Raw genomic sequence first — 110,325 nt, 5'->3', positions numbered from 1 at the left:
AATAAAAATTACGAAGGAACAATAATAAAGCCACTTTAAGAATATCGAAATTAAATAAAAAGGCACACAAATATGTAGTGAAATAAAAAACTGCGAATTAATTTAATTCAATCACAGATTTCTTCCCATTAAACGTTGTGTCTTTAACATCGTTCAATGCGGTTTTTGCCATCAAAAGAAATGTTCCTTTATTTGTAATTTTTTGTAGTTGTTGTACCAAATTGCATCAAAACAATAGACAGCTGTTTCCCAAGTCGTATTTTGCCATATTTTCAAACTTAAATATTGTTGCATGTGACTGTATTATTTTTTTTATTTAATAAAAAAACGGCAGCAATTTTCTTATCGATGTGTTTCGTGGCTGCCGGTCTAGAAGAAATAAGCAGGGCTGCCAGGTTTTTTTTGGATAAATCGTCAAAATGACGATTTTTTTTTTATCAAAAATCGTCAAAAAATTAAATACGCAAAAGAGGAATTCAATTTATTAAACACGTTTTTTAAAGCTAATCAAGAAATTCATTTATTTTATAAATAAATATTTGAATAGTCATTTCGACTTTAATAAAGTCATTCATTTTGAAAAGAAATATATTGTGGTCATTTTCAACATGTCGGTTTTAATTAACGTATCATAACAATTTGTTTTGTTAACTTTTAAATAATCTTTGGTATAAATTTCTCCATTGAATCCTTATTGGGGGAATTTCGACTTTTCGTTTTATTAAGATTTACTTGGCAGAAAATACGCTCAACATTTGCTGAGGAATGGGGTAATACCATACCTTCCGTACAAATTTATCTATTATAGGAAAAACATATGAACCATCACCACGTTTCAAATCAAATATTTCATTCCAAAAACGAAATAAATCGGTTTCATCATTTTCACAAATGTTATCAAAATCAAACAACCTTAGTTCGCGAAATTCTGAATCCAATTATTATTTTTCATCTTCGTTCACAAAATGTGGAAATTCTTTAAGGATATCGAAATATGAATTATTCTTTTCATTACAAATATACGTGGGACTTATCATAGATACAATTTTAAAAATGCTTTCAAATCGAATCTTTTTAAAATTGTAATAACTTTGTATAAATTGAAACTTAAATTTAATATAACAACGTTTCCGTTCACCAATTTTCTTCAATTTGCCCGTGTCAAAAAACAACAACCGTTAACTTTTATTTGTTTTGTTGCTGTCTACCCAGAGAACGGCACAGCTGATTGGTAGTTTTTCATCTATCTGGGTAAAAGTATACCTCACACACATATGCCAAATATTCAAATTCTTTTTACTTTTTCTTTTCCAAACCCAACCCAAATATTGCAATATTACTAAAATGACCAAAAATCGTCAAATCGTCATTTTTCTATTTTTGACCAAAAAATCGTCAAAATGACGATAAATCGTCAAATCTGGCAAATCTGGTAGGTAATGAAGTTGGCTGCATATAAACAGTGTTGCTATAATGGAATAATGATATGAATAATGAATGTGTAGTTAGTGGCAGTGGTCACGTAACGCACATGAAATGCAACACTGCGTGAGCGTAATAGGTTTGGATGTAGCATAAAACAGACATAAATAAATGTCGGAAAATTGTGCGAAAATGAAAAAAGGAGGGAAAATCCTGCTTGGGTTTCGGGCATATAAAAGGAGCGAATGAGAGAAAAATCGCCATAGTTTTTTTTGTGTCGACTTAAAATCCAATTGGATTTTTTCCCAAAATAAAAAAATCAAAATAAAAAAATATATTTTTTTTCTTCAAAGTTTATTGTGGTGTTGTGTGTACAAACATGTGTTGTGCGTATGCAAAAATGTAAGCATGTTGTTTAATGTGTTTGTTTTTTGTCGCTTCAATGTCCTGTATCAGATAAGGTCAGGAGGAGCTCAGATAAAATTTTGAAGAATATTTTGACGATAGTTTTGAGGATTTTCGAAAAATCGTTGGAAAACAGCCATAAAAGAGTCCTGGATACTTTGCCATAAATCCAGCCAAAAATCTCTATTAAAATTGGAATTGGAAAGTGTTGGCAACCCTGTTCGTGATAACACCTGTTTTGCAACGAGCTCCGTCACTCGATTAAAAAACAATAATTTTTGCAAGTTTTAACTGTGATTGGGTTTAAAATTTTGCTCGGTATTAAAAACTTACTCACAAAATATTGTGGAGCATTAAAATAATATGCCTGGAAGAAGTAGAAAAAGTGTTAATGCAAATAGAAAGCTTTGCTACCAGTGTAAATTATCGGTGGATGAAGAGGAAGATGATTCCATCGCATGCGATAAATGCAAGAGAGTTATGCACGCACAATGTACTAAATTGAATAAGAGAGAGTTGGAAAGAGTAATGGATGATGAAAGTGTCGAATACGTGTGTGTCGTGTGCAAGGGCGACGATGACAGTTCGATCAAAGAGGAACTAAAGATAATTCGAGATAAGCTAGATCAGCTGTCTGATATTAAAGAATCGATAAATTTTTTATCGTCACAATATGATAATATGTTGAAATCAATGAATGATAATAAAAGACAGCTGGATTTGGTAAAGAAGGAGAACATTGTCTTGAAGGAGGAAATATCTGCTCTAAAATCATCAATCAAGATCTTAAATAATGAAAGGGTGAAGAAAGATTGTATCGTGATTGGCGTACAAATGAATGAAAATAAATCAGCAATGGATGTGATTCTCGACTTATCGAAATCAATGGGTGCTGAACTATGTGCTGATGATATAGAAGATGCTTTCTTCATTAACAGAAGAGGAAAACAAAGTAATAAGAAAAACATTATAGTTAAATTTGCACAAAGGAAATCGAAATATGTTTTTATGAAAGCTAAATCCACTTTGAAAACTAATGAACAAACGAAGAACATTTTTGTAAATGATTTAATGGGTTCCGAAACATACAATTTGTTCAATTATGCTAAGGCACTCAAAAAAGTTGGCTATGAGTCCGTATTTCATAGCAATGGAAATATTTTTATCAAAAAGAATGAGAATTCTCGGGCCAAAATTGTAAGATGTGAAGATGAGGTGGATAGCATTATGTTGGACGCTGCCACTTGTACCTCAGCTCCAAGGAAGAGTATGCAGAGGCCGATTAATGTTAGTGTGGATGTTAGTAGTGATGATGAGGAACAGTCAGGAAGTATATCAAATAACAACAAATGATTTTTTTTCTATCTTTTTCAAATTTTGTTTAATTTTCCTTGAATAAACATTTCTATATATTCTTATGACTCAATATTTTAATAACTTAAATTTATACACGAATTTTTTGAACAGTATAAATGGAAATTTTATTAATTTTGTTACTATAAATGTTAGAAGTATTTCTTCGTTAGATAAGTTCTATGAGTTCAAATCCAAATTGGCAAGTTTTCCAACGTTGCCGGATATTTTGTCAATAAATGAAACATGGTTTAAAGAAGATAGTTTGCAATTATACTCGTTACCACACTACAATGTTGTTCACAGTTGTAGAAGTGATGGATATGGTGGAGTTTCGGTGTATGTTCGTGATTGTTATAAATTTTCCATTCGCTTTTTAAGCAGCGAGGACTTTGTAAACCTTATTCATATTCAGTTACTTAATCTCAAGGTGTGTGGAAAAATGTGTGAAATCATATCATTCTATAGATCTCCAAAATGTAGTGTGAGTATCTTTTTGGATATTTTAGAGGAGAGGTTGTGTTTCATGGGAGAAGTTCCATCTATTGTCCTGGGGGACTCAAACATTGATATTAATGGAAGTACGGTTTCTGTTGATATGTTAAATCTGTTTCATTCGTACGATTTTGAATCTTGTCACAATTTGGTCACTAGACCTATAAGTGGTACAAGTATTGATAATGTGTTTTCGAATATGCACAATGCACTGACAGTGGAGGCTGTGGAGTGGATGTTAAGTGATCATAATTTAATATTTTGTAGGATGAAGTCGAACTATAAAATGACAGAATCGTATGTAAGAGAATATATATATTTAAATTATAATAACATTAAACGCAATTTGGAGGAAAATATCAATGAATCGCATGAAAATGAAAATCCTTCAATCATGACAGCAAATCTAATTGATACTATAAAAAATGCTGTAAAGTCAAATGCGACGGTTTCAAAATCCTATAGGAAAAATAAATATGATCTAGCGCCTTGGATAAATAATAACTTGTGGTCCTTGATGGAAGAGAAGCAACGGTTATTGAAAATGAGGAGGAAGTCAAGAAGGGATTCAGGCATTAATGAAAGATTAAAAAGGGTCAGTCGTATTATAAGAAAAGCTCAAAGAATATGTATGAACAACTTTTTTGAAAATAATTTAGGGAGAAATGCTGGTGATCCAAAGAAGTGCTGGGGATTTTTAAATGATGTGTTGGGAAGGTCCCGTAAACAAAAAGTTGTTTTAACTGGTAATGATGGTTTGCCTATTGATGACGACAAAGTAAAATGTCAATTATTAAATAACAACTTTTTGGACTCTGTAAATGTTTTAAAAGATAGCATACCTAGGAACGTGGGCGATCATTGGAATCAATTACGATCATTGAGGAGATACACATCCCGGTTTGAATTTCAAAGAGTTACTATTACCTATGTTGAGGATATTATTAATAATATGAGAAAAGTGAAGTGTCCCGGTGAGGATGGCATAACGTTTGAACTTTTGACAAAAGTGTCGGAAATTTTAATACCATATATAGCAAATATTTTTAATGTCTTAAATATCCTGATACCTTAAAACTCCATAAGGTGGTACCGATACCAAAGATTCCTCGAGCAACGTCAGCAGAACATTACAGACCTATAGCGCTTCTGTCTTCAATAGATAAGATTTTTGAAAGGATAATGCATACACAATTACTGCAATTTTTCCAAAATCAAGGGTTAATTTATGAAACGCAGTATGCATATATGAAGGGAGGGGGCACTGATGAAGCTATTTTAAGGGCTGTAAATAATATATGTCAGGGTTTGGATGCTGGGTTTTTTGGTGTAGCGGGAATATTCTACGATTTTAGCAGAGCTTTTGATCTTGTAGAACAAGATATTTTATTAGGAAAATTGGAATATTATGGTGTGAGAGGCAAGGACAATGACTTATTGAGAAGTTTTTTGTATGGAAGGAGGCAGTTTGTGCAAATTGGCGAAGCAAAAAGTTCTATCTCGAATGTGAATTATGGTGTTCCCCAAGGTAGTATTTTAGGGCCACTTTTATTTATTATTTACCTAAATGACATAAATAATCTCGAACTCGAAGGGTCTATTGTAATGTTTGCGGATGACATATCATTATTCTATCCTTATAAATATGAAACTTCATTAAAAATTAGGATGGAAAGAGATTCTGCCGCGATATTCGAATTTGCTGGCTTAATGGTTTAAGGTTGAACCCAATTAAAACCAAATTTCTGCGCTTTCGTCCTTTCTCTCTTTCTCTAAATAATGAATTTGGTATTTTTGTAAATGGAGAGTTTATAAGTGAAAGTCACAGTATAATGCACTTAGGAGTTAAACTAAAAAGTAATCTTAAATGGGATGATCATATAGAATACGTAAAGTCGAAGGTGTACACTGCCATTGGCATATTATATAAGTTTAAAAGAAAGCTGAAGGAAAAAACTAAACTTATGATTTATCAAGCATTAATCCATAGTCATCTTGAATATGTTGCCATTGCATATGCCCATAAGGTAACAAATGAACTTAAATCTCTACAAGCTGCGCAGAATAAAGCACTTAAATGTGTATATAATCTTAACACAAGACACAATACTATTTCGCTTTATCGAGATTATGCTAAAACAATATTGCCGATTCGTGGGATATACAAAAAACAACTGCTAGTATATGTTTACAAAGCAACGCATAATATTGGGAATAGATCCATATCTATATCTTATAGCACAAATGTTTTCAACACAAGAAACTCCACAAATTTGAGAATTGCAAGATGTCGCCTTGAGACTACAAGGCAGAGAATTGACTACTCCGGCTGCGTTGAATATAATTTGTTACCAGAGTTTGTAAGAAACAGTTTATCTTTGTCAATTTTTAAAATAAGGCTCAGACAGTTTCTACTATCCAACGTAGAAATGCTTCTATAATTATTCTATACTATAATTTAATTATAATTATATATATATATATATATTTTTTTTTTTTACTTTTATATATGAATAGTTTTGTTAAAAATAAATTTTCATATATTGTTGCCAACTAGCTCCAAATTGCCTTATTAGGCGCGGAGCGATATTTCTATTGTAATTATAAAAATGATAAATAAATGAATTAAAAAAAAAAAAAAATCCGTATGGAAGGGAAGATAAAAATCCTGGTTGTCCATGGAAAATTGCTCTGCTTTGTTGAGGACTGGTAAATGATCCCTGAAAGTAAAAACAAAGAAAAGTACAATAAATAGACGGAAACCAGGTAAAAGAATATTAATATAATACATACCGATTGATGATAATGCTGGAATGATAAAATTGCCAGTTTCTCTATGCAAATCAAAAACCTGAAATGACATAAAAAGATGAGAAAACGTTAATATAAATTTTACAAAAATAAGACACAAAAAAACTATAAAAAGACAAAAAAATATAATTAAAACCAGAATATATGTTAGTATTAAGTGGTGAATGTTAGTAGTTAGTTTAGAATTAAGAATTTAAATGATTATTATATTTTGTGAGGATTTTAAACCACTTTTATAATTGGTGAGCTAGATTACCACATAGCTACGTGGAGCAATAATTTGAATATTTTTGTGGACGCAATTTAACCGCCCACGTCACCACTAATAGAGCTCTTTTAGGTAGGTGTAGTTGTCTAAAGTAGCCTAAATTGGCAGTGTAACATGCCCTATGTGAAGTGTTGGTAATCGACGAATTGTTTCACACTGAGAGAAAAGGAGTTAGGAGTTCGTAAATTGACATAATTTTCAACCTGTATATGTTAGATTAAGTTCCAAAAATGTCAATAAATGATTTTAATGTTTGATTTTATGTTATTAGAAATTATGTTGTGTTAAGTATTCTTTGTGAGAGAGGGAATTAGGTGTAAGTTTTCGTGAGGTAAGTGTGTGCTCCTTTTAAATATAAAAATTCGTTAATTGGACGTCATAGGTGTATGTTGTGTTTGTTTATGTTTTTGTGTTTTGTATGATACAAAAATTTCTAGTTGTTCGTTCCCTAGGGTTGATGGTGGCAAGGGTTGAGAACTCCCCTGATCGAAAAGCGCTCCTAACTGAGCTAGTGCGAACCCCACCATAACGCCGCATTAGGTCTAGAACGTAACAAAGGAACATTTATTCTAATAGATGAAATTAGGAAATCAGAAGGTGTGTTACCATTTAATATTTTTAGTACCATCATAGTGTTCAACATAATACGTCTACTTTTTAATGTAGGTAATCGAATTACTTTTAACCTGCTAGAGTAAGAAGGCAACACAAAATAACTATTCCAATGTAAACCTCTCAGTGTAAAAAGTAAGAATTGTTTATGCACTGATTCGATTTTATCGAAATATATTGAATATTGAGGATCCCATACAACATAAACATATTTTAATATAGGTCTAACAAGAGACGTGTATAGTTGTTTTGTTATATAAGGATCCGAGAATTCTTTGGCCCACCGTTTTATAAAACTTAATACACCATAGGCTTTATTTACCATAGAAATAACATGATTGTTAAAGTTTAACTTTGGATCCATTAAATACCAAGATCCACGAATGTTTCAACTGTCGATAAAACCGAACCGTTAATATTGTATTGCCTCGTCAATGAAGAATTTGTAGAAAAACACATTTGTTTACATTTGTTCAAATTTAAATCCATACAATTTAATCTGCACCATTGAAAAAGGTTATTTAAATCATTTTGGAGTAAATTGGCTTGTTTCTCAGAACAATGGGTAATGAATAACTTGACATCATCTGCATACATTAACAATTTAGAATGTACTACAGAAGTTGGCAAATCATTTATAAACAATAGAAAAAGAATCGGCCCGAGATGACTTCCTTGTGGAACACCTGAAGGTACGTTAATCGATTTTGAGTGACATCCTTCAAACAAAACTAGCTTTGATCGATTTTGTAAATAAGATGATATCCATTTGACTAAGTTTATACTGATACCCATATTATCTAATTTATATAATAAGAGTTCATGGTTAACCCTATCAAAAGCTTTACTAAAATCTGTATAAATGGTATCAGTTTGATTTCGCCGAACAAATCCCTTTATTACAATTGAAGTAAACTCTATAAGATTTGTTATGGTTGAAAGACCACTACGAAAGCCATGTTGATATGGACTTAAAATGGATTGAATTTTGTGAGAAATAACAGCAGTAATTAATTTTTCAAACAATTTTGGGATATCTCTTAATTTTGCAATTCCTCTTTGAGACGTTTGATAGACTGCCAGACGTGTGTAACGGTACTTTAAAAGATTTCTTCCATATAGTGGGAAAATAATCAAAATTTAAGGAATTTAAGGAGGCGTTGCTAATGTGTCAGAAAACTATTTGAGAATTATGCTAGGTATACCATCTGGACCTGGAAGTTTAATTGGTTTTAGAGTACGTAAATTTTTAGCAACATCTTGACTTTGTAAAAAATGCATATATGTTTGATCTATTTTGGATAGTTCATAAGGATATGAGCTTATATTTGGACAAACTGCAAATGAATAAGTAGAGGCGAAGAAATTTCCAAAACATTCTGCTATTTCAGAGTTTTTTAAAAACTTCTTATTGTTGCATTTCAAAATTGTGGGTTTTGAGGAGAGTTTTCTTTTTAAGTTAACAAACTCATAAAATGACTTCGGATTAGTTTTAAAATTATTTTTGATCTTGTTGAGGTAATTATTATACAATCTACGGGCTATGGTATATTTGGACCTAGCAACATAATAATTAGTCTTGATTTAGATTAGACGAGTTTACTTGCGGCAATTCTTGTCGTTCTCTTTTGAACTTGCTTCATGCGTTTATACAAGGCAATTCGGTTTCCAAAATATTTTTCTATTTGTTGTTTTTTCACATTTAAAACTATATAAAATGTCAAGAAATACGAAATACACAAAACGAATTGCCAGAAAATTGTCGGTACGAGCAATTTTTTTTCATTTCTATCCTACAAACAAAGACTTGCCGCAAGTAAACTCGCCTAATCTAAATCAAGACTTAGCGTAGTCTATAGATGAGCCTGACTTCTTATATTTTCGAAAAAGTTTATTTATTAAATTTTTTATACTTGATAACTCACGCGAAATCCATGGATATCTGTCAAAATTTCTAATTCTAACAGTTGGAACACATTCAGAAATAAATTTATTTAGAGTATTATAAAATATATCTATTATAAATTCAAAATCGGTGTGATTCTTACATTGACATGCAGTTGTCCAGTTTACAGATGAAATAATAGAACTAAGCTTTCGAAAAATTGCTTTTTTATAGTTAAGAAAATTTTTAAATGAGTTACATGAACTTTCGTTAATTGTAGAATTATGGCTCATGGCTATATATATTATGTTGGATGATGATTATCTTCCGGAGTACATATAGCAGGAATTCGAATTAACTCAAAAAATTGTGTAAAATTTACAAATACTAGATCAAGGATTCTATCATTACAATTTAAAATATTATTTATTTGAAGAAGATTAATTTCACAAAATCGATTAATAATATCAAATGTATATTGGTTTACATTTGCTTCAGATGTCAACGGCGTTAAACTTTCTGAGTCTGGCAATGAGAGCCACTTTACAGATGGCATATTAAAATCACCAAGAACTAAAATTCTATCGGAATCATTCATAATATTAATAATTGAGTTTAGTGCTGCTAAATGCAGATTATAAATATCAAGATGTGATTAGGGAGGTATATATGAGCACGTAACGAATAATTTAAATTTACCCAATTCAATTGATATGCACATAAATTCTACGTCAGAAAAACAATTTAATTTAATTAGTGGAAAATTTGGCATCAACTGCAATAAGGACGCCGCAACCTTTTTTACCAGTACGATCTTTTCTAAATATTTGATATTTTGAACACATAATTTCACTATTTAATACAGGCGTTTTGAGCCAAGTCTCAGTAAACACAATAATGCTAAATTCAAAACCAATGCTATCAGTAAATGAGCTAAATTATCTGATCTTTCTAGAAATTCTGTAACAAACGCTCTAGCAGACCAAAAATCTTTCGATATGAAACTTGGAAATATATCACCATGAACTAATATTTTAAATGATGATCTACTTTCAGAGTATGCCGATCGAAGCTTGTAGCATCTTAGAAAATAATTACCATTTATTTTGGATTTGATATAGTAATTTATATCCTCAGCCGAGGTATCAGGCGCAAACCTAGACACAAAAACCATTTTCATGACAGGGGCCATTGATAATGGTCTTTGGGTAGGTAGTGGGGAATTGCCAGCTACAATCTCGGAAGACGCACTAAATGAAGGAACTGACAATACCTGTGTACTATGAGTAGATTTGGCGGTCTTCTCAAGACTACTGTTATCAATACTCATAGCGTTATGAGGTATTGTCACTTCCAATACATCCTTGCTAGCTTCCATGGTTGCATGAGACGCGGCACTGGCATAAGTCTGATCATCAACAGCATCAGTTTTATTAATATTATCTGACGCTGTTCGTGATCCAGTATTCCCAGCAGAAACAGAGGCTTTACGAATAGACATCATTTTAGTTGGTGCCTTCTTCGAAGACCGCTTTCGTTTCTGCCCAGAAATGGACGGCGACGATATCAATTCATCGAGTTCCTGGTACTTATTAAACAATTTCGAAAATTTTTCAAAACGACTTGTTAATGATGTAAAGTCTTTCTTAATGGATACAAGCTCCGATTGCAAATCTTTTACAAAATTATAAAAATCGGCAGAAAGTTTTCTACAGTGAACACAGCACCAACGAACGCCAACATTGTCTCTAATAGTATCAACTACTTTCGCGTTGACACGAGCACACTTAACATGCCACTGATTTAAACAAAACCAACATGTAACACACAATTCATCTACTTTAGAGATGTCACACAATTCATACGGACAGACCATTGTAAAAATTTTTTAATTCAAATATTTGTAAAAAAAGGATAAAGTTCAAAAAAGTAGTTGGAATTCGTAATCCTTTGATTTCTACAAAATAAGTATTATTGACAACTCTGTTTTGAGAAGATAATAAGAAAATAAACAAGAATAATGTTACAACAAACAAATGAAGAAATGTAACAAGTGAAACAAACAGGAATTGGAACACAGAATACCAATTAGAAAATAAATTGATTTTTATTATTTATCACAAAAACACACTACACCAATTAGCACAGAATGTGCCCCATCAAATGCCGAAGCTACACCGGGATGGGCACATTCGGCAAATTTGAGTTTTTTAATAAAACTGTATTTTAACTAATACCAATTTATTATATGTTTTTAGTACTAGTTTTTATAATAAAGTTTCAGACGACAATAAGCAGCCATATTTGTTGAATAAGTAAAGCAAAAAGTACTACTTAAAATATGTAACAATATTTTCTATGTACATGGCATAATTATACAAGGTAATCTCATGCGGACATATGATTCCATTTTTGTCATAAAAAACCGCAAGATAGTCCAATTTTATACCCATCAAAAGTTAACGCTGTAATTGTTAACTTTTGATGGGTATAAATGCTCCACGTTTATTGATTTGAATAGGTAATATCTTTGAAAATTTATAAAAATTGTGTATATAGAAAACATGTTATATTTTCTTCTTCAATTATGGGCGAATATGATGATTCCTCAAAATCTGATTCAAATATCTCCATTATTGAACAATTTACAGCATTTTTATTCAAAAAAAAAAAAAAAAGGAAGAAATGTAACCGGTTATTGGCCATAGGGTTAAATACATTTGATCATCAACATTTCTCTATAATTTCAAAATACATAAATTTCTTTCCCATTAATATTGTGATGATGAACATTTTTATAAAGACTACATGTACAAACTAATCTCGAGCCTGGTACAGTAATACAAGTTAAAATAATTGTTAAACATGTTATATGTTTCATTTAGGCAACCCGCCAACTTACCTGTATTTAAAGACTATATGACGTAAAATCCTCATTTTATTCAACTAAAGACATGCCATTATGAATTTTATGTTTATCCGCAAAACGAAATCATCATTACGTCGACCTTGCCCTCTTGGCTTCTTAACATACTCACCAAGGGATTTCAGTTCCGTAATTAATTTTCCATCCCCAGGCCATAGCCGCCACATTTATTAGCCTTTTTGTATAAAAAAATCGTTCCATACCCATTTTATATTAGTTTCATTTAGATTTCCAACTGAACGAGAATTCAAAATTCCAATTGTACAAATATTAATATTCGTTTCGTTTTTCCACTTTATGCGATCCACATCGGTTTGAAGTTATCGCATTCTAAAATTGTACTGTGTCAACGGACGATATTGAAACTATTTGAATATATACACATCTTTTATTTATTTTTTTTAATTAATAACAAAAATAGAGTTTCGCACATAGTATGCATGTATAAGAAAACTTGACGATAACCTACGGATGCGGATACAATCATACATACTTAGATATTCGTTGTTAAGAATTAAAGATAGTTTACGAGTTACCGACAAACAAATACAAGGGCAACAAATGAAGTACACAAAATTGTTAATTGGAAATTTGAAATAATTGAAATAAATACAAGTCGTTGATTAAATTACATAGTACTTAGCATATACAGATCGAAATACATTCGCTACTCAACAGGGAATAAGTCCCAGGACCAGCTTTTTTGTTCTCCAAATATTTATATAATCTTTTAGAAATCAATTGAATTGATTTAGAGAAAGAATAAACGATTTTTTGGCATAAAATGGATTATGCACTGTAGTGTAGCGAAACGCAGGTCCAGATACACGATATACAAGTTCACATCGCCCAGACAGCAATAACACGAACATATACATTTACAAATATAAATTAAGGATGATATTTATTGCATTTATACCCCGAATAATTAATTGCTACGATAATGTGCAAATATGTACAAATGTGTGTAGTTAATCAAATCAAACACAATTGTAATTCATTTAACAAAAACACACATACACACACTAATATAATTTCCTTCCAATAATCCTTAGATTTCTGTGTTGACAATACCACCCACCCACCCACACATACACATTTGCATATTTGGTAAATAGATAATTATATATCTTAAGTTAAGTGAACTACATACACACATCTATGTATATATATATATATATATATGTAGTTCGGGAGCTATGCGTTCAGCCATAGCAGCCATTGATAATCGAATTCTCCCACTATTCGTTTTGTGGTTTAGTACGCTTCGGCTTTGGCACCGGGTTCCAATCCAAATTCGACGATATTGGGGATGATTCCCTATAATCGTAGACTTCTTTTTTGACTTTGCATTTTTGGAATATTTCGTTATTGTCTAGTTTTTGAGCGGCGATGCATTCACTGTAGCTGGGCGGTGGTGACGACGATGATGGCATTGAACCATTTGAAGCGGCCGTGCCATTGGTTCTGTCCAACCGTTCCATTTGATCTACCATCCTTCGGATTTCCCTTTGACTTTCGTCAATTATACGAAGGTTTTCGTTGCTACTGTCGACGGTGGGAGAGGCGGTTTGGGGACCAGTGACAATGGTGAAGTCCTTATTGGCGGCTGCATGTAACAGCCGTTGACTGCGATTGATAGATTCGATTATGTCCTTAACGGATTTTCGTTTCTCAGGCGGTATATTGGTTTCCAATGGGGCCAATGTTGAACGCTTCCATTCCATTTGTGATCTCGGGCGGTATAATGAGTCAAACTGCATGTTCTCCTCCGCCGAAGTGATTGTTGTCCGTGTCGAAGCTGTAGCACCTTCGAAAGCCTGTGAACTTGCCGATGTTGTTTCGTTTTGCTGATCTTTGGTTTGAGGTTCCTCGATTTTCAATCCCGATGTATTTGTTGCCGACTCCAAACGAGTTTGTTCCACAGCAGTAGCTTCGACTGCATGTGATGCTGAATCCACAATTGTCTTCTCTGTCACACTACTCGGCAGATCCTTTTGCTGACACGGCACTGATGGTGGTGTCACAACTTCATCGCGAGAAGATCGTCTGGCATGAACATTTCTCATCGGCTTGTGTATATCGGCAAAATTGTGATTCTGCCCCGTTTTCTCGACAATGGGCTTTGGAGAAACTGCCGGCTTTTCCATTGTTTGTGGCTTGGCTCTAGTGGTTTCCTCTTGTATTCTCAAGTCACTAATGATTGTGGCTTTTGGACTTCCCACCAGCTTTGTGGTTTCTTTCGTCAACTCGGTATTCTCCGTGGCTTTTCTCTGCCTGGGGGGACTGGTGAGTACAAATGGGGTTTTGGTAGTTATCACTTCACTTTCATTTTTGAAACTTGTTACTTTGCTTGGATGTGGCTCCCGAGGTGTTGCTCTGGGACTTTCTACATGCACGTGAATACACTCGACATTGCCGACTTCTGCCTCAGTCTTGGCAGTTCGTTGTGCTGGTAGCGGCTTATGGATTTTTTCCTGGTTTTCCTCAATCCTCAGTTCAACACTTTCTGATACTGGTACCTGCATGTTTTTTGCAGCTGAATTCTGCTTTGAATTCTTTGGTATAGCTCCATTACTTATAACGACTTTGTCTTCCTTATCAACTGGAGAGGGAATATGACCATTGACTGGCTTCTTTGTGGCATTGTCTGCTTGTTTTGTTGTGACATTTTCTTCAACTAGGTTATTTTCGTAGATCTGCTTAGTTTCTGCTGTGGACGTTTTGGTCTCTACAATATAGTTTTCCTTTTCTGAATGGACTTTAGTAATTGGTATCTCAATACTGGGAGTAGTGGTGGTTGTCTTATCTTTAATATTTGTTTGCAGATTGTCTTGACTTGTAGTGTTAGTCACTGGTTCCGAAGGATTCTCGCCAGTTTCGGTTGTAGATATGTTCTGCTTTTTGTTTTCTGTGGTGGTGGTCGTGGTGTTATTTTCAACTATAAATATTTCATCTTTAGAAGTTATATTGTTTGCGGTATGGTCGATGGGTTGGGGGTTTGAAAACGTTGTAGTTGTGCTAACAACAGTCGTCGTTTGAATTATGTTTTTCTCGTTATCGTGTTTCGTCGTGTTGCCATCTGTTGGGGATGCTGTTTCGCTACGTTTAGTATCGCTGTTTTTGACGATGGTGATGGGTTCTACGTCATCGTTGTTTGTGTTTTTGACAAAACTTTCTATTTCCGCCGTCAGATTGGCAATATCGGTATCCTCTCGGATACACAATTCATCATTTGGTAAATCATCCTGACTAGCATTGATTACAATAGATGGCGGCGTTGAGGATTTTTGTGACTGCAAAAAAAAAAAAATAATGAAAAAAATAATGTCTTGTATCCAAAGTAATATATCAACTACAATAATCCTGTATTGGAAAAAAAATGCGTTGGATTATTTTCCCTTTAATGGAGGTAGACATAAAAATATTTTAATAAAATACTCAGAAACGGTGTAAATACAAATTCTCAATATCACAATTGAAATTCTGCCAGGTTGAACTTTTTCTATCCTCCATGAACAGGTGCACATTCAAAATGACTATGCCATGGTCAATTGTTGCCAGACACTCCGGTGGAGCATTGGCTAGATTCTGGAACATACAGACAATGGCAAAGTCGAGGTCTGTGTAGAAACATGTCGGTTATATATCATGGTCCCAGAATGTCAAAATATAGCCACTTCGTAATGCTGAAATATGGCCACTTGGGCCATCAAAATGTCTATGTATTGATATCGTATAAACCCACACATTTTATTCAAAGATAATCATAATTTTTTATATATCGTGAGATTTGGAAAGATATTCATAATTTGATTAAAAATATGCATTGGGGCGGTTTCAGAAAATATGTTTGTCCGAAGTCGAGCGAAGTTACCTTATTGATGCATACAATAAGAGTGGTATAACATATGAAACGAAAAAAAGTTAAAAAGTGTCAGTCAGTCAGTGTTGCCGACAGATATATATTCTCAACCAATGGAGCTATTGTGTGACATTTTGATTTGCTGAGGTGGAGCATTTTTTTATTAGATTTAAAAATTTTCAAAACTGTGACAGTTTGTGGGGAAGGTTCTATATAGCCGATTGTCGTCCTAAATCCATGGTTCTGCCAAGCTTTGAATGTGGCATAAGGGGAGCACCGAAGTGGCATAAGGGGAGCACCATCTTTGGGTTTATTGACACTTTGTGGTTTGAGGTACTAACGGATACTAAAACGGATAAGTTCCATTTTCGGACTCAATCCAAGTTTTTTTTTTTAAAGTTAACAAATATTCAAAATTAGGGCCGTTTGTAAGGGAGGTACTAGAAGGAGTAAATTGATAGACCGCAAAATATTTGGGGGGTAATATATGTTTTCTAAACTTATTAGGTTTTGCAAAGTTTGTGCCAAATAGGTTGTTTTGTTCGAGTTATAGTAAAAATTTATTTTTCAGCAGAATTTTTGGACCATTTTGTGGGCGAGGTACAAGAAGGAGGGAGCCGATATTGCCTATACACGCATTTGAAAGAAATACAACGAAAAAACTGTATACGGCCAGTGTTTATACCTTCATTAGCCACAAGGCTGAGTGAGGGTTTAATAATGAGCGGATAACTCGATTTATATCTACGAGCATATTGTCTATTGAAATTGCTACCATCACCTCTAACTGAGAAATGCCAGGCCATATCTTATCGCCTCTGGTTTTTATCGTTATACAAATACTTTCAATTACAGACTAACAACTGTTCTGTTTGCCCAAGAAAATGAAACAGCAGAAATGGCTGTTGAACTTAAGTGCTTGCCGCTGGAACGAACCACTTGGCGGTTGCTTGGCAAGCAATTAATTGCTACATAATATCGGTGTATCTGTGTACCATTATACAATACAAATATACAAAGATTAGTAAAAGACACAGCTATTTGCTTATTAAGCGAATCGTACATTCAGGAGGCAACGGAAATTACATGATACGACAATTTGTTTAACGAAATACTTACGGGAGTGGGTGGTGCTGGCGCCCGACGCTTCTTGCGCGGCGTTGCCTTTGAAAGCGTCGAAGTCGAGCCGCCATTAACATTTCGCATACTATTGACGTCTTCATTGTCATCATCGATGTCCGATTCGAAGGGGTTGGTGCTGACCATGCTGCTCTGCGACGATCTAGCGGCGAAACGAAACAGAAGATATGATAGAAACAGTAGAATATCAATAATTAACATATTGCCGATAATTGCTACAGAACGTCGAAGGTAATATATATGTCGATGGATTGTTTATTCTTTGCCGTATGCGAAACAACTGAACTTGAAACTCCATACAATCGTATACGAGTTCTATCGGCAAATTTTAAATTGGTGGTACTGGGCTATATTAATTCTGCCGGACAGGGGTGATAATACACAAAATATGTACAAACAAAAAAAGCGTTTATTATTAATAATAAAGATATAATAATTGAATGCCATATGTGTACCTGTGTAAATTCAATAAAAACCCAGACCAACAGTCAGCCATCGATATTCGGTATCGAAATGAAAATTAATAAATTAGAATGTCTAAGAGAAAATGTTTATAAAGCTAGAGTAAAATATAATTGAGGCAAAACAATTCAAAATATTGTGTGCTACTAAGGCTAAGGAAAAGTTTTAAAAAAGTTATTCCGCCGACATCGTTTATATTTGTATCAACATTTTACAGATCTCAGTATTGCGTGTTTCTACCACCGAGAACTTGAAATGCATGGTCATAAACATTATACAGTCAAATCCGCTTAATTGAAAGTGCTAAAATGCAGTGAGTTCGTTTCTATTATCTGGATTCTTAATAGTGCGAAGTTCCGATAAGTAATATATGCTTTATTTAACCGAAGTTCGCTTTATTGAATAGTGTTTCCATTAATCGACATTCACATTTTAAAATTCTCCGAAATAGTAGCATCAACTACTTTACGACATGCTGCATTATCCAATAGTATTAAATTTAAATATTAGATTTAAATATTAAATTTGGAATATTAGATCAGTTTAGCAGTACCATTGGAGCTAGTAACAAACAGTATCGTGATTTGATCTTCAGAAAATTTCGAGATTCGATCTTTAGAGATTTGTTTTTAAAAATAAAACTGATTCGTCGGCGTTGTATGTTGCATCTTCTGGCTTCCTTAAAGGTAGAATGACTCCGTCTCCATCGCAGAACTTTTTCACCGTCCACATTTTTAAATTGGATATTATTATGTTATTTATTTTAGCGTAGTATTTCAAATAAATATATATTTCTGGAAGTAATTTCATTTTCTATTAACCGATTTTTAACTTAAGCGGTGTAAAGAATCAATTATACGGTTTGTTATTAAAGCGGACTCGACTGTATTTGTTAAATATGCGTACGTCAGTCTGTTTTCTACATACAGCAGGGCATTGTTAAATTACCTCATACAATTTTTCATTCAAAACATAGTCCCTAAATAATACTTTCAACATTTTCTCCATAGGCCACTCTAATATACCGTACATGTAAAATATGTAAGGAAACACTCATTACAGAAGATGTAAAACGATTACAAATTACATTACAATTAAACGTTTAAAACTGCACAGTGGATACAATATTCGACTAAAGATTTCCTCAGTCGGATCCACTCACCCCTTCTTCATTAAAGATGGCTCGTGATTTGATAAATAGTTACCGCCACCTAGATTAGTATTTCGTAATGGTTGTGGTGTTACTGACCCACCATAAACGTACCTTCTGGGCTGAACTTGTGGTTTTTGTGGATGATAACGTGGGTTGGCTCTGGGTACCTGTATGGTGCTGCGATAATCATCGTTACGATTGAAACCGAAACGATCCTGCAAAATATCAAAAAAAATATATATGTATGTTGAAATGTATTCCTTATTCCAACATTGTATTGTAGCCAAATATACTCACATTTGTGGATGGCAAATTTTGCAGAGAACTGCGGTATGTAGCATTTCGCTGGAACGAGTCTCCATTTATTGACGAACTTGCACTACCACGTAAACGATGATCGAATGAATTCCAGCCGTTATCAACATTCGAAAATTCTCTTCGCAATGGCGGTGGGCTCTCAGAGGTTTTATTTATACCCAGCGTTGAAGATTTCTTTTTTAGGCTAAATGATTTGAAAGACCTATAGAAGAAAAAAAGAGATAACAAAATGATATATTTGATGGAATATCGAAATAGCCGCAAACATGTACTTTAGAGTTACCAGCAAAAAAACTCATCGCTTCACAACATAAAAACTTGAGCTATGGTGAATTTGTATTTCCGAGTTTTTATATACTCGCTAATGGGTATGGGCATGAAAGTGCCCATAAGGAATTTTCCACTTTCCAAAATCTTGTTGCACAATGTAATTTATAATAAATAATATAAAAATATAATAAAAATAATTATAAACAGCTTAGAAATACTTTATTTTATTATTTTCTCAAGATATAGATTAAGTGCACCAGTAATCGGCACTTTAAGGATTTTCGCATTTTAAACGTGTCACCATCCCGAGTGTATTTTTTCACTATACAGTAGATATCGGATATAAGCACATCTCATATAAGAAAAAATCGCATATAAGAAAGATTATCAAAAACACCGAGCCTTTTTACATCTTCTCAGAGTAAAAATTACTTCATATAAGAAAAACGCGAATAAGAAAAACACTGATATAAGAAATTTTTGTCAAACACCAAAACTGACAAATGTATTTGAAAACGTTTCATATAAGCAAATATTTAAGATTGTTGACCAACTTTTTATTTCATCAGCTTTTTTATTTTATTTAAAATAATATTATTTATTCACCTATTTTTAGTCAAACTTTGAACAAATTTTAATTTATTTTGTATTTTTATAAACTAAATTGTTTTGTTTAATAAAATGTTTTTCTTTAAAACATGATTTTCTTGCTTACATTCTTACACATATAAGAAACAGATGTACGCTTAGAAGAAACAACTTTCTTATATCCGATAATTCCGTATAAGAAAAAACGCATATAAGAAAGAAATCTCGGGATTTTTTTTGAGTTTCTTATATCCGATATCATTTGTTTCGAAATTTTGTTTACTCCCCGATGCAATAAAAGTTTGTTGTTTGGTATTAATGTTGAGTATACTGATAAATAGGTAAAATAGTGAATTTTTACAAATAGTCGGTACTTTTTTGCAATTGCCGGCATGTCGCATTTTAGTTAAACAAAAATTATATATTTAATCCATTTTTCTGCTATTTGCATTAATAAATTATTGTTATTGGACGTTAGTTATATAAAATAATTTTATTTATAAAAATATTACAATTACAAAACATGGAGTCGACTTTGAGAACCTGTTGTACAATTTTCGGCATGGTTAAATTACGCACTTCAGACGTTAAATGAATTTAAGATTAAAACCATGTCTTCTAAACTGATTTTTTATAAATTAATAGATATTTAGAGCACTTATTTAACATTGTTTCCAATTTTGAGCCAAAATGATCGAAAAGGAGCTTATAATTCACTCATATGCCGACTATAGGAAAATCTTAAAAATTTTCCATAAATATTAAATATATAGCTGTGTTTTCTCTCTACTCACCACATATCTCTAAGATTGCCAATTGAGAAGCTATTCCGACGTCCCTCTCCATCCTTTTTTGAAATTTTCCAAAAACGCAGTCGTTTGTGCTGTTCATCTTCATAGAAGGGATTCAAATGTTCCGGATAATTGTAAATCGATACTTGGCTCGTAGAGCGACCATTACGCATGACAACGACGTCTCCGTTTAAACTGCCCATTTTTGTATTACTGGGAATTCTGAAATGAAAATATTTTGTATTAAAAACTAGTACCTCGACAAAATGCATTTTGACAAAATAGTTTTTGAAAAAAAATATCTAGGGGGTATCAGGCATAACAGAGCTATGTTAAGAATAAAAACGACAATACGCGAATATGTGTGTATAAAATGTAAATAAAATCAGAGATCTGCACTCAAAATATATATTTTTATTTTATAAGCTTACGCTATAGCACTAAAACGTTTAATATAGCCCAATAGATGGAAATTGTCGACGTAATAATTGTCCTATCTTTATAATTTTATGTCTTTGTCAGATGACAAAAAAGGGATCAATACAAAGAATTGAAAAAATACAAAGAGTTCTTATGGAAAACATTTTGTGGGCGAAATAGAACAAGGATATTACAGAGGATAGCTGTATAACATATGTTCGGAGTTCCAGAAGTTCTAGCCGATCAATGATCAACATCCTTTGTTGTCATATTTTCACAATTGTCAATAATACGAATGTGTTATGATTACCTCTCAACACCAAATCAAATTTGATCAAAACACAATCGATGTACGTGTAAACAGTGTATGGTATGCCAATGCAAATAAAAATCTCAACTACTATTAATATTAACATTGTGTTGGAGTTACTTTAGCGTTTTCTTATCTTTTCGGAACCCGGGCAAGATGCTTCTTATTATCTGTTGGTATTTAAATAACCTAAATATAAATATATTCCTACACTGTGTACACTGTACTTGATAAGTTAGTATGCCTGCATATGTATGTATGTACGTATCTGAGTGTGTGTTTTCGTACTGATAAAAATCATTTAGAAATATAATTAAGTTAGCAAAAATTATCAGTAAGGAATGAATACACATTTAGTTTTATGTTTTATTTAGCCGAACAAGTATAGGTGAACGAATGTACACAAATAGCATTTAAGGGGACCCCACCCATTCTCGATTTTAATTTTTCAAGATTTTCCCAGAGAAACGTTGCAAAATTTGAAACCGATTGGATTATTAGTTTTTGAGTTATCGTGCCCGCCATTCGCAAAAAAATGTTTAGAGAAAAACGCGTTTAAAGTCTGAGAAGCCCTTCAACCGTCACTTGATGCTGACACAATAAATCGGCTATATCTTCAAGAGTTCTTGAGATTTTCACTTGAAATTTTGTAGAGACATTCTTTAATCAGTGTAGATTCGAATTATATCAACAAAAATTTTGACCCCGAAAGTGGGGGGGTCCCCTTAAGTGGTATAGACATTTGGGGTTGGTCGTGATATCAGATATTTTTTTCGGAAATTAGAAAATGATATCAAATCTAAGGTGATTATCATTGAATAGTTGATATAGTAATTATTAAAAATACACCCAAGGGCACTCCCGACATTTTACGGGGTAGCAATTTGGTGAATTATATTAAGTCTGCCTATGTATAATTTGTATAAAATGTACAAATTGTTACAAATGTTATTTTTTTTTTTTTAATTATTGAGTATTTAAAAATCTTACTGAAAAAATACTCAGTTAAATTTTGTACATGCAAAAAACAATGAATATAATTGTCAACTCAAATATTATTTTCTAAAATCATGAACATTTTTACAAAATGTTGTCTTTTTTACTTCTAGCAATTTTATTGTATGAAGAAGAAAAAATGTTCCTACTTTCCCAAAGGAACCTATTGAGTTGTTATTACTGGAAAGGTACGCAGACGAACCTAATATGCTATGATTTGTGGTCGATTATGGTTTTTATCAGAAGGGAGGAATATTATATACAAGACATGATTTCAATTTTTGTGTTTTTTTAGAATTGTAATTGTAATGCCATACTTATGGAAATTGAGTGACCTACCTGTACAATTACGAAAAAAAACAACATGTACCATATACGGAATATTAAAGCGTTCATAATTATTGTTGACGAAGAAAGTTTTGTTTTGTAGGCCTAATAGCCAAACTTGTTTTATTATTGGTAATCGCCAAAATTTAAAGCGCCGCAATACCGCACCAACAACCTAAACAACAATAGTTTCTTATATATATATATAAATGGAGCAAGAAAAATGTATACTAACGCATCAATTGAGAACGGCTGGACCGATTTGACTCAAAATTTCTTTCAGTTGTTGGTAATTACAGTGGGAAGGTTTTTATGAAATAAAATTTTAAGAAAAATCCGCGAAAATCTTGCAAAAATTATATTAAAGAAACGGATGGACCGATTTGACTTAAAGTTTCTGTTAGTAGTCTGTAATTGAAGTGGAAAGGTTTTAATGAAAGAACATTTTGAGAAAAATCCGCGAAAATGTTGCAAAGTATATTTTGAAAGATATTAGCATTTCCACACATTTTATATCGAACCTTTATGGTTTCATCTCTTTGTAGTTCTTTTTGGACATATTTTGGGTGAAAATGGGCGGCGTAGATCTTTAAATAATTATCAATTATGGAAAATCGAAATATGTTATTTTTCTACAATTAATTGGATTGTAATTGCCTTGAAAAAACTATTGTATATGAATTGTATATGCGGAATACCGAATTAAAGGCAATAAAATGGGTATGTTTTGCTTAAAAGCGCACAATAATGGAACAAATTGTTTTGAACTTATAAATACAACACATATCCCATGTCAAATACGTCAACATTTTCTTATATTCGGGAAGAATGCGTTTAAATTCGAATCCTACATGGAGACAATTTCGCATTATATGCTGTTTGTGTCTAACTTATTTGTGCCTTTATGGTTTCTCAAATGTATTTTTAAAGGTGTGAAATTGTAGACGCAGGCACGGTTAAACTGTTTGGTTTGTTGCTGTACACTAGCAACACCAACAAAGTCGTTGTGTGCATTTGTCGCGATGTGACAACACACAACAGTGGGAAAGGTGTGGTATTGTTTGTAAATGCCTTCTTAACCTCGAAGTGAGGCTTCAGCGAAATTCTCATGCAGTTTATGTCGTTGGTCAGCTAAGTACTTAGCTTTGTTACAAGAGACATTTGGGTATGAAAGGTTTTTTGTATAGAAACAATAGCTTTCTGGGGAGAATATCCCAACAAAAAACTAAGGGAACTGATGAGGATCAGTGGCGTGATCCGAAACTATAGTCTACCCTGCCTTACCCCTCGGCAAAAAATGCCATACATTCCCCACTAATAAATAGTTTTTTTTTATAAAAACAACAAACTGGGATTCAGCCTGACTATTTTGCAAAAACAATTTTTGTTTTCTTTAGCTTCTATTTCTTTACCAATTCTTAGAGATTGTTTAGAATAATAACTATTTTATAAAATACGAACACACTCACATAACTATGCTAGTGATACGTATTTTTATCTGGTTGTGTGCCGTATACACGAGTTTAGTTATTTATTAAGCTAGTTGACATTTTTCGTTTTGGGCTTCTACGGTGAAACTGAAAGTCATGTGGTTCAGATTTTTGAAGACAAACAGTAATACTATATTTTTGACAAGGTGTTAATTTGTAGTCAATAGAACCTCATGCTGATAACAGACAAATTATTGTAGGTAAATTATAAATTCAAAATGACTAGGAAATATACTTTGCGTTCCATAGATTGTTGCAATCTGTCGAAACAGAGCGATTTTAAATAAAGTTTAGAAACATCACAGATATGAATGAAAATTCGAAAATTAGAATTTGGTATTTAGGATTTTCATTAATTACAATCATTTTATTCGAAAATGAAATGTTGACATATTTCTCAACAAAAATAATAATAAAACTTAATATAAAGATTAGAATGCTGCCAATATAGAATTTTTCGTAATTATGCATTTGAAGAATATCTTTACGAAGACATAACATTTATCTAGTTTTGTTATTGGCCGCAATCATGGGAACAAAAATTTATGACTATGTATGTATAAACATATGTACAATTAAAAGTCTATTTAAATTTCTTTTGAATTATACTCTCAATATCGAAGATTTTGGTTTTTGTAAACACAAGGAATATATTTTAAATAGATTTGTATGCCCCTTCTTTCCCTCTTCCTATAGAATGTATTGATTCTGAACGATAAAGACTATTACCATAGAGATTGAAGGTGACTTCGATTATTTCATGTTTTGTTTTTTAGTGTTTAGTTTAGTGTTGTTTTTAGTTAATTTTTTTTTAGTTTTATTATGGATCTAAATGAGTAATTTAGCATATGTAAATCCCATTGTACACAATACAATGGCTCTCAGACTTGATTCGTTTGACATAAATGCAAATTATGATTTTGTAAAAAATGCGTCTATAAAGGTGTGTCTTTCAACTGTTAAGATAAACCAGCTTGTGCACAGTGGTTACAAACCCCTATGATTTTTGTTTAACGTTGTTGTTTTCATTTTTACAAATTCTGGAAAATGTATCATGATGAGATGGTGAGATTATTAGCAATGATTGTAATATTCATAATTAATGGGTTATTTTATTGGTGGAGATTTGATGTTTTATGAGTTGGAAGAAGAAATTCCACACTTAAATTTCTATGTATTAATACATATTGTTGTCAAATGATCATTTTCAACTAATTGTGGCCCAGAGTGGCCTGCACATCGAATGGCTATTCACCCATTATAAATGTAGTGTCTAAACGGTGTTAAGAAAATAAGTTGAATTTAAATTTGTATGCATGTTGGGTTTGTGAATGCGAAGAGTGTTTGGACAAAATAGTAGTTATTAATCATAATAGTTTAACTGATAACTGTAGAATATGTAACAGTTACCTAATATCTTATTCAAAATTAATACATTAAGCAGAAACGCCAACAACTGAAACACAGACAAAAGTTCTTAATAGCTGTACAACAAAATTTACAGAGAGAGAGAACTGTTCAGTGTGCATGAGTTTTGTGGTGGTCGAGGGTTTCTATTGCACTTAAATTCTTCTGTTTTGATTTTATGTTAAACATTCGGTATATTGATATATTGTATTTAGCATTTATATCGAAATAATTTGGAAAATACATATGCGAATTTCGTAACACCAATGCAGAAGGGGTAAGAGTATCTTAAAAGCACTACCTAAAATTCAACTAGGTCGTTCGCCGTTATTCACCACAAAAGTATGAATGTTACCGATATACGTCGACGTATGTATTTTCAAAGTTGAAAAAATTCTACTATGACATAACCTATTTTTGTGCTTTTCATTTTTTGAAAAAGAAAATATGAAATTTTCAACAAGAATTTGAAATAATTGGACACATTTTATAATTGTAAAGAGGGAGAGGTAAAATTAGCGCAAATGGTGGTAAATCGAAGTAGGAATTTAGTTATAATATAACGAAATGTTTAAATTTTTTAATAGTGGCTTATAAGATTTTTCCTTTCCCTTTCCGTGTTTTTATATTCGACATTTAAAAGTACTCGCTTTCTTTGCGATTTTTCGGTTATCCTATGTACCGTTACTATTGATGTTTTGTTTTTGCTGAAAGACAGACGAGGGTTAAAATGACAATTGCTATTTTTTCTAAAACATGTCCCTTAAATCATATAAAAACAAAATTTTAAATTTTTATTCCGACAAAATTTTTTTTTGTCACTGTAAGGGTTAACTATGAATGAAATTATGAAAACATTCATTAATTTTGAAATTTGAAGGGACACGTAATTAGCACACCTTGATTTTTTTTACTTAACGGCAGTTGATATTAAAAATATATAAAAAAAGCAACAACAACTTCGTTTTAGCAAATTAAGTCCAATGGACCATTTTCAAAAGACAAAAATAAAAGATAAAAAAATGAAAAATCTATTTAAATTGGCAAAAATTCTTATTATAAACCTAAATTTGGGAATGTCAGCATTTGTATAAAAAAATAAGATGGAGAGAAATTGCTACAATAACAAGAGATCAACAAATATTTATTAAAATACACAAAAAATCGAAATTATACCGTTGACTTCGAAAGGATTTGAGGAAGAAATCCAGTATATTTTTGCAGTACGTGAGATAACATCAATTTATAATGACGTTTGTACTACTAAAAAATTGTTTGACAACAACAACAATAAATGTATTATCGAAAAAATATAAGTCGAAACAAAATGATCATATATATGGAGGTACATACATTGTTGCAGCCCCAATATAATATTTAACGAAATTTGTAATCGACTTGACTTCATACATTATATATTTGACTAAGTGGCAACTAGAAATGTCTGTGAATAATCTTGAATCTCCAAAAATAATTATTATAAATCAGTGCGGTTTAATTGAGGCAATACCAAAACATGTCATTAGCGGACGAAAGATGAGGCAAGACCTTCAAAATACCGAAAATATATTTCCGCATATGGGCAGACATGGCTAAATCGTTTAATTCTAATCAAGAATTCACATAAATGAAATGTGCTGTAAGATTCTAATAATCATTACTACATTTCGATATATTAAAGGAAACATTTTTGTCGTAGTAACAAATTTGTACATTCAGCTGTGTAGTACTGCGTTTTATCGATCCACATTACCATACCCTCTAATGCTAGTGGTATTTTTGTACAAATTAATAAATTTACCTGTAGCAACAAACAGTAACATCGCGTAGTTCGTATCCACATTTCTATTTTGAAAATAATAAATTTCATTGATTTTGTTTTGTTGTGTAAACAATTCAATTCAATACAATCATGGGCATTTCATGGCCATGATAGAATCAATATTTGCTTGTTTGTTTGTTTCTTTTGAACTTTTCGACCATGCCTGCCAAGCGTCAACAACTTAATCAGCCGAATTTGATTAGAGACCAAGAATAAAAGAGTGACGTCACGACGTGCCAACTATAATCAAACAGACAGGCATGTGTGAGTGTGTGCTTGAAAGGTAATATCTGGTAGTATTTGCGAGAGCCAATTAACACTTTTCTGCCAATCTCATAATTCCGAACAGATGCGAAAACCAGAAGGAACTGCTAAACTTTACATTATTTAATTTGTTCATGGGGAGATGTGACATTTTCATTCAAAGTTATATTTTTTATTTCAAAATTGAAGGAAGTAGAAGTGCCAAATAATAACTACACAAATAGAAATGTTAGGACATAGTGTCATTTTATAATATGCGGTATAGGTGGCAATAACTGCCTTCGTTGTAAATTAGGGAGTTTTGTATCGAAATCGATTACACTATCATGTATGATGTTAGTCTGGACTATCAATACAGTTCAATGCCAAAAAAAGGTAAACGTTTTAAATGATTCATACTGTGACTAAAGTATAAACAGACATTTGGAATCTATATTTCAATTTGAAACGGTCTAATCATGTTCTTGACAAAGAAAAAAAAAATATCACATCAATTTGTATTAAAAGTATATTTTGGAGCTTAAACGGCATATACACTAGAATTTTTTACCGGGTTTGCGTACTTTATGAGGATTTATTTGACATATATACAAAAGAAATTGGCTGGGTTAACGAAATCCGGTTCAATGTATACGTACTATTAAAATTTCAACGTATATCGTAGGAGCAGGAATACCTGTTTGTAGGCAAGCGATATGAATGTCAATTTTATTAGGAGGAAAAATATCCGACCGCTTTCTATCTCACAGAGTTATCGACTTATGGTATGCTCATTACAGAATATATATTCACTAGTTAAGTCTGGTATATTCGACTATGACTAGTTCTATGGACGGTAGGTCAGTCTCTAATTTAACCTACCCAAAGATTTTATTGTCAACTTTTATTTTTTCTAACCAGATCTGAAACCGTTAATGCCTAGATGCCAATTAATTGGGAGGGAATGTTTCCTAACGATATGACATTATGCTTCGGGACTGAAACATTAATCCCTAAACTTGAGACAGTCTGTAATGGATGTTACAAGTTTAGTGACAGCGGTATCGATTTCTTCGCATATACCTTTCTGTCAGCTGGAAGTCATATTTCTACAAGTCCAAATCTTACATAGTTCTTAAATCGTGACATATGACATGACAGATATATATTTCATCATAATTGAAAAAGTTCCAACATCTCTGGTAAAGTAGAGTAACACATCGATCGCCTTGTGGCCAGACATATGATAATCCAACGTGTATTACATTCAGTACGCTTACAACGAACAGCGGTTATAACAGGTCCGAAGTTTTCAGACATATTTTCATATCAATTTCTAACTGAATATATTTTTCTGCTAAGCCTATGTTTAGCCTTATCTTAGATATAACGAACTTCTTCTATAACGAACTATTTTTTTTGGACCGTAGTACTTCGCTTAAACCGTACTTCACTGTATATGAAATGACCTTGTACGTCCCAGCATCCATTTGCCTAGTTTCAATTGGTGAAGCATGTACGCTGTGTATTATAGAAGTCCGATCTCAAAAGTTTGCCTTATGTTCGAGTACAAACGCTATCCCTTATTCGCAAAATACATTATTTTTAATTTGAGCTGACAATAGAAAACATTTTTGTTACTTATCAACAAAAACAAATGAAAACATTACTCGTATTTAAAACCCGCATCTCGACCGCCTCGTCGTCTCAGATCAACTACAATTGCTTGTACATATGTATGTACGCAAATAAATATTTGAGAGTTGTCAATAAAAAATAAACAGACTGAAAATGACTTTGAGACATACAATAATTAAAATAATTTATATGTAGTACATATACTTATGCATATCAATGTGTGTACGTCTTTTCCAAACTAATTTGCTCGTGTCCAGACCGTGTAAACGTTTAATTTATGGCGGTAACTAAAATTGTCGTATATCACATGAATTTGAAAAACAGCAAACGTTGAGAGCTATATAAATTTTTTGGACCAAAATGATACAAGTGGATAATCTTAGATTAGGGCATTTATATGAAAACATAAGACTTTTCGATATTGTAAAAGACCAAATTATGACCACTTTGTTTATATGCAAGAAATTCTTCTGAGATTTCTATTATACATATATATATGATTCATACTGCGATATTAATTTATATAATAGATTCACTCGTATTTTTAATAAATATCACAATTTGGTGCTGGCTATGGCATCATTGGACCGTACTTCTTCAAAGACGTGAAAACTTAACTGTGAAAGGTGAGCGCTACCGCCCAAAATGCAAAGCTTGACTTTTAAGAATTTTGAATTTTATGTTTTGTGTGTTTTGAAAATCTTTTCTATAGCTCCTACAAAAATCACTCTATAAGTATGTACCCTTTTTCATGTCGCGTGATTGCAATATAATGTAAAATGAGGAAAACTATTTTAAAATCTAATTTGAAATAGTCCACTTGATAAATCTTTGGCACTTGCTTTTATGAAATATTTGGCAATACCACTTGACCAGATGTCAACTGAATCGAATTCGTTATAGGTATATTGAACACTTGATGCTAATTACGAATACACACATACATACATGTTAAATGAGATTGACAACAACCTGTTTCGAAATTCCCAATGAAAAATCATAATTTGGATTTCCAACTAGATTCACTTTTTTACGTCCATGTTCTATATAAGTATTCGTTGTTGGGAAGTTAATTATTGATAAGTTCAACAGTAAATTCTTAGAGACGGTAAATTCTTACCCGGTAAACTAGCACTTTTTAAACTCGTTTAGACCCAAAAAAATTGATCTAGCATTTTTATTTTTTCAGGATATTTACAAAATTTTCCGTCTACCTTGTTTCATCCAAAAAATTTTTTCGATTTCATATAGACCCATTGAAATTTATTTATGTTTCACGCAAAGAGTTTGATTTCCCAATGTTATAAAAGTGTGAGTAAATCTGTGAATAAGTAAAAAAACCCGATCCGGCCAAATTTTTTATACCTTACACCATGTTATTTTTATTAACATTTTCTTAAATTGTTGGGTACTTCATATTGTCACTGTGACATTGTCTGGTGTAAGTTGTTTATTTGGGTAAATGCGAGGCTATTCAACCGGATTCCAGAAAGTCAAATTATAGTCATTTCATAGAACCGTAATTGGGTCGCGTCCCACTTTATATGAGGGTTATGGCAAGAGATGGACCTACTGCGAAAAATTTCCGCACACACATTTTTTAAATTAAATTTAAATTAGTTAAAGGTTTTAAAGCCTTTAAAGTATGCGAATAGGACGGAAATGTTATATGGAGTATATGTCCAAATATATCCTAACCGAAAATAGGTCGGTACTTTAATATGAGGGCTATGCCAGACACTGCATATGTGCCAGCCTCAGAAAACGTGTAACGTGGATGCTACCCCGAATCACGGACCAATATTGATAATCCTTGGTATGTAGATTTTCTGCCTAATGAGAATCCAAAATATCAAATTGAAGCAACTTCGGTTGAAAAACGTGACTAAAGTCACCAAAACAACGAATAATTGAAGTAACGCTCTACACCGTAACAAAGACCCATATTGATAATTTTTGGTAGAAAAAATGTTTTTAATTAAAATACAAAATATCAAATTAGAACCAATTCGGTTGGGGTCACCCTAAAAAGGACAGATACAAAGACATAGAAACCGTAAAGACTCGACAAAATGCATTTTGACAAAATAGTTTATGAAAAAATATCCAGGGGGAATCAGGCATAACAGAGGCATGTTAACAATAAAAACGAAAATACGCGATAATATGTGTATAAAATGTAAATAAAATCTGAGATCTGCACTCAAAAAATGTTTTTTTATTTAATAAGCTTTAGATATAGCATTAACAACGTTTAAAACGGCATATACATTAGAACTTTTTACGGGGTTAACCCACTCTATGAGGATTTATTTGACATATATGCAAAGGAATTGGCAATTGAAACCCACTGGGTTAACGAAATCCGGTTAAATGTAAACGTAGCCTAATATTGTTTTCTCTGTTGTTATGATATCGTAACAACAGAGGAAAAGCCATCTGTTGGGAATTGTTTACGTATCGATTGTCCTATCTTTATACTTTTATGTCTTTGACAGATATATCCCATTTTCAATACCAAACATGCTATAATTATTAGTAATGTGGAAAATTTCAAATATCTGTCTCCAATATTGCGAGCTATATCTTTATTTAATCAGACAGACGGACATGACTACATCGAAGAATTTTATTCTGATTAAGAATACATGGGATATGAGGTGAATATTTCGAGGTGTTGCAAGAATATTTAAAATACTTACTCCACCCTGTGTGCATAATGCATTTTTAAAAGATAAATATCTCATTATTAACTATAAGCGAAGTTCTTTTAGCACTTTTATTTGGCACTTTTTTACATTCTTTTTAGCACTTTCTAGCATTATTTAAACAAAATCTGGCATTTTTTATCGACAAAGTTTTGGCAACACCGACCCGAATATTTACCCAGATATTGGTTAAAAACTCTTTATATATAACCGCATCTTCCGATTAATGCTATTTTGTATCTATAATTCAAATCATACGATTGAATTGGCTATAATTTAACATAAAGAGTTCTCAGTGTGTACAAAATATGCATGCGAACATTTGTCCAAATAAGTCAAATTTTTTTATATTTCTCAAAAGATTTTTTTATGGTAGACAATAATAAATATATAAACCATTTTTACCAATACATACGTGTATTACATATTTGTCAATTGTGTAGTCACTGTCTTGGATTTTTCATAGACAGTAAACCTGGACAATTTATATAATGACGACTGTCCTGTCGTTTGTAAACGCAGGGTTAACAAGTAGAAAAATCTTTAAGTCCAATTCATGGTGGAGGGCATAAAAAGGAACATTAAAACATAACTATATTATTCAACATCTTAAGTTAAATAATAATAATTAATAACAAAATATTGTCCTTGTTATTCTCTGTAGCCCCTTTAAATTGTTATTTCATTTTAATTCCTAATACAGACAGATAATTATAACAATTTGCGGGGTTACGATCTTTATTAGAAAAAGAAAAACAACAACAACAAGGAGAAGTTAGACATTCGACCCACTTTACAATGCACTGATCTATCTACCAATACTACTTTGGCACTTTTGAAATAGAGTGTCGGCAGACGCATTGCCCACAAACAGGGGGAACAAGTTATGGGAGACAAGCGAATAAACTGAATCAAGGAGAAATTCAAGACGATCAACGAATAAAAACAAAACACCAACACAATTCAATAGTTTGCAATGAGAATGCATCCGCACGTACTGACTATGTAAATAGAGCTTATGTCGGTCTGTGCATGTATGCTACTAGAACAAATGAAACAGTGGTTTAAATACCTAGTTTGTGCATTAGAAAGTCATTTAAAATGGTGTTTTAACATCCATTCTACAAAACTAGTACCGAGAGTTGTACCTAATGGTTACCCGTTGAACTTAGACATATTCAAAGACGTTCACGGAGTTCTAAATATTCAAAATGTAAATTGAAAGAATTTTATATGTAGCCTTCATTCAATATGAAAATATAAATAAATAACATGTCACAATATTTTATTTTAATGAAATTCCCATTGTCGCCAACGCAGGACAGCACTTTGGGGTAATATTGGTAAATTTTTAAAGATTTTGAGACGGAACAGAAACCAAAATAATGTTGGCTTTGATAATTAACTCCTTTCAGTAAATATTTTTTTAATTGAAAAAAAATGGTTACCGCACTACAAAACAAAGTGATTTTTCAGTTCAATTTCAAATAAATTTGAGACTGCCGTTTGCATTATTCAATTCAGAGTTTGACATTGTGATGAGGACATTTGTGCCAATATGTATTATTTTATAATTACGATTTTAGGATAGCTCTCACATAACGGTACTCCCAATTTGATATTTTGGGTTATAATTCTGTATAAGGCAAACACCGCGCACGCCTGCTCTCGTTCATAATATTTCTATGTTAGAAACACAAAAGATCGTCTCTCTACCTGTTCCTGATCAAATTGGTTCTATATTAAAGTCCCGAATTCGTATAAAAAGTTCGTACAGGCCGACCTAATGATGTTTTTACTTGTTTTTTTTTTAATATTGATATACATCTTGAGCCACTGTACTCCTTAATTGGAACGCATGAATGCGCTCTCAGACAAACGGTGGCAACGAGTGCGCTATTAAAACATGAGAGAGACTGGCAGTATGTGCAGATTTAATTAAACGTTTCAATTGTTTTGTGATTGTGTAAATCAATAAAAAACAGAAGCACAGAAACACGCACACACACACACTCACTCACATACATACATACTGAATTTTTACAACACTGAATTGATCTTAAGCGATCGCGGTCACTGACAATTGCTGTGTTTAGAAATGATGCGGCAACAACAATATTAGCAACAATTTCTATTGACTTATTTCTCTTTGTTGTTGTTGTTGCTGCTGCTGCTTTTGTTGTCTATGGGGCATCGTTTAAGTAAAATGTGAATGAGCGAATAATGAAAACATTGATCGGTGTTTTCTTTTTGTGTCCGATCACAAATGCCACAGCCATAGGGGGAGAACTGAATTGTAGAAAATCGACAGTAGCAGCAGAAACAACAATTCTCTGCTTTACATTGATGTAATAAATCAAGAGGAACTTCGATGAACACCATAGCTGGCTATTCTATTTGGAGCTTTAGGGCACTGCGCTCTTACATGGTTTATTCTTGTGTTTGCTCGACGTGTTTGGGAACTTCCAAATTTTGAACGTAATATGGAATCAGCTTTTGCCAAGACTTTTGTTTTGGCTGTGTTTCCTATTCTATTATCTGTTTGTTTTCGGCTCCCGCTAGATGTAGCGTTGTTTGGTATTCAAGCATCGAAGAGACTAGACCCACATACGCGTGCTGATGATTAAATGTTTAAAAATAATTTATTTTGTATTCGACCAATGTCTGTTTTGTGGTTGTTGTTGCTGTTGTCGTTGTTTGCAAAATCGTATTTTGTTGTGTTTGTTTTTTTTTCTGCATTTGAATTGGCTTTTTTGGGAGATTATGTCAGCGCAAAACATTTTGGAATGTAAAGCGCGAAAAAATGGCAAGCTAGTTTTTTACATTTCTCTCTTCGCGTTTACAAGGCGAATAGTTGCGGTATGCGATTTTGCCGTTTCTGTTTCTGCTGTTGTTGTGATTTTTCACAGTAAAATGATAGTCTCCCTCTCCAGCTAAATATGGCCAAACCAACAACAGAGTATCTACAAAATGATGAATGTCTATACTCTTAGACATCAATACAGGAACGTCAGTATATAATAAAATCCATTCATTGTTAACTCTGTAATATCGACTGCATTTCTCCGCACCCCCAACCCACTGATATATAGACAATTGGAACTATAATGATATCATGAAAATTGATAAGTCACCGTTAATTGATAAGCGAAGGCAACAACAAATCAAAACTTGTTTTATACACTCGAAATATTTTTTTTTTCGATTGTGTTGACATGTTATGGTTTGGGGCAGCATGTCTTCGGCAGGCGTGCCGCTATATAATGTACTTCCTCAACCGCATTCCAGATTTAAATACCAAAAAGAGCATATGTGGAATGAATTACATCTCAAAAATGGAGTAATAGAGCAGGATTTTACAGAAAATTTTGATTTTTTCTATGAAAAACTGGTTAAGGGATGTTTTGGCACTTAAAGTTGGACCAACAATGTTCTGAAATAAAAGCTATATGAATTTCGATAATAATTCTCGAACTAGTTACAAGTCATGAAAATTGCACTTCGTGTATCTTGTCGTCAGATTTTTTCTCCTAATTATTTTCTTCAGATTAACATACATATTTTAAAGAGAGCTAAAATGGCGACAAACCCAATCACGGTACCATTCCATTTTCTAGAGTGGAAGGAACTGTCCGAACCAGAATCGGAACTAGGTCCGGATCTTTCATTCTTTCATTTTGGGGGGTTTTAATTTTGTTTTCGATATATAAATAGGTTTTCTCATACCTGAAGAAGCCTTTTTTGAACAACCTAATGCTATGAGTAGTCTAATAAATGAGTCGTTTATTTTGAAAGTGGTTTAAGTCCATTTTAGGTTTTGATATAAATCTTGGTTTTCTAGAAAAGGGCACAAAGCCACAACCAAAATTAATACCACTTAACTATATTTTTTAAACAAATCAAACCAAAACCTTTAAATATCTCAATAATCGAAAAAATGTACTCAAACCACTTTCAAAATAAACGACTCATTTATTAGACTAGTCATAGCATTACGTCGTTCATAAAAGTAACTTTAGTAATGGATAATTCTAAATACTATGATTTATACACTCATTAAATTTAGGACATGCCATTATAATTTCGCATTATGAAATATTGATTTCCATGATGAAATGTTCGTCGATTTTAAATATGTTTATTAAATTTGTGTGTATGACAGTATGGATGAGTCATGATATATGAACATATAGTTCTTATAATTCGTTGTTTCTGGACATATGATTTATTTATGATAGCTTCTGAATTTTCATATTAGTTCTTAAATTAATTAGTTATTCAATATATTCACAAAAGTTTAAATTTTATTATTTACTTTGCAAAGCAATCACGTTGGTTTTCTTTTTTAAAGGGAATATATATCGCTCATTTGCAGCAAAACAGGCATAACTCAAAAAAAAAAACGATTTTGCAGATTTAAGTTTTCAATTTACACAGACATTACATAGAACAGAGGAAATTCTATAGTGTCTCAATCAGAGTGCGTAAGAGATATTCGTATACATAATGTTTGAATTATAGGGCTTTAATTTCTAGCGGCGGACGTCGCATTTTTGGTAAATACAAGCACGTTCGATCTTATATATGCAATTTCAACCTATTTTTTACACAACATGAGGTCTATTATAGCGAACAATCGTGCATAATTAACTCGAAAATCTCGATTTTTGAGTTATGCCTGTTTTGCAGCACATGAGCGATATGTACATTCATTGCACTGTGTATTATTTATGCAATGCCATACACGAATGTGTGTGTGTGCGCAGCGTGTACTTTTTCTATTTTTCCAAAATTCTTAAAATGTTCAGTTTTTTAATATAAATGTTTAAAGATTGTTCATATTATTTCAAGCTACTTGTCCAATTTGTATTTGGTCGAAAAAAAAAATGTTCGTATTTCGGAAATTTGAAACTCTGACACATATCTATAATTCACACAGTAATTTATCGTTTTGTTGAGTGTTATTGAATATCAGTGCAAAAAAGAAAAAAAACAAAGCAGACATCAAATTTTCATACGTAAGTATATATGCATATAATGCTTTGTTTTTGTTGCTGTTATAGGAAAGGTTAATTACCTGTAGAACTACTGTTGTGACTTCATTCTTTAAGGCAGTTATATTCTTGTGTTCTGACACTATGAAATGGATATGACATCAGCACAAAATGTGTTTATTTGCCGGCAGCTATTTAGAGTCCAATTAAAAAAAAAATTAAAAAATATGTACATACATTGAGTTGTTGTTTCGAATATGTATCTCTCAAATTAATTAACAAGAAGGTAAAAGTTTAAAAAATATCATTAGGGAGGACAACATTTAATTCTACCATTCTTGCTAAATTATTGTATTACATGACACTTAGTTTTTAGAAAAGGGGTTTAATATCAGATTCAGAATTTAATAAATATTTATTAAGAAAATATATTTTTTATTTTATTTTTTCAAAGTTATCCTCTTGAAAAATAATCACGTGTTGGACTGAATGTGCAGTTATATACAACAGTCTTTTCTAAGTAAATTTAGAAAATATTATATCGCTATTTTTATATGTGTAATTTCTTTACGTTTCATTTTTATTTTTATTAGTTGATAAAATATTAACGTCTTTGTATAGTTCCGATAAAAAGGAACAACAGCGACATAAATAAAACAGAAAGAGAGATAAATAAAAACATTACACGAATGATCTTTCGCCCAAAAAATAAGGCATACAACTTGAAGTAGTTTTTTGCAAAATGTACCGAATTTTCTCTTTGTTCACTTCCATTTTTACAGCCTGTAACTCACAACTGAATCCACCAAACAAAAAACAGCAAACTATTTTTTACTGCGATATGCCAGCCTTCCAACGTTCATAAATTTGAAATTGTTTGATCGATACTTTACGAGAAATATATCAGCACAGCCATCTGCCGAAAAAAATGGATTTCTTTTTCCCCAACCTAATATATGGGAAATGGATTCCTGTAATTAATATTAAACTTAAATTTTTCGTAAATGCAAAATTTTCATAAGTAATTCTAGTCATTTTTACTGTAATTTATAACAATGCATTTAAAATGTCCTTTGCTTGTAATCAGAATATTTCGTTTATAATTCCAGTTATTGCATTTGAAATTCGAAACATTTTATTTGAAATTCAAAATAATTCATTAGTAGTAAAAGTTAATTCAAATTGTAAATATAGTTTTCACAATTGTAATTAAAAAAAAATATATATTTAAAAAAATTTGAAAGGAAATGCTTTAAATGTTTATGAATTTTTCGCACTTCAAATTGGATAATTTTAATTTCAATATAAATAATTCGAATTACAGATGTAATCCTCGAATTACAAATGGAATCTATTACAACTTTCATATTTCGAATTATAAATATACATGGATTTATAATAATAAATTTGATAATAAAATAATTGCAAGTATTAATCAGTTCGTATTGATTGTCAACTAAAAAAATCCGAATTGCAAATTCAAATATTAATACTGCAACTAAAACTCCACTGCATTATTTTTCTCTGCCCATTTTTTTTAGAAATAACACACATTTGATTTTGAGTGTAGTCTATCGATAGTGTTCGTACCTACCTGTTGTATTACAATATTCCAAATAGTAGACATTCACCCACACCGTCTTGGGGTGTCGATGTAAGTTTATCTGCGTGCTCTTTTTTTGCGAATGTATGCGGTTTTTTTTTTTTTTTGAAACGCTAGAGGGAATTTGTGGAATTTGTTTTCTAGGGACTGTGTTGGAGTTATAAAGCTATTGGCAAATATTTGCGTACGCTTGTATGGTTTTACGTGTTTCGAAGCGACACTCACTCAGAACATTCACCGGTCACTCTTGATTTCACTCGGTTAAATTTCACTGCGTTCAATGGTCGAACTGGAAGACGTGGTGATCGAAACACAAATTCCATTCAAATAACGAAGCAATATTTTGATTCTGTCATCCGTTTATTGTGACAATACAAGGTGGTGGTATCTATCCCGTCTATGGTATTAATCACTATAATTTTTTTATTTCGTTATTCACCAAACTTTGTAGATATGGTTTATCGACGGGGCAGATATGACGTTTGGGGGGTATTTTTGTATTATTCCTTGATTCTTTTCACTTGTATTCCTTATTTTTTTGTTTTCTTTTGAATTATTTTTTTTTCTGTACGTTTTTTGATGCTATACACTACAGCACAAACACTCTGAGCAATATTACAATAACAACAATAATAATAAATAAAATTAATAACAACAATAACAACGGTGGTAAGACAACATCACTTGTGCATTATACCATTTTTTAAGGTATTAAAATATTTTTCATTTTCTTATTATATATACAGTTGTATGTATAGGAAAATATATATACATATATACATATATATGTGTATTTTTGGTTGACATCAGCTACGGCCTCGGTGCCGCCGCTTCGATAGCAATAAAACACTCCGATTCGCCCGAATACGCGACGAACCCAATCGAAATACACCGTCAATGGGATTCAGCTCCGTAACAATTCTTCGCAATTGTATGATTTGTCCAAGTATCGAATGGAATCAATTCAAACCGTATCAGATGGGATGGGATAGTCTCCGTGTGCTGGGATGCGACGTATGACGTATCTATTCTCCGCTGCGTGTTATTTTCTTTACAATAAGAGAAACTCGCTCAACGAGCCTCAGACTAGAACTGATTGTCTAGAAAATATCGGCAAATAAAATTTGCTCAGAAAGCTACCGCTTGCCAGGCCGACTGCTAAGGGCAATCGATATTCACACTCGCGCACGCAAACACTTGAACACTCAGACACACACACAAACTTCCATCCAAAATGATTCCGACAGACAACTTTACTAAATAGTCGTCGATCGAATAGAGCGCCACAAGTGTATAAACACTCGTAGATGCATGGTGGGGCCGCTCAAATTCTCGCACACCTTGTAGCTGTTGCTCTCGCTCGCCTGACTAGCTTTACAGATATGAATGGCGCTGATTCGTAAGATGTTTGTTAATATGTACGACGGTATGTGTGCGACGTACACACACACACACAAACGTGTATATATACTCCAAGGTATTTTACGCTCCCAATGTGTCAACGGGGAGCTTTTTCTCATTATCACTTGCGTCAACTTTGTACGACCACATTTCAAAACACTAGTCATGATACCTGTAGGAAATTTGCACGTTTATTTTTTTGGGACTTCGATTGCGAAGTGTTTCATTTCACTGGGTTCCCAGTTATATATTTCGTATGGGTTCATTAACATCGAAATGGTCTAAATCAGCATCAGACAAACCACCTTACGGGTGAAAGTAATTAGTTACAAAAAAAAAAAAAAATAAAATAAAAAGATCGGTTCTCTGGCTGATTCTGATCTAAATGTACTCATGTACTCTCTACAATAAGATTTGTAAGACTTCGAAGGAGATGTATTTTGGTATACCAGATTCCAAAAATTGTCTCCACCGAACTTAATTTGTTTTTGTGTGTAAATATGCAAAGACTGTAGGAAAAAGTTGATCCGAAAAATTGCGAGCTGAAATCAATATTTCATGACATAAAATTGTCTGTGCATATGTTTGATGATATACATGCCACTTTTTATACCCTTCACCACACTGTGGTATAGGGTATTATGTCTTTGTGCATATGTTTGTAACAGGCAAAAGGAAACGAGATAGACCCATGGTTCCTTTTGAGAATATGCATAGAATCACTTTCTAAGTCGATTTCATGTAAATGGTGCCCCAAAGTCCCTATATAGCTTTCGATTTGCTCGAAATTTGGCAAAACGTACTGGATTGAGCCTAGAATTATGTCTGCCCAGTTTCGAGAAAATCGGTCCAGATTTAGATATAGCTCCCATATATAGTTTCGTCCGATTTCATGTAAATGGTGCCCCAAAGTCCCTATATATCTTTCGATTTGCTTGAAATTTGGCATAACGTACTGAAATAAGCCTAGAGTGATGTTTGCCAAGTTTCGAGAAAATCGGTCCAGATTTAGATATAGGTCCCATATATAGTTTCGTCCGATTTCATGTAAATGGTGCCCCAAAGTCCCTATATATCTTTTGATATGCACGAAATTTGGCATTACGCACTGAATTAAGCCTAGAGTGATGTCTGCCAAGTTTCGAGAAAATCGATCCAGATTTAGATATAGCTCCCATATATAGTTTCGTCCGATTTCATGTAAATGGTGCCCCAAAGTCCCTATATATCTCTTGATTTGCACGAAATTTAGCATAACGTACTGAATTAAGCCTAGAGTGATGTTTGCCAAGTTTCGAGAAAATCGGTCCAGATTTAGATATAGGTCCCATATATAGTTTCGTCCGATTTCATGTAAATGGTGCCCCAAAGTCCCTATATATCTTTTGATTTGCACGAAATTTGGCATTACGCACTGAATTAAGCCTAGAGTGATGTCTGCCAAGTTTCGAGAAAATCGATCCAGATTTAGATATAGCTCCCATATATAGTTTCGTCCGATTTCACATAAATGGTGCCCAAAGTCCCTATATATCTCTTGATTTGCACGAAATTTAGCATAACGTACTGAATTAAGCCTAGAGTGATGTCTGCCAAGTTTCGAGAAAATCGGTCCAGATTTAGATATAGCTCCCATATATAGTTTCGTCCGATTTCATGTAAATGATGCCCCAAAGTCCCTATATAGCTTTCGATTTGCACGAATTATGGCAAAACCTACTGGATTGAGCCTAGAGTGATGTCTGCCCAGTTTCGAGAAAATCGGTCCAGATTTAGATATAGCTCCCATATATAGTTTCGTCCGATTTCATGTAAATGGTGCACCATAGTCCCTATATATCCTTCGATTTGCACGAAATTTGGCATAACGTACTAAATTGAGCCTAGAGTGATGTCTGCCTAGTTTCGAGAAAATCGGTCCAGATTTTTTTATAGCTCCCACATATAGTTTCGTCCGATTTCAGGTAAATGGTGCAACAAAGTCGCTATATATCTTTCGATTTGTATTTGTTTGAAGTCGATTGACATACTTTATGAATAGATCTAGGTAGATTCACATTTAGATAAATATCACATATTTTTTTTTCATCCAATTTTATGTTAATAGTCCGGTTTAATATACCCATAGTGGTGAAGGGTATCATCGGCCCCGTCCGACTTTACTACTTTCCTTACTGGTTAATTCTATTTTTGTTTGTCCGTCCTTCCGCCTGTCTGTCCTCATATTATAGTAAACCAAGGTACAAGTATACAAGGTAATTGCAATACTCACCTGATTTCAAGGTGTATTTAATAAGGTGTATGCATCAGCTACAACAACTAACATTTTACAAAAACAACATTGCTGTCATAGAAATTAAATTCTCATATTGACAATTAGTTTTTGGCAAAAATAAACAAAAACAATTATCCATTTATGTTTCTTATTTTTATTTTTGTCAATAATTATTCTTTGATGAATAATCAACGAATTTGTATATTCTTGGGTTCTTGGCAATTTTAGGTTAGGGAGTAAAGTTTAAGGCCCAACGCGAACATTCTGCTTAGCCCTTTAATAAAAGGTTGGTGGACATAAATCCCCGACCAAAGGCTAAATCAAGGAAATTGTCTTGCCCTTATGCAATCTGGCCATAGGATATACTCCTATGGTCAGATTGCATAAGGGCAAAGACTTTCACCTTTGGATAGATTTTATTCCAATATAGGCTACGTATGTGTAGCTGGGATTTATAGACACATTTCAACACGGGATATTAAACATAAACTATTTGGATCAAATTAACGTACGGATTTAAAATTGATTTAAGCCTCGTCCGTCTCTATGAACGTATTTTAACCTAAATTTAAAGACAATTTTGTACATCGTATTTAATTGTTGAAAATGTTTTTGACAATTTACTTTACAAACAACTAAGAAAAAAGTTTAAAACCATATGATTGTCACTTACACCTTATTTAATGCCCCTTGCCTGATTTGATTGTATCGTATCAACGTTACATAGATTTCAACGAGGCGTACAAAAAACAAAACTAGGTTCTATCATAGTTGAATTTTTTCAACTTTGAAAATTCGTACGTCGACGTATTTGGGTAGCATTCATTTAAATACATGTATTCTACTTTTGTGGTGAAAAACGTCGAACAAGCTAGTTGAATTTTAGGTAGGGCTGTAATACTCGTGTCACAACCTTTGCCTATAATCCGACGGGCGTACAAAAATATTCAACTTCCCCTCTATGGCTAAATTTTGTGTACGGCCTTATTACCCAAATACGTCGAATTCATATATTCAAGGAAATTTTGTGAAACGTTTGAAATATATTTTTCCTATATTCCCAAATTTGCAGACAATGTAAAAATACAGTATGGCGTTTATGGAATGGTATATTAATTTAAAAAAGTAAAAAAGTGTCAGTCGGTGTCGCCGACAGATATATACCCCCACCCTATGATTGGCAGAGGTCTTCGGAATTAGACACAGATTTTATTATTAGCTTGTAATTATTATTAGGATGTAATGTTGATAAAATTTTATAAAATATTGACCATTTGTGAGGGAGGAAGGAGTGGACTACTAGATTCCATCCTTGGACTTAATCTAGACTTTGAAAAGATAATGGGTTGTGCAATGTTTGGTTCATATTGGACATTCCATTCGTCTGATATTGGATTTAGAAATATTGAAAATTGTGATCATTTGTGGGCAGGTACCAGAAGGAGTGGACCAATGGACCCCATCTTCGGTCTTAATCTAGAATTCGAAAAGATAATGGGTTGTAGAAAAATTGGTTCATTCCATTCGCCTGATATTGGATTTACAAATATTGAAAATTTTGACCAATTGTGGGGGCGGTACTAGAAGGAGTTGACCAATGGGTCCCATCTTCCTACTTCATTTAGGCTTGGTAAAGCTAATAGGTTGTACAAAGTTTCATTAGCATCGGATAGTACGTTTGCATGTTATTATAAAATGAATTTTTAGCACAATTTTGATATAAAGATAATAGGCTGTACAAAGTTTCGTTAAAATCTGATAGTCAGTCAGATAGTTATTATAAAATAATTTTTAGCACAATTTTACCATTTTGTGTGGGAGGTACCAGAAGGAGTGGACCGATATTCCCCATCTTCGAACTTAAACTAAGTTTGGGGGAAATATTAAGATGTGCAAAGTTTGAATGAAATCGGATGCTGCCTTCGAGAGTTATCGTGCGCACCAGCCAGACAGACAACGCACGGACGAATGGACATGGCTAAATCGACTCCAAATTTTCTGAAACGGATGTGGTCCAAAGAAACATGGAGTCTAAAACCAATATTTCGATGATGTACATTTTCACCGTATCAAAGTGTATATATAAAGTACTCTTTATATATATATAATCGCGTGTTAACAATTATACATTTTCTAATCAATGAAATCGCAACAGAAGTTCGTTGCCCTTTGGTTTACAATTTACTGCAATTTCTTAATGGGAAAATTTGAAGCAGCAAATCTTTTGCAATGAAAAATACAAATTTCAACGCTAGTTTTAGCGTTTTTGAATGGGTTACTCCTACATATGACAATGGCTCAATTGGAGGAAAGACCTGGAAGCGATAGAATTATAAATTTGCAAGATTTCCATTCATGTTTTTCAATTTTATTTTGAAAATTCAAAAACATTGCAGTTTCAGAATAAAATTCTATGTTTATGTACCCATGCCATGCAATAATTACGAAAGAGTTCTGAAATTTTGAACATGCATTGCCAGTATTACTGCAGTACTCCAGTACTCCATAATATTCGGTATTTTGGGGATGTTGGAAACGTTTTTCAACCTGATTGTTTGTAATTTAGTAGATTGTTATTCCAAATTGTACCAAATTTTAAGGGAACCCCTCCCATTCTCGATTTTAATTTTTCAAGATTTTCAATGGGCTGGTAAATGAATACAAATGCATGTTAAGGTTTGTAACTTTGCACATATATAATTGAAGATTTAAAAGAGAAGAAAAATAATTTACAAAAAATGTTTGTTATTGTTTTGTTGTTGTTTTTTGTAATTTAAGAAAAGTCCTTATTTTTGATGGCGGGCATGATAACTCCTCACTGGAACATCGGAATCCGAAAATTCCAACGGTGTTAGAATGAGTACATGTCTGGCTCTCGTATGAACTAGGATAATTGACTTCGCTCTAATATTATCAATATGGTGCACCTTTGAAAAAAATATTTTTGGAAAATCGCCGATTTTTTACAAAAAAACCAAGTTAAAAAATAAGGAAGATCTTCACCGATTGGCTTTATCCTAGTTCATACGAGAGCTATACACTCCCAGAGAAACGTTGCAAAATTTGGAACCGATTGGATTATTAGTTTTTGAGTTATCGTGCCCGCCATTCGCAAAAAAATGTTTAGAGAAAAACGCGTTTAAAGTTTGAGAAGCCCTTCAGCCGTCACTTGATGCTGACGCAATAAATCGGCTATATCTTCAAGAGTTCTTGAGATTTTCACTTGAAATTTTGTAGAGACATTCTTTAATCAGTGTAGATTCGAATTATATCAACAAAAATTTTGACCCCGAGAATGGGGGGTGGGGGGTCCCCTTAAACCATTTAGTACAAATTAGTAAACATTTCCAAAACTTCCTATTTATCCCAAATCCAACACCCCAACAGTGATAATAACTCAAAATTTTAGGATTCTAGCTCTATACACACATACCACACATACAAATTTCCCCCAATCCTATACTCCAATTTTCAAATTTGAGCTCTATAATTTCACCTAATTCCAAATTGTATCAAATTTTGTATCATTTAGTACACATTAGTAGAAATTTCCAAAACTTCCTACATACTCCAATCCTACACCTCAACAGTGATCCTAACCTCAAATTTATTATTCATTCAGGATTCCAGCTCCATCTGTTTCTCCAAATTCAAATTGTACCAAATTGTATTTAGTACAGTTTAGTACTTTTCGTATACATGACTACAGACCTCCAAAACCACCTCCTAATATCGACCCTACAGCTCAACCTTAATTCGCATACCAAATATCTATTTTTTAGTTCTTTACGAAATTGTACCAAAATTAGTACATTTTAATACTTTTCGGATACATATAGATCCAATTTCAAAAAAAAAAAAAAAAAATGCTAAATCTATTCTACACTCCATCAGTGACCCTCATTTCAAATTTAAGGGTTTTTTTAGTAATTTTCGTTCCGTTCCAGTACGAATTTCCAAAAACCCTGCCTTATCTGACGCATTTGGACTAAGAGTGACCCTCACCCAAAATTCCAAGATTCGAGCTCCAGCCGTTTCGTCTGGGAGTTGATGAATCGTTAATTCAGTCAGTAATCAGTATGTCAGTAACTCCATCAGTGACCCTCATTTCAAATTTAAGGGTTCTAGGTGGAACTTTTCGTTCCGTTCTAGTACGAATTTCCAAAAACCCAGCCTTATCTGACGCATTTGGACTAATGAGCTATAGGGCTTTATTCGCCTTCGGGGAGCAGAGCTGAATGCGAACGGACGCGTCCACGGGTAGCGGATAGTGGGAAGCCCAATACTGTGAATAATAAATAAACAGTCGCTCAGGTGGAGAGCCTCGAAGGAAATGACCGAGTGCCTATGATCCCTCAGCTGACGAGGCGAGAATGACGCCCTTTAATAAACATCTCAAACATCTCTTAAAGTGACCCCCTAACGCTGGGGTGTCACGCGACCTCGTGCCCATCAGCGTTCTATGGTTTGCAGTCAGGGTCTCGACTGTATTAGAACGGAGCCAAGTCCTTGCCATGGTAAGGGCTATGCCATAGTCGACCTTAATGTCTCACCAAAAGCACTTTCTATGGAGCCGAATTTTAATGAGAACTTCCTATGGAGCCGAATTTTAATGACCCCCTTCTAAAAACAACATGGTATGTGATTTTTTTGACTGATGCTGGTGTGGCTGCCTTGGCACCCACAAATGTTGACGACCCAATCTAAACCCCTGAACCTCTCTTATACCTTATATCCTGTTACTCTCGACGACGTGAACGAAATCCTGGAGAGGCAGACGGATCGTCTCCTCAACTTATTAGAATAAACCGGCTCCTTCCGCCGTAGTCAGGAGAGCATCGCGACCCAACTCTGGAATGACTCACGCTTGTCAGACGAGGAAGACATCATGGAAACTACAGTGATCAGAACTACGGTGACGAACACGATAGCTATCCTGGTGTCTCCGAAGCAAGGTGAGTCCTCCCAGATAATGAGTAGGGGTGTAAACACTGGCGAGGTTGAGGATCCGTTACCAATTTGTTTATCATTAAAGAAATTTTGCAATGCAAGAAAAATATGATAATCGCTTGGTGACAAGTCCGAAGTTCTGGCCTAGCGTTGTCTGGTGGAACACGACACCTTTCCTTTTGGCCAATTCTGGTCGTTTCTTGTCAATTGCTATCTTCAAACGGTCAATTGTTGACAGTAGAGATAAGAATTAGCGTTTGACCATATGGAGGCATTTCGTAATAAATAATCCCCTTCCAGTTCCACCAAATGTGTAGCAGAACCTTCATGGCCCTTAGTCCTGCTTTGGCCACCGTTTGAGGTGCTTCATCGCTCTTTCACCACTACCGTTTTCGTACAGGGTTATCGTATGTGATCCATTTCTCATCTCCAGTCACCATCCGTTTAAGAAATGGGTGTGTCTCATTCCGTTTGGCCAAGGCTTCGCATATGGAAATTCTCTATTTTTTCTGTAAGTTGGTGTGGCAACCAAATATCGAGCTTCTTTTTGAATTCAGCTTTGTGTAAATGGTTTAAAACAGTTTATCATTATGTTCTTTAGATAGGGTAACAGAGATTCTAATTTCACAAACAAAAGAGTGAAAGGACAACAATTTGTAAAAAAAAGTACGCCATTGTTGCTGTCCCAGCCTCTTCCCACATTTTTGATCTAGGCATGTGTGTCCCCGTCCATCCATATGTCCATTATACTTTGTAATCAAAGTATATACCGCACTTAATGACCAATCATAATGAAATTTTGGATGTATATTTGGTTCTGACCAAAAAGGATATAGATTTTGGAAATGATTGAATGGATCAAAAACACTATTATTGTTTGTTTTGTCTAGAAGATCTAGGGGCCACAATTATGACCCGAACATCACGAAATTGTACACAGAGAAGGGAATCTACTCAGTAAATAAGCATGACATAAGCATATTTTGCTAGTCAGATGGGTTAAGACTTTTGCGTTAAAAATTTAAAGAATGTTAATATTAATAATGAAATAAATTATACTTTAATATCCTGTATGCTTAAAGGATGTGCGAGTGTCCCCCAGATTTTTATTTTTTAAATAAATAATAAGAAATTAAAAATACAAATTATATAACTTGGTTTTTTTATAAAAAATATAATTTAAAAATATAGGGTTTTGGTTGATATTGTACCTCCCATATACATTTTCGATCGATTTCGATTTTATCTAAATGTTACACCAAATACGTTTTTTGTAATTTCTAAGAAGTTCTGTATGTATGTTTGTGTTTTTAATGCTGAGTAAAACTCATATATATTGCAGTTATTGTCCGATTGATATACCATTTTGAACATATCATAATTTCGTCCCTATAAAGATGAGAGAAAATGTGTGCCACATTTGATTAAAATTGACGCAAAATTATACCAAATTTTATGAAGAAATCTGAGAGCCAAATTATAGTCAATTTGATTGTAAATAAAAAAATTGTTAAAAAATGCCTTAAATCGGGGCTATGTCAAAACATCAGACTATATTTTCCATTCCAGTAGTTGTTTTCATATAAAATATATGTGAGCAAATTTTGACAGTCTACCTCAAGTGGTTCGGCACTGAACGAATTTATCCAAGTGCAATTCAAATACCCACAAATCGGTATTACCCCAATTTAGGTATGCGGCATTTATTAAGCCCAGTCTGTTTGGCATGGATGTAGTGAACGGGGTTAATGCTAACCTCAAGTAGTTAAAACGCGATTCTATTTGTTTGGCTTGTGCGCAACATTTGGGTAAGTTTCCCCAATGTGCAACGTACCAAATAAGTGTTAAATAACATGTATTAACAAAAAAAAAAAAAAAAACATCATTATATATTATTGGTAGATTTTAATAATTCTCGTGAGCACATTAATAATAATTTTAATATACCGAAATTCAAATAATTTTAGTATTAACAAAATTTTTAATTAACTTCATATTCTAGACTATAACATTTAGGATTCTATACTTATATTATTCGTTGAATAAATAAATACATATTTGATGATGTGTGTAAATGACCGTACTTGACATTTGTGATAACTCAAGATGTCACCACAGCGTAATGACGTATCACAATGCGCAGTTAAATACCGTTATTAAATAAATATTTCTATTTGGTTCCTCTTCCCTCCCAAAAAAAAAACAAAATGAAAAAAAAACGCCTCCATTAAAACAATAATTACGCCAGCATATAGTTTGGTGGCGAATTGCAAAAATCATAGTGAAACAAAGATAAGATTCGGCAAGAATGAAGGTCAGGCCCCTTCAGGCTTTTGCTCATCGTCTAAAATAATCACAAGACATACGTTTGTATTTTCGAACATTTTACTCCTCCACCTAAATGATAATAACTATGACTAACTATAACCGACTAAAAGCAGACAGTCTGGATCTATTTGCATAATCATGTTTGTATTTGTTATATATCTATGTCTAATTAGATCAAAATCAGTTGGCTCCTTATATGTATCCCATGAATTGTATTGCAAGGATACATGTTGCCACCGTGGCTGTGAGAGAGGCATGGATAAAACTGGAGGCCGCATTGGATAGATCGTTTGACTCAGTCGTACTCGTTACATTGTTACCAACCAGGGGAGATGTCGTACCGGGCTCTGTGATAGGAACAAATCGCAATTTTAATATACATATTTGTAATGCAATGTGCAATTGTTGGTTAAAGGCTTACCTGTCAAATTTGGTTCTTCAATTGAGCCATTTTCACCGGAGTATGGTAACGAGGATACAAATTCTCCGTTTTCGTACATTTTTAAATCTTCGTCTGATATGACATCGAAAATCCAACCTAGTTGTGGTGCCAAGTTAGTGTAGAAGGCATTTATTGGACCATCGGAACAATACGATTCACTTGAGTTGTCCTTTGGCAGGATAGTTGACAGCAGACCGACCAGTTTATTTTCACAAACCAAACCGGTGCCTCTGTCTCCGTTATGAAATACCAATGTGCCAAGAGCCTGTCAACATACGGAGGTTTCAATATAAAAACGAATGTAAAATATGTATGTATGTGATGTTGAACTTACTTGACAACTTAAACCCAGCGGTATCATGTACAGGGAACATATATCGTAATTCCTAATTTGGGAGTATAGATTTTGACTTTGACATTTCTTCACGTCGAGCAATGGTAATTCCTCTGTTTGTATGTAGTTGGGGACCGTCGATATTGACTGAAAAAAAAAGCAAAACAAAATAAAGGATAAGTACGATTAAATTTTTTAAGCAAATTTTTAAGTGCCTCTAAAAATTAGAGGCCCATACAATGTCATTACTAGCGTGTACAAATAGTGTTGCAGGACATGAGTATCAAAATTTTGCATTGGATTTGCAATTATATACCGAAGAACAAACCTCAGAGTTCAAATGTTTCGACATTTAAAGAAATGACCTTAGCCATTTCAGATTTGAAGGCATCTGAATCCTGAATATCCAAATTTTTTTTTATGAAAAATTTATTAATATCCTATTTAGATTAGTTGCATTAAATCTGGGCAGGCAATGTCTTAAAAAATCATCAATCGACAAATGATCACAACCATTGGAACAATCGGAATTCGAATCTATCTGCTAAAAAGTACTAATGTATTAGTATTTTTATTTGGTTAACCGATACAGCTAAAACTTTAAAATTTAGAATGAGGGTCACTAATGGAGTGTAGAATACATGTACCAAAGGGGTTTATGGAAATTGGAATTATAGCTATCCGAAAAGTATTAAAATGTATGAAATTTGGTACAATTTCGTAAAGCTAAAAACTTTAAATTTGGAATGTGAATCAAGGTTGAGATATAGCGTCGATATAAAAAGGTCGTCTTGGAGTGTGCACTGATGTATACAAAATTTGGAATCAAGATTATTGTTGGAGTTTAGGATTGGAGTATGAATATAGTTTTGGAAATGTGTACTTATGGTACTAAATTTTATACAATTTGGATTTAGGTGAATAGGTGAATACTTTGTATTCTAAATTATTCTGTTTGGGGTTTATCTCCTGCATTTAATAACAAAATGTCACAAATTTGTATTATGTGACATGTAACTGTCGCCGCATATATCAAAATGTTTTCTTAGAAGATAATGACGATGACGTCGCAACAGAATAATGAGGTGACACCGCCACCACCACTACATGTACATTTGTACATTTTGCAATGTAATTCTATCCTGGGGATGGGGCCATTTAATAACAACTACCACTACCCTGCATAAAAAGATCGCAGAATAGGCGACTTCTTCAAACAACGAAATTGGTGTGATTATTAAACAACACAATATCGATTTGCATTGAGGATAAGTTAACCACTTCTACAAATTGCAAATACCATCCGGCGGCAAAACACTGGAAACATTTCTACTAATACTATGATTGAATTTCATAGAAATAAAAAAACTATACGTACATATATTTGTCATTTTACACTTACATTTCGTATATAATAATTAGCCACACATGGTCCCTCAAAGTTAACAGCATCATCCAGGGTTATCCAACTCATGTCTGCTCGTACATCCAGAGGCAATGTTTTACTTAGGCGAAGTAAGGCCAAGTCATTCTCCCCAGTTGTATAATTGAAATCTTTTGCTATCAAAACATCCTTTATGCCGACTGTAAGTTCATCGTAAAATTCCGTCGAACTGCCCGCAATCACGGTCAACGCTGATGGCGGCAAAGGTACTGCTGCGCTGTTCGGTGAGAATTTATAATAGACACACTGAGCCGTTGTGACAATAACACGACTTTGAATTATTGCTCCGTTGCACAAATGTATCGGTGGTCCTTTGGGATGAAGGTTTACATGCAGCGATACCTGGTACGAAGGCTGGTCACAATTGGCAATGGCAGCGAATATTGTAACCGATACTATGAAAACTTGTAGGATGTGCATCTTTTTTTCGTTTTATTTAACAAAACCGCGATTTCTATTTCTTTTAAAATTTCGTTACAATTAATTTTTTATTTCAATTTGTCGTTCTTGTCCTTGATCTTAGAAACGTTTGCAATCCACGAAGCTGGGCAATTAAATGAGCGTCTGCCGTGTAGCAGATACGTATAATATACGACACTTGTGCCTAATGCGCACCGACCGATTCGTATTCGGAAGAAATTCAAGTTGATTCGGCGAAGTGTTTTTCACTTCTGTGTTATCACCTGTGGAGCTGATAATCTTACGGCGTTACTGTTCCATCTGATAAACCTGTCATCTCGATAGATATACCATTTTGGCTTACACTTGTGCTTTCGTTTCGTGCTTTATTTTTTTTTTTTTTTGCTAAAAACAAAATACATCACAGATGGGAGCATAGGCGATGCTCGAAAACAATTATTTAGCAATACAGTGGAATCTCGGTATATCCTAATGACCAGGGGACTCTTAATTTTTATGAGTTTGTAGATATGAAAAAATTTATTGATAAAGGCCCTACGGTTCCTTCGCCGAATTACACCAAACTTGTATTGTACAAAATTTTGTATCTTTAATATTGAGATCTCTATCATGATTCAACAAATAGACAGACGACCGTCGGAAAATCTATATAGATTTAAGGTCTTTTCTTCCTTCCAAGCTTATCGGCCCAATTCTGTTGGTACCACCATACAAAATATTCAAAATGTGAAGAAAAGCAAATATATAAAATTATGCAAAGAGATTATCTAATTTTATCCACATTTGTCGGTTACTCTCCTTTCGGTTACCTATCCCGCAAAAGACAATATTTGGAAATGTTCTTAACCTTGTAAATAAAAAGGTAGTAAGTCAGAGATTTGATACAAAGGTTGTAATTTACTTTTGTAATTTACTTTTACTTGGCACCTTGATAAAAATCTAAACATCAAACAATAAAAATAATTAATTTCCCAAATTCTCTCACAACATTTCGTATTGAAAGAATGCATTTTAAATAGTTTTCTGTAAAATTATTTCTAATTTAAGATTTGTTTGTGTCATATTTAAGCCACAATTTGGCTGGACGGACACCATGGTTCAATAGTAGTAAACATTTTCATAGTTGGCAATTAACTGTGCTAATAAAAATAACTACATATGAAATTTAGACAAATAACGGAATGATATTGCAATATACAAAGCAATATTTATTCTATTTATATAGTCAATTTAAAGATAGACAGATGTGAAAAACAAATCATTTTATTACACCACCGACATGTTGTAAATGAATTGTGATTAGAAACTTGTAGTTTACTCTGCAAGTTTATGACAAATTTCCTTGGATATATGAATTATAGTGAACCAAAATAATTTTCCAATGAGCCATATTGTGGATGAGGATGTTAGTATTTCTGGTGTTCTTCTAATCCTATTTTACATATTGTGTATTAATTTTGTCTCTTACAGCAATCACGGGTGAGGCCGCTATATTGATTCATATAGTCGGTATTCGGTTACAAACCTCTTGTTCTTCTACTCCTATTTTACATATTGTGTATTCATTTCGTCTCTTACAGCAATCACGGGTGAGGCCGCTATATTGATTCATATAGTCGGTATTCGGTTACAAACCCTTGGGGTCACACAAACTCATAATATTCTCAAAACATAGGTGTTTATGATATAAAACGTCGGCTATTCTTGTCTGTGCGTTCATTTTGCACTCCCTGCTACTGCTATGTATTTTGGTTGTTTCGTAAAGAAATTTATTGGCTGAAATTAACGATTTATGCAAAATAGTTCTCGAATTTTATACACCTCTTTTAGAGGGAATCTCATATCAACTTGATATTTATTTTAGAGCGCTCTTCAATTAATTCACCTTCCTCCGACATAAAATTTCTTTTTATATCTTAAACCCTTGACTCTCCATTACATTGCAGGTTGTTACCAGATTTCGCAAAATCTTAAAATTCTGTATCTCAAATATTTTGATCCGGTGTAAATGACCGATTTTTATAGTTAAAATGACAGAATGAACACAACACAAATCACATGGTGCTTTTACTTTAAGAATATACTTGGAAGAAATATACCATTGTTTATATACCGTTATGCTACATTTACAATCAACGTTTTTTTGTTTTAAATAAAACATCATATGCCTGTCATTTCCGATATTCATATATGTATAGATGTCTACGACAAAAAAGTATATAATTTGGCGCCCACCGTTAACACTTGTGGCTAAAAATCAATGAAATGCAGTTTGAAGATTTAAGGATATTCAAATGTTCTAACTGCAAACAATTGATATTTTCTTACAATAATACACAGAAATGATATCAGTCCCAGGTCCTCTGAATCTATGATCGCAAAGTCCCAAATTAAATAATATTAAAATAAAAAAATCAAATTAGTATGTTGCATGAAAACGGTATCGGGCCATCGTAGTGATGACGCACACTTTCATAGATTCTCCAAATGTATTTATAACACGGATGCTCAAATATGATTATGAAGATTACATCTAAAATCCTAAATTCCATGTCATAAATATATTTTGAAAATCTATGATGCTATAAAATAGGTAAATACTTGTTATTTTGTTTTGCAAAGTTACGAGATAATAGATTCTTATGTGGAATTTAAAGGTTGTCCATGAGTCGTCGTTCTTTGTTATTTACTGAGATATGTCTGTGTTTGTCTTCCACACACATTAAATTTTCCATTGAATAGAACATTGCTGTCACATTTAGTGGATAATATATTTACCCGTTCAGTGTAAATTTCATTTTAGGATAAGAAAAACAAATAAATATTGAAAATATACCTTACAAATATTTGGTTAAATTAGAACACACTTTTTTGGAAAGTGAAAGTTTTGTTAGCCTCGATAACCAGGGTAACAAAATTATTTCATTCGCAGTTCGGTTCGTTGATTTTAAAATGTAATATTGAGTTAAAGTTTTGTAATTGATGTAGTTTGAAGAGTCTCCAACCTGAAATATGTGCGATGTGCAATATTATGTTTAATATCAATATTAAAATCGTACTCGCCGATTTTTGGAGCAGCCGATTTTAAAGGTTACTAAGCATAAAACATCGTATTTGGTTTAGAAATATCGAAAATGTTGTGTTTCTTCAGGGGTCGATATTTCAAGACCGCAGCTAAAGGATTAAAAGTTAATCTACATACCTAACATTTTATATTGCTTCATTCGTTGAAAAATAAAAAAAGGCCATCTTGAAAATATATTTTAAAAAATCTGAAAGCGAAAGTTCGAAAACATCGTTTGTCATTCTTTTGACCTGACTCGTTATGACGTCAAAATGTTGCTAGTTCTGGATACAGGTGTGATGGGTATCGCTGTGTTTGTTTTCCGTGCGACAGTCATAATTAAAACGTTTTGCTACAAAATTGCTGTCTTCTTGACATTCTTATTTTGTATTACAAGATAAGTTCAAGTTTAATTCGACTGAATTTCGTTCTGTGAAATGTAAATATTGTAATCAGGCAGCGAATATATGTAAATCTTATTTCTCCTCATCCCAATAAAGCAATGCACACAAAAATTGGTCATTACCACCGGTTTGAATTGAGACAGAGTATCGTGGTGCCATTTTAAAGGTACTATGGATTTGAATATTTGTTGAAGCATCAGTGATGCTTATTGCAAAATTATTTCTATCAATTTCAATGCGGGTTCGTTCTTGGGCGATATAAATGTTTAAATGACATTTCATTTGAGTAATGAATGCGTCTGGTACTTAAACTACAACAAAGAATATGAAAATTGGTTTTAAATTTTTGATCAAAATCGTATGCTAACTCAAGAACAGCTGACTGTCTTATGTCTAAGCAGAATTTTGTATTACGTTTTTTGTAACCGGTAAAAATGGGTTATGTTGTTGAATTAGTCTTTCACAACGAAATGTTAGTAATGTGTAGGACATAACGAGATATTTTTTTGTACGAAATCAAAATTGAATATTTTTATTCAAATACACAGATATTTGGGTTAAAGGCATGGTTTAATGATATAAGGTAACATCATGGTACAATCATATACAGCAACATACATATTCACCCCTATTCCGTATGTCGTCGTCGACACGAAACGACGTCGAAGAGAGTCGTCTTTTGCAAATTGGTATTCCCTATGTCGTTGTCGACATTTATCGATAACTATTGAAACATTTTTGGTATTCCGTAACAATGTGTGACGACGACGATGTCGAAGATTTCTTCGTCATAGCTTTTGTTGACGACTGAGAGTCTAAACGCAACCGGAGAGTCACGAGTCAGCGTCATACTTTTTCGCCGGCGTGAAAACCAAACGAAAAAGTTGGCGTTAGCGGCACAAAATGTCAATTATTTGTTTTCATTTTCTGACAGAAAATTTTACGTTGTGCAAACCAAAATGAATTTATTATTTAATAAACAATAATGTCAAGGAACTTGGATAAAATTGTTGAAAACCTTATTTTTCTTCCATTTTATTATTAAAACGTCCACAATCTTTGAAAATATTTGTTTTTTTAACAGCACTGCCATATGTTTTGATATAAATTCTCATTGAAATTTGGTAGCACTGTTGATTTTTACCTAAAATATGGCAACTCAATTGAGAGCAAGAGAGCAAATTTGAGTATGACGCTGAGCAAAAATGAATAAAATCTATTCTAGCGTCAAGCATCTAGTCGCGAACGTCAGCCGTCGCGATTTCCCGTTGCCAATAAGAAACACACGGCAAACGACTGTCGCTGACTCTAGACTCTATGGTTGCGTTTAGACTCTGAAGCGTTTGAACATTTTTTTTAGAAATTAAAAAAAAAACATGACTGGACAAGAACAGGATACATCATTCTAGAATCTATTCAATACTTAATGCAAAATAAAGTGTAAATAAAGAAAAATATATGGGATCTATATATAAATCTGAACCGATTTTGACCAATATCAACAGGAATCGTCTATGCGCCAAATAAAATTTCATCCCAATTGGATGCACTTTTCCAAATTTCATCCCATTCGGATCATAATGGTGGCATGTAACTTGTTTAAAATAATACATGGATGGAGGGACATGCATAAATCGACTGAAAAATAATTCTATGTACATATATAATAAAAAGAAACTATGGGTCTATCTCGTTTCTTTTTGGTCGTTGCAGACACATTTACCCTGTGCCACAGTGAGGTGACGGATACAACACATTTTTGCCCAAAAATATGCAACAATTTTTTTTTGTTTTTATTGATATTATCGATAAATAGTCGACATCGTCGCATGAGTGTTACAGAATACCAAATCAGTGTCGAAGTGATGTCGATGTCGATGCGAAATGATGTCGAAAGAGAAACGTCGTCGACAACGACGACGACATACGGAATAGGGGTGATTGTAATTCTTTCAACAAACGATACAACAACCACATGCAAACTTGATGTTGTATGAAATACTAGTGTCAACGTCATTTCGTCATAGAAAATTGTAAACAAAACTTACAAATAATCAAAAATTTTATTTATTTTAAAAAATTTAATATTTTTGAATTCTCAAAATAAAATTGAAAAATATGTATGGAAATCTAACAATATTCTATTTCTATCGCTTCAATATATTTCTTCTAATTAAGTCATTGCCAGTTATATGTTTAACACCTATTAAAAAGGCTGGAAATTGTGAATTATTCTATGAAGAAAGATTTACTGTTTTAAATTTTCCCAACAAGCACATTGAGTAACTTGAAAACGGGAGGACATATAATAAAGAACAATTTCGTATTTTATCTTGACAGGAGTTATCTTGTATTATTCTACCATGGATAATCGATTTCTGGTTTATAGATTATATGGATTAGTTAGTTACTGGTTCGAGACAAGAATGGACAGAAATAACCCACTAGTGAACCAGTAAGGAAAGTAGTAAAGTCGGACTGGGCCAACTATATGATACCCTTCACCACTGGAAGGAACGTACTCATATCTTTCTGCTACCTATGATAAATTTAATTTCATTCGGGCAGATTTTGAGCCGTCTGCGTACTGATACAAGCTATACGGTACGCCGCACTGTTAAAAGTTTAATTTCAATCAGACAACCGTTCGAAATAAATAACACCAAATTTCGTGCAAATCGAAAAATATATTCGTACTTTGGTGCACCATTTACATTTAATCGAACGAAGATATTAATGGGAGCTATATCTAAATCATAACCGGTTTTCACGAAACTTAACACACATCATTTCGATTTTCGACATCATTCTAGACTCAATTCAGTACGCTTTTTCGTGCAAAACGAAGAATATGTAGGGTCTTTGGTGCACCATTTTAATATAGCTCCCATTAAATGGGAGCTATATTTAAATCTGAACCGAAACTTAGCTCACATCATTCAAGACCCGATTTTCACGAAACTTAGCACACATCATTCTCGTACGCTGTACGAAATTTCGTGCAAATCGAAGCATATGTAGGGACTTTGGTGCACAATTTACGGACGAAAATATATATCTAAATCTGAACCGATTTTTCCCAATTTCAATAGGGTTCGTCCTTGGACCGAATAAGTGACCTATGCCAAATGTCATCCAGACGGACGGACGGACGAACGGACATGCATAAATCGACTTAGAAAGTGATTCTATGCATATTCTCAAAAGGAACCATGTGTCTATCTCGGATATTGTTTTACACCAATATCCATCAACCGATTTGTCTAAAGACATGTCATCTCAAAAATAACCAGCAATATTTCATATTTTTCATGCATCATAGGGACACCAGCAAATAAAATTCATCACGCCATAACTCCTATGTAATGGAATTGCAATGAGATGTACACTGGTGCATATTCCTATAAACGCACTATACTTTTTTATAAAAAGTGAAAAAAAATAAATAAGAACATTATTAGGGGGTTAAGAAATTGTTTATTAAATTAATTAAGGCTTCTCTTAAAACAATATTAACAAAAAATAGTTCATTTGTACTTTATTTATGTTTTTTAGTTAATTTTGAAATTTATCTTCCATTTTTAAGGCCATTTTCCTATAAACGCACTTTACATTATGGGCCACTGTGGCAATATTAATAATGTGTGGATGATCCTTTGTTGAGGATTGTTTAAAAAATGCGGTCTGGCATTGATTCCACTAATTTTTTAAGGAAGTCTGAATCAATTTCCTCCCAAACTTGCTTAATTCGTAGTTTTAACTCTGTAACGGTCATTATGCTTACATTCTGGGCATTATGTGCGTAAACTTTACGGGCCATATATCCCCACAAGTTCTCCATTGGGTTTAAGTCCGGACTACAAACTGGCCAATCCAAAACCGGAATGTTATGTTCATCAAACCAAGATTTCGATTGCTTTATCTTGTTGGAAAATGCAATCTTCATCCATTTTTTCATCCATAAATGAGAGAAGAGCATCTTCCAACAGTTCGTTATAAATTGTAATATTCATTTTTGTAGGAACGAAACAGACGAAACGACTTGCCAACTGTAGAAAACGCTGCCCAACGCAGTATGAATCAGGACCATCTAAATTAAATTTCTTTTCGTCAGAAAAAAATACTTTTTTCCACTCATCTGTCCATTTCATGTATTTTCCTGCAAATTTAAGACGATCTTCTTTATGGTGTTTTTTAGCATTGGCTTGCATTTCGGTTTTTTCCATTTTATGTTTTCATCTTGCCGTAAAATGTGTGCAACGTGTTTGGATGTTACAGGAAGATCTAATTTATAATTTATTTGTATGGAATTCAATTTGTTTCGGGTTGTTTCTTGTTTTATTAGATTTAATTGTCTTCTTGTTAGTTTTTTATTTCCCTTTGTAGGTTTGCGAACTCCATAATTTTGGCCTTTCTTCAAGAAATTTCCCACCACACATTCCGAACGATCGATTTTACGTCCAATCTCTCTATTGGAACATCCTTCGTCGTGAAAAAAAAAATAATTTGAATCTTTTCTTGGTCGGACAAAAAAGATCCCTTGGGCATCTTTAAAAGTGATTAAAATTTACGGATTTTAATATAAAAAGTTGTACTAAATTGAAACGATACTATTAGAAACGTACCTCCGGTTGAAAACAAACTAAAATTGATAATATTTTACTTTTAGAAAAAATTTTAATAGAAAATTTCGCGTCTGCGTTTATAGGAATCTTCCACTCAAAACAGAACCAAAAACTTTATAACGCATAAACAATGTAAACAAGAAAAAGAAGAAAACAATTTGTACATTAAAAAAGTACCGTTATGCTTCCTCTTATTAGTAATAAAGTTCAATTTTGCTTTTGAATGAGAACAAGAATAATATAACAAAAATAAGGAAGAAAATAAAGTGCGTTTATAGGAATGTGCATCAGTGTATCTCAACCCAGCACGTTTTATAGTGATCATATCATTAATATTTGAAAAAAAAAAAAACAATTATAAATCTCAATTACATCAATACATACATATTATATGTTTATATCTAATTTGTAATACATGCAGTATCAATTTACAAATCAAATATAAACTATGATAACGTAGGCTTTATAATACAACGATGTGCACACTGCATACAAATATAACAACTCAGGCTCTATTTCTGAGTTGTTAGCATCTTGTTTGAAATAGTTTAACTAGTTTTGAAGTTATTGCCAATAGATATAAACTTTCAGCCTCTGACATATGTTGACTATAATTGCCCTAACATTGAAATATCATATTTATTTGCATAAAATTTTTACATATTCCATTTACTTTACACTTTTATTCATTCTAGATAAAAACCTTAGTAGTAGCAGTAGCATTTGTAGTGAATCATTTTTCACTTTGATATACCATCTGATATCTACTTTATAGCGAAAATAGTATAAGCACCTTGGTTCCTGAAGCATTATCTTGAAAGGTATTTTTTATTTCTACGTGTTGTGTTTGCAGCTTTTCGACGTCGAGTTTCCGTGTTGTGTTAGATCGCAACTTTGCTGCTACATTAAGACGGGTGCGTACCTTGGCTGCCACAATGTAATGGTCCGAATCGATATTCGATCCTCGGATCGATCGGAGGTCTAAAACACTGGATGAATGCATTCCGTCTATCACAACATGATCAATTTGATTTTTTGTTGCTTGATCAGGAGAGATCCAGGTGGCCTTGTGTATATCGAGATGCTTGAATCTGGTGCTGCTAACTACCATATTTTTTGCTGCCGCGAAGTCAATCAACCTCATGCCGTTGTCGGATGTTTCTTTATGAAGTCTGAATTTTCCGACGGTGGGGCCATAGATATTTTCCCTTCCGATTTTTGCATTAAAATCTCCTAGCAGAATTTTAATGTCATGGTCAGGGCAACGGTCACATGCTTTTTCTAGACGCTCGTAAAATATGTCTTTGGTCTGTTCATCTTTATATTCGGTCGGAGCATGGGCGCAATTGAGACTGATGTAGAAGAACGTCGCTTTTAAACGGATTATAGCGACTCGCTCATCTACTGCAGTGAATCTGGAGATGAGCTCTTTTATTCTCCTGTTAACCATGTCTTGTTTCATGGCAGCTATAATACAGCGCGTAATCGTCTGTTTTACTTACGCCTGTCCCTTTCCATCGCCTGTCCTTTTGTACTTCTTGAGAATATCCGCCAAAGCGAACACTGCGCCTGTTCTGTACAACGTGCGCACATTCCAAGTGCAGATTCGCAGATCGTGGTCCTTTATACGTTTGCTTTTTCATAGTATGTTGGGTTTTCCGAGAGTGGGCAACTAACTCGTCGTCTCAACCCATTTTTTATAGTTCTTATGGGTGAACTCGCGGCACATATTAGCTCACTATTTCATCGGGTGATGACAATAGCTCCCCAGGTGGCACCGCGGGGAGGTCAGTGTCCACAATTGAAATGAAAGAGGGACCAAGATAAGCCTGGGCTTCGCCATGTTAAAGCCAATCAGAGCCGTTGCTTGGTATCTATCATCCCCTACGCCATTTTTATATTTTTAATATAAAAAATTCGTACACTTTTGCATGTATAATCAGCAAATCAAAATATTAAGCGATTTTTAATATTTTGTCCACAATACTTGCCCTTTTTACACATTGAATGCGTTTGGATATCCTCTCTACCAAAATATTTGATGATTTCGCCTGGGATTTTGCTTCATTCCTCTTGTGCTCTTTGCCCGAGTTCATCCATGTTCGTTGGTGTTCGGGTTTGCGCAAATCATTCGAACAATTAAAATTTTTGGTTAGACAACCAATTTCCAACAATTTTATATGTTTGCTTAGGATCTAAATATTTAGAAATCAGTGATCAGTGCAGTATAGTTGGACGGGGCCCACCATGGAACTCTAACATTCTGTGAAAAATTTCACGATATTTGCAACCTACTGAACGATTAAAGGCCAACAGCTCCTCTTATTGGTATCAATTTAAAGGTCAACAACTCCTCATGGATATACTATCAATTTCTCGGATCTTTGTCCTTCAGGAGAAGAATACAAATTTTGTAATTTTTCACACAAAAGTCCAGGTCCATTATACCGATCTTCAATAACCAAACTTATTTTTCTCAGTTATTAGTCACAAATGAATTATAAATGTTTATTTTAATAAAAGTCTCAAGCATATTTTCAAAAGTACTCACAAAGTCGATATCTAACCAAAATTATATAAACAAAATAACCTTACATTTTAAATCGACACTTGCAAAGTAAAATAAACCAATACGAACAAAAGTGTTCGAGCTGCCATTTGTTGTGATTGTTCACCATAACCACAATTCAACAAACACTAAATTAAAACATTCATTTTTTGTGTTGAAATAGCTAGAAACATTTTAATTAACGTTTGATTAGAAAATGTACCAACATTCAAACACTTTTGCCCGCCACTATATATCCAACATATGCCATAGGCTGTGGTTATATATCTGTCGGTATAAGCTGTGTCTGTTCACTCGATATTTGCTAATAATTGTTACAGAATCTTACTGGATGTTATCTGTTTACTCCAAAGTCCAGTAAAAGAGAGAGCTAGTTTGATTAGAAAATGTACCAACATTCAAACACTTTTGCCCGCCACTATATATCCAACATATGCCATAGGCTGTGGTTATATATCTGTCGGTATAAGCTGTGTCTGTTCACTCGATATTTGCTAATAATTGTTACCAAATCTTACTGGATGTTGTCTGTTTACTCCAAAGTCCAGTAAAAAAGAGAGCTAGTTTGACAGTACTGCGCTGAGAACTTACTTAATGTTACTGGGTAAATTTCTTCCAGTAGGATTTATCTAGCACAATTCGATGTATTTCAATCAGTCGTTAATTTTTAATTTTGATCAAATGTAAAAAATAAACATTTTTATTTGATGAATTTTATTCCGTAATAAGTCTAAAAAGTCCCATTTCAAGCATTATAAGTGAAATTTCGTGATATTTTGAAAAATCTTACCAAATGTTTTCTGTTTATGTTTCTGAGTATTATTGCAAAAGAGAATAAAAACGACTTAATCTCTGAAATATAACTTACTGAGTAAATATTACTGGAAAAGTAACCAGACACAGCTATAATTAGTTGTATTTTATGCTTTTCTTTTAATTGGCAATTACCAACACGTTTTTTTATTTATTTATATAAATGTACACAAAATAACACCTTACATCGGAATACTCTTAATGTTACATATTTAAAAAGTAACTCTTCAAAGAACGCGATATACTTTCGGCCGTATACAATTTCAAACATATTTTCCATGATTGTTGTTGTGCCGCATTCTCGATGATCTTATCCTTGTCGTCGTTTAACACCGTGCTTAGATTGAAGATACTTTCGGACGATGAAGCATCCTCGGCATTTCGCCGCGATTTCGTCGAATAGACACCATTGTCATAGTCATTGGTTTCATCTGTGTGTGATATTTCATTTTGAGCAATATTGAGGTCATCATCGATGTTCGTCGATTCAGTGGCGATACTGTCCACGCCTTCCGTTGTAGTTGCAAGAGACGCAGATTCTCCAGTGCTAACAATACTTTCGTATATTTCGGCCAATAGTATAAAGGGATATTCATAATATGAACGATCGGGATAGTTTGTCACCAAATAGTTTCCCAAGCACTTGCCAAAGAGAACCTCTGGAAGGTAGCGATTGTACAGCGTATAGATGTGCACAACCAATGCACGTAGCTGGCTGAGCCACATTTTCAGAGCACCAATGATGTCATTGACAAAGTTCGCTGCATTTTTACTGGAAATGTATAGAAAATCGATTAATGTTATTTGAATTTCTAATTGAATACAAATTATTCGCATAGGTACTTACAATTGTTGCAGTTGCTTTATGTGATCGGTCTTTAAGCTTTGTTCAAATGTCATTGAAATTTCACGCACACCCACCAGAACATGGCGCAATCCAGTTAGCAAAGAGAATTTGGCATTTTCGCCAAATGTTCTATAGAAAAATAAAAGAAAGGAATTAGTCAATCGAGAAGGGACATTGCGTTGGCAATTGTATTTACTTATTTTTTGGATCGGACTTGATGTTGGGCAGCATTCGCTCCACAGTGCCGGCAAAGTTACCAATACCTCGGAAAAACCATTTAATATCATCTGCCAATGCGGGGTCGGCTAACGATCTGGAAAATCATTATATTAGTAATTCTATTCAACATTTTAAAATTAATAAAATACATACCTTTCTTGATTTCTGGCCGGAGTACAGTGGATATTATTGTAGAGATTTAGTAAAATAGCGAAAAATAAAACTTTGTGGAAAATGTAATTGCCCTTCATGTTGAATGCAGGGAATTCAAATTGAAACTAACGCTATGTGACAACATGCAAATGACATAAATATATACTTGACCCAGGTACAAATACGAATCGCAGCGATTTTATAATTACCTCTATGTCATTCCTTTAGGTAAAATAGGTACATTTTAGGTACCTTTCTCGAAATTACCAGGACAACACATCTGTATTAAATGATTTTTTTTATTGGAAATTTAGTGCTAAAAAGGTTATTTTCCCGAGAATTGTACAATCATTAAGAACATGTTAGGGTAATACTGTCGGTAGATTAGTGTTATTGGTTCTTGAAATCTTGTAGAACATTAATTTTAAAATAATAATTGTTGTTGCATTATGTAGTTAACGGTGTAACAGGTAGGTGCGCTAATCGAATCAATGAAATTTATCATAAAACTAAAGCAGCTGGTAATAAATAATAATTTTGATGGTCCAAATACACAAGGACCTTATTTGCATGTGTGTCAATTTAATACGGCAAGAATGGATGAAAAATACTTTTTAAAAAACAAAAAATCCAAAATATATTCCTTCAATGTTAAAAGCTTTTTTTATTTTGAAACGCAATGCTTATGTGGCTAACATTCATCAAAAATATACTTAACTTTAACTGTAGAAACCGGATGTAACGAACAACGGTTATAAGCAGGCGAACACGATTATAGTAAACACAGGATATAACGAACAACATTTTTTCAGATGACAATTTTTATTTTTACTCAATGCTGAAAAACATTTCGTTGGTATATATCATAGATAGACTAAAGCCTTAATTTGCATTAAAAAGTTGAATTAATATTTGCTCCTGACAGACGAGAGTTTCTGCATTTATGAACAAGTTTTTTTGTTTCAAAACTATTGTTTGTCTGTGTGGAGAAAGAAAATTTTCACATTTGTTTCCGATATTTTTTGGGATTACATCTTTATGGAATAGATACATGACCGAACAAACGAATAACAGCTATAATGGTATTAAAACAGCTCTCAATTTGAAAAAATGTGGAAATTTACCTTTATTTCTAATATTTATTTTCATAAACGTACACAAATTTGACAACAATCAATTTATTTTCTACAGCATTGTCATATTGGAATTGTTTAATTGTTTCTGCATTAGCAACACATAATTTGAATTAAGACTGTTAATGCAAATTAAGGATGTCTAGGCTATTCTATCTTAACCCTAAGGTCAATAACCAAAAAGTATACGTAGATCAATAACCGTGGTACATTTGTACCCATCCAAAGATAGCTCTGTAACTCTTAAAAAAATGGACTATCGTTAGGTTTTTTGTTTTAAATTAGTCTATATGACTCTGATCTAGATGTAGGAACTCAAAATTATATATACATTAAAATAATATATATTTAAATCCATGCTTAAATGATAATCTATCTAAAACAATCATAGTAAATTCGTTATAGCTTTCGAATGGGCGACTCGTTGAAATCAGAAACTACCGTGGTTTTCCTTTGGTATACAGGGACTAATAGTTCGGCTGGTAACCCATCGGCTCCTGCTGCTTTATTGTTCTTGAGTCGATTAATTGCATTTATGACCTCATCTGGCTAGGTGGTATACATTCTATACTAACATCTCTTATTGGTTCTGGGGTATCTTATTCAACGCCACTATTAGATACCAGAAGCATTTCCTCCTTCCAGATCTTCAACACGCTGTTTGTATCTGTCACCAGGTTTCCTTCTTCATCTCTACAGGAGGATGTGCCTTCGGTTTGGGGTTTGACATGGGGTTCTACATATTCTAATAGTGTTTAATGTTACCATTACTACTCTAGATGATAGCTATCCAATTTGGCATAAAGTTCCGGTTATGGTGAAGTGCGACAATCTATAGTTTTGAACCGATGATTTTTATAAGATGAAATGCACAAAAAAGTGTGATTTTTGTCTAGATGCCACTTATACAACCTATTTTATAGTTAAATTCCTCATCTAAATCTGCAGCTTTTATTCAAATATGTCTGTTTCATGGCAAAAAACTTCATTGAAAAAAATGCTAGATTTTGTTGAAAAAGATGCTAAAAAGTGCTAAAAATTTAGAAATGTGCCAGAAAAAAGTGCTAAAAATGAATATGAAGAATTTTGATTATAGTTTATATTTCACGAATAAACCAATAAATACGGGACATCTAGTCAACGAAAAAGCGTGGCTGCATTGATAATAATCTGTCAATATTTTTTAATTGAATGAACCAAGACTAGCAAGACATTTAAACAAATTATTCCATAACATTTTTTTACTGTCAAGAGAGGTAAAGCTGCCCTTTAAATTTATTTAAATTATATTGATTTGTATACACTAAGATGAAAAAATGTCATTTCGTTTGCAAAACCTCGAAATATTCCCCGGAGACACCACAAAGTATATAAATGTTATGTCGATTTACGCAAATCCGTCAGTCCGTCGTGCGTTGCGCATACATTGTTAGTACTCCTAGGGGGTACCCATATAACGGTACCCCCAATATTCGGTGTTTTGGGCATTTTTGACACATTTTCCAATCAACTGGCTCTAATTTTGTATTTTGATTCTCATTGAATGACACATATCCGTGCCAAAAATTAGTAATATTGACCCAAGTTTCAGGTTATCCCACCATATAACGGTACCCCCGTTATATTTTTCTAATGTATTTGTTTTTTTTTTTTTTTTTTTCTTTTTTTCAGGGTTCCATTATTTTAGATATTTAGGTTGTCATCCTCATGGTGGAGGTTATCAAAAGTTCTACCGAGCCGAACTTAACATCGTTTTTTAGTTATTATATTCTAATATTGTAGTATTATTATATATAACACCAGAAAGTGGATATCTCGCAGAACTTTTACCACACGGCAATTAGTTTCGCAGAAAATGTATGGATAGCCCCGCCCGACTATACTGCTCCACTCGCTAGAAAAATACATTGGAAAATCAAATCCAATATGGGAAACTTCAATGTGTCAATGTAAAATCGAAAAACGATAATTTTTTGGAGTGATACTAAAAATTTTGAAAAAATCCTAGAACAAAAAAAAAAAAGCTAAAAAAAAGTGCTAGGTGCTAGATCAATTTTGTTGGTGCTAAACGAGTTTAAAAAGTGCTAAATCTAGCACTAAAAGTGCTAAATTGGCAACACTGGCTATAATACAGGGCGTAATCGTCTGATTTACTTTCGCCTGTCCCTTTCCATCGCATTTCCTGTAAGGCAATAATATCGGCTTTGTACTTCTTGAGTACATCCGCCAAAGCGAACAATGCGCCTGTTCTGTACAACGTGCGCACTTTTCAAGTGCAGATTCGCAGATTGTGGTCCTTTATACGTTTGCGGGGGTCGTCAACATTAGGGGGGTTTGGTTTTCTTTTTCTTTGCTTTTTCTTAGTAGGTTGGGTTTTCCGAGAGTGGGCAAATAACCCGACGCCTCAACCCATATATTAGCTCACTATTTCATCGGGTGATGAGAATAGTTCCCCAGGTGGCACCGCGGGGAGGTCAGTGTCCACAATTGAGATGAAAGAGGGACTAAGATAAGCCTGGACTTCGCCATGTTAAAGCCAATCAGAGCCGTTGCTTGGTATCTATCATACCCTACGGCACCCAATTAACGGATGTCCAATTGAAACTTGCTATAAATCGATTTTTATAACACTGCGCGACAAATTTGAATTTTTTTGATAATTATCGGGAAATTCCAACAGATTATGAAAGTTTATGGGGCTAAAAAGGGAGGCCAATATTCCCCCTTTTCAAGAATTTTGATAATTATGATTATGATTTCTTGAAATCCTTGCATTTTAGGTATATAGTGTGTCGTTTTTATTGGGGAATATTTTGGTATGCAATTTTAACCCTCAACCGACTCATTAAAGGGGTCTTTTCCAGAAGTGATTGAAAACTCATTTAAAACGGGGTTAAAGCTGCTATTCTACAGAAATGTTCGCCATAAAGTTTTACTATAAGTCTCAGAATAGACTAAAACTCAAAAACCAGCCTAAACGTCAAAAATCTTAAAAAACAAAAACTCATTTTAGGGTTAATATCGTACTTATTACTAGTTTTTACCTATTTTTCCCACAAGATGTCGTTTTAGAAAGATAGTATCAGTCACTGAACAAGATAAATCTGCATATATAATGTATATACCGAATATATAGTCATACATTTTGAACCAAAAATTCAAAATGTTATTATATTTTTTTCAAAGACATTTCCCAGTATTTTTTTTCGACAAAGTGCATTAAAGTAACATTAAACTTAATTTTAGGTACATAAATTTTTTTTGCAGACTTCAGTTAATTTTATACTGTAAATTTCTTAAAAACTATTGAATATAAATATATTGTTTGTTCTGAGACTTGAAGTGGATATTGACGTAGAATATTTTATTCTTTGACATTATATACCTAAAATTAAGTTTCATGTTACTTCAATGCACTTTGTCGAAAAAAATACTGGGAAATGTCTTTGAAAAAAATATAAGAACATTTTGAATTTTTGGCCCCGTCCGACTTTACTACTTTCCTTACTGGTTTAAGTTTATGACAATGTTACCCAGGTTATTGTGTGCACGATGGTGCGAAATGAAAAAAGTCATATTTTGTCTTCCTTAAATATGGGATGAGTAAATGATTAAGTTTAAAAAAAATTTATTACTTTAATATACATCATTTGTACGAACGTTAAATTTTTATATGATTAATAGAAAATATATGGAAAGACATTACTAATGATGAAAGTGTATTAACACAAAAATACGTGGCTTTGCATTTGATTTTTCAGCTACTTTTTACTCGACATGGGGTAGAAAAAAGAAAAAAAATCTTTCAGTTAATGCTGTGGTTATCGGTATTGCTGTTAAAATTTGTAACAATATATTTATATTTGCTAATCGATTTTCGTCACATACTAAAATCGAATCCAGTGGGTTAGATGCGGATCCACTCCACTATTTTTCATAAAATTGTATGATTTCTTTAAAATCTTAACAATTAAATTCGCGATAATGTTTTAATTATTTTTTTTTTATTTTCCAGATATTTTATTGTTATATTTAAAATTAGTTATTTCAAACATGTTACAAATAATGTAATTCTATACAATATTCGAAGCTCGAACTCATTACATTTGACCTGAAACTTCTACTTCTTAGAATCTTACCATTTCCCCCTATTATTTCCAACGATGCGACTATCTCTTCTATATTTGTACGCAATCATGCAATATATCGTGTTTCACAATATGAATGTAATCATTTGAAAGATTTATTTGCTTCTCGAAATATTCTTTATAAAGTAGCAGACCTTTTTGGATTTTCTAAAGAACGGGCAATTTTTCAAAATTGTAAAGAATACACTTCAGTCGCATTTAAACTTGATTTTAAAATATAAAAGTAATTTTGATTGAATAATGGTCTGTACTCCATATAATTGCCAGACATGGTAGACGCGCCGTCATATCCTTGACATCTCAAAAATGGTTTTAGATACATTGTCAAAAATCTTATACATAGTTTCATTCGCTAAAACCGATAAGAATACAAAATTTTCACTTCTTCAACAATAGACTTCTTCTATTAACTTGTTATGTATTCTGGGTGTACTCTGTACAGTATTCAGGAGGCTTTACTTCCCCTCAAGGTGATGTCTTCCCTTTCACACAATAAGTTTATCTCCATGGACACTTTAACATTATACTTTTGTTCTTTCAACATATCTGAAGCTTGTTTTCCGTAACATGTTCCATACGTTTTGAAACATCTTTCATTCTCGATATAAAGTCCTGAGTCCTCATTATCGCATCTTTGTGGTATTCCTTTTTTTCGTGGTCGGTGAAGCATTCAAGAGCATCTTTTCAATTTGTAAGAGGATGCGACAGAGGTAATTTTGGGACTTGGTGTTTGCCTCTTCCGCAACCTCATTTATTTGAAAATAAGATGAGTTTACAAAAATCACCATTTGCTAAATCTTAATATGCGATACAAGAAACTTGAGACCGGATATAATTAAAATTTTACAAGAAACCCGGGGCCGGACAAGGTCGGGTATAATTAAAAGTTTACAAAAAAACACATTTTGTAAAACTGAATATGCGATACAAGAAACCCGCGCCGGGTATAATTAAAATAAAAAACGACTTTTATTCGAAAAATTTCCACATATAACAATCAAAATATGAAGATATTTTTATATTTATCCACAAGTTATGCTCTTCTTTACACCCTTTAACCCTTTGAGCCCCGAATTTTTTCCGCAATCTTAGAACAATTTTCTGTTCAGAGATTTAATGCAACTATCCTAAATTGGATATAAACAAAATTTGACATCCCCACATCCTTGCATTCGGGAGATACAATACATTCTTTCGAAAAAAATAAAGTCCAATATCGAGAAAACATTACCAAAACAAACCAAAAACATTACCAAAATTTTTTTGTCAGGTCCTGACATATTAAATTCAAATAATATATGTATATCTACTAGCTGCATATTAAATATAAGCTCTAAAACGTTCATGGCTTGAGTCATCTGGACTGTTTTGTGCTAAGCGGTCGCGTTGGTCGACGAGGCGGGCTTCAACAGTGTGATATTCGGTTCTACACTGCGGAATTCTTCCAGCGAAGATAAAGCGCTTGACCGACCTGGCTATAGACACAGACTATCTCCAGCGTGCTTTCTTCTGATTGCACAGAGATAGTCAATATCTCAAGATATTGATCTAGATCTTGAGACGAGGGGTGGACTAGCTGATAATTAACATTTCATGAACGCTTAGCCTCCACTATGACCGCGCTGCCTGTCCTTTCTAACGAGGACGTAGTTCGCCTGGGAGCTATTAGGATGTTATGCACTTGCATGAAATGGTGATCGCCACATGGGAACGGTTGTTGTATTTATTTGACATTTTTTCAACACATAACTAAAAAGCCATAACCATGAAATGTTTGTTTCATCAATAGCAATGTAATTAAGAACGCCTAAATTCCATCATATTACAATAAATAAAAAAAAAAAACAAATGTTACCATTGAAAAATCAATTTTCATTTTTATTCAACTTAACTAAATATTGTAGATAACCCGAATAAAAATATAAACTGGCAATTCTCCTACAAAGATATCGACAATTTAACTAAACAGGGGCTTACTTATTAACTTACAAACAATTAATAATTAATGGTGGCAAATTCATTTAATTTTATAGACTTATATTCCATATGGAATTCATACGGTGATTACGTCGAAACTTTAATACGACTTAAATGAGCAAAGTTAGGAACCACTTCCGCTACCCATTCTGGCGAAATTTCTGTTACTTGTCGTAGGAAGTTTCTCTCTGTTAAGACAATTTCGGAGAATATTATATATTCTGGTCTATACTTTCCATGGAAAACACTTGAGGGATGAATTTTGGCACGTTGACGACCGGTTATGGTCAAGTAAAAGTTATCCCGTTGTAACTCGGCTATATTGTCGAATAGACCAACTAAAAGACACTTTCGAAGTTGATCGAAATTGTTCCCGCAGCTATTCACTTGTAAGTCCAAACGTTCAACAATCTCCAGTAGTTGCTTACGTACGTCGCGGGCGTATGATAGATTACGTGTGTTCAGGAAGTTGTCATGGCACCATAACTGCAATTTAAAAAGACAGTGGTAGAATGAATTATTTTTCATGAAGATCTTAATATGTTCTTACCTTAATCTTTTCAGTCTTTTGGAAGGCACTAAACACATTTAGTAGTGTTAAATGATCGCCGTGTTTTGAGTGAAATTTCGCATGAGCCAGTGCGGCTTGTTCACGTTTCTCAACACTCGAGACAAATATATTCTCACTTGAGAGAACCGATACTAAGCTAAGCATTTCTTCCATGCACCCGAACTGAGGTGCTGCCAACAACAACTTACTATATTGAGGATCAAGAGGGAATTTGGACATCTGCCTTCCCAGTGGTGTTAATTCTGGTTTTGTAGATACATTTTGCACTGCTCCTAAGGACTCAAGTTTTTTATAAGCAGCTTCCAAGGCCTCTGCTGGAGGTTTATCGAGGAAATCAAAACGTTTACAATCGATGCCCAATGCCAGCAATTGTAATACGGTGGAACATATATTGCTGCGTAAAATTTCGGGTGTTGGCATCTTTTCAAAACTTTTCATCTCTTGTTGGGTATAGGTACGATAGCATGTGCCCGGCGCATCACGCCCAGCACGACCACATCGTTGCCAAGCTTGGGCCTGAGAAATTCTGACTACTCTGAGCACATCCAATCCCGTGCTTGGACTATAAATGCGACGTTTCACAAAGCCAGCATCTATTACACACCGGATACCTGGTATAGTGACAGATGTTTCAGCGATGTTTGTAGCTAAAACAATTTTTCGCGCATTAGCTGGTGCAGGCAAAAAACATTCCAACTGCTTATTTTGCGGGAGTTGAGCATAAAGTGGAAATACACGCACACCTGCAATTGTGCTGAGATTTGTCTGCAATTACAAAAAAAAGATATAATAAAACGAATATATTTTTTATGTTTTATAAAATTAGGTGCTGGCATGTTAAAAATAAAAAAGTCAATAAATTTGATCTACATTTTGATTCTGTCCATTTTTTCGAGACACTTATGTCATATTTGCGTCTCTAATAATACTTGAACATATTACAATTTCCCTGTGGATATTATGTCAGACAGATTGATAGAATTTAGTAGTTGAATTATGTTGTCTTGGCAACTTTTGTCGACATTGTCTTCTTGGAGAAAATATGTATGTCGACCCATTATGCCATGGGGCATTTTATAATTTTTCGTGTAAAACTGCATGGTGTTTGGATCATAAATATAGTGTGTAGAGCGCTTAGTAACGTAGGCAACCTTTTTTGCTATTGGACGTTACTATTATGGAGCACATGTTTTGGATTAGAAGGATATTTCGTCCATATAATTCGATTTCTCGTGTGTCATTTCGAAGACCGTTACAATATAAGTTTTTACTTGCAAATATTCTACAGAAATGTCGCTCAGAAAATTTGAAATTTCCTTCAATTCCAAACTATAAATAACTTAGGATTTATACCATATTCCTATAGCTTTCCTACAACAATAATTTTGCTACCTACCTTGGCGATTTGTCTTATCTGCTGGGCCATTGCTTCTATTTCTTCCTGGCCAGTCAAGAAGATCAGGACATCATGACTACAAGAAATAAAATGTAAAATGAAATCATATTTCCAAACGTTACTTTGTCACACTTACTTCGCAGGCGTATTACGATGGATTTCAAATAAAGTAACCAACGTGGCATGTAAATAATCAGATTGACTTTCCTTGGCATGCATTACTCGGACCGGGTGAGTTCGACCTTCCAAATACATCCCCTTCACACCAAAATAACGACCAAAATGGTCGATATCCATTGTTGCAGAAGTAACAATTACCTTAAGCGGAACTAAATTCCATACTCGACGTTTGCGCTGCGCCTCTTTCACAACACCGAAGAGTACATCTGTACTCACTGTCCGTTCGTGTGCTTCGTCAAGCATAATAACGCTGTAGTTGCGCAGCAAACTATCGGCTAGGGCTTCACGCAGTAAAAAGCCATCGGTCATGAATCGGATACGGGTCTTTGGTGACGTGCAATCCTCAAAACGCACTGTGTACCCCACAAGTTCGCCCAGCTGGCAGTGTTGTTCTTGAGCAACACGTTTTGCAACGGTAATAGCAGCTACCCGACGTGGTTGGGTCACTGCTATGACACCCTTTTTACCGAATCCCGCTCCAAGTAAAAACTGTGGAATTTGTGTAGTTTTGCCTGAACCAGTTTCACCCATTATCAGCAGTGTGTCCGATTTGTGAATTTCCTCTATTAACCGTTTCCTACAGCCCGTAACAGGCAACGCCTGGCGTTGCTGTTCCAATTGCATTTTAGATGGTTTTGATGACGTCGCTGCATTCTGTTGTTGGCCATTTGTTTTGTTATTGGCCACTGCAGGTCCCACCACGCCATTTGATTTAAAAATCTTGCCATTGCCGTTTTCCCCTCCGGGACTTTGTAGTTTTCTTTTCAGTGGTATTATTCCATTTCTAATATTAGAACCAATTGTCTTCAAGGGCGATTTGCTTGGTAGGGTGTATTTCGACTCCATTACAACGAAATGGAGTTAGCTGCGTTTAGGATAAAGACTATTTGGGATTTACGAAATGAAACACACGTGAAGAAGCACCGAATTGTAAATTTAAACAAAAGGTTCGACAACAATTGTCAAAGATGTCAACTAAAAACAGCTGTTGAACAGGGTGACATTGTAACAGATATGAAAGCGATACAGTTACTCCGTGAAGTATCGTACTGTATACATTTCGTATAGTTAGATGTACAGTGCGTAGCTTACACACGTCAGATGTAAAAGTAGCATAATAGAACATTTAACCCTTTGTGGTTCGATGTTGCCATAGGCAACAAAATGTTTTGGATTTCAAATGCTACCTAACCTAATTAAGAGCGACACACACAATGCAGAATTGACAGAAACCCCGTTTTAAATTACCCTCTATATTCTTTTTTACAAGAATCAAAAATAATTATGATGGCAGAATTCGTAAAATTCAAATACGAAGCGATTTAAATAAAAATTTGATTTTTTTAGATTAAATATAAGCTCTAAAACATGTTGTTGTCTGTGGGCAACAGTGGGCCATAAGGGCCCACTGTGTACAGCACCAATTTGTATTTGTATACAGTTTTCTTGATATTGGACTTTTATTTTTTAGAATAGTTGCATTACGTCGGTGCACAGAAAATAGTTTTATGATCAAGGAACAAATTTAAGTCTCAAAGAGTTAAATTGTATTGGATAGATGGTGAAATTATTTAAAAAGGTTGGTCATATCTACTAACCGATTAAAATTTTTTCTTAAGGTGGCTTGTTATATCAAATCAAAATCCATACAGTCTTTTCTCTAAGTCTATCGAAAGTCTATTCGAAGGTACTGTAGTCATTCCGATTCAAATTAGATTGGAGTTCTGTAGTAAATGAAATTTGAAAATGTACAAAATTTAACTTATATATTAGCTATGGCTGGATACTTTTCCAGTAACAGTTACTCAGTAAGTTATATTTCAGAGAGTAAGCCGTTTTTATTCTCATTTGCAATAATACTGAGGAAAGTAAACAGACAACATTCAGTAAGATGTTGCAAAATATCAACGATATTTCTGAGAAGAAGACGAATATTTTTGCCAACCTTTCAAGATGCTAGTAAATTCATTTTTACGCAGATTTTACTAGATAAAATTGGATGAGCAATACCAAAGTTGGGATTATTTTAAGAATTTGCGGCATATGAAAAAAATTAATTATTCGAAAGAAGACAAAAAGTTGAGTATTGAAAAATGTTCCTGTCAGTAAAAATCTTAAAATGGTGCCTGCTTGTACAGTTTTTAACTAATTTGAATCAAAAAAAGAATTCATTCGACACGAAATTAAATTTTCTGTTATTTGAAGTAAAATGAATAAAATAAGCAATTTTTTTTACTTACTTTTTGTTTACAAAAATACAAATTAAAAAGGCTTTTTGGCCATAACTTCTGATTTTAAGGGTGTATTGAAAATTCTAAAGATACAGTTTTATTCAGCTCTTTAAGGTACACAAGATGTACTAGGTCTCTATATAAGTTGCGACAATTTTTGTCGATTTGTACCATAGTGTGATTTATAAATGTGTGCTAAAATTTTGAATTGTATTATTTTTAGTAAATTTTAAGGAAATAGTTTATGAAAACATATGTAGGGGACTTCTGGCATAACAGAGACATGTTAAGAATAAAAACGCCCACCAACGAAAATCTGTGTACAAAATATAAATAGAATCAAAGTTCTGGACTCAAAATTATATTCCATATATGTTTCCATTTTATATAATTGCGATATAGACATATATTGACAATCGCCCACGTATGGTTTGTCGTATCTTTAAGCTTATCAAAAAATCGATTTTCCAGTTTTAGGTTTTCAATTTACTCACACCTTATATGTTACAGGGGAACTTCTAGAGCTTCCCAATCAGGGTGAGTATGAGATATTCATACCGAACAATTCTGCATCATTAACTCAAAAATCCCCATTTATAATTTATGCCTGTCCTGCAGCAAATGAGCGATATGTCTTTGCTGAACTTCAGTATAAGGATCTCAATTTGTGTGTTGAAGTAAAACAATGACTTGGTTTTGAAATTCGTATTATTAATGTAAAAAATGACTAATTAATATGAAATTCGGGCCATTCTTTTCGATAGAGCGAATATAAGTTGAATTTTTAAAATTACTATTACTGTAAGTTTGAAACAGAAACCATTTAAATTTGCTATGTGGTGGAAAAAGTTCGATTTTCCAAAAAGATAATTCCACAGCCAATCCACTCTGATTATTTTTGTGCGAAATATATTTTTTTTTGGGTTTCCCATGTTTCAGAGAGGGAAAATCAAGCCAGCCAACGAGAAGAATCGTAATTTTCCCTACAAAGGGTCAATATGGTACATTTCTGAAAATGAGATATGAAATGTATTATCATAAATCAGATATATAGAATAGAAATTAATGACGTCCCCCGGCATCTGTCAATTCCCACACAATGGTTAACTATTCTATTAAATGTTATGATTAGTGTAAGATTATAAATAAACTAGCATAGGCCCGCTACGTTGTTAGCGAAACTTTTTATAGTTAAATAAATAAACATTATTTTAGCTACGCAATATACTTTTGGATTAAGTACAAATTTGAAACATTTTTATTATAGGTTTTATATCTTAATATGTTTGTTTTAATCTCAGATCTTACTCCGTATTTCTTTCGTACAGAAACGTTAATGCTTCTATCCTACTAAATCGAGTACAAGTTCTGTAAGTTTACTATTTTCTCGATCGTCCCGATGGACTGATGTAAAAAGTTCTATAATACTGTGTTAACCTTTTTTGTTCGTTCCGGTAATTTAATACTAATGGTAAAATATCTAGTTCGTTTTAGTACAGATAGTAGTACCCTTATAGTACAAATTACAATTTTGCACAGCGCATCATTTTTTATTCAGAGACCTGCCTTTATAGTGAAGATTTCCATTAAAATTTGCAGAAATTTAGTATTTCTGGTGCGTTACGTATTACAAAATACTCAATGGTATTGTCGGTATTTTTATCTTTCTCCAACATTTTCTATTTAGTACTTTTTACTAAAAATTAAAAAAAAATACTTTTTTAATTTGTTTAAACAAAATATACATACAAAATTTCAGGACTCTACCTCTACTCGTTCTGTCGTATAAAATATTTAGTACTTTAAGTACAAATGTCAAACAATATTGCCAAAAGCATTGTTTTTATATCCACCCGTACCGCCGTATACAATGTGTTGTACTTTTTAGTACATTTTAGAAGTTATTAATGCAAAATTTTTATGTATAAATTGTTATTGTCATAATTCCAGATAATTATTTAATAACAGGTTCCTATCTTCATCCATTCTACCGTATACAATATTTAGTACTTGTATTCGATTCGTATTCTATTTGTTTATAATATACAAAAAATGTTCCCATACTGTGCAATATTTTGTATTAATGATGCCATTTAGTACGAATTCTCAATAAACCAAGCCTGTTAATTATAGATGGACATTTTTGTACTCTAAATTTACATTTATATTTTTTACCATTCACTATGGTACAATATTTAGTACAATTTTGTGCATATCGGTCTATTTGTAATAGTTAAGCTACATACTAAATTTCAGATCTCAATCTATGACTTTTCCATTATAAGTTAATATTTTGTACCATTTTAGTACAAATTTCAAAAATATATTAATATATAGCATAGTATTTGTAATAATTAAATCTATGTGCCGTGTTTCAGATTTCTATTCCTACCGGTTCCATTATACTACAGTATTTAGTACTAATTCCAAAAAGTTATGCTTAGAGTAAGCTACATACAAAATTACAAATTTCTATTTCTACCAGTTACATTGTATTTACATATTTAGTACTTTTTATCGCAACATTAGTGCTAAATTCAAAAAAAAAAAAAATGGCATAGTATTCTATTTGTAATAGTTACAGCTATATGTGAAATTTCAGAACTTTTTAATATATTCTAGTACTAATTTAAAAAAAAAATATGTTTGCCCATCATTCTACTTGTAATAGCTTAAGTTACATACCAAATTTCAGATATCTATCCCTACCTGTTTCATCGTAGTATAATATTTAGTACTAATTTGCAAAATTTGTTCACACATTCTGATTTGTTTATAAATGACAAAGCTGCATACCAAATTTTAGAGTTGTAGTTCCAACCGTTCTGGCGTAATACAGTTTTTAGTACTATTTAGTACCATATTTGTTCTAATTTCCAAAAAATATTTTTTGTACATCATTTTATTTTTAATGACTTAAGCTACATACCAAATTTCAGACATCTATCTCTACATTTTCCATCGTAGTATAATATTTAGTACATTTTAGTACCTTTAGTACTAATTTCCATAATTTGTTCACAAATTCTGATTTGCTAATCATTGACAAAGCTGCATACCAAATTTCAGAGTTCTACTTCCAACTGTTCCGGAGTACTACAGTTTTAGTACTTTTTAGTACCTTTTAGTACTAATGTCCAAAAAATATTTTTGCACAGTATTCTCTTTGTAATGGCTTAAGCTCCATACCACGTTTCAGTTATGAATCTTCACCAATTCCATTCAAATACAATATTTAGTACTTTTTAGTACATCTAAGTACTAAATTCCAAATTTTTTTTCACAAATTCTAGTCCGCTCGCCATAGACAAAGCTACGTGCCAAATTTCAAAGTTCTACATCTAACCGTTCCCGCGTAATACAGTTTTTAGTACTTTTTAGTACCTTTTAGTACGAATTTCCAAAAACCCCGCCTTATCACACGCCTACTCACCAAACCCCACCTACATGCCAAATTTCAAGCTTCTAGCTTTAGCCGTTTCGTCTGGGCGTTGATGATCAGTCAGTCACTTATAACGCAACTCTTTTATATATATAGATATAAAGCTTAAATTGTGTGCGATATTAGTCGTTAGATATCCATGAAACAAAAATTGCAAATTTGAAAATGTTGATATATTTTGGAAGTTTATACATTTTTAGTAGTAACATATTAATCTGTTGATATTCTACATAAAAAACGCTATACATAATAAAACCTGTCATTTGTAAGGTAAAATTGCCATGTCAAATATGGTTTCGCGAACAACAAATCCAAACTATATCTTTTAGTTACATTAACTTCCAATACTAATTGTGAAATAATAATAATGCTGAACCACTGTGAAATTAACTATCCTTTATTTTAAGGACAATCCTTATTTAATTAATCAACCACATGAAAATGTAAAAATGGACATAAAATATATTTATCACAAACATAATGTATGTATGTATGTATGTATGTAGGTGAGAACATAAATTCCCATGTACAAGATTAAAATTCCATGGATAAATAAATACGAATCCTTGAAATACACAAGAGCGATTAATTTTCTCCAATGGGACAATTTCATTCACTCTTCTGCAAAATTTTAGCACCAAATGCCACCATCACTCTCTCAGAAACATTAACGATAGTGACTACAATATTCCTGAGTGGTGTACTTATCGCAAATGCTGTTCTTTATAAATTGAGAATAGTTGGCGAAAAGGTGTTATTTGTTCATACATTGCTGCTGAACTACTACCAGTAAGCAGCAACAACACCGCCAACAGTTTTCATACGCTCACGCCGACCGTATATGTTATTCATTCATAAACACACGCCTTATGGCTACTGGGACGTGAGTATTTTGTTGGCCACTTAGCACTTCTCCATATCGGCGAAAACACTTTTCAGTCAGTTGCTTGCGAGAACTTTAACCAAACGGACGAGCTTTTAGCGTAAAGGCGAAGTGCAGCGCGCGTGTTTACTTTTGTTTATATCCAGACAGAAGGAGACCAATTGTTTGCCATCATTGCCATCAATAATCGGCAATTTGTTTATTTTTATAAAATTTCTATTTCTATAGAAAATACTTATCGAGTCCATGCGTAAATTTCGATTAGAAAAGACGGCAAACGAAACCCCAGCTAAAATACTCGCGAAAAGAATCAATATTTTGTGTTATGCCACATTGATAAGATTACACTTTCGTATCCATAGCTGGTTGATTGAAAATACCAACAACATTACTGCTCCACGATCAGTTTCGCATTGTGGCCGTGATCGTGTCTTATCTATCGGACAGCTTAGAGAATTTCGTCACTGTCCAGTACTCGGTTTTGTTAGAATTAATGGGTGGCAGCGGTGTGAAAAATGTTAAATGGTATTGATGCCACCACAATCACAGATACGTCACGGGCTATCTTATATTTTGTGGAAGTTTGTATGCCACCGAAATCGAAATCTGCATAAGAGTCCGTCATCTACTGCAAAAGAAAATTACTTTCTACGATCAATGATTTTCCCAATAATCTGTGCATTACTCATTGCTGGCAAACGAACGACGATAGCCGTAACAGTCACTGATGCCTTCGATCTCACAACTGTGCCTCTATGCTGTCCAAGTGCCGACTGGAAGTTGGCGCGGATCACAGCTGATGTGCAAGAATCCCCGAAATATGTATGTCTTCCCCAGGCATACGATACAAACGCAACACAATCGCCGGCGGGCCCAAAAGAAGGCAGTTTTCTTTTCGAAAATTCTTCTCCCGTTTACGGCCTGGGAATTCGATTGGCCGAGGACCATATGACAAATTCCAGTATTCCCGAATGTGATAATCAGATCCTTAACCGATTTGCAAGGAATGACGAAGTGGAGATCGCCTCAGATGCCTGCGTGATGGGTGTGCAGGATGAACTGGTGACCGTGTCATGCCCGCAAGAGGACCCGAAATGGCGACCCATAACATTTGCCCAGAAATGCTGCCCCAACAATTTCATTTACGATGGCGGCCAACGTAAATGCGTGCAGAGTTCAGATGCTCCGAACTTCCAACTGTATCAGGAATTTTTCCAAACGGCAGTTGTTTTCAATGACAACGCCATTGAATGTCCCCGGAACAAGGTGCTTGTCGAATATAAACTCACACAATATAAGTTTACGATCAGTAACGGAAGCATACACCTTCGGACGTTGAATAAAAAATTTGGCCCGTCTCAGTATTGTGTTGAGGCCATCGACAACGTCCCCTATGAAACCGAGCAAGAGTTTTTGGTTCGAACCTGCGACGATATATCATCTGCGTGTCGACGAATGCCCTGCATCAGACGTTGTTGCAATGACGGCGAAATGTTCACCAAGGGCAATGCAACATCGTACTGCAAACGAGATGAGTCGGATACAACGTTTCACAGTTTTGAAAGTCTTGATATCAGTGGAAACTTCAGTAAACCACCAGGTGAGTAGAAACAACGTCAACTTTTCATTTTGTCCCTTATTATTTTCTTTGTTATAATTTTTTGTTGCCAAAATTATAAGAAAACAATTCTATAAATTGTATTCTTAAAAATGATTTAACAACGAATTGAAAAGAATGCTTGGTAATAATTGTTTATCGTTCAGATTATTTGTTTACTCTAGAGACCAAAACAAACACCACATGAGCCATCGCTTAACGTGAGCAGATCAACACATATGAAAATATTGTGTTCGTTAGTTCCGAAACATCTTCTGGCAAAACAAATTAAAAAACATCGTTTCTATACAACATGTTTAGACCGAACCCCACTAGCTTGTATATGATGGAAATGTTGTAAAATAGGGAATAACTTGTCATCGCTACTAGGATGCAAACGTTTTCGACAACTAGATACAATTTAGTTGTTTACAAGTAAATATGACATAATAACACATTACAGTAGAGTTCTGTTTTTCATAATATCATAAACTTGATCTAACTTTTTTTATTATGCAATGGTCGAATCAATTCGAACGTCTTTGTTTTTAGGAGATTCCCTTTTTTTCAGAAACTAATGACAATAGGTTTTTTCTCGTATATATACTAACTAGTAAGCAAATGCTTTTATATGAGTCGATCCCGTGATACTACACAGAAGTAACTCTAGAAGTAGTTTCATTGTGAACCTTAAGAAAACTTATTGGTCTTTTTCTAACGAAACGTTGGGAACGTTGCAATAATATAAACATACAGTTCTGTGATATAGGGTTAAGTTTTTTTGCTGCACTATTTTTTTATTTTATTAGAATAATACAATGGGAAATATAATGAAGAAATAGCTGTAAGTAGAATATTAATCCCAGATCACAAGATGTATAATAACATCAAAAATGTATTTCTTGTCGTTAGGATTTTCTAATAAAACACTCCTGAAGAAGTTGGAAAAATACCAACTAAACGTTGAGTGAAAAAAATAATTTAATAAGACTTATTTATGGAAGATTTCTGTAGGATCATGAATAAACAAAAATCGTTTAACAGAGTGAGGCCTTATGCCTGATAATCTGCTTAACCATCGGCGAAACGAGTCGTATAATGGTAAGGATGTAGCATATTTTTGGCTTTCCTTTTTATTGCAACTTAGAGCACGTTTAAATTCACTCGATATAATTAGTTACGATGTGCAAAATATCATGACAATCGGACAAACTTTCGGTATTTAGTACATCATTTAGATAAAATCGGTCGAATATATATATATATGGGAGCTATATTTAAATATGTACCGATTAATATAGGACAATTAAATACACTAAGCAAAATTTCATCGCAATCACACAATGGTAGGGGGGTTTTCTGTGCATCATTTACACAAACTCAAACGAAAATATGTATGGGACCTTTAATTGTAGGTCAGAAACGATTTCAAAAAACTTAACGCTACGCTATACAAAATTTCGTCCTAATTGGAAAAAAACCATTGGGAGTTTGGTGTATCATTTGGGACATAGGTGTTCCACTGAAAAATTTGACGAAAGCATATATGGGAGCAATATAAAATTCATAACCAATTTTAATAGGATAAATGGCCTGTATCAGATTTCATCCAATTCGCATCACAAATGCGACCTGTACTTTGTTTACAATTTTGTATCAACAGAAATCCACTCTGAAAGTGATTCAATGCATTTTGTAAGAAGTAACTATGGGTTTATGTCGTTTCCTGGTTTATGTTTCAAACATATATGTATGTATACATTGGAGGGCATAATAAGCCCTATCATGAACATCCGAAAGGAATTCAATCCTTAAGGAAAACAAAATTCTCGAAAAACATATTAGTTCCGTTCCAGAACCTTAAAGAATCTACTCATTTTACATGTTTTGCATCTTTTTACTCGAAAACCGTTCCTCAACCCACAAAACTGGTAAAACATTGACTCAAATTTAAGAGAGCACAAAACAAAATGGCGTTCTCTTTGTAAACTTTTTAATCAAGAAATTTGGTCGAGTAAAAATGGTAAAAAGGAATGCCTACTTCTGATTGGCTGTTATGTTGATTTTGAAGTATTGCCATCTAAATTTGGCATATTTACTAGATTTGCGTTCCCGAACTTTTCAAATTATTTTGCACTCTGAGAGCAATTTTGAAATGTTTCCCTTTTACTAGATTTACAACTAAAAAAGTACTGGAGCAGACCAATTATCTACTCATGAATGAATTGCGAAAAATATATGTAAATATGGCAGAACTAATGAGCCTTTTTTACATCTGGTATACCCATTTCCATGCACCAATGTTGTCCATTTTCCGCAAAATACTAAAATTAAATAGAAAAGTGGATAAATAAATATGTAATTAATTGTTTTCTAATTGACATATTTTTCTCATCCTAACCATGATCGGTAGGAAAACACATGTGTATGACCGTTCGTGATACCTCCTTTTTTGCTTAAGAATTGGTTTTTCTTCAAAAAAAGAAAAAAATAATAATAATAATAAATAAACAAATAAATAAATAAAAACAGTATAAGATAAGATTAGTAATTAACAAGTCTGAATTAAATTTAAATATTTTCGAAACCAGTTAGAAAGTTTCTGTCAGCATTGCCGAAAAAATAAACACTCAGCCTATGATATGTGCAGAATATATTTATTGGTTTATAAGTACGAGTATGTTATTTTAGGAAGTATTTTGCAGGCTTTGGCATAAAGACACTAGGGAATAAGGTTTCGATCACTCATATTTTTGTATCAAAGTGTATATACACTAACTAATTAGCCATAAATCGAAGTCAGATGAAGCTTTTCAGCTTTATTTTATATTACGTGGTAAAGGATGTATTAAAGCAGATAACGAATTATGGATGGACAAATACTTAAAAAATATAACCGGTTTTATTTTTGAGACAAATTTTTGGCAAGCCATTAATATTTATAATCTATATTATCAACTATATCAAGTTTCTCATTAAGCTATTAGAATTCAATAATATTAGGTCGCCAACATAACTTAAATTCTGTTTAAATAGTTTTGGAATTAAAAATAAATCAGCCAATGTTTGCGTATAGCACATCGACGTGCGTTTGATTCACCTCGAAGTATTACTCCTATATCCATAGTTAAGTTTACTGTTAGAACAATTAGTCAACTAGCCTACAGGTTGCAGTTATGGAGCGATTGTGACAATTTTTTTTTAAGAAAATCGAGGTTCGGTCAAGGATGACATTTATAGCGATGATCGATTATTATTTATCTAGTCAAATACACGAAAAACTTTTATTGGATCTAAAATTACTTATCGAAATAATATTTTTGACCCTATTCATATACGTCCGTGTATCTTTTGCTGAAGTTCGATGATTTTTAGTATTTTAAATTAGTCTTTTTATATTCTCATTTATGCAAATATACGAGATATTTTATTGAATAATTAATTTATAATGGTTATCGCTATTAATTGAAAATAATGTCTTTATATACAAGAGAAGACGAAGCAAAATGCATGTTCTCTTAAAAATAAAAATGGACTATTCGCCTTTTATTGCAATTTCCGACATTTACCGTTAGTTATGTGTGTAATTTTTTGCACCTAAGTGTTTTTTAAAAAAAAGTATGGCCAAACAAGCTCTTCAAAATTCGGAGAATTTCATTTATAATTTTGTTTTTTAATTTTTTGGTTCTTAATTACAACAACATTTTTGATATTTATTTGCACCAACAAGTGGGCTAATGATTACTTATATCCATATCATATTGTAAACATACAGTGGTGGTCACGCAATTAAAACATTTATTGTGGTAAACATTTTTTGATCAGCCCTCGATTCATTTGAAGTATTTTTTAATTTTTTTTAATTCAGAACACTTCGATATACTGCACTTAAGAGATTTAGTGTGATAATAGAAAATTATTGCATGCAAATTTTCCATAAATAACGGTTTTTATGAAAATACATCGACTTTGAAGTGGCCATATAATTAAAACACTGTGTAATTTTTTACTTTACTGCATTTTTTTGAACATATTTTTAAAAAATCACTTAAATTTAGGTAAGTTATGCAAATAAAGCATCGATAAAATCATTTACAGAAAACAAATTATGAAAGAATTTGTAAAATTTACCAAAATTGCCAAAAATTTTGTACAGTACACCTAACATTCAGAAAATCACCTTTATTATAGAAAATAAAGTTTCGAATGCGCAAGAAATTGAAATAATAACTCAAAAAATGGCAATTAACTTAAAGGAACGATTCAACTTCGATAGTCTTTATTGAAGAAGGCAGGAATATTTTTGCAGTATGTGAGAAAATATCGATTGATATTGGAATTTATTATATCAAATCGATTGTTCGAGTAGTACAGAATATATTTTATCAAACAATATATAAGTCACAACGAAACGAACAGAGATCAACGCCTATGTTGGCGAGTAAAAGTTTCTGGCACACAGCAGTATTTTTGATGCTCAACACAAGACTTTAAATATTTGTCAAATTGAAAATTTTTTCTTCTTTTAGGCTAAAATAAATTAAATGGACATTATACTATTCAAAAAATATTATTATGGAAAAATATTGTCATGTTCAATAGATTTTAAGGGTCAAGAGTTAACCATCTAACATGCTGCTGTGTACCAGAAGCGTTTTCTCGTCAACATAGGTGTTTGATCTCTGTTCGTTCTGTTGTGACTGATATATTTTTTGATAAAATATATTCTGTACTACTCGAACAATCGATTTGATATAATAAATGCCAATATCAATCGATATTTCCTCACATACTGCAAAAATATTCCGGCCTTCTTCAATAAAGGCTATAGAAATTGAGTCGTTCTTTTAGGTTAATTCCCATTTTTTCAGTTTTTATTTCAAATATTTATTTATTCTGAGAATTATTTATAGTTTTCTACTAATTCTAGCAATTTCTGGTGCATTCGGAACTTTATTTTCTATAATAAGGGTTATTCTCTGAATGTAAGGTGTACTGTACAATTTTTTTTGGCGATTTTGATAGATTTTACAGATTTTTTCAAAAAATTTTATCAGTAAATGACTTTATCGATGCTTAGTTTACATAATTTAACTAAATTAAAGAGCTTTTTTAAAAATATTTTCAAAAAATACAGTAAAGTAAAAAATCACACAATGTTTTAATTATATGGCCATTTCAAAGTCGATGTATTTTCATAAAAACCGTTATTTATGGAAAAATTGCATGCAATGATTTTCCATTTTCACACTAAATCTCTTAAGTACAGTACAGTATATCGAAGTGTTCTGAATTAAAAAATTTTCAAAAATACTTCAAACGATTCGAGGGCTGATCAAAAAATGTTTACCACAGTAAATGTTTTAATTCTGTGACCACCACTGTATATGTATGTGTTGCCAATGTAATCACTTCACAATATTTAACATCAAATTAATTCTAAATAGGGACTTACTCTAGTGATGTATATCCTCCATCATATCTGGAATGTTAGGAATTGAATAACTTTTACTTGTATTATTTATTTTGTATACCCCAATGTCGCGAATATTTAATACAATCTGTAGATTGTTTGCCATTGGACGGACAATACATTTCTGTAAACAAATTATTCGGTTATACTGTGTGTAAAACCATTTCGTATGGTACATATACAACCATGGTATAATAATAAAAGGTAACAGCAAGTGTTGTTGTACAAAAAACGATACAACAACCACATGGAAATTTGTTTTTGGAAGTTCTACTAGTGTCAACTCATTTGACAGAAAAATGTAAACAAACAAACAAATTATCATCAAATTATTTTTATTTTGAAAATGAAATATTTTCGAATTCTCAAAATAAAAATTGAAAAACATGAATGAAAATCTATCAAATTTATATTTCTATCGCTTCCACATCTTTCCTTTAATTGAGCCATTGCCATATATATGTGTAACACATATGAAAATGCTGGGAATAGCGAGTTATTACTTCAAGAAAGATTTGCTTTCTGAAACTTTCCCAGCAGGCAGATTGAGTAAATTGAATACGGGAGCATATTAATAAAGAACAATTTCAAATTGTATGCGTTTCCAATTTTCATGTTGGGCGATTTTTAAAAACTTATTTTGTTAAATTCATATTGACACTAGTATTACGTTGGAATCAAATCAGCTGGGATTTGCTGTTACCTTTTATAATTGTACCATGATATACAACATATTGTATACGAATTATTGATTATGTATATTATTCTCTTCTCCGCTAAAAATCTGCTCGATCACACACATACATACATAATTAAAACAATCTGTCTGCCACTTCACACCACTTAATAGCATTCATGTTTATTTGTTGTCTGAGTGTGTTAACAAATCTCGATACAGCTTGTCAACAAAATAATCGCACGATAATATAAAATTTCGATTTTAGGTTTAAAATTGCAACTGCGATTCATTTTCAATGTAGTATTCAACTGGGATGAGAAATTTAGTACCATAGCATTTTTCAATTCAAAAAGTACAATAGAATCTCGATACAACGGTTTATATATTGTCAGCCTATCGTTAAATCAAAATATTGTTAAACGGCATATACATTAGAACTTTTTACCGGGTTAACCTACTTCATGAGGAATTATTTGACAAATATGCAAAGGAATTGACAATTGAAACCCACTGGTTTAACGAAATCCGATTAAATGTAAACGTACTGTTATATCGAGTGACGTATTTTCTCACTGAAATTTATTTTAATTTATTTATAAATACTCATTTTTACTTTATACAAATAAAAATAAAAATTTCAGTTGTTATTTCATTGAAAATATTAGTTTTTTTACGAAATCATTGTAGTTTGTGGAACTACAATGATTTGGCCTATAGCTACTTCTTCAAGTTGTCTGTAACGATCGATTTCAATATTATTCTGATGGCACCATTTTACACATGCTTTGATATCTTGTATGCTATTCGAATGCTTTATTTTCAAGAGTTTTTCTTTCGGTTCTTTATTTCGGACACACATTTTTACCAGATTTTACGACTACATCAGAGAGTAACGTGCGAATACCAATGCAAGTATTTTGAGCTTCACTGACATAAACCTTTTCGATGATCTACTTGATATTTTTTTCTTTTAAATATATTCTCTTTCTTGCAGATATATACTATTATTTTGTAATTTAAAACCAGTAAGGAAAGCAGTAAAGTCGGACGGGGCCGACTATATCATACCCTTCACCACTTTGGATATATTCAACAGATGAATCCTAACAGACGTTGAAGGACCATAAACATGAAAATGGATCCATAAACATGTAATTCTGCAACCTATACTAAATTTTTCATTTGGTCAGATATAGAGTTGCTATATATAAATATATATATATATAGGGAACAGATTTCAATGAGACTTGCAGGAGATTAACTTATATTAACTACAGTTCATTGTACAATATTGTGTGACAATTGGACAAACTTTGCGTCTTTAGTGCACAATTTACATAAAATCGGAAAAAAGATATATAGGAGCTATATCTAAATTCTAACCGATTTTCATGACACTCAACACACATCATTCTAGACCTAATTCATTACGTTATGCCAAATTTCGTGCAAATCGATATAAATATATATATAGGGATTTTAATACACCATTTACATTAAATCGGACGAAAATATATATATATATATATATATATATGAGCTATATCTAAATCTGGACCGATATTCAGGAAACTCAACACACATCATTCTAGACCTAATTCATTACGCTATGCCAAATTTCGTGCAAATCGAAAGATATATAGGGACTTTGGTACACCATTTACATTAAATCGGACAAAAATATATATGGGAGCTATATCTAAATCTGGACCGATTTTCAGGAAATCTAACACACATCATTCTAGACCTAATTCAGTACGCTATGCCAAATTTCGTGCAAATCGAAAGAAATATAGGGACTTTGGTGCACCATTTACATTAAATCGGACGAAAATATATATGGGAGCTATATCTAAATCTGAACGGATTTTTCTCAATTTCAAAAGGGTTCGTCCTTGGGCCAATTAAGTGACCTATGGCAAATTTCATCCAATTCGGATCAGAAATGCGACCTGTACTTTACAATTTAACATGGACAGACGGACATGCGTAAATCGACTCAGAAAGTGATTCTATCGTCATAAAAATTTATAATTAGGTTTAGTTCTGGCCAAAGACGCAGTTGTATATAAATTTGCTAAGAGCATAGTTTAGATTATATCGCGCATATACGAATTTGTTATGTTGTACATTGTCAACCAATAAGGTTTCATCAGTACTTTTTATACCCTCCACCATAGGTTGGGGTAGAGTGTAAATTAAATTTGTCATTCCGTTTTCAACACTTCCAAATATTCACCGGAGACCCCATAAATTATATATCACAATATTTAAGTTAGAGATTTTTTGTCCCAAGTTGACATCTACATATTTCGTATATAAATTATATATACGGATTACTGTTCAGTGACTTATACTAAACTTCGATGGAGAATTTTGTCGTTGGTACCATCGTTCTGAAATGACATCTAGTGAGAAGAAATTGTATAAACTCAGAATAAGATCAGTTTTAACCCTAAAATAAGTTTTCCTATTTTTAAGATTTTTGGTGTTAAGACTGATTTTCTAGATTTGGTCTTGGGACTTGCGAGGGACTTGCTTTACTCCTCGCCAAGGATGATGCCGATCAATTTATTAACTCAATGGAGCGGGGGGAGCGAACGACAACGAGAGCTCCCAAGCAGTCAATGGTGTAAGTGCCGTGTTGGTGAAAATATAATGACAAGAGAAGACATAGCAAAGCAATAAAACGCAAGTGATTATTATTCTATCTCATTGGTTTTATTGGCGATTGGTTTTATTGGCATCCGTGATCGACTGGGCTTGGGAGGTTGTAGGCCAACGTATCAAACATATACAGGTATATTCTGAGACTCATAGTAAAACTTCATGGCGAACATTTTTTACAGGTAAGGGGGCCGAAGAGAACCCTTCAGCAATTCTATTGTGAGTTGACATAATAAACAAAAATATCCCTCACATTAATATCAGTAGTATGCCAAAAACATTATATACCTAAAATTCAAGGGTTTCGAGAAATCCTAATCCGAATCTCATAATTATGGAAGGTAGTCTAATTTGAGAAATTTACAATGGCAACCCTTTTTAATTTGTAACAGCCTTACCAAGGTGTATTTAATAAAGTGTATGCATCACAGCCTTACCTAAAATTCAACTAGCTCGTTCGACGTTTTTCACCACAAAAGTAGAACACATGTATTTAATAAAGGACATAAATCCCCGGCCAAATTATGGAAATTGTGTTGACCGTATAAAATCTTTCCAATGGCGTATTTAACCTCCGCCGAGGACTGTGACGAGCACCAATGATCCGATTCCAATATAGTCTAACATAATCTCCTCGATTTTATGAGTAACTGAGTTTTATGGACAGATTTCCAAACATGACATAAAATATGTTTACTAGGTTTCCTTTCCGTCCGCCTCTATGAATGTAGTTTTCTTGAATTTGTATTATTAAGTGTCGTACATAATTTATTGCGCTCCGTACAAAAATAATCACTTTCTCACCTTTATAGAGTTTGTTTGACGTCCGTATTACCCAAATACGCAGGGTAACACGGAATAGAATTCAACTAGCTCCTTCGACGTTTTTCATCACAAAAGTATTTATATGAATGTTACCGAAATACGTCGAACGTACAAAATTTAAAGTTGAACAATTTCAACTTTGACAGAACGTATTTTTTAAATTTTTCTTTGGTTGCAAATAAAAACAAAACATTCAGGGAATATAAAATTTTCGAATGGAAACATAAAATGGTTAAATTAATTTAATAAATTTTCAATTTTGTTTTGAGATTTGTATTATTGAAGATGAGGATTCGACGTATTTGGCTAATACGGCAGTACACAACATTTTGCCATAGTGGGGAAGTTGAACATTTTTGTACGCCCCGTCGGACAATAGGTAACGTTGTAACATATATAAATTTAAATAAAACAAAAAAATAAATTCCATAAAATTGTATGTATGTTGGCTGGCATATTTTTAACAAATTTTATTATATTTTCTTACGCCGCACATTGTTCTCAAGATGTGAATATTATATATTCAGTAGTGTTGGCGGTTTATTTGGGATACCATTTGTATTTTGTTTTTGCAAAATAGTCAGGCTGAATCCCAGTTTCTTGTTTTTATAAAAAACAACTATTTATTAGTGGGGAATGTATGGCATTGTTTGCCGAGGGGTAAGGCAGGGAAGACTATAGTTTCGGATCACGCCACTGATCCTCATCAGTTCCCTTAGTTTTTTTTTGGGATATTCTCCCCAGAAGCAATTGCTTCTATACAAAAAACCTTTCATACACAAATGTCTCTTGTAACAAAGCGATGTACTTAGCTGACCAACGACATAAACTGCATGAGAATTTTATTTATATTTATATATATATGTTTTAGGTTTTAGAGGCAGGGAACTTAAAAATATTAATAAATATAAATAATCTAGCAGTGTTTGCCACTGCGTACATTTCGAAGGAAGTTTTTTCATTAAAATTTTGAAAACTGAATGTTATCACAGCCCTACCTAAAATTCGACGTTTTTCACCACAAAAGTATGTATTCATATGGATGTTACCGAAATACGTAGACATACGAATTTTCAAAATAGAAAAAAAATCAACTATGACAGAACGTATTTTTGTTTTTTCACTTGATGAAAATAAGAAACAAAACATAAAGGAAATATGAATATGAAATAATTGGTGACATTTTACAATTACTCAAGGTTATTCCTCGATTTTGTTAAGCTCGCTATGAGATATGAACTCGACGTATTTAGGTAATGCAACCGTACAAAACATTTCGCCATAGTGGGGAAGTTGAATATTTTGTACGCCTCGTTGGAAACATATGACTGCATGAGACTACCTTGTATAATTATGCCATGTCCGAATCTCTTGAAGTGGTGTAATATTAAACAAATATTGAATTTATATAAATATTGTCTATGTTATTTCATTAATTTTATGTTAAGATAATCATATGATATTTTTATAATGAAAAAACCAAGTGGATACTTTTGACTGTGACTGACTGTAACTATGTTTTGATATAACGAACTTCGTCTTTAACGAGCTTTTTGGCTTGGACCGTACTAGTTCACTATAACCGCACTTGACTGTAATTTAAACTATTATATTTTTCTTCTTGGAAAAAATATGAGGAAAACTATGGGGAATCGGATAAAAGTTTTTTTTGCTCATGTTTGCAAACAAAAATACGAAAAACTCTATGTGAGCATTAACATTAACGACTATAAATCGGAGCACCATATGGTTGTTCTAATCCTTATGCAAGCGTTGATGGCAATTGTATGTTTATATGACATTCTTAACTGGAAATGGCTAAATTAGAGGAATAGTATGGAAGTCAAAGAATGCGATTCGATAGATTTTCATTCATGTTTTTCAAGTGTTCTCTGCAAATTAAATAATACTACATTTTCCAAATAAATCAAATTTACGACTATAATTTTGCCAAATCTCTTGAATAAAAAGTTTATAAAAGAACGGCATTTTGGTTTGAGCTCTCTTACAGAAATAATGTACAGGAACGGGTTTCAAGTAAAAATTTGCAAAACATGTTGAAGTAACAAATTCTTTCAGGTTCCGGAACGAACCAATTTATTACTCAAAATGGTCTCGTGTAGACGTATAAGTTGTATTCCAAAAAAAAAGCGTAAAAGCGTTCATTTACTTCCAAAATTCAGGTATATACTGTTCCGATTAGGTGTTGTTTTGATTTTGAAGGATTGTCACTTGTTTGGACATTTTATTGGATTTCCGTTCCATTATGTGTTATGCACAGTTTGGCCAGATCAAAAGTAAGTTTACAGCTAAAACAGCATTAAAATAAAGCTAAAAAAGGCTAAAAATATATAAAAATGTCATAAAATAACGCTAAATTTAAAAACGTTTGTATATTAAAATTGTTATTCCGTTTGCAACACATATAATGTTACCTCGACTTTTCAATCGAATTTGTAATAATATGACATTTTGGTTTCCCATATAATAACAAATGCTCGTTCCAAAAATGATCAATATTTCGATGTTTCCGGCTGAATTAGGCGACCTTTGGTGTGGTGCTCATATGACATAGTTTTTTGTTATAATAATATAGTTAACAAATTAATTTATTTTATGTCTGTTTAACCCAGTATATATAAAACCTAAATATTTTGTTAAAAAATACTGTTTTTTAATAGACTCTAGTATTGACAGGAAGCTATGAGAGTACAAGATACACCATTAAAATTAAATAATTTTTAAAAATTATCTGAGATAACGGTTGTTTTCGAGCGACGGTATTGGCACATTTGGCGTTCTTTTAAAGAATCCATTACACCGGCAGTTTTACACGCAATTCCTAAAAGGATACGTAGAATATATAATTTTTAGTATACCTATGAAGGAAGGTATAGAAAAGCTTTTGCCTATAAAATTCAATGTAAAAACATAGTTTTTCTATTGGGCTCTGATGCTACATTTATTTAAATACTACTCAAGTGGTTTTCAATGCTAAATTGGTTATAGCAAAATGCCGAAAAAATGCCAAAGCAAAATTTTGCGGCTAAAAATAAAATGCTAAATTAAACAGCAAATTATGGGATAAATTAATTTTAAGAAAATTTAACAACTTCCCGATTATGTATATAAAATTAAATAAAAATTTATTAGTTTCACGTCAATTGTTTTATGACCTGCTATATCTAGATGTTGTCCACTAGCAAACAAAGATTTGGATTTTATATCTCATACTCAAATATAAAATATATATTTTTCTGATTATCAATGTTTAGACCGGACACAACAAACGAAACATCTAAAAAAAAATGTTATCTTATGTTATGCACTTTTCAATGAATATATGAGTACAAAAATATATGGGCATTATTGCCAATTTTTTAATATTCCATTTTCAAAAAATTAGCTTTTTTGTTTTTGTGGCACATCAATGATTTTTGGTACACATATAGAGAAAAATGTTCTGACTCCGAAACCGTTCGCGATCAATTTTTTGGTTGATGCGCGCAAAAGTTATCGAGGCTTTAATTTTGGGCATAAGAAAAAAATCTTAAAATTGCGCCGTTTATTATATTTACCAAAAACGTTGATATATATCTTCCTCCGTACAATAAGAATATGAATATATTATAATAATCGCGAAAAAGTTGCACATCTTCGCGAAATATGAGAAAAATAATAAAAATATAGGAGATTACGTCAATATTTTCATTATATTAATGACATACACACACCTAAAAATAATTTAAAAATATCTACATAATCTAAACACCATGATTAATCAAATGATATCAAAATCACACAAGTCCGTGTAGCGGTTTGTAAATTACACCGACAACAAAACAAGATATTGAGGAAAAATATTTGTTTTTGGTTCGAAGAAATAATGTCATCATATTAATTTTTTAATTTTATACAAGAAATTTCAGAAAAAAAAAAATGTTGGGGGTTATTCTTCCATTTTACCCGAATTTCGCCGAAAAAATGTCATATATGAAAATAATCACTTCATGTGTATAAGTATACACCTTGCGGATTGTACCAAGACCCTTACGATAAATCTTGGGGTTCTGTAAGTAGAAATAAATCTTAAAATAAAACTATATTATGAAATATACATTTTAAATTGCGTCTAAATCGCGTAATTATCAAAATTATTTGATGCGCATGCGGTTTCAAGGAAGTACTGAAGTTCATCTTCTAATCCATGTATATTTTGCGAAATTTCATTTGACGGCTAAGATGTGCCACATGTTGCTTTGAACTACCCAAAACCTCGTAAAACGCGAATAATTTCCGAAAACTCCATATGCCATTAACGCGCATCCGATTTCGGTGTGCACCCTAAAAAAATACATCGATCTATACCGATTTCAATGTGGTCCATTAAGAACCATGGATGTGCCAGCTCACAACATTTTTGAGATAAATTGGGTACATCTCTCTTTCGGCTGAAGTTTTTAAAGTTCTCTTTTCGAAAAAGATCAAAATCCGTATGAGGTCATTTATTGAAGCGGAAATGATCCACAGAGAACGCAAATAAATCCACGATATTTTCAAAAACATTTTTTGCCAAATTTCGTGTTTTTGGAAGGCCAGTCCCCGCCGTTCTAGTAGATGGATTTTCACGAAGAAGATTTTATATCATCCGAAACGTAAAAAACCTTATTGATCGCGGGTACCCATATCATTCAGTTGACAGATCTAAAAATTTGACCCGAAAAATAGGTTCTTTAGAAATTTGATCGCACAAAATTCTCAACTTCGGATGAGTATTACTCTGAAGCTCTGCATACTAGAGTAACTTCGGGTAATGTGGACCACCATTTTCTTTTTTTGATATTGTGGGCGTAACAACGGTAAAAAATAAAAACAAATTGTTTTCACAGCATGGTAGATTTGTTGGCTAATTATATTCCAGGTCAAAAATTATATATATTTGTCCATAAAAATGTTATTGCATTATATTTCAAAAAACTCTAAACTGCAAATAAAAATAACTTGGCGGGTAATGTGGACCAGTATGTGTGGGTAATGAGGATCAGTAAGTTGAAGGTAGGTTGTGGATTAATTGTGATAAATTTCAATTTATTGCACTCTTGGGTAACAATGAATGCAAAAATATATGGGCCCATGTTTTGGAATAGCCCCCATTTAAGGGTACCACCCCATTTGCGGTATTTTGAAGGTCCTTGCTTCATTATCCAACCGAGGCACGTATAATTTCGGATATCGAGTTTTCAGAGGATAGAATACCTCCTCGCATATTAAATGCGCCCTTGTTTCGAACTCGTCCTCATGAAAATGTCCCACTTTTTTATAGTGGGCCACATTACCCGACATTGAATATCTTTATTTAAAAATAATTATCGGCTTCAGAAATGAATAAAAATTTAAAAATAACCGAAAGTAATTACAGATAAACGTGTATTTTTGTTAAAGAAAACAAGAAAACCACAATACCTTTTTATATTCGAGAAAAACAAAATGTTCGACTATTTTACAAAATCGTTCGACTATTGTGCTAAAAAATTTTCAAATCACACTTTTACAATCAGAGCTACATTTTCACCTACTAAATTTTCAACATTGCAATTATTTATTAAAAACCAAGTTTGATGTTTGTTTTCACTAATTAGGAAAACATTTATCAAGGCGGCATTGACATATTTCAAGCATTTTCTTAGATATGGGGGGTGGTCCACATTTGACGCATGGTCCACATTACCAGAAGTTACTCTACATACACAAAATACATATCAAATTACGCAGATTCGCGACTACAATAATTTTATAATCGATTTTTAAAAATTCCTGTTTGCGTATTAAAGATAGAAGTAAAATTAAAAAAACACTCAAAATCGAGCTTAAAAATGTCAGCATCATTTAAAGGTAGATGCAGTTACAATTTTGAAAAATGATACATAAGGGGCGTAGTCCTCATTTTGTTGGCTTCTAGTTTTACTTTGACACGAAGACCGTGAAATGAGTGGCTCAATCACAAATCGATATAGAACATAAAAACTGGTTCGCCTCAACCTGTTTTTACACATTTTTTTACATTAAAGTAGGCACAGCTTCCACCAAAATAAAGTTTGGAGGTCAATATCATGAACAGTTTGCAACGACAGATCAATTAACCCAAAACTATTCACCTTTTTTCATATACTTAAGTAATTCTCGAGTTATAAAGGGGTGAACCTCCGCTTCAACTATGTTAAAAAATTGGCAATATTGCCCATATACCATACCAAATTGAGTATACAGTCCATATTATTGAAATCGTTTTGTATTCCGATTATATGAATGGCAACGTTATTATTATTTCTATTTTTTCTAAAAAGGGTAATATAGAATAACTTAATATAATAATTTAATCAAAATTTCATTGGCTTTTCTCGAAATTTAAGATTTTATTTTCTGCAAGAAAATCGCCCGGATGAAACGATGATATGAATTCAGACTTTGTTCATTAAATTTCTGAACAGAATTTGTTTTCTACGGGCAAGCAAAAACAACAAAAAATGGAGCATAAAGAGTTAAACGACCACATTATATTGTCATTTTTTGGGAATTTAGCTTTTAAAGGTGTTTAATTCAGCATGTCGTTGCTAATAACAAAAATAAATAAATCATCAATTTGTTTGTAATTTCTTTATTTGTTTCAGTATTTGGCGTACTGCGTAGCTTAGACTGTCTAAAATATCGCTTGGATCCAGAGGCTTATGCCGATGAAGCTCACACCATAAGCGAACGAGATGGATCACTTCTGGTGGCGTCCACAAAGAAACACTACACCAACAATCAGTACTGCGTAGAAAAAATACGCAATGCAACGTGGGCCGATCAAAAGGTAAACAACTGAACTATCTATCGGCTTCTTGTAATTTTGATGCGAATAAAAACCTTACATTAGTTGTACACATTTCTTTGCTTCGATTCGAAAGTTGTGGGAAATGATCGGATACGCTTTAGGTTGTACACCATTGGCCTATTGATATCGTGTTCATTCTATGCGGCAACCTTAGTGGTCTACTTATCGATTGCACGCCTCCGAAATTTGCCGGGCAAAATATTAATTTGCCTAGTCAGCAGCCTATTTACAGCATATCTGGGGATAGCTCTAGGCCAGCTGATGCCAACTCCAAATGATACAGTTTGTTTTGCGTCTGGTAAGTATAGTTAAATTTATTTATCTGATTTGAAATACAACTGGAAACTTTGAAAACTGATTTTCGAATAAAATTTCGGCATTTATAACAAACAAAAATGTTTGAAAAAATATTGAAATTTACAAATTTGATTTGTTCGATTTTAACGGAGATTTTCACAAACTACTTGCAATAGTCAACAATATCCATAAATCATTTGAAATAAAAAATCACATGCCAAGACGATATAAGTCATTTTCAAAACTCATTGCATTCGAAATGCACGAATGAATACTTTAAATAAATGCCTTTATTAAATTTATTTTTAATTTTTTTCTTATTAGGATTCTTTATATATTTTTGTCTGATGGCTGCTTTTTCTTGGATGAACGTCACCTGTTTTGATATCTGGCAGACTTTCGGGTAAGATAAAAATTAATATTAATTCACATTTATATACACTTAAATATATATCCGCATGAATATATTGGGTGATAATATAGCGTTATTAATTAAATTGATTCCCTTTCTAATGCCGACCGTGTTCAATTATTTGTTGGAATGCAATGGTCATGCCGTCTATGTTTTTATTCATTATCTGTAACTGTTGGCATCAAATAAATTCTTATATTTATTGCGATATATTAATTATCATATAGATATAAAGAAATATTTTCAATGGGCGTACGATTATTTTAAAACCAAATAGGTTTTTAGATGTTTTCCATTGAAAATATTTTGATTTGAGTGAATATGTATGTGTTTACAAAATCTTGAATTTATGAATAAACCAGTAAGCGGAGATGTATAGTCTAGCTGGCCGATCACATGATACCCTACACAATGAACATTAACTTTCGGAAAAACGTAATCCGTGACGTAGGGAAAATGTCGGGATATTTTTTTAAGCAAGTTTTCTAGCATTGAGAAGTTTAAAGAATTATATAGAGTTGTCCGTTTCGTGGTTTCAAAAGTAAATAAATAAAATGCATTTAAAATATTGTTAGCATGATATATCTTTCTTATTATAAAGTTTTACCGTTTACATTACGTCAGAATCACTACATCAATTAAATGGCCTCCAGGCGAAGCAATCATTGATTATTTTAATATAATTTTCGATCATTTTTTGACACAAATTAGACGGTATCTCAGGCATAACATGACGAATGTTCGTTTCTAAGTGCTTAAGAATTAAAGGTTTGTCTGCATAGCATAGTTCAAAAAAGGTCTAATGGGCCCCGGCGAGTAGTTATGAGGCCTGGAAATATCTCTTGTAATTAAGGCATATTCGCTCGAGTTGTGTGGCATCGTCATGTTGAAACAACAATTTCTCCGAGTCAGTAGTCCTGATAAAAGTCCTAATTTTCCTTATCAAGTTTTTAATTAAATGGTGTGCTCAGAAAATAGTTTGACCTCACATTAAAAATAGTATTAACTTTAAGAGGATGTAATTAGAAAACATAAATTATTGTAAGCAATTTGTCATAATATTATGATATTTCCAGTTCTCAATTTTGCACAAGAACACTCCCATAATATACGTATTCACATTCGCCGTTCCAGTACGTAATTAATTATGAATTTACTTCGTACTGACTTGGCCACCACTATTCAATTGCTGCCATTTTTAGCAATATTTATTTAATTACCAAAATATTGAAGTTTTTTTTACATATCCCACCGTGTCCTGTGTATATTAACGACAATAATGTTAGCAATTTGCCCCACATTAAATTTATGGGAATGCCATTCGAATGAACATTTGACCACGAAACACTTAACATTATTGTGGCACTTTGTCATCATCTGCCAGCGAGGCGTCAACATTTTGCACCGTTGTCGGGGGGACGCCTGCAATCATCGATAATCTCAAAATAAACAACGTCATGTCGATGATATAGATATGAGAATGATGATATATTTGTACGAATGTCAACTTATTGGCAAATAACGACAATCCCCAATTACGCGGGAGGGATGAAGTTCTGTTATGGGTAATTAAATAAATTTTATTTGTTCGATTTTTTTTTGGCCGGAGCCCACTTCGGACGGCTGTTAAAATCGCTCACCAAACAAGGATATGGTGTCGTTAATGGATGTTAAATTCTCAAACAATTAGTAGCATTGAATTGCGTCGGGGGTGATTAATAGAACTGTTGCGTTAGTGTTTTAAAAGTGACATCAAATGTCATTAATTAAAAATAATAATAAACGAAAAGCTTTAATGAATATAAATTATAGAATTAATTTCGGATATATACTCGTATGCATAAAAAATGTGCACATTTATATATTTATATGTAAATATATATTACAATATTTGTGTGATTGTGATTATTATTTGATAGTCACAATGGTTTATCACATCATCAAATATTCACATGATTGTAAATTGTCTTATTACAATATTAAGAGAATGAATTTATTGTAATAATTTTGAGCGATTTTTACACGGGGAAACTCGATTAAAGCAACTAATTATTATCGAGATTTGATTTAATAAAATTTGAATTAAAAAAATTACGAATTTGTACAACTTATAGCCTAGACAGACGACAGCCTTAATTTGCATTAAAAGATTCTTAATTTGAATTAATATTTACCCCTGACAGACGAATGAAACTCAATGAATTTCAAATGGTAATATACGAATTAAAAATTAATTTGTTTAAGGGGACCCCTCCGTTCTCGGGGTCAAAATTTTTGTTGATATAATTCGAACCTACACTGATTAAAGAATGTTCCTACAAAATTTCAAGTGAAAATCTTAAGAACTCTTGAAGATATATCCGATTTATTGTGTCAGCATCAAGTGACGGCTGAAGGGCTTCTCAAACTTAAAACGCGTTTTTCTCTAAACATTTTTTTGCGAATGGCGGGCACGATAACTCAAAAACTAATAATCCAATCGGTTCCAAATTTTGCAACGTTTCTCTGGGAGTGTATAGCTCTCGTATGAACTAGGATAAAGCCAATCGGTGAAGATCTTCCTTACTTTTTAACTTGGTTTTCGGTTAAAAATCGGCGATTTTCCAAAAATATTTTTTTCAAAGGTGCACCATATTGTTAATTTTAGAGCGAAGTCAATAATCCTAGTTCATACGAGAGCCAGACATGTACTCTTTCTAACACCGTTGGAATTTTCGGATTCCGATGTTCCAGTGAGGTGTTATCATGCCCGCCATCAAAAAAAAGACTTTTCTTTAATTACAAAAGACAACAACAAAACAGTAACAAAACAATTTTGTAAATTATTTTTCTTCTCTTTTAAATCTTCAAATATATATGTGCAAAGTTACACATATATTGATTTACCAGCCCATTGAAAATCTTAAATTTCGAATGTAATCTTTTGAATTACATATTAAAAGTTTAAAATGCAAATGAAATATGTGTAATAATATAGGAAATTGCACCATTATTTTAATTATTTTAAAGACATAGTATATGCACCTAAAATTAATCAAAATTAAATTACAGAAGAATATTGAGAATACATAATTGTCAACATTGTCCATATCTCTACTAAACTCAAAAACTACTGCACCGATTTTGACCAAATTGTATGTACAGGCTCTAAGGGGCGTGGGGAGTGTTAATTTTAAGATCGTTTGACAAATGGCGCGCTATATAATTTCTATGCGTTTTGCCCGATTAGAGATTGGGTGCTTAATCGACGTACATAATAACGACATACATAACCTGTTTTCGTGAATAGCGCGTGGAAGTCCAACCAAAAAATGAATAACTTTTCAAATTGAAGTACAAATAATTTAATCTACTTATAAAAATGATGTAAAAAACGTATAGTAGAGCATCAATTTGAGAACGGCGGGACTGGTTTGACTAAAAATTCCTTTCAGTTATCTGTAATTGAATTGGGAGGGTTTTTATAAAAGAAAATGTTGAGAAAAAATGGGCGAAAAAAATTGAAAAACACATTTTCAGGAACGGCTGGGACATATACCATGAAGTGATACTATACCGACAATTTACAGAGATGTTCCTTACCCTACTTGTAATACCGAATTAAATGCAATTTATAGGGTATTTGTTACTACTACTATGCAACATATGGACAACAGATAAGGAGGCTTAAAAACACATAATAATGGCAAGCCAATTTTTCTATGTTATAAAACCAACACATGACATATACCCACACGATACCTGAATCATTTGCTGAAACTTAAACGTATTCTAAATAGGAATCGAAACCAGCTATATTTGTGGAAAAATGTTAATACATACACATACGTTGTTATGTTTAGGATATACTAGTTATGGAGGATATTATTGAAACTTTTCTTATATTTGGAAAGTATATATATCTAAATTCGAATCCTACTTGGAGACAATTGCGCATTAGATGCTCGAAGTGTCTATGCGCCTTTATTGTTCCTCAAATATATTTTTCATGATGTGAAAAATATTTCCATTGAGAACTGCACTGCACCAATTTGACTCACATTTTCCTACGTTTGTTTTTAATTGCAGTGGGAAGAGTTTTACCAAAGAAAATTTTGAGAAAAACATAAAAAATTCGCAGATTGAAGTAATCAAATGTTGTGTTACTTACACCTTTTATAACTCGAAAACGTCTGCACAAATTTTAATGATTCGAAGGACTTATGAATCGTATGTGATCAAAATAGGAATAGTAATTACGCCAACCATACTAAATTACCTTTTGATGTGAGAGTAGTTAGATCCAAACTTGACCTTCTCCTGAAAAAAGTTGGGTGGAATAAGTTCGACCAATTGATAAACTGGAATACCACACATACTGACATAATTTTATATTTAACAATATTACTTAATATTTTGAGGTATCAGTAAATCATAGTTTACCGTCGTGAGGAAAATACTATGCGTATTTTTTATTGCGGAAAATTTACATAAATTAAATGGTAAATATTTTCTGAAATATATATTTTAATGGATTCGTTAATTTTTACCAAACCTAAATTGAAAAAAAACAACATTTGCCGGGTCTGCTAGTATTTATATAAATTATTATACATATTGTTGGTTATGTAAACCTAAATATTTATTTCATTTTAGATCGGCAAAAAAGAAACACAACTTCAAAAGTAATCAGAACAAGCGTTTCTTACTTTATTCTCTCTACGGATGGGGTTTACCAACGGTGATAACAGTTGTGACGGTGACTTTAACTAAAACAGAAGTTTTAAGCGAAAATATTCGACCCAATTTCGGACATGGCAGATGTTGGTTCACATGTAAGTGCATTAGGACAACAAATAGTTGGGCAAAATATGATTGGTATTAATCGAATTGTTTTTTGTTCATGTTATCAGATGATTCAGCTGGCTCCGCCAATCTATTATTTTTCTCCGGACCCGTTGGCATACTCTTCCTGATCAATCTTATACTTTTCATTCTCACCCTGCGCTACTGTAATCGGGTCAAACGAGAAATATTCCGAATGCAAAGTTCAAATGTGGAAAAACCAATAATGCGTCGGCGATTCTTCGTGGACAAGGCCAGATTTGCAATGAATACTAAACTATTTGTCGTCATGGGCATAACGTGGTTCCTGGAGTTGCTGAGTATAGTCTTTTATGACCACAAAAAGCTTTTCTTTTGGGTGATAAGTGATTCGTTCAATGTGCTATTGGGCGTATCGGTGTTCTTTATATTTGTGTTTAAAAAGCGTGTGTGGCACTCGGTTCTGGAGAGGATTGGTAAGTAACAATTCGAAATATTGACAAATATATATGTACGCACACGACGTATGTTATCAATGTGATTTATTTGTACTTTTAGGACTAAGACAAGTTGATTCATTAAAGAATGGTCCCACCGGAACCATGTCAACATATACCCATAATAATATATCAATGAATCGCCTTAACGCCATTGATGGCAACGCCTCACTTTTGAGTCCGAATGCAGCGCGACGTGTGCCAACAATTTGAATGTCTTGAATGTCTCGCTACGCTTTTGTAAATAAACACTGGAAACCTCATACTCGTACTTAAGTATAACTCTCATGTTTGTTTTTAAATTGCACAATAGTTTAGTTGTTTTTATATTATTTTGAGTCATATATAAATTATTTAAAATAAAACGCTTCATGTTTTCATTTCATTTCCAAAATACCTCCTGACATTCTTTCGCTTCAACATAAGTCCATTCAACATTAATTTGACGATAATATGAATATGAGACAATCATATGTATGTGTATCTTCGAACAGTACTGTAACAAACACTTCGAATATTTAAAATCCATGCCACACAACTTAAATACGATCACGAAAAAACGTTACAAAACGTATATACAACAATAACGTCTGCTGTATTCAGCATTGAAATTGAAGTAATATAAAGATATATTTACAACTCCGATGCAGCTAAAATTCTAATACGTATATATATACGAGAGATAAAAAAACGTTTTTGTATTCATATTATTATTTATATCGTACACACGTATGTATTTCATTTAAATTGCATTAGAAATAATATTGCATTCATAAACTCCCAGTATTATATTTATTATTTGAATGGAACTATCCCTCTCATGTAATTTCATTTGTATGTTAGCTATTACATCTCCTCTAGTCCTTTGAATACGAATCAAAAATAAAGAAAGCTTTGAAAATGTTTGCCTTTCAAAAAATAAATCTTAAAATTATAAATTTGTTTTTTTTATTTATTATTTACATTTGGTAAGTAAGAAGGTTTAATTTTTATCAAATAATTATCTCATAATCACCCTTCTGGTGCATCATGGAGAGTCCGAAGGATAACAGTGAACCAAATAATGGAAATAGGGCTATCACAGATGTTGATACTCCAATCGTTGTGAAATTGTCATTAATCGAACTTCTTAATTTGTAAAAACATCCCTGGAATGATAAAATTTAAATGTTACCTTGGACAGACTTCCAAAACTTGTACTTTTCATTGTGAGTACTTACCACCTCAAATAGTCTGCTCGCATCCACTTTGGAAGATTCAAGTCGATGTCGCTTGTAACACGAATTGGGTACGGCTGGTTCTGGCCAATCCAAAAAACTATCATTACCACAACAGTGTAACTGTAATTAAAACAATAATATTTGATTTATCACGTTGGTTTATATATAAAGTGAGATCCACAAACGCTAGTAAATTCCGAATAAGGAAACACAAAGGCTTAAATCTAGTTTAGTAAAAACGATCAGATTTTTCTGAAAATTTTTCCAGAAGTTGATATTTTTAACCTAATTATGGGGATATATTTTTTCTTAGGAGACGTACCGGGGTATTTGAACCGGAAATTCAGGTACGAATACCCGGTTCTTCGTATCCGATACAAAATGTGTATAATTTTAATGTTTTTTTCCTTGTTATTGTAGGGTTCGAAGGCCCATATCTCTCGATCCACAACAACGTTTTAGTCTATCATTTGATTCAGAATTGATAATGGTCTATAATGGATCCAAGTTCGACTTTTAGGGAGTTTACCCATTTTGTATTAACCGGATCCGTAGAATCGGTTACCCGTACCCGAACTTCCGATCAGAAAAATCTGATAGTTTTTACTAAACTAGAGTTGTTCCGGCGTTTTACATATAGCCAAAAGTATCAATGTTATAAAAGACCAATCGGATCCTCTTTTGATTCAGACGGAATGCCTGAAGCAAGACATTCACATAATGGAAATATCTCTGATACGGGATAGAGACTTATGGGCTAATTTAAAACTAGCAAAAATGGTCTCTCATAACTTTTGTTTGCATACAGGGGTTTCAGCTAGCAGGAGAACGGGACCGCACCGGGCCTTTTTACCATTGCTCGCGACACGATCTTGCACGAGTCATATGGCTACCGGGTCACACAAGTTTCAAAGCAGGGATAGAAAATAAACAATTTAAAACGATGTTAAGTTCGGCCCAGCTAAACTTTTATTATGACATTCAAAATATGTAAAATTAATGGGGGCTCCAAGAAGAAAACTCATGTTATGATGGGACCTTGAATATACCAAAAAAGATGTGAGAAAAAGAGAATTATCTTATGGGGGTCTAGCTTTTTATGGAGCTATACCAAAACGGTGATCAATATTGACCACTTTGGGTACTGAAATTTTATTTAGTAAAGGAACCCACACATCATGTACTAGCAATGCCTGTGCAAAATTTCAGATTTCTATCTTAAATATTGCGATCTCTATCGTGATTTCAACAGACGGACAAACATACATACGGACATGCGTAAACTGACAAAGAATTCTTTTCTGATCAAGAATATATACACTTTGTGGGATCTCCGGCAAATATTTCGAGGTGTTGCAAACGTAATGACAAATTTAATATAAAAATGTGAAATGGTAGTAAAATGGTATTTTTAATATATTTGTACATCTTTTCAAGAAAACGCAAACAAAAATTTAATTAGTTTCATAGAGATCGATTTTCAGGATATTGCCACACAATATCTGACAAACATATCCGGTTACAATGTATTGCAACTAATTAACTTTTGTATTTTTCTACCATTTTGTCAATAGGAATACAGCAATCACGTCAATATCTTTATCTGCAAGGCTTCTGGCAATCAAAATCATAATAGATTGTAATACAAAAAAATATCATATATTAAAATATTATTGAAATTGTACTGTAATAGTCATGGGGGTACTTCAGTTCTTTTTTGAGTAAAAAGGTACTGAAAAAAAGTATTTTGTATTGAATTGTCCATCCCTGATCTATGGGCAACAACTCACCAGAAATGCTGTAGGTCAGTGACACTTTGATGACAAATCATCTCTTTAAATTAAAATATTGCTCTAGAACCTGTACTTTCACAACTTCGAGAGGTTGTTACTTTTATCTAATTTTGATTTTTAATGTCATTGACAACTTCATAATTTACTTACATTCTTTTGAATAAAGTCCATACTGGCCGTTGTATTCCGTTCATCATTATAGCTTTTCATTTCCTTCGCAATGGCATCGGATACACCTTCCAATAATTCGCCCTTATAGGTGTGGACATAAATCGAGAGAGCGATTAACGAAAACAGGGCCATTATCAGAAAACCGCCGTACTAATGAACCAAAGAAACCCCAAGCAAAAGATAATCGTTTAAATATGAACTCGATTACCGTTAATGTGGCAGTTCAATAGACTTTCAATTCCGATTTCTACTTACGAACACCAGCATAGCTGAATCGATCTTCACAATGCACGAACAGGCGAGTGAACTAGCGAACACAATAATAGCGCCAATTATAATAACAACCATGGGGGCAATATCCGAATACGATGGATTGATCTTCAAATACCCCTGATAGTCGGTCTGCAGCCACACTCCAATCCATATTAACGATAATCCAGACAGCTAAATAAGAAAACAAATCAGAGATCCAACGTGAATTTCATTGACATTTTAGATTATTTTTTTTTTTCACTTTTACCCAAAATGCCATATTGAAAAGTAAAAGCAGCGCCCTGATACAAGGATATGAAATAAAGCGGCCATTGTCTCTGGTATAGGTTTTCGGCATTTTTTTCAGATTGCAGCCACCACAGCTTACTGTGAATATTAATATTCAGAAATCGTGCTGATCCTTACTTCACACCAGCGACAGATTGAGAAGCACTTGAAGACTGTTTTCTTACAACTGCACTTCAATTAAGCGAAGCCACTCACTTGGTCTCGTCGGTTATCTGCTCAAGAACGCTTCCGATAAGAACAGTAGCGTTTATTCTCTGCAAAAATATGCGGTGCATTCAAATGAATCTACACCAATATGGGTAATCATTCATATCGCAAATAAAAAAACATGCATAAATATGTTATGTTATATTTATTTTGAAAAACGTAGTGCAAACAAAAATACTGCTTGAAAAAATATATTTATGTATATACACATACATATACACCCTCAACCTATCTCATATGTTTTATAAGCTTATCCAGTCGTTTGTACGTTGTTCCATATCTCGATGTATAGATTTAATCTCATATTGGTTTTACAATTTTCTTTTTCAATTTGGACTCTATGTAGGGGAGATACCGGAAGGAGTAGATCGATCGGCCACATATTCGGATTTGATCCAGGCTTAGTAAAAATATAGATGAACTTGTAGATTTACAAGTGTTTACAATTGGAAAGTTGGAATCTGGACTGAGACTGCGGAGTACTGCATTTTTTCTGCAAATAATATAGAAACAAATGTCCCACCCCTTTTCGCCATCAGGGAGGCGAAATGCCATCTGTGATCCTTACACAAATTCCATCCCAACCTATGATATTTGACTAAACTAAGACCCTCAGATATAAGACTAAACTAAAACCCTATTATGGATCGCCTATTAATGAATGATGTTTTTCACACACGATAGTTAAAAAAAACGATATTAAAAATGTTGGCCATGCAACATTCGATTGATTCTCTCTTAAATAATTTGAAGAAAAATTTACATTTACATACATATTCGTAGTATGAAGTGTGGTATTCCACAGAAACAGAATCTTGTACTTTTAGAATCGTTTTTGTAATTGATTTTATCGAAAATTAAAAATTTTAACTATTACAAATTAAAATATTTTCATAATTGCATCCATAAAATTTAATGCGACCCAATTGAATGTACACATCACATCGACAACGTGGGATAACAGTCAAAATGTTTGTAAACAAATAAACACAAACACTCATTCGCATTAAAAAAACAACAACAACATATAAACACCCATATCTATATAAAAGTAAGTATGCCATTTTCGATTTTTAAAAATAACTACAATAACAACAGCAGCAGACAAGAAATACAAAAAGTCACTGATTTCTTTCGTTTTGTATGAACATCAATCGGAATAGGGTAGCAACTGACAAAAATATGAAATGATAAAATTGATCAAACAATATATGGAGTCAAATATCAAGGTCATCGCGTTATTCATTGGACAAAAATAATTATTCGTGGAATTAGATT

General features: G+C 32.9%; 5 protein-coding genes across 5 annotated transcripts; 1 reads left to right on the top strand and 4 right to left on the bottom strand.

The window, feature by feature from the left end:
- Window positions 1-49,868: 49,868 nt before the first annotated feature.
- On the bottom strand, window positions 49,869-52,316 carry LOC133325815 (trypsin). Its single transcript, XM_061534534.1, has 4 exons — window positions 51,855-52,316; window positions 50,396-50,599; window positions 50,098-50,287; window positions 49,869-50,023 (listed from the first exon to the last, which is right to left on the bottom strand). The coding sequence occupies exons 1-4, from the start codon at window positions 52,314-52,316 to the stop codon at window positions 49,869-49,871; spliced, it is 1,011 nt and encodes a 336-aa protein (XP_061390518.1).
- An 11,679-nt stretch (window positions 52,317-63,995) lies between these two features.
- LOC133325814 (uncharacterized) lies at window positions 63,996-65,108 on the bottom strand. Its single transcript, XM_061534533.1, has 4 exons — window positions 65,011-65,108; window positions 64,835-64,951; window positions 64,639-64,767; window positions 63,996-64,563 (listed from the first exon to the last, which is right to left on the bottom strand). Exons 1-4 carry the CDS (start codon window positions 65,106-65,108, stop codon window positions 63,996-63,998), a joined length of 912 nt encoding a protein of 303 aa, XP_061390517.1.
- A 7,234-nt stretch (window positions 65,109-72,342) lies between these two features.
- Window positions 72,343-75,270, bottom strand: LOC133325818 (ATP-dependent RNA helicase DHX33). Its single transcript, XM_061534538.1, has 4 exons — window positions 74,372-75,270; window positions 74,236-74,311; window positions 72,819-73,604; window positions 72,343-72,754 (listed from the first exon to the last, which is right to left on the bottom strand). Exons 1-4 carry the CDS (start codon window positions 75,259-75,261, stop codon window positions 72,356-72,358), a joined length of 2,151 nt encoding a protein of 716 aa, XP_061390522.1. The 5' UTR covers window positions 75,262-75,270; the 3' UTR covers window positions 72,343-72,355.
- A 6,358-nt stretch (window positions 75,271-81,628) lies between these two features.
- On the top strand, window positions 81,629-99,798 carry LOC133325812 (uncharacterized). Its single transcript, XM_061534532.1, has 4 exons — window positions 81,629-82,571; window positions 98,881-99,065; window positions 99,129-99,384; window positions 99,708-99,798. The coding sequence occupies exons 1-4, from the start codon at window positions 81,629-81,631 to the stop codon at window positions 99,788-99,790; spliced, it is 1,467 nt and encodes a 488-aa protein (XP_061390516.1). The 3' UTR covers window positions 99,791-99,798.
- A 6,460-nt stretch (window positions 99,799-106,258) lies between these two features.
- On the bottom strand, window positions 106,259-108,811 carry LOC133325811 (tetraspanin-9-like). Its single transcript, XM_061534531.1, has 4 exons — window positions 108,800-108,811; window positions 108,535-108,723; window positions 108,259-108,429; window positions 106,259-106,435 (listed from the first exon to the last, which is right to left on the bottom strand). Exons 1-4 carry the CDS (start codon window positions 108,809-108,811, stop codon window positions 106,259-106,261), a joined length of 549 nt encoding a protein of 182 aa, XP_061390515.1.
- Between the last annotated feature and the right edge of the window lie 1,514 nt (window positions 108,812-110,325).

This window comes from Musca vetustissima, unplaced genomic scaffold, assembly GCF_032173495.1.
Source record: "Musca vetustissima isolate MV318-11 ecotype Yass unplaced genomic scaffold, APGP_CSIRO_Mvet_v1 utg30349, whole genome shotgun sequence".
Lineage (NCBI taxonomy): Eukaryota > Metazoa > Arthropoda > Insecta > Diptera > Muscidae > Musca > Musca vetustissima.
The sequence above is the reverse complement of the archived record's forward strand: the minus strand, read 5'-3'. Positions and strand labels throughout refer to the sequence as shown.

Excerpts from the sequence above, each read along its gene's own strand:
- LOC133325811 (XM_061534531.1), bottom strand. Across the intron at positions 108,430-108,534 it reads ATTCAGCTATGCTGGTGTTC|TACGGCGGTTTTCTGATAAT; the intron begins GTAAGTAGAAAT and ends TTGGTTCATTAG. Across the intron at positions 106,436-108,258 it reads TGGACTTTATTCAAAAGAAT|TTACACTGTTGTGGTAATGA; the intron begins GTAAGTAAATTA and ends TTTTAATTACAG.
- LOC133325818 (XM_061534538.1), bottom strand. The coding sequence starts at position 75,261 with ATGGAGTCGAAATACACCCTACCAAGCAAATCGCCCTTGAAGACAATT. Across the intron at positions 74,312-74,371 it reads CATCGTAATACGCCTGCGAA|TCATGATGTCCTGATCTTCT; the intron begins GTAAGTGTGACA and ends TATTTCTTGTAG. Across the intron at positions 72,755-72,818 it reads AAAAGACTGAAAAGATTAAG|TTATGGTGCCATGACAACTT; the intron begins GTAAGAACATAT and ends TTTAAATTGCAG.
- LOC133325812 (XM_061534532.1), top strand. The coding sequence starts at position 81,629 with ATGATTTTCCCAATAATCTGTGCATTACTCATTGCTGGCAAACGAACG. Across the intron at positions 99,066-99,128 it reads CAACGTGGGCCGATCAAAAG|TTGTACACATTTCTTTGCTT; the intron begins GTAAACAACTGA and ends ACCTTACATTAG. Across the intron at positions 99,385-99,707 it reads TACAGTTTGTTTTGCGTCTG|GATTCTTTATATATTTTTGT; the intron begins GTAAGTATAGTT and ends TTTTCTTATTAG.
- LOC133325814 (XM_061534533.1), bottom strand. The coding sequence starts at position 65,108 with ATGAAGGGCAATTACATTTTCCACAAAGTTTTATTTTTCGCTATTTTA. Across the intron at positions 64,768-64,834 it reads AAGTCCGATCCAAAAAATAA|AACATTTGGCGAAAATGCCA; the intron begins GTAAATACAATT and ends ATTTTTCTATAG. Across the intron at positions 64,564-64,638 it reads ATAAAGCAACTGCAACAATT|TAAAAATGCAGCGAACTTTG; the intron begins GTAAGTACCTAT and ends ATACATTTCCAG.
- LOC133325815 (XM_061534534.1), bottom strand. The coding sequence starts at position 52,316 with ATGCACATCCTACAAGTTTTCATAGTATCGGTTACAATATTCGCTGCC. Across the intron at positions 50,288-50,395 it reads GTTTTTATATTGAAACCTCC|GACAACTCAAGTGAATCGTA; the intron begins GTATGTTGACAG and ends ATCCTGCCAAAG. Across the intron at positions 50,024-50,097 it reads TGAAGAACCAAATTTGACAG|AGCCCGGTACGACATCTCCC; the intron begins GTAAGCCTTTAA and ends TTCCTATCACAG.